Source organism: Pelodiscus sinensis, chromosome 12 (genome assembly GCF_052426305.1).
Source record: "Pelodiscus sinensis isolate ZL-2025 chromosome 12, ASM5242630v1, whole genome shotgun sequence".
NCBI lineage: Eukaryota > Metazoa > Chordata > Testudines > Trionychidae > Pelodiscus > Pelodiscus sinensis.
In genome coordinates this window covers 22,703,674-22,847,384 of record NC_143063.1, presented here as the reverse complement: position 1 = coordinate 22,847,384, position 143,711 = coordinate 22,703,674, and the positions used below count along the sequence as shown (strand labels likewise).

The 143,711-nt window shown below is 43.3% G+C and overlaps 1 protein-coding gene across 5 annotated transcripts; it reads right to left on the bottom strand.

Moving 5' to 3' along the window:
* Positions 1–36,865: 36,865 nt before the first annotated feature.
* Positions 36,866–87,522, bottom strand: N4BP1 (NEDD4 binding protein 1). Of its 5 annotated transcripts, XR_012906712.2 has the most exons (8): positions 87,158–87,522; positions 74,910–76,693; positions 54,968–55,098; positions 48,828–48,924; positions 46,138–46,245; positions 41,291–41,502; positions 40,327–41,120; positions 38,718–38,759 (listed from the first exon to the last, which is right to left on the bottom strand). XR_012906712.2 is itself a non-coding variant. In XM_075940227.2 (7 exons), exons 1-7 carry the CDS (start codon positions 87,383–87,385, stop codon positions 38,417–38,419), a joined length of 2,799 nt encoding a protein of 932 aa, XP_075796342.2. In that variant the 5' UTR covers positions 87,386–87,515; the 3' UTR covers positions 36,866–38,416. The 5 variants fall into 5 exon arrangements, 1 of the variants encoding a protein (XP_075796342.2); XM_075940227.2 differs by lacking the exon at positions 41,291–41,502 and having other exon boundaries at positions 36,866–38,759; positions 40,327–40,434; positions 87,158–87,515; XR_016350501.1 differs by having other exon boundaries at positions 40,327–41,502.
* Positions 87,523–143,711: the final 56,189 nt, after the last annotated feature.

Here is a 143,711-nt window from a genome sequence, read left to right as displayed (position 1 = left end):
CCAAGAAGCCTCATACCATTGTAGAGCAACTTGTGCTCCCCTGTGCAAAAGAGATGGTGAGGCTTGTTCTTGGCAAGGAAGCAGCAAGGATGCTGAATGATATATTTGTCTCTAATGACACAGTATCGAGACGGATAAATGAGATATCACAGAACACCAGTGAACAAGGTGTGGATGAAATAAAGAAATCTCCATTGTTTGCCATACAATTGGATGAATCGACTGAAGTTGCATTATGCTCTCAGCTATTGGTGTTCGCACGATACATGGTTGAGGGAGACTTCAAAGACGAGTTTCTTTTTTGTAAGACTCTTGATACCACCACAAAGGCTCAGGATGTGATGGAAATTGTTAACAATTTCTTTGAAGTACATGGTCTGGATTGGGTAAATCTTGAAGGTGTCACCACTGATGGTGTACCTGCCATGCTGGGCTCAAGATCAGGCTTCCAAACACTGATGAACCAGCGCGCTCCAATGGTAACTGTAGTTCATTGCTTCATTCATAGGGAAGCTTTGGTGTCAAAAACATTGCCTGATCAACTGAACGCTGTTTTAAAAGGGTTGGTGAAAATGGTGAATCGCATCAAATCATTGGCTCTGAACAGCAGTCTGTTCAAGAGATTTTGCCTGGACATGGGTTCCGACTTTGATGTGTTGCTTCCATATAGTGGTTGTCAGCAGGGAACGTACTCAACAGAATTTTTCATTTGAGAGAGGAGTTGGATTTATTTCTCCAGGCTCAAGGGAAAGAGGAATTCCGAAATGTTCTGATGCAGTCAAATTTAGAACTTGTGTATCTTGTAGATATTTTTGGAATCTTGAACAAACTGAATCTTCAGCTACAAGAGAAAGGTGCAAAACTGTTCTCTCACCAAAGCATCATCAAGGATTTTCTTGACAAATTGGAACTCTGGATCGTAAGAGTCAAAGGCAATAATTTGGTTAAATTTCCATACGTGGATGCCATGCTCGGGGAAAAGGAAGCAATTCGGATGCAAATTCTTGATCATTTACGGAAGCTACGAGACGAATTCCAACTATACTTTCCAGAGGTGAACAGGACAAGGGATGGATTATCTTTTATCAGGAATCCATTTACAACAGATGTTAATAATGTTCCAGAGGATCTGCAGGAGGAATTCTTGGATCTGAAAAATGATTTTGCGGCTCAAGACGTGTACCAGCAGTCTACCATAGAGAAATTTTGGGCCAGTGTGACCGGGAGTTACCCAAATCTGTCAGCAAATGCAGTCCGATTTCTTTTGCCATTTGCATCAACTTATATGTGTGAGACTGGATTTTTGTGTTTGTTGCACGTTAAGTCCAAACAGAGGAATCGGTTTGCAGTGGAAAGCGGTATTTGTTGTGCATTATATCAAGTACCACTCCAAACATTGAAAAGCTTGTCAGTGAGAAGAGAATCCAAAAATCTGTTGAAGTAAGAAATAAATTTCAAACCACAATGTTTGTTGTCTGCTCTTTTTTTATCATGTCTCAAAAAGGAGGTAGTCCAAGAAAATTTTTTGATTGGCCTGGTGGTCCGTGGACTGAAACAAGTTGAGAACCACTGCGCTAAATAGACACCTGGGGGAAATAAATCGCTGCAGTGCCGATCTCCCAGTAAGTGTAGACATACAAATGTTTAGTACAGCTGGCATATAAATACCTTTCAATGGTAAGTGTAGACCTGCTCTCAGGTTTTACTTTATCTCCTTAAGTACAGAAGTGAGGCTCTTCTAGTCTCCTTTGAAAATGGTAGCGAATTAGGATGACTGCTTCAAACTCAGTTCTGGCCTTATGTTTTTCTTGGCTCTTTGCATTCCCTAGGTGATCAAAAGAACATTCTGGCCATATATTTCTACAATACACTAAAAATTATTTCAAAAACGGAGTCAAATACTAGATGGTTGATTAAATAGCACTCAGAAAGAAGGTTTTCTATCTAAAGCTCTATATCTCCATCCCTCAGACTCAGGCCAGTCAATAGACTTGCCAGGCCCGTAGACAAGTTAGAGAGGGGGCGGCTCCACACTCCTGGAAGGGGCGTGGCCTTGGTTGGAAGGGGCATGGCTGAGGCTTTGCCTCCTCCTCTCTCAGTGCCATCCAGAGTGCACCATCCAGGGCTTTGCAGAATGCTGTGTGGAGCTCTGATGACAATTGACAGAGCCAGGGCTCCAGCCATCGTCTCTGGCACAGCAGCCTTGGGCCCCTTTGAATTGCCAGGCTTTAGGGCAGTCGCCCTCTTTTTCTCCCTCCCATTGGCAGGCCTGCTCAGACTGCTTTTCATTTGTTACAGTATTTGAATCAATGCCAAGCCCTGCAGACTTTTAGCTACACATCCTTTAAAGTTTCAGGCAGTAAGTTGGACAAATGGTACAATCTTTTAAACTTTTCTTAAGACAAAATTGCAGATGTCAAGAAAATACTTTCAATAAACAAGGCAAAATGTGATCATGTAACAGTCTTACGAGGCACCTACAGATGCAAAAAGGCATTTAGGGACAGATTTATAAGGTGGACATTTAGGAACCCAATTACCTCATGGAACTCACAGCCCTGGGTTGGTGCCCAGACTCCTGGTACCATGCATGGGGATAGTTAGGGGGTCACAGAAAGCAGCATGCTGAGCAGGGAGCTGCCTGCTAGCCACTATGGAATGCCAATAGGAGAGCTGTGGCCTGAGCCTCACACTTTAAAAGGAGCTAGGTGTCTGACTCTGAACTGGAGGGCAGATGCCTCTCTGTATCTGAGATTCTCAGCCATGAACCTGGAGATAGGTGACTAAGGTGGGTCTGCTCTTTCTCATGAAAAATTCAGTGCTGGTGATACCCTAAAACTCCCAGACTAATTGTTTTTGGACTCCTTTTCTCATTCATACTTAGTAATTGCAGTTTATGGTGTGGCCCATGGTTTGTCTTTAAAGAGACATTTACTAAATCAAGGTGGGTTCAAATTTATCCCTGGTGTAATTTCAGAGCAGTCAGTACGTTATGTTGAGAATGATTTTGAGCCATACAGTCTAGGAAATTGGTCAAGTGTTTTTCAATAATAAGTGGTACACACCAGTGTTCCCTGTGTGTTGCTGGCTGGCCACCCAATAGAGATTCAGGTGCTGCCCAGTGGATTAGCAGAGCACCCACAGTGCCCACAGCCAGCAGCATGTGTTTCTACGGGTGGTGCACATCCGCACATACTTTAGTGCACATAACAAAATTTATTGCACCCATAGATGGAAAAAAAATTAGAGGGAACATTGGTACACACTTAAAAATAACAAGAACAATAAAAGTTCTGTCATAGATACTATGCACAAGTAAACATATTGTCAGTTTAGTCTATATGCTGCGTAAGTGAGGCTACTATTGGGCACAATTTGAAGCTAGTTAAATTACATGAACAAATTCAGCCCCATTGTAATCTGGTATATCTCCACTGAGAGGAATGAAGCCGCATCTGGTTCCAGTAAGGCTGAGTTTTCCTCATCAATCGAGTCCAAGCCAACTTCCCAGCTTCAATCTGTTATTATAGAAATAAGGATGTGTCTTGCACTTTACAACCTATCATACATAAAAAAATAAATACAACAACATTTTCCTTGTTTCGCAATTAATCAGAATTCCCCAACATGTTGCCAAACTAAGCATGTTCACAGCTTATTTTAATCATTTGTTACTCAGAAGCTCTAATATTCAAGGGCCATTTACTCTTCCAGTTCATTTCAACACACTGTAGATGTCGTCTTCTTTACAATATTCACTTTCCAGTACTGTAATTGATTTATCACAATCAACTGTCTAACTTGTCCCATTACTGCTCCTGCAATTAAGATTAGCTATTTAAATGTCCCATCTTGTACAGGAATGTGCATGTTGGATTGTACTGTGTAAAACCTATATCTAGAGACAAGATTATGTCTTAGGCCAGGAGTTTCTGCAATTCCTCAACACTGGCAAAAATTGGACATTTGTAATACAAATTGGTATTTGATCACATTACTTTTGTTACTACTGTACAGGAGCTCTTGCAAGGCAAGTAGAATTTCTAAGCTTACCCTATAGCGTGACTCTTAAATAAAGGATCTCTTCATAGTATTAAAGTGCCAGACCAGTCTTTCAGCAGATGGAGTTAATTAACAAATGCAGCACACTAGGCAGCAAAGAATGTCTCAAAAAAAGTATGAACTGAAAGCAGAACTTAATATGTGGAATGCCAGTTGGATACAATTTGCTATTTGTTTTACCTTTAAAATCTTCTCTTTCTCAGATTCACCTTGTTGACTACCCAAGCACATAATACAGGAAATTTATACTCACACAGTGTGTATAGTGGGGAAGGTAGTTTTTTTGGTGTGATTTTTTTTCATGAGATTTCCTGTTGATTCGTTCTCCTTAGATATCTAGCAAGATTTCATTGGCAGGATATACTGCTAGAATGCAGTCAGTCTCTCTCTCTCTTTCTCTTACTCGCTCACACACACTCTTTGAATTTATTCTAAAAATGCCAAATCAAAGTCAAATGGTCAAATGTTGCATGAGGAAGATTATTTCTCTTTCAGAGCACATACGTTAGGTGAGTACTGGGTGTGTGTCAAATTCTATTTTATCTACTTTCCTACATAAAAAAGGATCTCTGGTACTTATAAAATTGTCTCCTGGAATGCTAATGGGCATAATAAGTTGCTAAAGAAAAATAAGGTGCTTAATAATTTGAAAAAGCTACCTCCTGATATGTAGGCATACAAAGGACTATCTCATAGGTGATGAATCAGCAAAATTAAAGTAAACTTTGGATTGAAGAAGTATATTTTGCATTCTATCCAAGGAAAAACCAAAGTGAAGGTGCTATTTTAAATAGAAAATTCTTTTCATTCTAAATTATGCCATCCTTATCTGACAAAGAGAGTGGATATGTACCTGTGTCTAGAAATATAAACAAAGAACTATTTTAATAAATCTTTATGTCCCTCATAAAATAAGCAAAATGCATTAATAGTAGGTCTATCAAATGATTACAAATTAATTGCAATTAATTGTGCAATTATCACACTAAAAATACAATTTATTTAATGATTTTGTGTGTTTTCTGCATTTGTACTTTTCAAATATATTGATTTTAATTATAACAGTGCTCACCTTATGTTTATTTTTTATTTCACTGTAAAAAACGAAAGGAATAGTATATCTGGCAATTCCCCCATTATATGTACTGTAGTGAAATTTCTTTATCATAAAAGTTGAATTTACAAATATAGAATTATGTACCAAAAATGCTGCATTCAAAAATAAAACAATGTAAAACTTTAAAGCCTACAAATCCACTCAGTCTTATTTCTTGTTCAGCCAATCGCTCAAACAAATTTATTTACATATGCAGGATATAATGCAGCCTACTTCTTGTTTACAACATAAACTGAAGGGGAGAACAAGCATTTGCATGGCACTTTTTTGCTAGATATTTACATTCCAGATGCACTAAAGATTCATATGTCCATACTTAAACTACCATTCCAGAGGACAGTATGTCCATGCTGATAATAATTTCTGCTCACTAGCAATCCAAAGCAGTGGGGTCCAGTGCATGTTCTTTTTCATCATTTGAGACAGATGCCATCAGCAGATGATTGGTTTGATTTTTTGGTGGTTCAGGATCTGTAGTTTCTACATTGGTGTGTTGCTTGCTCTTTTAAGATTTTTGAAACCATGCTTCATATCTCATCCCTCTCAGATTTTGGAAGGCACTTCAGATTCTTAAACCTGGGGTCAAGTGCTGAATGCAAATGAATGTACCAATGAGCTATCTTTAGAAGTCTCACATTGGCACCTTCTTTGCATTTTATCAGCTCTCCGGAGAAAGTGTTCTTAAAATGAACAACATGAACTGGAGTCATTATCCAAGACTGCTATAACATGAAATGTATGGCAGAATGCAGGTACAACAGAGCAGACAACATCTAATTCTCCTCTAAGGAGTTCTGTCACAAATTTAATTAATATATTATTTTTAATGAACATTCTCAGCATGGAAGCATGTCCTCTGGAATGGTGGCCAAAGCATGAAGGGACATACAAATGTTTAGCATATCTGGCACATAAATACCTTGCAATACTGGCTACAGAAGTCCTGTGAGTATGCCTGTTCTTACACTCAGGTGACACTGTAAATAGAGAGTGGACAAGCACTATCTCCAGTAATTATAAACACATTTGTTTGTCTTAGTGATTGCCTAAACAAGAAATAGGACTGAGTGGACTTGTTGGCTCTAAAGTTTTACATTGAGTGCAGTTTTGTAACCAAAAAACCCCCTCTACATTTGTAACTTGCACTTTCACAATAAAAAGATTGCACTACAGTACTGGTATGAGGTGAACTAAAAAATACTATTCCTTTTGTTTGTCATTTTTACAGTGCAAATATTTGTAATCAAAAGTAATAATAGAAAGTGAGCATTGTACCTTTTTTATTTTATATTGTAATTGAAATCAATATATTTCAAAATGCAGAAAAACATCCAAGAATATTTAATACATTTCAATTGATATTTTATTGTTTAACGGTGTGATTAAAACTGTGATTAATTTTTGATTAATCACATGCGTTAACTGAGATTAATGAATGGCCCTAATTAATAGTATTCTTTTATACCTTAGGATTCCATAAATAGCTCCCCCCCTCCATCCTTGGTTTCAGCACTGAGGGGGAAGGCCCCTGCTGGATGGAGGGAAGAAGAGAGAAAAGGCCCATGCTGGCCAGAGGAGCTGAGGGGGAGAGAAGACTCCATCCAGCTGGGGTTTTGGGAGAAGACAGAAGACCCATGCTAGCTGGAGGAGAGGAGAGAAGGCCCCTGCCAGCTTGGGAGGCAAAGGAATGGAGAAATGGCCCCACTGGCTGTGGGGGGAGGGGGGGAGAAAGCCCTGCCAGATGGTACCCCCCACCTTGAGTCTCTCCTCAACCCGCAACCCTCACTCTTGCGACTCCTCACATCCCCAGCTCCCTGGCCTGAGCCCCTCAACACCCCACCCTGACTCCTATACCCTCCATATCCCAGCCTCTTGCCCTGTCTCCCCAATTCCCTAAGTTTCTACATTTACTCCTGCATACCACCAGCCGCTTGCACTGAAGGACCCGGGCAATGCTGGGTAAGTCTTCCAGTGTGTTAATAAAATAAATTCTGTTGTAGCAACTTGGCAAAAGGTATAATTGTGTTGCTATAAATTATTAAAAATCATTCTGAAAGGACAGACATTCCCCTGCAGCACAATGGGTACGTGCATGATACCCATTAAGAGGAGCCAGCAGATCCAGCAGATCTAGAGATGTCATTATTCCCCTTTATTCAACTCTGGTGAGGCCACATCTGGAGTATTGTGTCCAGTTCTGGGCCCCCCTCCCACTACAAAAAGGGTGTGGATGCATTGGAGAGGGTCCAGCAGAGGGCAACCAAAATGATTAGGGGACTGGAGCATATGACCTATGAGGAGAGGCTGAAGGAGTTGGGTCTGTTTAGTCTGCAGAAGCAAAGAGTGAGGGGGGATTTGATAGCAGCCTTCAACTTCCTGAAGGGAGGTTCCAAAGAGGATGGAGAGAGGCTGTTCTCAGTAGTGACAGTTGGCAGAACAAGGAGCAATGGTCTCAAGTTGTGGTGGGAGAGGTCCAGGTTGGATATTAGGAAAAAGTATTTCATTAGGAGGGTGGTGAAGCACTGAAATGGGTTACCTAGGGAAGTAGTGGTGTCTCCATCCCTAGCGGTGTTTAAGTCTTGGCTTGACAAAGCCCTGACTGGGTTGATTTAGTTGGGTCCTGCCTAGAGCAGGGGGCTGGACTTGATGACCTTCTGAGGTCTTTTCCAGCTCTATGGTTCTATGATTATATGATATGATGATACACCAAATGGCTGTTCCAGACGCCTCTCAGCTGCAGCCTAGCTGATTTGTCAGCCTAGCTGACATGTGAAGGTTTGATTGTATGTTGGTATGAAATCAATGCATAATGGCCCAAAAGAGCTCCTGACATACGTCCAAAATATTTCATGTTTTTGCTTTCACAGTTATTCCCAAGCCTTACTTTATCTTCCACCAATAACTCCTCTTATTAATGTTGTCCCATAAGTGTTTACTTGAAACTTTTGTACACAAGCTATTTTTCAAAAAAGAAACTGTGGTTTAAAAAGCATACCACAGGCAATGAAAGCCTTATATAAAAGTAAAATAACAATCACAACATTTTTGGTCTAACTGCCATGCCATTAATCTGTGTGCACTGACAGTTGTGAAGTAAGCCTCTTACAAGTGTTTGTCTCCTTGGGAATTCCTCTGTATTTAAATAGTGATGAAGAGATGACTGGTCTGTTTAACCACAGAGAATTCTAAGCAGCTGTCTCTATTTATTAGCTCTGCCCCCATCCCACAAAAATCTGGTGTATTAATACTAGATTACACAAGTGTTTTGTTAAATCTTTGTCTTGGGGAGAGTCGTACACAAAGTGATCATGCAGAAATAGCCCCTTTAAAGTTAGTGAGTCAATTAATTATGTTGCTGTGACCAACAAACTTGCAATCAGAATATGGAAAATATCTGTTCTTATAATTCATTAAATGAAATTATTTAGGGTAAAGAAAAACCCGAAAGAGAGCCAATCTGCAAACTTGTGTGACTCCCAGGAAAGTCTGAAGGTGTCATTTCTCTGATGACAGATTTTGCAAGATTAAACTGTTATGATCAGGCAATTTGTTCCAATTACCTCATCAGTTATATTTGGGATGTGTCCTTAACTGGGTGTTTATGTTATTCTAAAAATCATATAAAACAAATCTTCTAAGTTTATGCCAGATGTTTCTTCTGCCTGTAGATTTCTACTGCTTCTGGCACAGAAATCAAAGTATTGGGATAATATTGGGAAAAACGGGATGGAAAAGCTCTTAGCTTACTCGTTCTTTTGCTGGCGAGCAGTCTTTTAAAAAAAATAGCTGAGGTTCCATTCATTAGTTATTCCTTTGGTCTGCAGAGATGCCATCTGCTGGACAGGAGTTCACACACACTGGGTTAATCCAGAATTGTCCCAGAGGGCATATGGTCAAGGAGAGAGCATATGGTTGGGGGAAGGGCATTTGCTACTTTGCTGCTGAACCTTCCCAGATGGCTTATCTGGTGAGTAAGCCTAAGAGTTCATTGAGAAAGACTGCAAGTCTGCCTGGTGATCAATGTAAAGTGTCAAGCCAACACCCTCAGACCAAACTGAAATCTATATACAGTACTGCAATTGTTTTCTTTTTAGAATATGCCAGAAAATAAATAAAAAAACTAGGTAAGAGAAAGTCTCTACAAGTAATTCAACTGCAATTGAAATAGCTGTTCATGAATCTATGGCACAGACTTCTAAAGAGAGATTCACTAAAAATGTCCAGTACACCATAGAGTATTTGATTGTCATATAGCTCAGCTGCAGCCCAGTCCTGCAGACCTTTCTCAATTAATTTTAATGAGACTATGCACTTGTCTAAAGCACTGAAGAAGCAAACCCCAATGATTCCACATTCTCTAATACTCTTGTGGGAGTGTTCAGCGAATCCCCAATGGCTGTGAGGTACCTTTGTTTTCTTTGGCCCAGATTCAGAAAAGCACTTATATAAGTGCTAGAGGGTTTTGGTGAGTCAGAACCTTGATTATGACATTTAAAAAACTGAAGGGGAAAAAGAGGAATGGATAAAAAAAAAAGCACGGTTGAAACAACCTAAATGTGTCACCAGGAGGGGCTGCCATAGCTGAAATATAGATAGTTTAAGGGTTGCTTGGTTGGTTCCCCCACCAGCTGCATATGCCTAAGTCCCAGGCCAATGGCTTAACAACAGACTGCAAAGGGACTTTAATGGGATCACTTGTGTGTCAAGTTAAGAATGTGCATGTTTTCTATGTTATATTTCTGGACACACAGACTACCTAACATGATGCTGGGATGATAGAACTTTCAGGCATTATTGTAATACAAAGAAAGTGAAATCATCACATACAATTCTTAAATTGAAGTTATTTGTGTTAAATGATGAGAAACGTCAAATAAAAGGTTATTTCCCACTACAAATCATTCTAAGTCAGATAATGGTTGATATTTTAAAGCCATTTTAGGAGCCACCAAGCTATACATTGGATGTACAGACCCTGATCCTGCAGCTAGTTAAACATGTTCATAACTTGTGTACCTTAATAAAAGTAACTCAATAGTTACTTATTTGTATAAATATTTGCAGAAGCAAGCCCTTAACAGTGACAAATTCCACCAAACTTTGGCTGACACTTCTAAAATAGTGGCTGACACTTGTGCTGACACTTTTGTTCTTTAACAAATACATCCTTTTTGTACTTAAAATATGAGCCTAATTTCTGTTCTCTTAGGATATGTCCACACAGCAGGGCTAAAGTCAAATTAAGCTATACAACTTCAGCTATGTCAATTGCGTAGCTAACATCAAAATAGCTTATTTTGGCTTTTGGCACTGTCTAGACAGCAGGAAGTCAAAGGAAGAACATTTTTCCTTCGACTTCCCCTACTCCTTGTAAAATGAGGGTTACCATGAGTCAGAGTAAGAAGTCCTCCAGTTCGACAATATGTCGAAATAAAGGCCTGTAATATAGACACACTCTTTGTTATTTCAGAATAACATTGGTTCTTCAATTAGCCAATTTCATTGTGTTAGGATTAGATTAATAAAAGTTGACAGCAGGAATGAGCACAGCTCTGGGCAACATATCTGCATGGATTAGAGATGGTCCATAACTGAAACGCCTCAGCACTATTATATGGATCAAATAATATTGATCCTCACAAAAACTAGTGCTATTTTCTGTTGCCTTTTCAGGGGTGAATGTTTTTCAAACTGGAGAATGTTCTCCAATAGCCCAAGTTTGAAGACTGGTAAATGTGGGGGCTTACACCATTTTATAATTTACTTTGAAATCTGAAACCATAAATCACTGAAGAGGACACATCCCAATCCTGCACTAGGCTCTGCTCCAGTGCAGGGATCTGCCAGTGTGGAGCTCACTTTCAGGCCTTATTGGGGAGGGTGCAGGGGCCAGGAGGGCCTCAGAAGACAAAGCGGCCTCAAATGTTGACATTTTTCTACCAAGTCATTTCCATTTATTATACACAATGGCTATGTCTACAATGCAGGCTTCTTGTGCAAGAACAGTTGTTCTTGTGCAAAAACTTGCAGAGCATCCACACTTCACGTGCGTTCTTACGAAAGTAAATTTACAGTAAAGTGTAGGAAAACAGGGCTTCTTGCTCAAGAGTTATTTCTCTCCCCACGAGGAATAAGCCCTCTTGCGCAAGAACTCTTCCACAAGAGGGCAGTGTGGACAGGCAACAGGGGTTTCTTGTGCAAGAAAGCCCTATGGCTAAAATGGCCATTAGAGCTTTCTTGCGCAAGAGAGCATCCACACTGCCATGGACGCTCTTGCACAAATGCACATCTCTTCCACAAAAGCACATGGCAGTGTGGATGTGCTCTTGCGCAAGAATTTTAGCACAAGAACTCTTGAACAAAACTGTTCTTGTGCAAGAAGCCTGCAGTGTTGACATAGCCCTTGTGGTTATAACAGAGACAACAAGAAACAACTTGTAAAAAAACTGATTTAAATCATTGTGGGACTTTGGGCCTTCGTCAATTTTTTGGTCACATCTGAATTTTCATCTGAGTGACTGGAGACTAGAGTAGCTTTTATGATTAGTGATTCTATGTTATGAAATGCTGTGTACAGTCTGCATAGTTTTGAGGTTCCAAAAGTCATAATTCTGTTACTGTAAAGTGATTTTACTGAGGATGAGTTTAACCTTTAAATTAGATGTGTAGAAAGTGGGAAATTCTGAACCAGCATCTGCCTATTTCACTTCACAGCATGTTGAAAACGAGATGTCAGCATGAACTGATGGCGTTAAACCAGTTGCAGAGCATTTGGACTCTGTGAGAAAGGCTTTAAGTGAGCTTGAATCTCTTACTCTCACAGCACAGGCTCGCACTGAGCTTAAGTCAATTGAGAAGTATACATCCAAATTTGAATGCATTTTAATGTCATCCATGTGGATGAAGCTGCTAAAAATGATCCACGAAACTAATCTTGTGATGGATGAATGCAATACTACATTAGATGTTGAGAGGGATAACACTGAATGACTTCTTAAAGATACAGGCAGTCCCCGGGTTACGTACAAGATAGGGACTGTAGGTTTGTTCTTAAGTTGAATTTGTATGTAAGTCGGAACTGGTACATATTGTAGGGGAAACTCTAGCCAAACATTTCTCCAGAGCTCAGTTTTATTCTCCCACACCTCACTTCCCTCAGTCCTTTATTCTCAAGCTGAGGTGTCTGCTGAGAAAAGCCGCTCCGCGTCTCCCTAGTCTTCTGGGGGGGTGGGGGGGCGCTAGCTTCGTGTCTCCCTGGTCTGCTGGGGGGAAGCAGCTAGTGCGGGGTTGCCTCACCCTGTTTGTAAGTAGGGATCCGATGTAAGTCGGATCCATGTAACCCGGGGACTGCCTTTATTTAAAAAGATTTGTGATCAGTGGGACGCTATCCTGAGTCCAAATCAGTGGCACAGGGTATTGACATTTCATCTGAATTTTCCATCAATCACAGCCTAGCATCTCAATCTGATGCAGAAAGGCACTATTGAGTCATTTTTTTAAATTATTATTGACTCCATCAATTTGCGTCCCTGCAACAAATTTGTATCCTTTTTGGATTCCTTTGGGAGCTCAAAGAAATAAGTGATGAAGACCTGTATTCAGTGGCTGAACAGTTTCAACAAAGGTACAACAATGAAATTTCAAGAGATCTCTGTGACAAGATCGTCTTCCTGAAATATATACATTCTACCAACTTTAAATTGGACTGCAAACCAAAACAACTGCTTCAAGAAATATTTGATCTTGGCCTGTTGACTATATTTCCTAATATCACTTTATTTCCAATTGCATTATGTATTTTTGTGAGTCTCCCTGCATCAGTGTCTTCAGCTGAATGCACACTCAGGCTATATCTATACTGTAGCCTTCTTCTGCAAAAGCTTATGCAAATGAAGCGCAGAGTAGAATATTGCCATGCTTCATTTGCATAATTAATTAGCAGCCGTTTTTGCACAAGAGGCTTTTGTGCAAAAAGGAGCTGTGTAGACGGCTCCTTTTTGCACAAAAACTCCCTCTTGCGCAAGAACCGTTCTTCCTCATTTCTTCAGGACGAACGGCTCTTGTGCAAGAGGCCATTTTTGTGCAAAAAGGAGCCATCTACACAGCTCCTTTTTGTGCAAAAGCCTCTTGTGCAAAAAAGGCTGCTAATTAATTATGCAAATGAAGTGTGGCAATATTCCACTCTGCGCTTCATTTGCATAAGCTTTTGCAGAAGAAGGCTGCAGTATAGACGTAGCCTCAATGTGTTAAAACAAGTGAAGAACTATCATCGTAATTGGACAAGAGCGTTTGAATGGGCTCACAATGCTTAACAGTTATGTGCAACATCACTGCTAATTAGATTTTTCTTCAATTATAAAGGAGTTTGCACACAACAAACCCGGAAAAGCATTTCTAAAATCAAGAGTTTTGCTTTAGTGGAAACTCACAATTAAAGTTACATTTTTAATATACATGCTAGTGGTATAATGACTTCATTGTTAATAAATAAATGTCTCAAGTATTCATTTTCATATATTCTTTTGGTTTTAGTATGACCCTGTGGATGAGAAGTTAGATACGTTGGAGGGCCTGAGGCTGGGCTGGGCCCTCTAAACTCAAAGTGGCCTCTGTCATTCTCTGAAAGGGCCTGCTTACTTTAAACAAGAGATACTCACCATTTATGTGCAGTGAGATTCTATTTGGAAAACTGACTGAAGGGACAATGCTTGTCTATATTGTGCTTAGTCTGCAGCTGATGGGGTGTAAACTCCCATGTGTTCCAGTATGGATGCTGCAGATGCCTGCTAAAATAGCCTTAGAGTGGGTTAAGGTAGTACTGTTTAGTGTAGGAATACATTAACCCACACTAGGGAATTTTTATTGCACACCAATAGGGTTCAGATAAGCCAGTTAAAGCATAACACATTGGTGTGCACTGGAATTTACACCCCAGCTGGCACAGATTAAGCCATCATGTAGACAAGTCCTATGTAAAAATAGCACATTTTTACTCAAAGCTGTTCCCTGAGTATACCTAATATCCTATATATTCATTTTACTGACAGAAATATGGCCTTGATCCCACAAGTTGCTCCACAGGATTGGTGCCTAGAGCCCTAATCCTGCAACAAATTTCGCAGGTGTTTAACATTAAGCACCCGATTAAGCATGTGTTAGTTTTCCTGTGTTTCCAATGGAACAGAAACTATGCACATTAAGCCCTGTTAAATTCCATTTACTCACATGCATACATGGTAAAGGGGGACTGTCTACTCATGGCATTTGAAGTTAAGCACAAGAATAAGTTGCTGCTGGTCTATGGTAGCTCTGCAGGCCTATATTTTTGCCTTTTATTCCTGAGAGTCCTACACAGCAATGAGGAGTAACAGTAGTTTGAATTAGAAGCTTTAATTCGAACTGCCTAGCCCGTGCCGCGTGTAGCCGCAGGCAGGGAGTTCGAACTACCAGGCATTTAAAAATGGTGGCGCCCGGGAACATGCAAATAAAGCCCGGGATATTTTAATCCCGGGATTCATTTGCAAGTTCGAATGACTACATTAACCACCCTAGTTCGAACTAGGGTGGCTAGCGTAGACATACCCAGAGTGAGGAGTAATTTCCAAGCTAGATTTTGTAGATTTTTGATAATGCGTTGGAGGGGTTTAAGTTGTGGACTGTAGGTAATGACAAGTGGAATTCTGTTGTTTTCTCTTTTGGGTCTGTCTTGAAGGAGTTCATGTCTGGGTACTTTTTTGGCTCTGTCAATCTGTTTTTTCACCTCTCCAGGTGAGTATTTCAGTTTTAAGAATGCTCTATATAGATCCTGTAGGTGTTTGTCTCTGTCCGTGGAATTGGACCAAATCCAGATGTATCTTAGGGCTTGGCTGTATATAATAGATTGAGAAATGTGTCTGGGATGGAAGATAGAGGCATGAAGGTATGTGTAGCAGTCTGTAGGTTGCTGGTATATGGTGGTGGAAATTTGTCCATCATTTAATTGTACTGTAGTGTCAAGGAAGTGGATTTCTCGTGTGGACTGATCTAGGCTGAAGTTGATGGTGGGGTGTTGTTGAAATCCTTGTGAAATTCTTAAAGCGTCTCTTTCCCGTGGGTCCAAATGATGAAGATGTCTGAAGCTTTTGAGTGGTAACAGCTAATTTAGTCCCCATCATTTTGTACATACAGTTGGGATTATGTTTTCCAATATGCATTACTTTGCATTTATCAAATTATTTTACATTTAGCAACATTAAAATTCATCTGAAATTTTGTTGCCCAGTTACCAAGTTTTGTGAGATCCTTTTGAAGCTCTTCACAGTCTGCTTTTGAACTTAGCTATCTTGAGCAGTTTATCTTGTCATGTGCAAATTTTAACACCTCCCTGTTTACCCACTTCTCCAGATCGTTTATGGATATGCCAAATAAGATTGGTCCTAGGTCAGACTCATGAGGGACACCATTAGTTACCTCCAGTGCTTTTTTTGTTTAAAAAAAAAAAAAAAAAAAAAAAAAAAAAAAAGATGCCGGTACTCATTTCTTGAAGAAAGTAAATTTAAAAATGCCTTTCCCACCCTTTCTCCATATCATGTCAACATACACATGTGCATAAGTGAAAAGCAAATTTTTCATCTTGCTGTTCCCTCAGAAGGAGTCAGTCAAGCTGGGGGCTGTGCCGGGGGAAAGCGGTGCGGCACATGTGCTCCCCAAAAAAGGTGCCGGCACGCCGTACCGATGTGTACCATCACAAAAAAAGCACTGGTTACCTCTCTCCTACCCTTTGTTTTCTTTTAACCAGTTATCAGTCCATGAGAGGACCTTCCCTTTTATACCATGAAAACTTAATTTGCTTAAGAGCCTTTGGTGGGTGACCTTGTCAAAGGCTTTCTGGAAATCTAAGTACCCTCTATCCACTGGATCCCCTTTTACACATGCTAGTTGACACCCTCAAAGAATTCTAGTAGATTAGTGAGGCATGATTTCCCTTTACAGAAACACCTTGGCTTTTCCCGGACAAATTATGTCCATTTAGGTCTCTGACAATTCTATTCTTTAGTATAGTTTCAACCAATTTGCCCAGTACTGAGGTTAGACTTACCGGTCTATAATTCCCAGGATCACCTCTAGAACCCTTTTTGAAAATTGGTGTCATGTTAGCTATCATGCAGTCATTTGGTACAGAAGCTGATTTAAAGGATAGATTACAAACCACAGTTCGTAGTTCTGCAATTTCACATTTGAGTTCTTTCAGAACTCTTGGGTGAATGCCATCTGGTCCTGGTGATTTGTTACTTTTAGTTTATTAATTAGTTCCAAAACTTCCTCTAATGACACCTCAAACTTGGGCAAGTCCTCAGATTTGTCACCTAAAAAGAATATCACAGGTTTGGGAATCTCCCTAACATCCTCATCTATGAAGACCAATGCAAAGAATTAATTTAGTTTCTCCACAATGACCTTATCGTCTTTGAATGCTCCTTTAGCATCTCAATCATCAAGTGGCTTCACTAGGCCGTGGTATACACGAGGACTTCATTTTGAAATAACCCCCCGCCAGGTCGAGTTTATACACTACCATGCCCATTATTTCATAACAGGTCACGGAATATGAAATCTGTACTCCTGCTTTTCATCAGGAGTAACGCTAATTCTAAAAGTTATTTCAAATTAAGGTAGTATGGACACTCCGGTGCTGTTATTTTGACATAATTACTCCCAGCGTAATTTGAAGTAATTACTTTCTAGTGTTTCCTGGGGCTCTAAGTCTGAGATAGCACATCCACATTAACGGAGTCTGCCTTGGACTAATTTTGAGGTTTCCCTGTAGTGTGGACACGGTTGTTCACATTTGTTAAATTGGGAGTTAAGTCAAATTTAGTAACTTTGAAATAATTTCCTAGTGTAGACATGGCCTGGTTGTTTAACAGGCTTTCTGCTTCTGCTGTACTTAAACTTTTTTTTTTTTGGCTAATACTTTTTGAAGTTTTGACTAGCTGTTCTTTAAATTACTTTTTGGCCTTTTACATTATATTTTTACACTTCATTTCACACACACACTTGCACATGCATACACATTGAACTGCTTTTCTTATTCTGATATTTGAGACAGTTGAACTGGTGCGTAGGTGTCTAGATGATAAAACATGTTATCTAGGGAATTCACTTATGGAGAAAGTACCTTACATTGAAAGGAACTGGATGATACAAAACTGGAGAAAGGAAAAGATGGCTCCTGCCCTAAAAAGTTTACAACTCCAGTAAAAGTGCAAGAGACATCAGAGGGATACTGACAGTGCAATGTGGGAGCACAAAGAAACAATGGGAAAAAGAAACAAACGTCAGTGTTATGTCTGAATAACTATGCAAACATTTGCTATGATCACACATCCCCACATAGCATTTTTTCATAATGGCTGAGAAATTGCAACTTTTCCACTTCCCTTTGAAAGAATTGACTACTGGCTCCCCCTGCAGTTACTTCAGTTCTCTCAACACAGAGATTTCTTAATAGGGGGTGTTTTAAACTAAAGGTACTACAGTCTGTTTTCTTTCAGTTAATCATTTTCATAACAAGCTGTTTTTTCTTCTTTTGGCCTGCAGCATATAGATTTTTTAAGGAGAAAGTGTCTTATTTTTGCATTGATGATGCAATCATTTTAGATGTAATGAAATAGTATAATAGCACTTACTCAGTTGTAATTAAGGTTGTAAAACTGGTTGGTTTCCATGAGAAGTTACACGGATTGTACTCTATATAGCTTCAGTGTTCTAGGAGTAAGATGTAACACTTTTGTTTTGAGCATACATATGCACATGTAGATGAAATAATTTGCATGCACAAAACCCATTTGTACAGTTTATCAAATATGCTCAGGCATTGTAGTCTTTCAACTGTGTGCACAGAAATTAGCATACCAAAATTCATATGTACAAAATTGCACACACAGTCATGGAGGTCAGGTAGAGACTGCCCTGAAAAATAAGTCAAACATCCTTGAGAGTTCTATAGTACAGGTACAGGCTTGTTAGGTTTATGCTCTCTGCCAGCAGGTAGAAAAGGGAACATATCAGATATGTGCCTAGTTTTATAAGCAGGTTCTTCCACATATCAGAAGTCATTTAGCAATAGAGGGGGGAGGGATAGCTCAATAGAATATAACAGCTTATTCAGTTGACAGCACATTAGAAGGTCCTAAAAAACTTGTAAGGTCAAATAGCTTTTTTATTAGAAGACTATGACATAGTGCATACATTGCAGTAGAAGGAACTACACACCACCACAGGGGGGAGGTGACCATTCAGAACATAAATCAGGCATGCACACCATGCAGAAAAGCATCAGTGACAGAGAGGCATTCATATGAACGGCAGCCTGTGAGCTTGTGAACCAGACAGAGACCACATCAGAGAGTCGCAAAGTACTGTCTGAGTTAATGTCCTTCCCCAGAAGGGGGAGTTCAGACATGTACATCCTTACCAAAAGCCAGCTAGAGACAAATTCCAGTAGCCTGAGTAAAGCACTGAATGAAAGGCAGAGATTTAGAGCCAGATCATGATTCCATGGCTTAGGCTGGATACTACATAATCAGCCCTTAGACTGTGAACTCTTCAAGACAGGTACCATGTTCTCTTATTTGTTACATACAATATTACATTAATTTGTACTTCTCAGCAACAACAGCAAGATCGAAAAAGCCAGGGTTCAAAAAGTCAAGGCATTCAGCTACCATGGCTCAGGAGAGAACTCCTTAGCAGAGGAAGTAATGAATGCAGCCAGACACTATTTTCCAAGGATTGTTCCCAGCTCTTGCAGATGGAGTATACTAGAGTGGGGAGTGAAATGTAGTTCTGTGGAGACTGTGAGACGTCCCTGCAGGACACCAGCGGATGCTTTAATCGGAACAGCTCTGAACTGGAAAGCACAAAGGTGACTTCAAGTCTTAGCCCCTTCCCTCTGGAAGTGTAGCAGACAACCTTACCTTCTGTAAAGTTTATCCTGTACAGACTAACTCAGCTACCTGCTGAAGCTAACCTTACTCTTCTCGCCACCCTGTGGCCCCAGTTGCCCCTTTCCTCCCTCCCCCACAGTCCTGTGTTTTCACCGGTGCAAGTGTCTTTACAGTTTCCGTGGTTGACCTCAGTCTTCCCCTGGGATCAGCCTACTCCGTTTGAGGAGTCAACTGACAATGCCGTTTGTGGCGATGGAGAGAAGGACGGTCCAGCCCAGGGCCCTAAGGACACAGACCTATCTAGGTCTGGTCCGGCTGGTGGGGCTTCCCGCTGAAACATACCAGCCCACGGGCTTTCCAACTGCCCTGCCCTGGGCTGCTTCCTCTCCTCCTTACCTAAGGTTTGCCTGCAACAGTTGTTCACCTCCCTTTTAAAGCACCTGCGCTTGGGCTAGGCGTCTTGCCTCTCCTTCCTGGTGCCTCTGTCCAAAGGCTCCATTCCAAACCCTGCCTCCTTACGTCACGTCTCATCTCGCTCACCACGTCTCCCTACATGCCTCCCCCCTCTGCCCCCGGACTCCCGCCAGTGAATTTACCATGCCCGGGACGTCATGTCACGTGACGTCCTCCCCCCCGAACTGTTTGGTGGCATCCGAGCACGCCGCGCACATGCGTGCTCCAGTTCACCATTTTCCGTACAGTGCCGGCGTGGGGGGTTTTAAAGTGCAGGGCTGTAGCGCCCCGTCACACTTACCTTCACTTCTTCCTCAAAAGTATTCTAATGCCGTAAACATGTCTGTTTTTCAGCTTTCAAATGCTGACAAGTATGAATTTGGACAAAGGGATAAGAGACCGCAATGTATCTGCATAACGGTGCTATGTTCTTCGCATCAGCACTCCAAAGATTGAAGTTAATGGAGCCAGAATGCACATGAAAGCAGGCATGTGTATGTGGTGTGTTTTAAGATGGACACATACCACAAGAGACAAGATCAGACACACACAGATGTTCACTGACAGTATTGGATATTGCCTGCATTAAGTTATCAGAATGAATGTTCTCAGTTAAGGGAAAAGCGTGTTGGCTTTGATGTCAAGTGAGCTAGAAAACTACTTTGGGCAGCCTGTCTGCACTTGAAAGTTGTTTTGAATTAATGTAGGGTGTGAATTTAAAGCTCAATAGCTATTACTGATCAAGTCCATGTGTGGACACCAAGAACCTACAGAAATAAAGCACTTTGACTTGAACGGAATTAAATCATTTTACAGAAACTAAGGATCTGCCCATCTGCCAATGAAAGTGAACCCCAAACTGTATAATAATAGATGTTGAATTCTTGCAAAATAGATAAAGTTTCAGAGGGGCAGCCGAATTAGTCTGTAACAGGAAAAACTTAAAAAACAACAAATAGTCTGGTAGCACTTTAAAGACTAACAAAAGATGTAGATGGTATCACAAGCTTTCATGGGCACAGCCCACTTCTTCAGACTATGTAGATAGTCGGGTATAATTAATGGTTATAGTTAAAGGAATTCAAATGATGAGCCTCTCTTTGTGAGTTTACTTCTAAAAAATGCACACCCTTCTGATTACCCTCTCCAGACCCAGACAGTGTATATATTAGAAAGCAGGCTCAGTTTAACTTTTGAGCACACAGCATGCTACATTCTGTGGCACTAAGAATGAGGTGGGGAACCGAAGGCACACGGGGCTGGAGGCAGCCCCCGGCTTGCCTGATTCCAGCCCCCAAGGCTCGGGGTCCCCCCCTCCAGCATTAGGGAACCTGCGCTGGTGCTCCAGTCCCCCCGCGACTCACTTGTATGTGGCCCCTGACTGATTTTCCTGTGGGTCAGTGGCCCCCGACACAAAAAAGTTTCCCCATCCCTGCACTAAGACATTGACCCTGGAGGGGGCGGGGAGGGGAATCCTTAGCTGATACAAATTGTCATAAGCTCATTGAAGTCAATGGAAATGAGAAATCCAATGCGATTTTAAGTAATAGTTGAAAAGGGGGAGTGTATTCCTTTCCCCAACTTTAAAGCAATATAGAGAAAGTCAGACATAGTAGCCTGCCATGCCACCAGCTCCTAGTTAAATATATTGTGTGCAGTATTACAGAGCACCATCTAAATGAGAAGCTTACTATTTGCACACTGGAGGCTTTTTTCTTTAACAGAAAGGGAACAAGGGAATGTATCCATGCCTCCCCCTAAAATTTCCTTTCTGCGAGTAATGAGGTCCATGGTTCAATGACAGTCTCATTTCTCTATGGAGCCTAGGAAGCAGACAATATCCATCAGTCAGAGGCAGGAAGGTCTGGCTCCATACCCCAAAAAACTGCCAATTGAGACATTTCCATACCTAGGAAAATGAACCATTCTATACTGGCAAGTAAAATTAACTCAAGACTAAATAAAGCAATCCTAGAGCAGAGCAAGGGATCCAAATAGTAACAAAGTGAGTACCAAATAATACACCATATCTTTCCCAATGACAACCATTCCAGTATGAGTGGGACCCACATACCTCGTTACTCAAGAAAGGACATTTTCAGATAAGGCACATATAATTTTTTTTCTATTTTTATTCATAATGAGTTCCACGGGTTCATGATATTGGGATTTTCATAGCAGTGTCCACTTGTGGTGATAGGAACTGGTACTGGATTTTGCTTTATCCAAATTCCTAGCAATCCAGATCCACAGTGAAAGTCCTCCATGTGAAAGTGCAGTTCAAAATAACATTACTAGTTATCAAAATGCCCAATCATCTGAAAGTTTCAAATGTCACCCAGATTGTTGGGATAAAAGAGTGTGTGTTGTATACACAGTTATGTACAGCTGCAAAAGAACAGATAATCCTTTCACAATAGCTACTGGGATACTAAAAGAGGAGGAACACCCACCTGCTGAAGGCTTCATCAGATGAGGACTGGATACCCAGCTTGTAGAATCTGAAGGTGGCATGAATAAATGACCAGGTGGTAACTTCACAGATGTCCTTGTGTGAGGAATGTGATACTTCTATCTATGAAGCTGCCGCAGCTCCAAGGGAATGGGCTGTCATATTTCAAGGCAGAGATCTATTTTTTGACTTGGATGTTTCCGAGTTCCATTTCCAGAAGGCTGAGCTATTGTAAGTTCCTTTGGCACTGAATATTAAAGCACCAAGAAAGCACTTGTCATAATTCCTCTTCATCAGGGAGAGGTCAGGTAATTAAAAAAAATATTTTAAAATAAGAAATTGAGAAGGACCATCCTTCAAATGTTAGCATTCAGGAGTTGCCAACTTACTTCACTGCCTTTCCGAGCTTCACGTGACAATCTTCAAAAAGTTTGAGAGCAAAGCATGCCAGCTAGAACTTGGGGCTTCAGCCGTGTTGTGGTGTGGTGATACTAGGAGCTTCTGCCCTCAGTGGAGGAGGGTCTCAGGACTTCATCCCCACAGGAGCAACCTGCTGAGCCTTGGGGCCTTATCCCTATGGAGAAAAGCTTCAACCCCTGAGCCCCAGCAGGGGTACTCTATGAGGCTGATCCTGAAAGCCCTAGACAACTACAGGGCAAAAGCCTCAAGCTCTCCCACCCGCATAGGAAGGTAGGTAGAGAATGGTGGTAGTGGTGGTGGGGCTCTGTGAGCTGCACTTTAATTGTAAAAGAACCATGTGCACCTCATAAGCTGCAGTTTGGCCACCCTTGTTAGCATTGCTTGTGAAGGCATGTGGGAGCAATAGGGTGTCAGACAATAGTTATTTTTCTTTGTTCGGTTTGGCTTGATGGCCTCCATATTTTTTTTCCATGGGTGAAGGAGGGAGTTGAGATATGGTTGCTTGGAACAGGCTACTTATCCAAAGCTATAAAGAGAGGAGGTACCAGGTCTGATCCCTACTGCTGATGCTCCTGTAAGGGGTTGGTGTTACAGTGTTACCTACTGTACGGGGAATTCAAGCAATTCAGCTGGGAAAGTCTGAAGTTCAGGGACTCACTTCTAGTGGTGACTAGGCCTGCTAGATGAGCCTGCTATAGCCTTGGATAAATGACATGTCCTTTAGTTCAAGCTCATTCACAGGTAAAAACCTCTCCACCTTAGAAATTACGAGTTCCTGACCATGAAGGAAATAAACTCCTATCTTCCAGAGTGAAACTGGATAGATGTTGACTGGTGCACACTGAGGAACGTTCTGGCCTTATGGAACACAGGAAGCCTGGGGTGGAAAGAAAGAAAGAAATGGCAGGTTCTGAAGCCCTTCACTCTGCCTGACATTTCTGGCACATTTGAGGTGTTGCCCTCTCATCACTGCGTATTTATCTGCAACAGGAAGCAGGTCAAAGTGGTAGTGAGGTTTGGGAACAAGAGCTGGAAGCAATAATCAGGACATTAGGGCCTGATAACCCACAGTGACAACATCTGGGAATGCAGGCTATCATATCCTACTCTGACAGCTGAGGACAAAAATACAGTGCATCCAGGTGTATTAGGATAGCCTTTCTCCATTATTACAACCTCAGAGACTGCATGCAGAGGGATGCAGTGACCATATTTTCTGAACCAAAAATAGGGACACATTAGCCACATCCCCAACCCCCTTTAGCCACACCCACCTGTCACTGGAAATCTGGCCCATGGGGTAATACCTTCTAGGGTCAAGATGGGCACATGACCGGAAGTAAAAAGTGTCATGTGATCCCTCTAAGAATTCCCCCCACCATCCTCTACCAATAGGGATGGGTTTGGACCCCATAGATTCACCACAAGAGCAGATGTGACCAATCAGGTGAGTTCCAGGCGGGGTGACCAGTCCAGAAATGGGTCATGTGACCCCTCTAAGAACTTGTCCCACCAGTGCTCTGCAGGGAACTAGGGATCAGCTGATTTTTAGCTCAGCTGGCACCAGGTCCTCCAAGCTCTGCCCCTGCTCCACCTCCATTCCCTTCCTGAAGTCTCCTTCCCCAAGCAAGGTGAGCTGGGGAATTACCAGAGGGTCTGGTATGGGATGGCAGAGGGGTTGCCCCCCCCTCCTGCTATGGCTGCAGCCGTGGGAGCTGGAGTGACCCAGCAGACACCTCTATTCCACCCCAGCGACCTCTGCCAGCCTGCTGGCGCTGCCTCTTCTCAGAAAGGTGCAGAGAGGGCTGTGCGCCATACTGATTAAAAGATCAAAAGACAGGATAGTCACTTATATCACTGGGAACCCATGGGGCCCTGGAGGATCATATGAGAGGGGCTGGTGTGGAGCAGCATTAGGGGTCAGGCCCCCCACACTCATCATGGTGGTACCCATGGAGTGACGCACGCAGCAGACTGCACCGTTCTGCTGCCCATTCCCAGGCGGGTTGCTCTGCTTCATCCCAGCCTGGCTCCAGCTTGCTCTCCCGCCAACATGGGTTACATGGACTCGGGGGAGCAGAAAGCAGTAGGCTGGGGCTTGGGGCACTCTGCTTCCCCCTGCTATGGTGAAGCAGAGCGACCTGATGGGGAAATGGTGCAGGGGTGGGCCATGGAAAGTGGTGCAGTAGGAGCAGGGCAAAAGAGGAGCAGGCAGAAGCGAGGTGAGATGGGGCCTAGTGGTGCCCCAGGATGGCTCTACTCACAGAATCAAATCAGAGTTATTAATCCATTATTTCCAGATGTATCCAAGCAGGCTTGAAGATCCCAATCCTCAGCTCCAAACTTTCCCTGATAAAACATCAAACAGATCTGAAATCAAAAAGGATCAGGTCCCAGGAGCCTTTTGGCCATTCAGTCCTGAGTGAACAATTGACTTTGATGTAACCATCTATTTTCCAAACATCCTGGTAATTAGCATAGGGCAATTTATCCATTAAGCAACTCACACATTGCTTACCTCAAACTTAGAAGAGACATATAAACATTGCATTGTGATATCTGCATAGTATCTATGCCAGGGGTTCCCAAATTTTTTGACACAGGGACCAGTAAATCCACTCACAAGCTTTCGGAGGACCAGTAACATTCATTTGCATATTTGCATATTCATTAAGCAAATGACGAATATGCAAATATGTTGGTTTTGGTCCTCCCAAAGCCCCCAGGGCCACCTTTAGCAAAGCTTTTGATACAGCCACCCACAACATTCTTACCAGCAAGGGAATATGGATTGGAAAAATGGACTGTAATCCGATAAAAACCTGCACCATCACATCGTGTATTGAAAAGGGGCTCATTTACATTCAGAAAGCTGACACCATCTTTGGCATTTTTTATTCATATTCTCATTCTGGATGGTGAATGCACCAGGTTCTCTCCATTCTGACACATTGTAATGCCTTTAAACCTCACTGTCAGCAGTGGGGATATTTAAAAGGCACTGCTTGTAAATTTTTAGTCAGGATCTGTGTGCACCCTGAACTGTCCTGCTCCCCGCTGACCGATTCTCTCTCCCCTTCTCCCCCACCTTCCCTCGCCCAGCCCTGGGCCAGCCCTGCTGTCCCTGACAGCCGATTCTCTCCCGATCTCTCCTGGCAAGCCCTGCTGCCACCACCAGCCCTGGTTCCACTGGCTGGTTCCTCAGCCAGCCCTGAGATCTCCCCCAGCCAGCCTCACTGCTCCCGCCCCTCCCCGGTCAGCCCTGCTTCTGCCAGCCGGTCCCCCTCCTGTGATCTCCCCTGGTCAGCTCCACTGCTCCCGCCCCCCTGGCCAGCCCTGCTTCCGCTAGCCGGTTCCCCTCCCTATCCGCTCCCCCGGGCAGCTCCACTGCCCCGACCTTGCTTTCCTGTGGCCCATATCCAACTCCCCCACCCACCTCCACAGCCTCTGCCGGAAGCCTGAAACATACGGCTGCATCCGCCCAGCCCGGCTGAGGGCTTAGGGAACCCGGTGCTGCACGGACAGTCTGGGAGCCCGGAACATCCTGGCAGCCACGCTGAGGCCCAGTATTTTTTTGCCGTGGCCCATAGTTTGGGAAACGCTGATCTATGCTAATAGACAGGCACTGTCTGGTTAAATTGTTAACCTTTAACAAGAAATAGATGAATATACATAATATCACTTTCTACTCCCTCACCATACAGGTTACTATTTCAAAGTTCTAGCCTCTCTCATTGATTGGCCCTAATTATTATTTACAAACTTTTCCAAAATGTGTCTAAAAGATTTCCTCTGGGTCATTTGGCCTCCCATCTGCCTAAGTCTTTTCTGGCCATGTGTCTCATCCCCAACATGAGATTGGTGTAGTAAAGAGAAATGAGAACTCCTGAACAAACCTTCAGAACCTCCCAAGTTTGATGAGCTGTGTTTACATTGAATCCTTTGTAAATCCAAATGAATATAACCTTTGGCCCAATCTGACAATTTAATCCATACTCTGTGAAACAATTTAATGATTCCAGGGTTTGATCCACGTGTTAACATAGACATCAGTATTCTTCAGAGAACACATTCAGTCATGAAGGCTGTAAGGCATTGTACCTTAGAACAGTGTTCCCTCGAAGATTCTCCATCCATGAGTGGAGTGTTTTGTCTTGTGCACCAATATTGAGGTCATGTGCGCTTGTTTGGATGTGCCACCGTGGTACTCAAGTTATTAACAAATATCTCATAAACCTCTCCCTTTTCCCTTCTGCTGCCATGTCTCCCCCCCCCTCCCAACCCCATCTGCTCCCCGGGTGCCTGTTGCTGCTTCCCCCCTCCTCTGCTGTCCTGGCTCCTGCCCTTCTTACTACCCTAAGCCCTCCTGGGACCTGCCCCCTCCCCATCCTCTGACCCCTGCACCTGCCCTTCCCTCCTGTGCCCACCTCTCCTCTAGCTCCCCTCCTCATCTCCTCTCACCTCCTTCCACTCACCTGCCCTGCCTCTCTCCTTTGCCCTCTAGTGCCCATCCACTCCCCTCCCTGTATCTGCCCTTCTGCTTCATCTCCACGACCCCCCTGGCACCTGAACCTTACCTTATCCCCTGCACCCTCCTGGTGCCTCCCCATTCCCTCACTGCCCCTGCCCTCAACACCTGCCCCCTTGCCCTTTTCCTCCCTGGTGCCCACCCCCTCACCACCCTCTGCCCCAGTTCTCCTCACACACCTCTGTGCCCTCACATGACTTGCTCCATCCCCTGCCTTCCTCATGCCCACCCTTCCTTTTAACCCTTCTTCTCCCGGCACCCACTCCTCCACTCTCCTTTTCCTTCCTCTTGCCCCTTCTCTCTGTCCCTCCCCTTTCCTCTCCCAACCTCACCTTGTCCCTTTCCTTCTTCCCATCCCTTCGCCCCTTCTCCTGCCTTTTCTCCTCATTGTTTCCTCTTGGCCCCCTAGTATTTTTCTCTTCTCCACCCTGTCCCTTGGTGCCTTCCCTTTTCTTCTCCTGCCCTGGTCCCCCCCTCTCCCCTCAGCACAAGCCCCTTCCTCTCCTCACCCCCACCTTTCCCTTAGTTCTCCCTCTGTCCCTTCCCTTCTGACTTCCTGACACCTGCACTCTCAACCCTCTCTAGCCCCCTGGGGCAGTTCAGCATGGCGGGCGGCTGCCCCATGTGTCAGAGCTCTTTTTAGTACCCTGGCCCTGGCCCAAGAGCAGCTGCACTGTGGCTGGACTCCAGTCCTGGCACACAGGGCAGCCACCCACCATGGGAGCATTTAGGGCTGGAGCTGCATGGCAGCTTCTGGGGCTGGGATTGTGGTACTAAAAATAGCACTGTGGCCCTGGTTACAGCGGTGGAATACAAGGCAGCTGCCTGCCATGTGCCACTCCTCTTCCAGCCCTGGGAGCAGCTAGGGCAAGGGCTGTGTGGCAGCTTCTGAAGCCGGGCCCATGGTACTAAAATTAGCACCGTGGCCCTGGCTCCTGTCCCAGTGCATGGAGCATGGCAGTGTGGCAGGTGGCTACCTTGTGTGCTGGGACTGGAGCAGGGACCATAGTGCAGCTGCTCCTCAGGCCACAGACCAAGCTCCAGCTCCAGCAGCTGCCACATGGACTGCCCTGGGTGCAGTTTCAGCCCTAGGGAAGGGCTGAAGTTAGGGCCAGGGGAGCATGGTGGCTGCCCAGCTGCTCCTGGAGCAGGGCAGGGCAGCTACCCACCATGTGGCCTCGCTCCAGAGCAGCTGAGCAGCCAGTACGTAGCTTTGCTAGAGAGGTGGATGGAATCAAATTGTTGGTGTGCATCCATGCAGGCTCACACCTTAGAAGGAACTATGCCTCAGAATTCCTTTTTGCAGTTCAAGTTTGTTTTTCCTGCTGTGTGAAATTTTCAAATCACGTATAGGCATTAGCTGTGAAACCTCTACACTACCAGGTTTTTTAACATAAGGTGTGTTCTTATTGAACAAAACAGAATGATCATAAGAATTTCTGTTACATAGTCTGTTTACATGAACCACTCTTCACATGTTCAAGGGCATTTCCAAAAGGACATTCATATTGTATATTTTTCCACTTTTCTGGTACTAGCCACGAGTTAGTTACAAGAGTTACCGTTAGCAATAAAATTAACATCAGTTTTATCATAATTGTGTACCATGTATAATCATGTTTGTCATGCCAACCCTTTTGTTTGGCTAGACCAGTTTGATCAATACCCCTTTTGAATCGTAGCTTCTTTTTTTTTTTAACACCTCGGGGCTTTCCTTAACAGTTTAACTGTATCCTTAAGGTGTTGGTATTTTAGTGATGAGTCAGGAAAATTTGTAAGGACACTTTACCTTCCAAGAGTTAACTGGCCTCCCTTCTTTTCCTTTCTCAGAGGGTTGAAATCTAAAATTGCAGGAATGCCATAATCCATGACTTGGTCAGCTGTGTTCTCATTACCAGCATTTTATGGGCAACTCTCTGTCCTTCCCTTGTCAGTTAGGTAGCTTGCATGGACATAAACCGACACAATTGCCAACTTCAGTAATCTCTGAGCTACAGTTCTCCTGTTTTTCAACCACCCATATCTGCAAAACACAAGGCAATAGATGCATCAGATCTTACTAAGAAATAAGGGTATGTCTACACTACCACCCTAGTTCGAACTAGGGTGGTTAACGTAGTCAATCGAAGTTGCAAATGAAGCCCGGGATTTAAATATCCCGGGCTTCATTTGCATCTTGCCGGACGCTGCCATTTATAAATCCCCGGTAGTTCGGACTCCGTGCCTGTGGCTACACGCGGCACCGAGTAGGTAGTTCGAATTAGGCTTTCTAATTCGTACTACCGTTACACCTCGTTCTATGAAGAGATATTTAAATCCCGGGCTTCATTTGCAACTTCGATTGACTACATTAACCACCCTAGTTCGAACTAGGGTGGTAGTGTAGACGTACCCTAATATATCCAAAGTGTCTATGCGTTTATTCACAAGGCTGCTCAGCTGTATAAAGCCAGGAATACAGACTTCCCTTTGAACCTGAGCCACAAACTGGTCAGTTAATGGAGCTAATCAGTTAATGAAGCTTCCTTTAACCTAGCCACAATTGATTTTTCCAAAGGAAAGTCAGTAGATTCATTATCATTTGAAATACTTTCCCCATTAGACACCCACGCACTTGTCTCCGTAGAGAAACTGTTTACTACCAGTAATAATTAAGCATTAAGACTCAATGGCACATTGAGAGACAATAGGAGCAATTTCCTTTTCCTCTCCTAAGAACAGCTATTATCTTCTCATCAACTTTAAAGACCTCACTAAGAAATTCCTGCCTTCCTGCTGTATCAGGAATTGCAACACATTCCATCTGAGGTTTTAGTTACGTATAGCATAGACTTTGGTATAACAAACACATCAAAAACTCCTTCTGGCTTTCACTCAAATCCAGAGCTACCTCTGGTACATTAGGAAGAATTTCACACAGCCTCCTTCTGGGTAAGCCTCTAGACCGCACAGTCAAAAGACAAGAAGCATCTTCCTTTGTGCAGCTCTTCTTGCTGACAACATACAGGTTATTGGGCTCAACACACACACAAGTTTAGGAATCATTTACTTCTTGTTACAAGTTACACTGTTAGGGTACATCTAGACTGCAGGGTTTTTCCGGGATATCTCTAGTATCGGGTATCCCGGAAAAATTCCACCACCTTCAGGGAACGCATTTGCTCTTCCGCTTTTTTTCGCAGAAGAGCAAACACGCTCTTTCGGGGTGTCCTGTATACCTTGTTCTATGAGGAATAAGGGCTCCTCCGAAAGAGGAGGCTTTTCCACCATTTGGCCCCACCTAGATGGCGGAAAAGCCTCTTCTGGAAAAGCAATTGGAAAAGCTATGCAAATTGCAGAGTGCAATTTGAGTAGCTTTTACTGAAAAAAGGCTATAGTGTAGACCAGTGGTCCCCAATCTTTCCCGGCTGCCAGCACCCGGGAGCGGGGCCACTCATGCACCAGGCGTCTGGGGGCGGGACTGCGCATGTGCCGCGTCGCGCATGTGCCATGCGCCCGGGGCAGAGGCCGCCAATGCGCCACGCGCCTGGGGCCGGCACCATGCCCCGGCAGGCACCACGTTGGGGACCACTGGTGTAGACCTAGCCACATGGGTAATGTTGCAAGGGGATGTGGATTGCAACTGCTTTAAACACTAAGGAGAGGGGATCACCACACAGGAGTGTAAAGGGTTTGTTTATTCAACTAAAACTGGGAAGGGAGGGGAATCTCACTCATACACTCAATCACACTTACAGTCCCAGCCAGGATGATAAGGCGAGCAGAAGGCAGTTCATATTGTTTGATCTTCCCAAGTTGACTCCTAAGCTGGTCCGCTGGCCGGGCGATCTGAGCAGAGGGCGTTCTGGGAGGCTCCACTTGATGGTCAACCACCACTGTGTCTCTGTCCCTCTCTCCTTTATGGATCAGCCACATGCAGCCTCTGAGTCTGGGCCTCTTGGGGCCGTGTGCACTCCCTGCATTGTTGTTTACTCCTGTTGTTTACCTCAAACATTCTTCTGCACTCACTCAGGGAAGGGATAGGGGGTTAACAGACAACACTCCAACAGTTTAGGGAAGCAACTAACATTAACAGGTGAGAAAGAACAACCACCATTTTAACTCTCCCCTTACTCCTCCTTTGCCTCCAACAGGTAACACAGACAAATCAACTTGTGCTTTTCTTGTGCCCTGGTTATGACATCAACCTGATCAGACAAGGCTGCCATATCTTTACCCAATAATGCACCAACAACAAGCAAAATAAAAGCACCAACACTGTTTGGTCCCTGGAAGCTATTTGTGATATCAACTGGATGGAGCCTGGTTAGAATGTCACTATCCCCCCGGCATACACAAACTTATGAACACTTCCATTCTAGTCTTCAGCTGCGTCCAGAATTAACTTTGAGACAACTGATACATTTTAAGCCATGGTAGACTGACAGGCCCCTCTTCTGTCTGCTTTACAGACAAAGCAGTGCTGGAGAAACATTTTCCTTTAGCATACACTCTATTACTTTCAACTGAAACAATTTGAGATATAATTTTTCTGACCAATGATGTCTCCCTGTGTTTCATCTAATTCCAGATTCACTTCTGAAACACTGTAAAGACATTAGGAAATTTCTTCCACATATGAACTGCTTCTTTGATCAGACAGACATTTGGAGAACCCTCCATAGGCAAAGACTTGCCCACCATAAAACACAGGCTCAGGATTATTCTCTTCCTGTGACTGATTCATGATATCATCTTGACTGCACAAAGCTTTGAAATCATTTCCTATAAAATTATCTGAAGGAATAGTATTTGTTGCTACTGCAATCATAGTGCCATCAAATTCTTTCCATTTAATGTGAATTTTAGCAAAAGGCACTCTTACAAAATATTCAGCTAAAGCTACAACAATTATACTTTCACATAGCAGGTAATCTTCCTCCCCGACAAGACTTCCTTTAACTAAATTAATATCTCATACTAAATTAATGTCTCTCCATGTAACTTTTTCACTGCTAATAAACTCTGTATTATTGTTGCTATATTCAACTTTAATATGAAGTTTTAAGATCAAGTCCTTCAGAGATAACAGCAACAACATTTGCACATAAGGCAGAAGGGCTGAGCTATTTGGTTTGCCTGTGTGTTTAGAATAACTACACTAGCATTTACTGGTTTATTTTTTACTATTGGACATTCTGGCTTGATGTGTCCAAGGGTACCACACAAATGATACACCACGGGTGCGTCTAGACTGGCAAGATTTCTACACTGGCCACTTGAATTTGCGCAAAAGCACTGACTTTGTAATGTACAAAATCAGTGCTTCTTGCACAAATGCTTTCACGCTCCCACTTGGGAAAAAGCCCTCTTGCGCAAGAGGGCCAGTGTAGACAGGGAAGAACTATTTTGCGCAAAAAAGCCCTGATGGCTAAAATGGTGATCGGGGCTTTCTTGCGCAAAATCTCATCTAGATTGGCCACGGATGCTTTTGCGCAAAAGCAAATCTTTTGCGCAAAGGCACTTGCCAATCTAGACGTGCTTTTGTGGAAATACTTTTAACGGAAAAACTTTTCCGTTAAAAGTATTTCCGCAAAATCATGCCAGTCTAGAAGCAGCCCACTTGTCTTCCTTAGAGTATAAGCTTTTCTAACAGGAATAGCACTGCACCCCCTCTTAAACGTTCTCTTCTTTTAGGTTGGGGAGAATAGTGATTATTCTTTCATCACTACAGATACATTTTTGCATTACTGAAATGTCAACAGCATGCAAAATGGAACGGGCCTTTCTATCGCATATAGCAGCCCAGACCTTAGCTAATACCAAATTTAACATCTGTTCAAATTAAATACTGCAAGATTTCTCACTAATAAGCCATTTCCTGACAAAACCTAACAGCTTATGAGCACATTCCACATAAGAAATGTTTTTAGACATTTTAAAATTTCTAAATTTTACCCTGTAAAACTTAGTGGTAACCTTGAAACATTTTAACACAATATCTTTATATTTTACATAATTCATAGCTTCATCCACACCCACTTCACTGAACACGTCCCTTGCATTCCAGTTAATGTGCTCAGCAGGACAGGCATTGAGGGATTCTTTGGGATATGGTGAATTTCACATAGATGCTCAAAGGTAGATAGAAACTCCTGTTTTCAGTATCTTTGTAAATCAGACAGATCCTTTCCCAGGTTTTTTCCTTGGATCAGGTGCTGCACTTGGACTCATTACACACTGTGGAACAGCTGGATGGGATTGGTGTGAGGGCTTCTTACCAGGCTACCCTGGGTGTGTCTCTGCAGGTGAAGTGGTGGTAGAGCCGCTCCATGCTTCCAGAAGGTGTAGGGCCTTGGGCGGGGCTGGAACAGCCAGTCCTCCACACAGCTCAGAGTGTAGTATGCCCCCTACTTTACTCTGCCTGGAATGCACCACAGTGATTTAAAGAGCCCAAGGCAACTGCCCTTTTTGCTTCTCCCTCTACCCCATTGGTGGGCCTGTCAGTATCTCCTTGCTGCTACAGCAGGGAGGCGGCCTGGGACGCTGCTTCACAGTGACTCATGGCTGAGAGTGCAGGATCCACTGGCTGACTGGGAACAGGAAGCAACTTATGTTCCCCCATGCATGAGAAGAGCAGGGAAACTGCCACTTGTACTAATCCCCTGGCCATTGTTTCTCCCACTGCCAGGCGCGGAGAAGCTGCCACTGCTTTCTGTGAGCTATCTGGGGCGGAGAGAGGGGCTACATGAAACCCTGCTCCTACCTGAGCAGAGGGGCCTGGGTATCCACAGAATAGGCATAGGGAGATCTCCATGCAGGTCCTCATCAGAGGGAGCGTTGCAGGAGCTTATGGCACCTGGCTTTCCCTCTTTTCTTAGCCTTCTCTGCACACTTTGTGGGGAAGAATAGAGTCCCTCTGATTATAGGAGAAAGGTAATCCTCTCTGGCACTAAAGACAGATCCTCAGGGCTTAGACCTTTTAAGCTTTTTCTTCTTCACTTTCCTATTTGCTGCTGGAGAGCCAGATGAAAGTGAGAGGTTTCTGAGGTAGAGTCCTCTGCCTAGGGATGTTAAATTTTGATTAATCAGCTAATCAAGTAGTCGATGGAATTTTCATTGACTACTCACTTAGTTGATAAGGGGAGGGGGGAGGGTGCTCGCCATCCTCACTGCATCTCTGCCTTTTAAATGTAGTAAGAGCTGTCTGTGGCTGCTTCAATCCCCACTTGTGCCATTTCCCCTGCTGTGCCTTTGCCTCCCTTGTTCCCATGTGGCGACAGTGCAGGGAGGGAAGTGTTTTTTAAGCCTGCTCCCCCCAGTACTGGCTCCTGCTCCCTGCCGCCTCTGATACGGGGGGGGAGGGGGAGAGGGGAGGGGAAGAAAGAGAGTGAGTGAGTGAGTGAGTGAGTGAGTGAGTGAGTGAGTGTATGTGTGAGTGGCTTATTGGGTAGTCCAGGGGTGGCCAACCTGCGGCTCACAAGCCCATGTGGCTCTTCACCCCTGAAAGTGCAACTCGCAAAGGCCCCCTGCATCTCGTAAAGCTGCCCTATGCACCTGCTCCGTGCTCGCCAGGTGCAGGGTAGCTGTCCGGCACAGCAAAATGGTGACAGTCGACAGGATGTGGCCAAAAAGCCTAACCCACGGCTTTTAAAGGGGCAACATCCATTTTTTTTTTTTTTTGCTCAACAACTGTGGCTGGTGGGGAGCTCAACAATTCTGGTGTGTCTCTTCGCATTTTTTCCACTGCTGTTTCAGCTCTCTTCGTTTAATGGGTTGGCCACCCCTGGGGTAGTCGACTACTAGTTGCTTATATCTCTTCCTCTGCCTGATAGCTCTGGTCTATCTCCAAGGCTAAGTAGAAGATAGTGCCAAGGCTTTTTGAACCTCCCACAAAGAAGAAATGAAATGCAAACTACGCTGATCTGTTAGGGCTGAGATTTTACAAGCAATACAGACAAGAACTTCACTATGGTTGCTATAGGAACCATAACATGGCCAAATTGTATACCCATTAAGCATTAGTTACCACACAGAGCAAGACTACTACATACATTCAAATAGGAGTTACAGTTCACATAGCAGACCTAGCAAGATTTCTTGAGAACTTGCACATACAAGTGTTATTTTAAAAGTGTTTCTCATTATGCTTCTGAATTTACTCATTTTTAGGAATATTTAATCAGGACTTGCTCAATAGACTTTGCTCGGAGTTGCTAAGGACTGTGACTATCTACATATTTAGCATTTTAGAACTGTATTCTTGGAACATGTGAGTAGCTCAGCTAACCCTATAGCTGATGTTTATGCAAGCAGATGCTACATCTATCTTATGTCTGGAATTTATCAAAGTCAACAAGAAAACCCTGACTAGGGTCAGGAGGGATGCTTTCTGAATCTTTCTATTTCAGTAAAAATGCCATGAATAGACTAAAAATTATGTAAAGCGGGGTGGGGAACGAATGGCCTTTTGGGCTGAATGTGGCTTTGCCTTAATACAGCCCAAGAGGCTTGGGTCTCAGCCACTTCAGTATCCAGAGATGGTGCTGGCACTCCAGCCACATAGGGGGGTGCTATGGTTGGAGTGCCACTACTGGCTCCTCAATGTGGGGGGCAAGAGGAACCCCCAAGCCTCAAGGCCATGAGCAAGCCTTAAGCCTCCAACCCAAAAAGGTTCTCCATTCCGCTATAAAGGGTTGTACAGTCCCCAAAAGGATCCACTGCTTCAGTCAACACACTTACAGTGCTGGGAGCATCAAGAGATCTGAAGTCATGAGATTTAGCTTTATAGTCCATCTTTTGAATTTTGAACTCCCACACTCATCCTTCTGACACATTTAACGTTACCCTCTCCCCCAAATGTATTGGGTGTAAGGGCGTGAAAGTGTAACCGTGTGTGCTGTTAACCAATGAATCTTTACACATAGGCTCCTGGTACATGCAGGAAGCCAGCTTAAAAGTTGACTCCCAGTATGCACTAGTTCCCAGGGAACCACCTGTCACCTGTATTAGAGGTAGCAGCTCCATGGTGCAGGTGGGACTGGTACACACAGGAAGTCAGCTTAAAAGTGTACCCCCTCCCGCACTGCTGCCTCTATCTGCAGCCCCTCTGTATTCCAGGGAGCAAACTGCTGCCCCACATGTAACTGCTGAAATTTTCAGTAGTTACAGTTACTTAATTACACACTTTTTAACATAAAGTCATTTTGACTCCTGGTGAATAATCTTCCATCAAATCTGCCCATGCCCCAATCAGTGGTTAATTTGTCCTGTGCTCCCACCAATAGCTCAGCCTTCCTCAATGCCCACACATTAGTTTAGTCCCTCCAGAGCAGTGGTCCCCAATGCGGTGCTCACGGGCGCCATGGCACCCGCCGGGGCATTTATGTGCACCCGCCTAGTGACCAGGGTGCAGCCCTGCCCCCCGGGTGCATGGTAGCCCCAAAAGGTTGGGACTACTGCTCCAGAGGGTCTGGCACTCCAGCTTCACTGTGGTTCCTCCTAGGGGTCTTCATTCTCTCCCAGGCCAGTCACACTGCAGTATGCTCCCCATCTCTCTTCCAGGCTAGGACTGCAGCTCCAGCAATTCTTCACCCCTCCCCCACCCACACCTTTTCCAGGTGCAGTAGTGAGGAATAGGAATGTCATCCTATCCCCAGTGCTCACAGGAGAGAGCCAACTATTCCTGAACTGCTGAGCTCTTTAATCTCTACTCCAGCCCCTCCTCCTCCAAGAATGGATTTGAGTTGCTATGGAGATGGGCAAGAATGGCAGGCAACCAAAGGGTTGAGTGAGGTGAGAAACTTCAAACAAGTCACAAGATTAGGTAGCACTACTCTGACAGGCTGGTGGAACATTCTGGCCCCCTCTAGAGTAGAGCTATCAAATGTGTAATTTTGTATTCAGACTTGAAAACCACCACTCTCTTCAGCAAGATCATTTTGCTAACTTTAATAAATCATTGGACACATTTTCTTTCAGTTGATTCATGTAAATTTTAAGAAACCTAGGGAAAAAAAGTTATGTAAACAAACTTACTCGTTTCCTTAAAGCAAGCTGCTGCTATTGTGAGTAATTAGAGCTACTTGTTTCAACAGTGCTTCGAGGCTCCGTGTCTGTGCACTGACACCACCTCTTGGGCCTCCAGAGCAGTACACCAATCCAAAATAAGCCCACATGTTCTTGAAGGCCAAAGATTTTACGAGCAGATAATTTTAGCTGTGGGAAGTTCTAGTCATCAACAACCCAGCAATTAATACAGTTTAAAAGAAAAGTAAAAAATTAGTTAAGATGACTGGTGATTAGGTACATGGCAGAAAAATACAGCTTTGTTTTAATTGAGACCACAATACTTGTAACCAAAACTGAAAAGAACTTATAACTAGCACATTTTATATAGGAAGTATTGCACATAATAGTGTAAAGCCTTTCCCCCCCCGTTTTGGTCACAGAGATCCTTTCTGACCATTTAAAAAAAAAAAATCAATTACTTGGCATCTTCAAACTGTTGTGGTTCTTTTAAATTTTTCTGTTAAAACAAATGTACCTCCACAAGTGACTATATCATTCCTTTGGGGGAATACTTTAAGGTAGTAACCCCCACTTCGAATTAGCAAGGTGAGCTACTTCATTTTAAAAATAAAGTTACTTTTGAACTAGAGAGGCACTAAAATCCCACCCATGTGTACAGACTACTGTTTATTTCCTAGCCTCATGCAATAATAGCTCAATACTCTGAGGTTTTTGTGTGTCATAACATAATATTCAAATGGTCCTCTCACTATTTATTCCCTATATGGTACTGCAGTAGCATGCTCTCGGTTATCAATTTAGTTCTCTTTGCTTGTATGTTCTTTTGATTAAATTCAGAAATGCCAATGGGTATAAATCTTTTTCTTGGTTGTTATACATTAACGGATACAAGCTGCCACCTAATGGTATTACTTCTACAATACAGGCAAAATGTAATATTCTATAACAGTATAAGCAATTCCAATCCGGTGGCAAAAAACAACTACCTGAAGGTGTGTACTTAATGCTAATGAGATAATGTGCATACATAGTATACGGTTATAAAAGGTGCCATTTTCAGCTTATATTTTAAAATAAATATTGTAATCTGAGTGGGCCAAATATGACATCCCTCCCCCCAGGATAATTATGAAACAAGTGCAAATACACTATTCTAAATAGAACTGCTACTACTTTAATAAACATTTTCAAGGAGGCAAATAAAATTGTTTTCTTTTGCAGAAATTGTTAATACAAATCTGTAATAGCAGCATAACTTAAGTTACCAAAAATGTTTGTTTGAAAACCATAGGAATATGCATAAAAATAGTTCATATCTTTTATACAAATAAAAGTACTAAATGTTGAATATTCATAAAGTGACTCGACACTCAGCAACATGTTTCTTCACATTGACATTCAAAGTTTAGATAGATCAATCATAATGTAAACTCCTTGTATCATACTTAATCAAGTACCATGGCAGACAGTGCATTAAGGTCTCTCATGAATGGATGTTCAGCTAGTATTCGATCAATCTTCTGTCTCTGCTCAGAATCAGGAAATATTTTTGTCAACGCTTCCCTTAGCTGTATTGTTTCTGTAGAAGATCTTTGTGGGGGAATTGTAAGACCAGTGTGTACATTTGGAAAGTTTGGTTCCAACGGAGGCCAGGCAGATGGAGGACCGCCACGTACTTCAGTCTTAGGTTGTCTATTACTGCATGACTTGGGTATTGGCATGAAGTGTGAGGTCCCAGAAGAATGCAGTCCCCCAGTTGGTAGAGTTATTTGTGATAATGGAAAATCTCTAGAGAACAAAAGTGAAATGTCTAGTAAATTAAGGAAGATGTGGTACTGTTCTGGATATAAGCAGTACAGGTAAAATAAAGCCTGTGAACCCCTACATTCTAGTATTCTTCAGATTGTTTTCAATTAAAGATGCACAGTTTAGTTGATTCCAAAGTGATAGAAAACATTAAGTACAATAGCCTACGTAGGGGACTTCAAATCTGAAATCTAAAAGACAGTAACAGGGATTGACATTAGATATGACTGGCTGAGATGCATATTTTAGACAGGTAAAGAGTGTTCAACATACAGCAAAAAACATTCAAGTAATCAGTTTAACATTTTTACAAAATGCCACGTACTAACTTCAGTATTACTTTTTATAGCCAAGATGGACTTAACCCCTCCCCCTCAAAACAGTCTATTACATAAACTATCACACGTGATCTGAGAATCAGTCAACAGCTATTTTTATATTGGTATCTTTAAAAAAAGTCACTTTTTAAAGAGTTGCATGTATTATTAATATAAATATTGTAGTATTTTCATTTTAATGTTTATGATTAATTCTCAAGAACCCTTGTATCCAGGCTCTTTCTATTCCAAATGCTGATAATATAACCACTACTTATTTGTTCAAGCAGCTGCATTCATTTCACTGCTTTAGAGACTAGAAAAGTCATTACCTGGTGTAACGGAGAAACCAAGCTTTGGAATCATGTCTTTTCAGGAATTTTAAGGAAGATCTGATTTTTAAATATCTTCCTAAATTATGTTAGTATATTTAAAATCTATACATTTAAAAAAAAATTAAGATTAAAAATAGATTAAAAAGTCATTTAGTTCCAGAAGTCTTGGCAGACATTGTTGTTAATATGATGTAATAACTTGAGTAGCTTAGAAAATGAAAATAGAAATAGGAAAAAAAGCCTTTGCATCTCCCTTGTGCACAATATACCATTAATAAGTCTATCAAGTTTTTCTGTAGTGTTATCATCCAACTGCTGATCATCAGTAAGGGATCAAAGATATATTTAGATTAATGGTGGGTAACCTGGAGCCCACAGGCTGCAAACAGCTCATCAGGGTAAGCTGCTGGCAGGCCACCAGGCCACCAGGGAGGTTGTTTACCTTGCTTCCACAGGTACAGTTGCCCACATCTCTTATCAGCAGACCGCGGCCAATGGGAGCTGTGGGATACGGCAACCAGCAAGTGCCCATGGCCCACCACGTGTTTCCCACCAATTCAGATGAACTATAGTTACTAGTTATGCATCAACAGGTTTGTGTAATACCAAACCAGTATGTGGACTGCCACATTTATGTGAATGCTGTCGCAATGAAACCTCAGAGGAAGTTGCTGAGGCACTTGTCTTGCTTCTTCTGAGAACTTGGCTAGATGCATGTAACATCATCACTACTTTTTGATCAGACTAAGGTAATAAAAAAAGAACATTAATCTTTAGAGCCAGTGCTCTTAGTGTATTTTTTTAGTGTGACTAAGTTAATTGCTTCAGGTTCAGATGAAGCATTTATTGCCCTTCATAAGCCCTGATTCTCAAAGCATAATGAAGAGACTGCTATACCTAGAACAGCCTTCACTCCGAAGGAAGTCCTCTAATCTAGGTCCATTTCTTCCCAAAGGATCATCAGGAACCATGAATATGTCCCCAGCAAATGTGTATTGGAGCAACCTGCAACAGTAAATAGTAATGAAATAACTATCAATACAATTTTTTCAACCTCTCTACCATGCCCAATATGTTGAACTACTTCAGGTATCCACCTAATTCCATAGCCAGAATCAGTGCAGTCTGATCAATGAACTTCTATTCTGCTACAGCTAAAATGATATTCCCTTCCAAAATCATGAATTCATGGGTGAATATATGGACATCCTCCGGCCCCCCCATTTGACACTACATTAATTTTTTAAACTGAAAGGTCTGGGCCACTGCAAAACGAATTTGATGGGATGTTGTTGGTGAGGAAGAGGAGAGGGCTACAGAATATTTTATTATACTTGTTGAAACTCCTCCTCCTTGCCAGTATATTCAAACTATCACCACAAGCTACACAACTGACAGTCTCCAGAAAACAGACACTAGATGCTGACTAGTCTTGTGTAAAGATTGTTTTTTATGTAAGTTAGTTGGTTGCAAATCCACCACCATTCCTGCATTTATATATACACTAAATAAAACTTGAAATAAAATAATCAAAGACATTATTCCTGCACAATTTAAGAATCTTCTTCCTATTTACATCAACTAGTAAAAGCTACTTATTAGTACTTTGGCTTCGGAAAAGAATATAGGGTCTGTTTCAAAAAAGTCTGTTGATGCCAGGGGGTTTCCTTTCATTGATTTGGGGTTAGATCCTGAAAGAAAAATGGAACAACAGGTGTATAAATTAAATTTAATATGAGACAACCAATTGAAGATTTTACATTTAGATTTTAGAATTTGTTTACTGACTTGAAGTCAAAAAGTTAATTATTGAAGGAGGTTGTTTACAAGTAAATATGCTGGTATATTATACAGGTTGTACCTCAAAAATCTGGGATTCTCTGGTCCGGCATGATCACAGATGTTCCAGGATCAGAGTCCTGGCACACTGCAGGGGGGAGGGGATCGCCAGGAGCCGGTGCACAGCTCAGCTAGGCTGCAGAGAGGGGAAGGGGATGCCACGAGGAGGGCTGTAAACTAGGTTCATCGGAGGCAGGTGACCAAAGCCTACAGGTAAGTGAAAAACATGGAGACCTGGGAGTGGGTCAGAAGGGAGGGAGCATAGGTTATAATAGCAGAGATAAAGGAGAGACAAGGCAGAACTGGGGGACAAAAAACTAATCAGTATCTTAGATGCCTGTGTACAAATGCAAGGAGTATGGGGAATAAGCAGGAAGAATGTGAAGTGCTAATAAAGAAACACAACTATGACATAATTGATATCACAGAGACTTGGCAGGATAATACACACAACTGGAATATTGGTATAGAAGGGTACAGCTTACTCAAGAAGGATACGCAGGGGAAAAAAGGAGGTGGTGTTGCCTTATGTATTAAAAATGTATACATTTGGACATAAGAGACAGACTTGTTGAGAGTCTCTGGGTTAGGTTAAAAGTGCTAAAAAAACCAAGGGTGATGTCATGCTAGATGTCCACTACAGATCAGCCAGAAGAGGTGGATGAGGCTTTTCTTAAACAACAACAACAAAATCATCCAAAGTGCAGGATGTGGTGGTGATGGAGGACTTCAACTATCCAGACATATGTTGGGAAATTAACTCAGCAGGGTATAAATTATCCACTACGTTCTTGGACTGCACTGGAGACAATTTCTTATTTCAGAAAGTTGAGAAAGCTACTGGGGGGAAGCTGTCCTTAATTTTAACTAATAGGGAGGAGGAACTGGTTGAGAATTTAAAAGTGGAAGGCAGCTTGGTTAAAAGTGATCATAAAATCATAGAGTTCATGATTCTAAGGAATGGTAGGAAGGGGAACAGCAAAATAGAGACAACGGATTTCAGGAAGGCAGATTTTAATAAATTCAGAGAGCTGGTAGGTAATGTCCCATGGGAGGCAAGACTAAGGCGGTGGGGGGGAATTAAAGGAAGTTTTTCAGTTTTTCAAAGGGATATTATTAAGGGCCCAAAAGCAAACTATTCCACTGCATAGGAAAGATAGAAAGTAGGGTAAGAGACCACTTTGGCTTAACCAGGAGATCTTATATGAGCTAAAAAATTGAAAAGGAGTCAAAAAGTGGAAACTAGGTCAAATTACAAAGGATGAATATAAGCAAACAAGTATGCAGGAGTAAAGGCACAAAACGAGCTCAGACTAGCTAGAGGCATAAAGGGAAACAAGACATATAAGTATATTAGAAGCAAGGAGGAGGACCAATGATAGGGCAGGCCCATTGCTCAGTGAAGAGGAAGAAACAGTAACAGGAAATTTGGAAATGGCAGAGGTGCTTAAAGACTTTAGTTTTAGTTATTGTCAAGCAAATTGATGGTGACAAGATGCCTAACAGTGAATGCAAATGGAAATGGTGTAGATTTAAAAGTTCAAAATAAAAAAAGAATTACAAATTACTTAGAAAAGCTAGACATCTTCAAGTCACAGTGCCTGAAATGCATCCTAGAATATTCAAGGAGCCGATAGAGGAGGTATCTGATCCTTTAGCTATCACCTTTGAAAAGTTATGGTAGTCTGGAGAGATTCCAGAAGACTGGAAAAGGGCAAATATAGTGCCCATTTATAAAAAGTGAAATAAGAACCACCTAGGAAACTACAGACCAATCAGTTTAACTTCTGTGCCAGGGAAGATAATGGAGCAAGTAATTAAGGAATTCATCTGCAAACAACTGGAAGATAATAAGGTGATAGATAGCAGCCAGCCTGGATTTGTAAAGAACGAATCATGTCAAGCCAATCGGATAACTTTCTCTGATAGGATAACAAGTCTTGTGGATAAGGGAGAAGTGGTGGATTTGGTATACCTAGACTTTATTAAAGTATTTGATATGGTCTTGCATGACCTTTTTATCATTAAACTAAGGAAATACAACCTAGATGGGGCTACTATAAAGTGGGTGCATAATCGGCTGGATAACAGTTCTCAGAAAGTAGTTATTAACGGTTCACAATCATGCTGGAGGGGCATAACAAGTGGAGTGCCGCAAAAGTCTATTTTGGGACTGGATCTCTTCAATGATTTAGCTGATAGCAGAGACAGTATGATTATTAAGTCTGTAGATGATACCAAGCTAGGAGAGGTTGCAAGTGCTTTGGAGGATAGGGTCTTAATTCAAAGTGATCTAGACAAACAAGAAAAATGATGTGAGGTAAATAGGATGAAGTTTAATAAGGACAAATGCAAAGTACTCCAGAAGGAACAATCAGAATGGAAAGTGATGGAGTACTAGGAAGGAGTACTGCAGAAAGGAATCCTAGGGGTCATAGAGGACTACAAACTAAATATGAGTCAACAGTGTGACCCTGTTGCAGAAACAAACAAACAAAAACAAAAAGCAGCAAAGATTCTGAGATGCATTAATAGGAGAGTTGTGAGCAAGACATGAGAAGTCATTCTTCAGCTCTACTCTGCACTGATTAGGTCAAAGTTGGAGTACTGTGTCCAGTTCTGGGCACAGCATTTCAAGAAAGATGTGGAAAAATTGGAGAAGGTCCAGAAAAGAGCAAGAAAAATGATTAAAGGCCTAGAAAACATGAGCTATGAGGGAAGACTGAAGCAATTGGGCTTGTTTAATTTAGAGAAGAGAAGACTGAGGGGAGACGTGATACCAGTTTTCAATTACAGGCAGTCCCCGGGTTACGTACAAGATAGGGACTGTAGGTTTGTTCTTAAGTTGAATCTGTATGTAAGTCGGAACTGGCGTCCAGATTCAGCCGCTGCTGAAACTGACCGCCAGTTCTGACTTACATACAGATTCAACTTAAGAACCCCAAGCTTCCCCAAGTCAGCTGCTGCTGAAACTGATCAGCGGCTGATTCCAGGAAGCCTGGGGCAGAGCAACTCTGCCTCGGGCTTCCTGTAGTCAGCGCTGGTCAGTTTCAGCAGCGGCTGACTTGGGGACGCCTGGGGCAGAGCAGCTGGGGTGCTGCTGGGTTGCTCCAGTAGCACCGCTTCTCGGCGCTACTGGACCAACCCAGCAGCACCCCAGCTGCTCTGCCCCAGGCGTCCCCAAGTCAGCCGCTGCTGAAACTGACCAGCAGCGGCTGAATCAGGACCTGGGGCAGAGCAGCTGGGGTGCTGCCGGGTTGGTCCAGTAGTGCCCAGAGCGGCGCTGCAGGACCAATCGGCAGCGCCCCAGCTGCTCTGCCCCAGGGTCCAAAACAAAAGCCTGGTCTGCTGGGGGGGGGGGGGGGCACACCCCGCCCCCCCCCCAGCAGACCAGGGACACGAGAGCAGAGCCGCAGCGGGGTGCCGCGCCTCTGAGGCTTTGCTCTAGCAAAGTCTCAGAGGCGCGGGACCCCGCCGCTGCTGCGGCTTCAGTCCCGGTGCCTGTGGTCTGCTGGGGACAGTCCCCAGCAGACCACAGGCACCGGGACTGAAGCTGCAGCAGCGGCGGGTTCCCGCGCTTCTGAGGCTTTGCAGACCAGGGGCACCGGAGCAGCTTACGAACGGGGCTCTCTCGCCCCGGAGCTCGCAGGTAGCAATCCACCACCTCGACCTCCGGGGCGAGAAAGCCCCGTTCGTAAGTGCGGATCCGACGTAAGTCGGGGACTGCCTGTATCTAAAAGGGTGTCACAAGAAGGAGAGAGAAAAATTGTTCTCCTTGGCCTCTGATAGGACAAGAAGCAATGGGCTTAGACTGCAGGGAGGTTTAGTTTGGACATTAAGAAAAACTTCCTAACCGTCAGGGGTGGTTCAACACTGGAAAAAATTGCTTAGGGAGGCTGTGGAATCTCCATCACTGGAGATATTTAAGAGCAGGTTGCACAGACATCTATCAGGGACGATCTAAACTGTGCTTGATGCAAGCGGGCTTCAAGCCATGAGGGCAGGGGACTGGACTTGATCTCTTGAGGTCCTGTCCAGTTCTAGTATTCTATGAGCTGGCAAGCAGCTTAGCTGAGCTTCGGGGCGGAGGGAGAGAGGGGAGGAGCGTGGGGTTGGGGCATAGCTGAGCTTAGCTGGAGGAGAGGGGCCTGAAATGACCTCTCCAGTATAGAAAAGCCCTTCATCTGGGACCAGTCAGGTCCCAAGGGTGTCCGTCCAGGGAGGTCCAGACTGTACCTGCAGTATGGCTTTTCTCCTCTCATATGGCATTGGCCATTGCATTTTTTCCATCAAAATGAGCTAGGTACAATTCAGCACCAAAATGGGTAATTTACGGTATACCTTTGTCACTTCAAGATTAGACTGCAGTGGACCCATAATCTAAGCTTCTTAAACATGTAATGACCTATCTGATAAATGAAGTATCTCACTACAAAAATCTGAGGTCGGTGATCTGTGAAATTCCAAATAAAGCTACTGGTTTTGGCCAGCAAAGCCTTAAATGCTTAGGACCTATTTATCTGACAAACTTCCTTGCTCCCTATGCCACAGTTGCATAGCTGAAATTAGCAAAGGTTCTCAAATTATTTAACCATGCATCTTCAATGAGAGGGAATACTGGCGGGATGAGTGTGTGAGCGCTTCAGATTTTGTTCCCACCTCTGCCTAAAACAGCCCAAAAACGGACTACTTTCAGATGTGCCCTTTTGCCCCCAGTATTTAAAAATGGGGATGAGTTGTTGGGAGCAGGATGTCGGGTATGGTATTGCTAAAGTTTGTCAATATTTTATTTAAAAAATTGTATTAAGGGCATCTGGAATATAAGACTAGGAACTATCTTTTAGGGTTTGAATAAATCCACAGGATTACCTTTTTTGAATAATCTCTCTCCAAGAATAAGATTCCGTCACAAATTCTCTGAAATTATCATTGGTAACAATAATACCTCCAGTTTTATCAGCAAGATGCAGCAAAAATCTACAACAAAATTAGTTTCAAAGACAGTTACATTATTTTTTCATCTTAGCTCTAACCAAAGTCATTCACATCAGCTAGAAAACAAGCACCCAAAGTCATACAAGAGTCTTCCCTAATTAGACGGTATAGTCCTACTAATGTAAATACCCATTTTTAACCTTTTAAAAAGAGGGACTGGTTAACCTCAAACAATTAAAAAAAAATCAAAGCCCAACACTCAGCTAATTGTAAGCAACACTGCTTACTCAGGTAGGTTTAAGTTAAGGGTTTGGTGCTAGTAGTTATTGCAGAAATGCTAAATGAGAACTCTGAATTACAGGCTTACAAGTGTATGTAGAGGTAAATAAAGCTGCATGTCTAAAATAAACTAGTAAAGTTGAAACATCATTACACAGTTCAACTGATGTCCATTTCCAGACATTCCTTTTTGGCTAATCCACTGTTTCCCCTTGAGCAACAGGATAATACTTCAGCCCCATTGCATTACTACCATTGTACATGCCTGTTTTACCAGCTGTTTTATCAATGAGTAACACAGCCTTTTCATAATTAAGATTAAAATTAATGCAAGAAATATAGGAACCATTTTGAAAGTACATACATTATTTATTCCTCTGAAAATAAACTGGTCCACTTTGTTATATTAAACACAGCTTATGAAATATTTTGGATGTACATAGTTATAAAATAATAAAATTATTCTCAAGTTGCTTCTCCCCCCTCCCCCACACACACAAGTAAACTCAATGTGATACTCTGATTTCCACGGCAACCAGAATTCTTTCTACTGAAAGTAGACAGTATTTTGTATTATAATAAATGCTGTTAAATTTTAAAGTAGGGATGTAAGCGAGTAGTTGAGCAGTCAACAACCCGATAAGCCTAGCCTAGAATTATTGGGCAGTCGAGTTAATGACTCACATTCTCCCCCGCCCCCTTCAGGCACTATATCAGGGAAACAGGAGCCACTGCTGGGGGGAGCTGACTTAAAAGCTGGTTTCCCCCAGCACTATCTGCGCAGTGCCGCTTCCCCATGCTACTGCTACTGCACCGGTGGGGACCCCTATCCCCGCTGCAGCTCTGCAATTTAAACATAATAAGAGTCAGGCAGGCAAGCAGCCTGGCTCTTATTACATACATTTAAACTGCAGAGCCACAGCTGGGGGTAGCTCCTGGACCTGGCACAAGCTGGGACTGAACGCCTTTTCTTATTGACTAATTACAAAATCATATCAACTACACAATTAGTAAAATACCCGCTTCTAACATCCCTATTTTAAAGGCATAAGTTGGAGCATGTGAGATAATATAATATAGCCCAAAAGAACTACAGTGAGAACAGATACAGATTACCTACTTTTTGTACCTTTTACTTTTCTGACAACTTTGCATTAGTGTGGTTTTTTGTGGGGGGGGGGGGGGGGGGAGAAATGGGGGCAAAGGGGTTGGTTACTTAAACTAAAACATGCTGGTGCATTTAATTTTATTTTCATGTTTAAAAAGCTTACAAATTGAGCACATAAATGATTCAACTGTATATTCAGCAACATCAGGCATTCTCAATGAGAAAGAACATGCAATCCTCTTAGTTGGGAGAAAACCAAAAAAGGTAGAATTCTTACCAGCTGGGAAGGAGGAAGCAAGGGAAGTAAGGAGATGCAGCAAAAAAGCTAGTTTCCAAATGGCTAGCTGCTTGTCTTCCCAAAATTTTAAAGGGTTAGCCGACTAAACAAACCCAAACCAAAAACTTTTCTAGCATGTCAGCTCTTCTAACTAGTGTCCAGGGCTTGAGAGACTATTAGAAATCTGGCAATGATTAAGAAAGCTAAGTATGGAAAGAAACTCCCAACTTGCAATACAGTAAGAAATCTGGTTAAAGACTTCCCCAGAACTTCATGGCTGGAGGTGGTGTTTAAAATAACCGGTATTTTGTTCATGCATTTTTAAATAAAATCAGCATGCAAGTTTGACATTAACAGCCTTTATGGATTGTTTGCCACCATATGGCACTCTAAGCCTATGATCACCTCAAATGCACCAAGTTGTACAGAGTTAACATTTGAACATATGCAACCTGTGTAACTCAAGCACATGGTAGCAAATCTATTGTCTCTTCCACCTCGTCTTAGAGGCTGGAAGGTAGAAAAGAGATCAGTCAAAAAAATCTCAGTAGTATTTACATATTATTTCAAATGAGCACAGATCTCGATACATGTGTATCTCTCCACAACTCAAAGGGGTTATAAATAAATCACTTGTTGAGATGTACTTACACAAAACTTGTCAACTTGTCTATTGTCCTTAGAGAGGCTATAATCCATGACAAGTTTTAATGGAAAAGCTACCATATCATGCAATGATGAACGATTATAGTTTACAATTGCTAAGATTTTGTCTACATATAATGCCATTGAAAATGCTGATCGGTCTGACATTCTGATAGCAGAACGTGTACAAGGAAGTAAAGATCATTTAAATACTTGAACACAAAGACAGAGAACACCTCCAAGACATGAAACTGTCAAGAGGTATGACAATGTCATTGTGTATCTGGTAAAGAGTTTAACTCCTATCCTCCATACCTGTCATCATGAGCAGCAATTCTTGCTCCCAATACCATCCTTGCAGGAGTTAGAGATAATATTCCAACATCCTGGAGCTGTGTTAAGAAATGCTGCTCTGTTAAAAGGGTAAAACAAATAGTTAGTTTTAAAGGCAAAGCTTTCCTCTTTAAAGTGTTTATTTCCAGAATTTACATTTAGTCTCTATAACGTACTAAACAGCGTATCTGCTGCTAACAATATCTACTTTCTACCTAGGTAGCATGCTACAGCTTAGAAATGGACTACTGCTTTTAAGCGTGAAATGGATGGAGCCAATGGCTCTTAAGTTCCTAAATTCTAATGTGCCTCTCAGGCCTGCCACCAGAAGTGGGGGGAGACAAATGGCAATTTCCCAGAGGGCCAGGCTATTTAAATGGGCTAGGGCCCTCAGCACTGCTATTGGTGTGATAGAGGTGGCAGGGAACCCCAGACCCTTTTACATCATCTCGGCTTAAGCAACAGGTGGAGCCTGCATGAGAGACGCTCCCTCCCAGACAGAAGAGTTCTGGGCCAGTCACAACTCCACTCCCGCTCCAGGCTTGGGTTGGACGTGCCTGTTGCATAAGAGAGAGTGCAGGGCACCACACCTAGCTAGGGAAGCCCTGCAGGCTGGCTCCCCTAATTAGGTGCCTCCTGACCTGGACCAGAAGTTGAAGAGGAGGTGATGGGAGAAATAGGGGATAGGTCAAGGCCAGAAGGACGAGGAGTTTGTAGTGTCAAAGTCCAGCTGGACTGCCTGCCAAGGCAGGGAGCAGCGTGTGGAACACAGGAGCTGGATTGCAGTTGCCTGGGACAGAGAAGACTCTCCCAGCCCCAGGCTGGGCTAGTGAAAGAAGTCTCTGTGGGGGCTTGAGGGGCTCAAACAGGCTTCATGGCTGGGTCAAGATTTCTGGTGGGTTGCTGGAATTTCGGGACATTGCGGGGGAGGGGATGTGGCTACAAGGGCGTGATCTTGTAGATGAAATACAGGAAATCAAAGGTTAAAAGAAACCTGATTTCATTTTTAATTGATGTCACAAGGTAAACAACATGAAAACATCATCTTAGTCTTAGATACTGGTCCTTCAAAGAGATCTGCATGCAGAGGGCTCCCATGCATAGGCATTTGCAGAATTGGAGCTTTAGTAAATGAACACTGGAGCAAAAGCATGAGGATAGAACCAGATCTTGACATTTGAATGGTTACATTTCAAGCAAAGTTCACATTGGAGGGTTAATGGCTTAAGAAAAAAAGAAAAGGATTCTATTAACAGCATAACTGTTTTGGATGTTGTAGATATCTGGAAACTGCAATCTTAATGATTTTTAACAAATATCTTGTGTTGCTAATGAATACATGGTAAATAGTTAAAGCTGGAAGAACTTTTACCATGGATGTTGTTTGGCATTTCAATTAGAGGTGGATTCCAGACAAGTGATTTCCAGTAAATTTTACAATTTGTTTGGACAACCTAGGAAACTACAGACCACTCAGCTTAACTTCTGTGCCACAAAAGATAATGGAACAAATAATTAAGGAATCGTCATTTGCAAAAATCTGAAAGATAAGGTGATAAAGTAACAGTCAGCATGGATTTGTAAACAAATTATGTTCAACCAGATAGCTTTCTTTGCTTCAGGGAAAAGCCTCTCTACAAGGATGAGTTTGCTACAACCCAGAATCTGCATGGGGCAGCTGAGGAGGTGGAATTTGCTACTCAGCTTCCTGGGTTTCTCAGTAATCTCCCAGAGTCTAGGAAGTGGAATAGCACATATTGTCTCATCAACTTCCCCAGAACTTGCATAGGCCATAATTAAGGAAAAATGTTACAATGAAATCTGGCCTATTACACCTGCCACCCATGTGCCCAGGTGTTCCACAAGGCTCCTAGCACGTACAGGGTGGTACTGGCAGTGAAGGCAGCAGAGGAGCATGTGAAAGCCCTGGCCATGCTGCAAGAGTGCACTCAGCAGCACAGCTGGCAGCTCACTGGGCACAATCAGGAACCCATTGACTGTTCAGCCCTGGAGCCCAGAACTGCTGTCACTAAAACCTCTTTCCATATATGGCACATCAGACTAAAAAGGTTTCAAAGCAGAGTGCTTAAGTTAGGCATCTAATAGGTAGCTTGATTTTAAGCTCCATTAACTGACTGCTTTAATTTTCCTAAGTGAAGCTACTGCTTCTTTACTTCACAGAATTGTCTTTAGGATGAGCTAACTCAGTCTTATAAATAACTTAAAAATTTCAAATGTCAGAGGGGTAGCCATGTTAGTTTGTAAAGTTACAAACAATGAGCAGTTCTTTGGCGCCTTAGACTAATCAATATATTAGCTGATAAGCTTTCATGGGTAAAACCCACTCATCTGATGAAGTGGGTTTTGCCCACGAAAGCTCATGACCAATGTTGCCTCTAATTTTTAACTTCCATGTGCAGATTAAAATGTGTTATGCGCACCAAGGCATGTGAAGATGTGCACCACCAATAGAAACACATTCTGCTGGCAGTGGGCGTCTGTGAGCGCTCTGCTAATCAACTGAGTGGCACCTGAATTTCACCTGGGTGGCCGCCCAAGCGCTCATCTTACAGGGAACACTGCTCATGATCCATTTGTTAGTCTCAGAGGCTATGGCTACACTGCACCCCTCTGTCGGCAAAGGGATGCAAATAAAGCACTTTGAAACAGACGACTTCTAAAAAATTGCAGACCAGTGATATTTAAATCCCTGCTTCATTTGCACTTTCAGAGATAAAATGTGCTATTCATTATGTATTTTGATGTGCTGAATTCAAATATGACAATTAAAACAACTGATTGGCTACTGTTTCCAAGATATTTAAGTTTTTACATTTTACGTCTATGTATATTGTGTAGACAGTAGAGTTTTAATCATAAATTGTAAACGTAGGTCTTTTCATGTGTTTATCGTGCTTTACATGATAATATTTCACCTGTCCTGTTTATGTAACATTTTAAAAATCTTGTATTCATTAAATGGAGCATCTCTTGTCACTATCCAGCAATAGTCTGCAAGCACTGATGGGCTCCATTTGCCCTGATAGCGTTTCTCCATTGTTGCAAAGTCCTGGTGAAATCGCTCGCCATGCTCGTCGCTCACTGCTCTGCAGTTCGGTGGAAAAAAAAAATCTAGATGAGTGCGCAAAAAATGTATCTTTAGTGACATGTTGCAACCAAGGCTTTTGTATGCCTTGAGGAGGTTTTCCACCAACAACCTGTAGTGGTCTGCCTTGTTGTTTCCAAGAAAATTTATTGCCACTAACTGGAAGGCTTTCCATGCCGTCTTTTCCTTGCCACGCAGTGCATGGTCAAATGTATCATCTCGAAGAAGTTCACGAATCTGAGGACCAACAAAAACACCTTTCTTTATCTGAGCTTCACTTAACCATGGAAATTTTCCACGGAGGTACTTGAAAGCTGCTTGTGTTTTGTCCATGGTCTTGACAAAGTTCTTCGTCAGACCCAGCTTGATGTGTAAGGGTGGTAACAAAATCTTCCTTGATTCAACAAGTGGTGGATGTTGAACACTTTTCCTCCCAGGCTCCAATGACTGTCGGAGTGGCCAATCTATCTTGATATAGTGGGAATCTCTTGCATGACTATCCCATTCGCAGAGAAAACAGCAGTACTTTCTGTATCCAGTCTGCAGACCAAGCAAGAGAGCAACAACCTTCAAATCGCCACAAAGCTGCCACTGATGTTGGTTATAGTTTATGCACTTCAAAAGTTGTTTCATGTTGTCATAGGCTTCCTTCATATGGACTGCATGACCAACTGGAATTGATGGCAACACATTGCCATTATGCAGCAAAACAGCTTTAAGACTAGTCTTCAATGAATCAATAAACAGTCTCCACTCATCTGGATCATGAACGATGTTGAGGGCTACCATCACACCATCGATGTTGTTGCAGGCTACAAGATCACCTTTCATGAAGAAGAATGGGACAAGATCCTTTTGACAGTCACGGAACATGGAAACCCTAACATCACCTGCCAGGAGTTCCCACTGCTGTAGTCTGGAGCCCAACAGCTCTGCCTTACTCTTGGGTAGTTCCAAATCCCTGACAAGGTCATTCAGTTCACCTTGTGTTATGAGGTGTGGTTCAGAGGAGGAGGATGGGAGAAAATGTGGGTCCTGTGACATTGATGGTTCAGGACCAGAAGTTTCATCCTCTTCCTTGTCTGACTCAAGTGAGAATGATTCTGGTGCATCAGGAACGGGCAGTCCTTCTCCGTGGGGTACTGGGTGTATAGCTGATGGAATGTTTGGATAATGCAGAAGTAACAATTGCTGACGTGATCTGTTGGCTCTCTCCAAATCATTGGCACTGCAAAAGGCATAGATTTCCTTTTCCTGTTCAACCACTGGTGAAGATTTGTTGCACAAGTGTTGCAGCATGTGTGTGGGGCCCACCTCTTGTCCTGATCTCCAATTTTGCAGCCAAAATAAAGGTGATGCGCAGTATAACCACTATGGTTAAGAAAGCCTTTTTGTGATGCAAAAGTCACTTCACCACAAACATAGCAGAAGTTATCTGCACTGTTCACACAAGTACGAGGCATTTCTGCTCACTTTGGCTAAACAGAAATGTGTCCCTTTGCAAAATCAAACACTGACAAATAAGAGAGCATGACACTATAGGATTTCTAGAGCTGATATAGGGCAATTTGTTCAGCAGAGTGATGTAAGCTTCGTTATTACTGCATCATCCATGACTTCTAGGAATAACATGATGCAATTCATATCATGTATGACACAATACCAGCCTCAGATTGCATCATTCATTGTTTTGCCTAAAAAGCAAGTACTGTCCAAACCCAGCCATAGATTTATTCATAGATCCAGTCAAAGATGTATTTTAGTCATTTCTGGTTTAAATTGAGATCCTTTCCCTTTATAACTCACTTATCTTCCGCCATTCGCAAGTCAAGAGTCGTATATACTGACCCAATAGCATATCTTGAAAAATAGAGCCAATCAACAATTTTAAGCATAATTTTTGTTCTCAGTGACCCAGAATTAGTAAAGTTTGACTACATTTATTTCAGAAGCATTTTGGCTGTAGAGCAGTGATCCCGCCCTTCATTTTCATAATCCTGTCATGGCGCTGTTTCGATCAAGCGCCATTTTGAAAATGAAACCACGGTTTAGCTGCTGTTCTGCCAACAGCGGGATGATTTTTCAACAGATCCTGTACTCTTCAAAAAATGAGAAGTACAGGATCTGTCGAAAAGTCACCCCACTGTCGGCAGAACCATGGCTAAACCGCAATTTGTTTCGAAATGGCACTTGATCGAAACAGCACTATGATGGGATTATGAAAATGAAGGGATATTTAAATCCCTGCTTCATTTGTACTTGCAAAGTGCTTTATTTGCATCCCTCTGCCAACAGAGGGGTGTAGTTTAGACACAGCCTAACATGCCACAGGATTACTCGTTATTTAAGTTATTGAAGAGGTGAGAATGATTTTTTTAAAAGGTTGAGAATGGTGGCGTAAAGGTGAAGCGGTGATTTGAAGACTTCTAAGCATTAAGGCCTTGCCTTTACTAAGAAAAAAGGTGTGTTAAATCACACTAACTACCATGAATTAAAATCCTACCGAAGACAAGGCAGTTGGTAGTTTTCACACAAATTAAAGTTAGAGACTATGGGAGCACCTAAAGTTTGACCTTATGTTAGAAGATGTGTTTTTACCTTGTTATCTCTTATAAAGATGCGTCCTACTGAAACAAATATTCAGATCTTCAAAGGATAGTCTGTAACTCTAGTGAGCAAACTTGGAAAGGTTTCTCAAACTACACAAATTTTAAGATGCTGAACAGTGATACGTGACTACTTTTGGATTGCAATAATTTAAGTAATATTTTGATATTCATGAACAGGTAATTTCTGTACCATATTACAAAATAAAGTACATAATCCTAACTGGATATTGTCAAGTGATTCTATAAAAGTCAGAGAAATGTAAAACTTACAGGAATGTCAGTTACTTATAGCAATTCAAAATTAGGTTACTTATCAATTACATTTCTATGACTGATCTTACGCAACTTGGAAAGAGTTAACTAGAATGAAGCCAAAAGAAAAGAAAGCAGGACATTATTTGCCTCACCTTTGATGTTAGGATCACGTCTTGTTCTCCACTGTGGAACAAACACCGTAATGTTTCTGTGGCCACGTTTCCAGAAATAGTCAACAGCTATTGCAATTCCTCGACAGGAGAAGAACTTCTGTAGACCATGACTATAAAAACAACATGCGAGATTGTTGCACATCTCTACATAACCAATGAACATTGAAGAAATTTAAAGTGTTGGGGTGAAGTTACATCTTGGATTATAAATACAATAGTATTGTATAGATAGATACTATGCTATTATCAATCAATTCTAGATTTATTTATCAAAAAGTAAAGGTCTAGGATGTTTATTGCTTTAGTTACGTACAAGATGATCCATACAAAGAAAAGAGTTTAAGTACAAAAAGGGAGAAGTGCTTCTTCTGCCATATTACCATACCCCTATTTCTCAAAGCAAGATATGTAAGTTAGCCCATTTCAAGTTTTGTAGGCTGAATTACAGTCATCAGTCATGGGCAGGAACTAGGCCCTTCTGAAGAGCCCACCAGCAAAGAACTTCCAAAGTTGAAGCGTGTTCTAATTTTCTGATTAGCTAAGAATTACAAATTAAAATGATCCATGTCCAATTAACTATAATGAAAACAAGTGTTGTGCTGAAAAGACCAGACCTACCTTCTCTCCAGAAATATCAAAACATATTTTACAGGGAGGGCCAGATGTCAAAACATGCCTTGTTAGAGTCCTTTAAACAGCAGATATTGACTGCTTCTAGATTGGCATGATTTTCTGGAAATGCTTTTAATGGAAAAGTTTTCCGTTAAAAGCATTTTCGGAACAGAGCGTCTAGATTGGCACGGACGCTTTTCCGCAAAAGCACTTTTCACGGAAAAGTGTCCGTACCAATCTAGACGCGCTTTTCCGCAAAAAAGCCCCGATCGCCATTTTGGCGATCGGGGCTTTTTTGCTTAAAACAAATCTGAGCTGTTTACACTGGCCCTTTTGCGCAAAAGCTTTGCACAAAAGGGTCTTTTGCCCGAATGGGAGGAGAACAGTATTTACGCAAGAAGTACTGATTTCTTACAGTAGAAAGTCAGTGCTTTTGCGGAAATTCAGGCGGCCAGTGTAGACAGCTGGCAAGTTTTTCCAGAAAAGCGGCTGATTTTCTGGAAAAACTGGCCAGTCTAGACACAGCCATTGAGTTTGGGAAACAATAGTCCCTTCACTCCTTTCCTGCTTTTTATTTTGGAACAGTCATTTTTAGCAAGATCAAGGATGGAACTCCGAGACTAAGCTTTCTGGAAGTTTGTACTTCAGATTGTAGCCAGACAGACCTCCCCCCCGCCCCCAATCACATCCATCTTATTTGCCTCTCTGAGGTTCCTGAAGCATACAGGGCAGAGAAGGAGCAATAAAATCAGCATAGTCTATGCTGGCTCATCTGATCCTGAGAAGCTGAAAACATGGATATGAGGAGAGAACGATTAAGGCAATAAGCTGGCCTCCAGGCTGCGAGAAGTGCCTGGCTGGCACCCATGTTGATACGAACACACAGCCGTCCCTGGGAGAGGAATCCCCCACTGAGAAAAGAATCTCCAGTACTTCCAGTTTAATCCTCTCAACTCTCTCTTACAAGTGTAAATTAAGTTCACAACTCCCTTGTAAGAACTGGTCTCACAAAAGGCAGACCAGCACCATTTGGCATCACAGATAAGAAAGAGAAATACGTGACCCCCTGGGTCTAAAGATGGGTACAGCAGCACACTCACTTTTGAGTGTCATTCTACCCTCTACCTGCTGGTCGGGTTAGGTGTTTGACCTCCCGAGGTTCAATGGGGACGCCTACCTCGTATTTTCGTCTTTCCTAGGAATTGAGGGACCGGCCCTGGCCTGACACGCTGGAGTCGAGAGGCACAGAAGGGGGTAAAAATTGTACCTGGATGTGGTCCTCTGTCTTAAGTGTACACAGACTTAGAGCTCTTTAAAAGTTAAGCTGTTACTTGGTACTATTATTTCTGTTTTTCCTATCTTTATCTTCTTTGTAACCATTTTTAAGATCTATATTTTGCTAGCAGTTAAGAAATAGAATAGCCATTGCAACCATATGATTTATAAGCTTCCTCAATAAACCTGTAACTGTTTAAGCTTTAACCTGACTCCTTCAGTTGCTGTAACAGAACCAGGAACAATTTAAAAGAACTTCAGCCGGTCTTAAGGGACAGATATAGGGAGAGCTTGGGCGTTTGGATGTGTGTCACTCCGAGGTGGCAGATCCGTTGGGGCACTTCTCAGCCTCCCCCAGGCTGCCCGCTGCGAAGGAATCACAGATTCTAGCAGCTAAAGTCTGAAGTGTAATAAGCTCTCCCTGCAAGCTTACTGGGGCGCTCGTCAACCTCCTCCAGGTTGCCCACTACAAGGGACCCCGGTCTCAGCAGTTGAAGTCTCAGGTGTATAGCGCGCGCACACCCCCACCCCCCCCCCCCACTCACTGCCCTGACTATCGGCTGACAAAGATAAACAGGAATAAAGTGGTAACACCCTCCTATTTTTATGACGCTGCCAACTGATTCTAATAAAGGAAAGAAAACTAAGGATGCATGGAACTAGCCTAACATGGAAGATACCAGTGATTAAGATGTTTTGTTATGCAGCAAGTTTTGATGAAAGTTAAGAAATGAAAATAGGCAGTTAAGAATCTGATTCTCAAGTTAGCATTCAACTTTCCAAATGAAAAAGCTACACTGCTAATTAGCAATATACCCAATTTCAAGAATTGAATTAGGTAAGAGAAATTAACAAAGGGAAGACTAAAATCTTCACCTGCTGCTAGTGATCTCCTTGTATAACAAAATCTCAGAGTTGATGAAACAGATTAAAATAACACCAACACCAGTTTAAACGTTAAAAATCACTTTATTCCACATTTTTCTACAAGTCAGAAGACAGACTTATATGAAGAGTAAAACAGTCTAACTTGCCACTTCTACTCTGTGCAATAGGTTCACCAGAATTTGAACTGACAGGGAGGAAACACCACTCTGAATAGAAAGAGGAGGGACAGAAGGTTTCAGCACAAATTTACATTTTCTTGGTATCTGCCTGATTTGAAAAAATAAAAATGATCTGCACAAGATCATAAACACACTGTAGATCATATGCATTTCAGATCAGGGAGCTCAGAAATAAAGTACTGCATTATTTAATCCTTTACAATATAATTGACACTGCAGTTGGGATGTGTAATGCAGCACATGTAGGAATACCTGAGGAGTTAGCGATATCACTAAATCAAAACTAAATACACCAGAAGAGTTAGGGAGATGGGCATGGACTTGCTGCCCAAATATATACTCAAAGCCCCAGAGGAGCGTCACTCAAGTGGCTAGTTTGTGCCTCCATGGCTTCATTGCTATTTTTAGCAGGCGAGATAGGAATACCCAAGGTAGCTTTAATCTAAGTGCACTGTAATCACACTTCCTTGCTGCAACATGGATATACCCTAAACATTTTGAAGTCTACAGTTATTCCTTAAACAGCTAGTTTAGAGACTTTTAGATCAACTGAATAACTTCTAAAATATGATCTGCTAGTAGACACCCTAATTTAAATGCCACATTTTAATCCCCAGTAATATTTAGCACCTCCTTTCTCAAAGTTTCTTCGTTGCTTTATATACTTGATGCAATCTACTTCAATTTGAGATCGGATTGTTTGAACGAGGCTGGAGGGGAAGATGAAGGACAGACAGATGACTAATATATTTGAATTTAAACAAGGAACAATGTGGCCCATTTATGCAACAGAACATGTTTGTGCAGAACATGACGCATTGGAGAGGGTCCAGCGGAGGGCAACCAAAATGATTAGGGGGCTGGAGCATATGACTTATGAGGAGAGGCTGAGGGATTTGGGTCTGTTTAGTCTGGAGAAGTGAAGAGTGAGGGGGGGATTTGATAGCAGCCTTCAACTTCCTGAAGGGAGGTTCCAAAGAGGACGGAGAGAGGCTGTTCTCAGTAGTGACAGATGGCAGAACAAGGAGCAATGGTCTCAAGTTATGGTGGGAGAGGTCCAGGTTGGATATTAGGAAAATCTATTTCACTAGGAGGGTGGTGAAGCACTGGAAAGGGTTACCTAGGGAAGTAGTGGAGTCTTCATCCCTAGAGGTGTTTAAGTTCTGGCTTGACAAAGCCCTGGCCAGGTTGATTTAGATGGGATTGGTCCTGCCTAGAGCAGGAGGATGGACTTGATGACCTTCTGATGTCTCTTCCAGTTCTATGATAAGGGGATGGTTTGAGAACAAGATCTTGGTAACTAATTGACCATTCATTATCAGTGGGAAATAGGTCAATGGAGGGATGATTGGAGTTACTATAGAGAACTTTCTGGGTGTCTGGCTGGTGAGTCTTGCCCACATGCTCAGGGTTTAGCTGATGCCATATTTGGGGTCGGGAAGGAATTTTCCTCCAGGGTAGATTGGCAGAGACCCTGGAGGTTTTTCGCCTTCCTCTGCAGCATGGGGCACAGATCACAGCTGGAGGATTCTCTGCATCTTGGGGCCTTCAAAGTATTTGAGGGCTTCAATATCTGAGACATAGATGAGAGGATTATTCTAAGAGGGGTGGGTGAGATTTTGTGGCCTGCACTGTGCAGGGGGTCAGACTAGATGATCATAATGGTCCCTTCTGACCTTAATGTCTATGAGTGAGTCTATGAGTGCAGCAACTGCTGGTTGACAGTGTGTGCACTTCACACTACAAAAAAAACCAAACCAAAACAAAAAACCCAACATTAAAATAAAAATTATAAAGAGTTAACCCTCACAAAAAACCTTTTCTTTCTACATCTTAACATGCAATTTAAAAAGAAAAACACTTATGCTTGAAAATTTTAGCACTTAGCAGTTTTCTGCAAAGATCTGAACATCAAAAGCCAGCTATCAAAGAACACAGCAGTTCACTTTATGACTATTTTTGTTGAGAGTAATTTTAATTTAGAAGAGTGTAGCATTTGTAGGACATGGAGCAAGTAGTAGAATGGCAGCAACTCCTAAAACTGCAAGTCATGCCCATCATACAGACTCTTGTTGGCAGGCTTCTCTCACGCACACACGCACTTTTGCCACTTGCATTTGAACAACAAGGCTCACTCTCTCTCTCATGCAGTGGTTCTCAAACTGATCTGTGGACCACCGCTTTGCAGGTGGGCTGCAGCTGGGCTGCAGCTTGAGTTTAACCCCCACATTTCCCTCCCCACAACAGGGAGGCCACATTTGCGCTGCGCTCCAGCCTCGCACACCCCCCTCCCTCTCCCCGAGAAGCTGGACTAGCAGCATTGACATGCTGCCTGGAGGCTTTCCTTACTGTTCCCATTGACCAGAATCTGGCCAATGTGAGCAGTGGGAAGCTGTGCTTGGGAGAGGGGGCACAAAGCCTGGTAAATGCACCCCTTCTGCTCATGCTTGGACCCCGCACCTTCAAGCCCACTCCTGCACCCTCCCCCCACCCTACCCATCCTCAGACTACTCCTGCAAACTGCCTTGCTCCTGCATTCTCCTCCTGGGTCAGACATACCACAGCTGCCTGCTCCCACACCTTCCCTTCTGGCCAGATACCCTACCCACTCCCACCCAGCTCCTGCACCCTCCTTTACTCCTGCCCCATTACCCATGGACAGACACCCTACTCCCAATCTGCTCCTGCAACCTACCTCCCACCCAGACCTCCCACACATTGAGCCTCTAATTTCTGGCCTAACCCCAGAGTAGAGATGTAAATGTTTAATCAGTAAGTCTCACCCTTCACAGTTCCAGTTAACTAGGAGGGGCTGGAGCAGCTCATCACCTGCCACAGGCAGGGTGCTGCTCCAGCCCCACAGGCCCCCATCAGAGCAGCCCCAGTCTGTGGCGTGGTGGGCCGGCCTAGCCCTTTGCCATAGGTTACACCAGGGCTACTCAACTTTGGAAGCCCCAGGGGCCACAATGATACTCTCAGCACATACCAAGGGCTGCAACTTAAGTGTGGCTGCATATACATGGAAATATATATGCAAATAGCTTCTCACACACAACGGGCATGAATACAAAGATTAAAGCAAGACTACACAACACCCAGGCCCCATTTAAGTCAGTTCTGGTGGGATTAATAAAATGCAATATGTACCCGATTTCCACCCACATGACAGCACTTTTAATGAGCAATGATAGTCAAGGAATTTAACTACAAAAATGCATATCAACAGAAGACCATTATATTGACTACTTTTTTGTTTTGGCTCCAACCCCCAGGATGTGTGTTGAGCCCAGTGTAAACCCAAAACGCACTGCGGGGCACAAACAAATGGACCACGGACGATATGTTGAGTAGCCCTGGGTTATATGGTGGCTCCCCAGGAGCAGGGTCGGTGAGCTGCAGAGTGCACAATGCATGTAACCGCTAAGATTTTTTAGCAGTTATACAATTACATTTTTTAATGACTTTTTACATCCTTACCCCAGAAGAGTTCATCTAGCCTATGTGAAGCCCTAAACCTCAGTCCTCTCTATTTCTCCTTCCGTCCCCCCACCTCCTCACCTGTGGGGCTGGAGCATCAGGGTAGTGAGGTGTCTCAGATGGCTGCCATATCAGTGAGGGTGGGTTTTTTTTGGAAAGGGTATTTTTGTTGTTGTTTTGGGGTTTGGTTTTTTTGCTTCTCACTTGTGTGGTCCTTAACTGAACCCCAAAAGGTTCCCCACCCCTGCCATTAATTTGTGTGTTGGACATAAAATAAAATATACAATTATTTAAAATGAAGTTTGGTAAACTAACATGACAAAGTACAAGCTCATAATCTTTTTAATAATTTCCATTTTTACTTGTTAATTTAAACCATTCTCCCTAACTGAAGCACTAGCAAAACAGTTAAGGCATAATTAACAGACCATTTCCATTAGCAACTGGTAGTCCACCGGAAGGTTTGCATTGAGTGAGGGAGCTACGGGCCAAAAGGTTTGAGAACCACTGCTCTTACGCAATCGAATTATCCAGGCAGAAGTTTTAGAGCAGCAGCTCTGGACTCTCATGACTCATGGATCTGCTGGATAGGCAAAATGTGCTGTAATAAAGAGACTGAGTCTTCCTTAAAGGGGTGTCCCAGACACTGCTGGATGCAACAAAGGGACTTCCCATTCTTGGTTCTGTATTACTACATCCAATATTGGGTTAGAAGATGTACCAGTGTATAACAGAAATGGTTCAAGATCATATTCAGCAACATTACTGAACTCCTATATAAACCCAAAGTGAAACTCAATTAGAACAAATAGTGGATTGGATCTAGTCCTGCAGCATGGTTTCTGTATGTCTTATGAGATCTAGTCAAGAGTGAAAGAAAATAGTTATTTTATATATACACCCCATCTGTCTGTGTGTCTGCCTCCAACTCAGTTTGTTAAGAATTCCTAAGAGCTAAAGCCACCAAATTTGGTATGCAGCTTAACTTAAAGCAAGGTCAGGGTTTGGTTGTGCCAGGACAACCAAAGCCTCAGGAAAAGGACAATTTCCCATAACATGCAAAGGCAGGGCTGCTGTTGAGAGAGGCCACTGGGGGCAGGAAGCCCACAAAGGAGAGCTAGATGCTGAGTGTCCCTTGGTGTCTGCTGTACAACCAAGTGACTGGCCAGCGGGACCTGCCAGCACTCTCCGTAGGTAGCCCCCCGTTCCAAACTCTCCCTCCCTCCCAGCCCTTGGCTGCAGCGCCGGACGGGAGAGGGGAGAAAAAACAGCACCTTGGCGGGCGGGCGAGGGAGAGAGGTGAGAAAAACAGGCCCCTGGCCCCCAGCTTCCTGCACCCTTTCCCCTCACATTCCCATGGCCTGAAGGATGTGGGTAATGACAGGTAAGCCTGTTAGTTTATCCATGTAACTTCTGGCAATGTCCGGAACATCAAGTCAACACAGATATTACTGTTCCTCATAGCCTAGGAATCTTTGCATTTAGCCATGAAAGCAATATAGCAGTGTGCCTTGGTTTCCCTTTCCATACAATACATTAGATTTAAAATGGTTTTTTTCTCCTGTGAGAAGTCCCAAGACTGCTTACAGGACGAACCGTGAAATACCATTATCAATAGTTCTTTGACAAAGTGTGTTCTTAAGTACTATTCTTAACATGTTTAAGGGTTTTTCCAAAAGATCATTTGTATGGTACATTTTTACAGTTTTTGGTACTGTTTGCTAAAGAATTCCTCCTAACTGGTATGAGCTAACACCACCATATTTGGTATGCAGCTTCCTCTTCTAACTTAAAGAAAGGTCAGGCTTTAGTTGTGACGGGAACAGGACTTTTTCCATAACATGCAAAGGGACAGGACAGAGAGAGGAAGGACAGGATAGTCACAGTGGGGACAGCGAGCACAGGGGAGAGCTATACAGCAGAGTGACCACTGCAGGCAGCTGTACCACCAAGGGAGTGGCCAGCTGGGACTGGCTATCTTCTCTGCTATCAAAGGGGGTACATGGGGCCCCCCTGCCCAAAGATAGCCCCAACTGTCCCCCCCATGTCCTGGGAGGGGACAGGGAGAGAGCCCCTGGTGGTTCTGGGAGGAGCCAAAGGGTGGGGAGGAAGCCCCCCTGCATCCTCCGATGTCCCTGGCCTCTTGCCCTGAACCCCCAAATCCCCATGACCCTGTCCTGACTCCTGCACCTTCCATCACCATCTCCCTGACCTGAAAGGACCCAGACAACACCAGGTAAATCTCCTAATTAGCAATAAAGTTGATCTCAGCTCTACCACAACTGTAACATTTACAATTATGTTGGTCACACCAAGCTTTTTATTTAGCTACATCAGTTCTTAGGTCAGTTTGTTCAATAGTCCTTCTGTATCATAGCTTTTTCTTTAAAGTCTATGTTAAGTAAAACCCCTAGTTAGTTTAATTGCATCCTTAGGGTTTGGGTATTTTAGAGATGAGTAAGGCAAGTTAGTAAGGACACTTCGGCCTTCCTTCTTTCCTTTTCTCAGAGGGTTGAAATCTGAGATTTTGGACATACCACAATCTATGATTTTGCCAGCTGTGTTCTCATTACCAGCATTATGGGCAACTCTGTCCCTTCTTTGTCAGCTAGGTAGAGCTTGCATAGACACCATGCTTTAAAGTGGAGTGGGCAATAATTTTTAAAGGGGAGGGGGCCACTTCATAAATCCTTGGGCTGCCCTGGAATGGGCATGACCTTTGGTTGAAGGGGCAGGGCCAGGAGACTTCTTGTACTCCCCCCGACAGACCCTGACTGGCCTACAGATGCGGGAGTGCGAGAAGCCCAACCCCCAGAGAGAATCGTGCACAGTTTAAAATGTGTTCTCCTCGCAGACTGCCTCCTGCCTGCCTGATGCAGAGGCAGCAGCACAGAATGGCAAAGAGCTCCCTGGGAGTGGGTCCATGAGCACAGTAGCTCCTGCCCCCGGGGACTATTGAACAATCGTATAACGGATAATATTTTTTGGTGCAGTTAGACAGTTATTCAATTACACGGTACCCAACATCTCTACATTACATACCCACACACCTTTCTTAGTAGACAGACTGTTTACTATCAGCTAAGGATATTAAGGAACAAGTATTTTGCTAATCATGTAGTTGATACAATTTGTACTGACTACATGATAAGTCAATAAGGGGAGAGAGACTGCAGCGGTAGTAGCTCCCAGAGCCAGCACAGGACCGCTGCAGCTCTGTATTTTAAACTTAGTAAGAGCCTGGCAGCACTTAAAACAGAGGCGCAGTGGTCCTGGACTGGCACAAGCTGAGACTGCTCAGTACTGGCTCATGCTGGATCCAGCAGCCCCTGCCCGCAGCCAGCCCGATAGAGGCAGCAGTGTGGAGGAGGGGGCAGGCAGTACCATGGAGATGGTGATGTGAGGAATTGGCTGTTAAGCCGGCTTCTCCCAGCACTGGCGCCTGTCCTCCCCCCTCCCCCCCTACACTCACTTTCTGCCTCAGAGAGGCAGCAAGGGGGCAGGGAAGTGAGTAGTCCCGAGTTGTTTACATCCCTACTATACCAATAAACCATTAAGAATCATCTTCTTCCTTTGTGCAGCTCTTCTTGTGACAACATGCAGGTTATCAGGCTTAACACACACACAAGTTTAGGAATCATTTGCTTCTTGTTACAGGTTTCCACACTGTAAATGGACAGTACCGACAAATCACCTTGTGCTTTCCTTGTGCGCTGGTTATATCATCAACCTGATCAGACAAGGCTGTCATATCTTTACCCAACAATGCATCAGCAACAGGCAAAAGGAGAAGCACCAACACTGTTTGGTCCTTGGAAGCCAGTTATAACAAACGTATGAACACTTCCAATCTGCACTTCAGCTATGTCCAGATATCATCTCAGACAACTGATACATTTTTAATCATTATTTCTACTTTAGACATAGAAGTTCTGGAGAAATATTCTTCTTTAGCTGACATTCCACTATTTTCAATAGACAGTTTGAGATATCACAGTTTGACCAATGAGCTCTTCCTGTGATTTATCTAATTTCAGATTCACTTCTAAGCTATTAAACAGACATTCAGATAGCTATTTTGTGGATGAAGTATCTTCCTCAGACACAATCATTTGAAGACCATCCTCCCTCCATAGGCAAACCACTGCTCTCAATAGACACAGGTTCAGGGTTATTTCTTTCCTGTGACTGGTTTAAGGCACTAACCTTGACTAAACAAAACTTTAATATCATTCCGAATTAAAAGATCTGAAGGAATTGTGCTTTTTCACTTCCACAACCATGATTCCATTAAATAAATCCATTCCATTTACAATAGTTACACTTTAACCTGGCAAATAATCTTCCTCACTGAAAAGACTTGCTTTAACCAAAGTAATATCTGCTGTGGTGTCTCTCCATGCTATTTACCTTTACACCAATAACTTCTGCACACTAAAAAACTCTGCATTATTACTCCCATATTTAGCTTTAACACGAGTTTTAAGTTCAAGTCTTTCAGAGACAACAAACAGTGACAGCATCAAGGCCAGGCTCTGTGTGGTTTGCCTGTGTGTTTAGAATAGGATTAACATTTTCTGGGTTTGGTGGTTTATTTTTTTACATGTGGATACTCTGGCTTGATGTGTCTAGCCAGATTTAATTGAAATACTGCTTTTCTTCTCTTACAGCAAGGGTGGGACACTCAGGTCCAGGGGCTGGATGCAGCACCTGAAACTCAGGGCTTCCCCTCCCCAGTATTGGGGAGCCCGTAACGGTGCTCCATGGGGCTGGAGCACAATCTACTACCCTTGGTCCCCCTAGGTTGTTGTGTGTTAGACACTCCCCACGTTACCCTTTCTCCTTCTTAGTTGGGGGCCACATCAGTGAGGATTTGTTTTGGGTTTTTTTTTGCTTCTCAACTGATTTCTCTGTGGATCAGAGGCCCCAACCCAGAAAATGTTCTCCACTCAGCCTTAGAGTATGAGCTTTTCTGTTCTTGTCTCCTGTGTCAACTGGTCCCACCTTTAATCACCATTCTCGTCACTCTTATTTTCCCATGCAGTTTATATCCTTCAAGCTGAATTGTGTAAAGTGGCATTTGAGCAAGGTAGGCATTTAAAACACAGCAATTAAATGTTGTAAAAAGGGTGTCAGTCTCAGATGCTCATGTCATATGGAATGCAGTTGTTCCCCAGCTTGGTGCATATTTGCAACTGGGATGGTGCTTTCTAGAACTGTTGTTCTCAAACAGTCAGAACCCCAAACTGGGGTGCAACCCCATTTTAAACTGGGTTGCATGGCTGGCAACCTAGTTCACCTAAACTAGTAACGACTGTTAAAGCCACACCTTGACTAAACCAGGATTTTAGCACAGTAAGAAGTCAAACACATCTTTCCATCCCCATATACACAGACATAACCAAATAATAAAATATTTAAATCTCCAAGGAGGGATACAAAAGATGTCTGGAGCCTGATGTGCACTTAGAGTGTAAGAGGAATGGAGAAACATTTTTCCCTCCCAAGAGATGTGTTGCATGCGCAGAAGGGTGTTGGTACACCTCAGGGTAGAAGAGAAAAGGACACATGGAGGAGGAAAGATTTGAGGAGGTGCAAATGACAATATCAAACCCTACTTCAACATAGAAAGATGAGGATTGAAACAAAACCAAAAATCCCTCACTTTTTGTAATTAAAGTTTTCAGCTGACTGAATGGAATGATTTAAAAAAACAACAAATAGTCTAGTAGCACTTTAAAGACTAACAAAACATGTAGATGGTGGTATCATGAGCTTCTGTGGGCAAAACTCACTTCTTCAGATGTGTGAACAGTTTAGGGAGAACATCTCAGAATAGGTTTACATTGCATCTGGGAGTGAGCCTCCCATCCTGGACCTAAAGCTTTGCAGTGATGAGGCTCGAACTAGTGCACTAAAAATAGCTGTGTTGCTTTGACTTAGACTTAAGAGTCTGAACCACAATGTCACAATAGCTATTTTTAGCGCACTAGCACAAGTTCCACCATCAGAAGTTTGTTCATGGTTGGAAGGCTTGCTTTCAGGTACACTGTAGACATATTGTGGCGGTTTCTCTTCACTAAACTTATCTGGTTACTCTACTTGAGCCAGTCAAGCTCTGAGGTTAATCATACGGCAAACCGCTCCAAAACAAAATCTGCTCAGAGCTATCAGTTAAGCAGCACAGATTGATCCGATTAACAGCTGACGAGTTGCAACTCCAGATGCTGCATCCTCACAGCATTACTAAGGCCATGTCTACACTAACAATTATGTTGGCAAAATTTATGTCATTCAATGGTGTAAAAAAACACCCCTCTGAGGGACAAAAATTTTGCTAGCATAAGTGGCAGAGTGCACAGTGCTGTGCTGGTAGGAGCGTTTCTCCCTTCAGGGATGGCTTAATTAGGTCAACAATAGAGCTCTTTCTGTCTAGAGCGGCTAGATAAGAGATCTCACAAGAGTAAAACACATCTATGCCATTGCAAGCTCTCAAGTGCAGAGACTACTTTGATGCTCAGGTTAGGCTTCTCAGGCTTCAACCCATACTTCCCCCCTGACCATCCAACTAGCCTGAGCTTGAAGGACTGCTTAGCTCAAGACAGAAAGCTATATGCATAGATGGGAATTGATTTAGAGGCAAAACTTAGGTTATACCTGGAGCTAACAATGCAACAAAAAACAAGCCCTACTACTAATGGTTTGTATAGAAGTGAAACTTTGGACAATGGCTTAAGAACCCTAAGGTATTTTCTTTATTATCTGCTAATTGAGTGGTCATTTCTGAATTTACACACCAAGCATAATATACCTGGACACTTATTTTCTGAAGCATCCAATACCGTCATGAGTGCTAGAAAAGAACAGTGCATTCTATCTTCGGACAGAACTTTGAGCTCATACTTCAACATAAACCCCATTCATCAGAAAAATGGTCCTTTTCTAAAAGTAGATATTAGGAGGAAGTGGTGGATTTGTTACTTTCTGCATAACCCGAGCAATTTGCATTTCGTTTCCACCAATACAAGTTTGGGAAATCAGTCTAAAAAAGGTTAAGATAAATCATGACTCAGTTATGACTTATCGTTTGCATGACTATTTTCTACAGAACAAAATCTGAACAATGAGGAAATAGTTCAGTTGTAACACTATTTACCGTAACAACACTGTACTTTTTTATTCAATTAATGTCAGACAGTCATGGGTCATATAGAATTTCCCCATAAAACCTGCCAGGACAACAACAGTCAAATGGCAGGAAGTGTTAATCGAGTACTTCAGTTAACCATTTTCATGCTGGCATTTTTAAGACTGGTATCAAAATTAATTCAGAGGATACAATGTATCCTTAAATCGAAGTTAGAATAGCAGCTACCAAATTATCTCCTTTAGTTTATAACCATCACACTTTATCTGGATTGAGTATGAAGAAGTCCACAAGTTAGTCCACAAGTCCACAAGAAGTTAACAACATTTTTTGCTCTTCAAAATGCATAGCTGTATTTGGAAAGTAAAAGAAAGATTTGTTCTGACTGCAAGAGTATGCAACTACTTTTAGCATGAATACTTTGTACCTGTGAGTTTAAAGCCTGTCAGCGAAATAGTTGATCAGCCATTATAGTGCTGGAAGCCACAAATACCCTTTTGAGAGGAGGTACAATAAGAAACCCTAAAAATAATCTTACAAATATGCCAGAAAGAAGTGAATCTCTGGCCCTTGGTAAGATTCAAAGATCAGATACAAGGATAGCAGCCAGTTCTGGAAACATGATCAGACCTGCTAAAGTATCAGCAAATATGAATGGCCTAAAACAGAACTAATCCGGCTAGGACTAGGAGAAAAAGAAAGAAGTAGAAATCTGTGACAAAGTAGATGGAATAAAAAAACTGAAGAAAAAGATCTGAGTTTTTGTAATGCAATCAGTACTGTGATGTCTGAAAAGCCTTGAAAGAACCTGTACTTCCAGGAATGTATCTCTATTTTATTTATTGTTTTTATCACTAGACAGACCATTTTAAAAATATTTTTTAAATATTAACAAGACACAAATAGGCTGTTCTAACACTGCATTCCACAAAGTGATGTCTGTCAGACTCCAAACAAATCAATCCTGATTTTTATATTAGTAACCTTTTTCAATCCTACTGAGAGCTAAAGAATCAGTCACTCTATCAATGTTTTGTATTCTAGATTTGAGCCCAGTTGAAATACAGTTAACTACAATATGAACTCCTAAAGTAGCATATCATGTTGGGAATCTGACACAAATCCTTAATTACATCACTAACAGTTGCTGCTATTTTGACAAATTGCTTTTTTATTAATCTGTTTTCTGAGAAGGTAGGAGGCATTAAGAATGATCTGTAGGAGTCTAGAGAACATCTGATGAGACCAACAACTGTTGAAATCACATTTCTACTGAGAGCCTTAACTGATTTAACAATATGAAATTTCTATTCAACATCTATAGATGCAGAATTTTTATTCTGAAAATTTTTTTTTTGCTATTTAACATTTTGGCATAAAGTTCATTAGTGGTGGAACTTTATCAAATGAATGTATAGTCACATGCTACAAAGCAAAAACATCAATCCCAAAAGTGATGTGAAAGATCCTGGCCAAGATGTCTTGATCCAATGCAAGAAAGGTATCTTTACCTTCAAAAGGTATCTTTTTGAAGGAATGAAATAAAGTTCAAATCCAGTATTTCCAGCAGAGTAAGAGAAAAAGCTACTTTTGTACACTCCGAAGATATGATTGGAAGTGGGGATACCCAGATGAGATTGTCCAGCTAACAGTAGCAGAAATCTCAAAAACAGCCATGATGTAAACCTGAACAACAGAAAATTAGGTGACAAGTTGCATAACCTCAAACATCTAACTTTGAAATTATATTCACTGTTTATAAGTCAAAATTTATTGTGGTGTATGTCTGTGTAAAGGGAAACAAGAGATTTCAAAACCATAAACATGAGGAATTACAAAATAATCAACATTTAAAAATCCTATAAGTCAGGGATTCTCAAACTCTGTGATACCGTGACCCCCTAAAATGCTAATTGAATTTGTGTGACACACCCACCCACCAAAGTTGTTAAGCAAAAAAAAAGAAAAGGGGTTGGAGCCAAAGTTAAGCAAAAGTTGCACCAGTTTAGGTCTGCAACCACCCCTCCCCCCGTCAGGCCTCCCCCAGCGCCCCCACCCCGAGGCAGGCCCCCCAGCATCTCCCATCCCAGTGCATTCCGCCCATGTCAGACCCAGGCCCCCCTAGCACTCTCCCATCCCCCCAGGCAGGCATCCTCAGCATCTGGAGCCCCGCTCCAATCAAATCTCCCCACTCCTCTCCCCCTCCTTCCCCCACAGAGCCAGGCACTGAAGAAGAATCTGCCTCAGCTGGCAGCTTGCAGGGGAAGCATCACGTGGCCAGCTGATGGTCTCTGCTGGTCAGGTGGGCCAGAGCAGTGCATGCTCCGCTTCCACCCAGCCCAGCAACCCCCTAGCGTGGCACCCAGCAACTGCCCCCTCCTACCACCCTTTACTAGATTCTACTGCGCTCTTCACTCCCCCGCCAGATGCGGCAGGGGAAAATTGACTGGACGGAGCCCGGACTGTCTGGAGATGCCGGGGAGACACAAATGCAAAAAAAACCCAGATCCAGCTGCGGCCCCCCTGTAAGTTTGAGAAATGCGACACAGTTTTAGAAATGCTGCTATAAGTCATAAAAGTTGTGTGTCGATCACGAAGGTTGTGGAAGGCATGGATTCTCTGACTTTCCATTACCTTTGGGACTTCTGTAGGCCAGCGCCAGCTGCTCAGTTGGCTGGTGGGACAGCTACACTAACTGACACTCTGGAAACTCCTGACAGTGTTCCCTGGGCAGCTGAAACAGCCACAATCTTTGCAGCTGCGGTCCACATTTCAGGGCAGCAAGTGCCACTAGCCCTAAACACCACCCTCCAGATGCCCCTACCAGAAACAGTATTCCCTAGCACCCCTTCACTCCAATGTTTAATCATGGGTATTTTTAGTACAAGTCATAGGTTACCAGTTGCAAATTTTTGTGTATTCACTAAACAACATGCTATAGGGGGTGTCTGTGTAGAGGAGGTGCTGTAGTAATCATGAACAGATCAGATTATGAGGACATTAAGAAGCTCCTACTACATTTAAACTACAGACCTACAGTGGAGGGTAGGTCCAGGACCTGATGCAAGCTGGGACTCAGCAGTCCCAGCTTGCACCAGGTCCCCGGACTGCTGTGCCTCTGCCTTCCCTGCCCCTCCCACACACACTGCAGAGACTGTGCTTGGGGGAACCGGCTTTTAAGTCAGCTCCTCTCAGTACTAGTTCCTGCTCCTTCCCTTGCTGACTCTGTATCAGAGGCAGCAAGGGTGGTGGTGGGGGGAGGGGGGGGAGGAGAAGCAAATAATTGAGTAGGCTTATTGGGTAGTCAAATCACTACTCAACTAGTCACTTACATCCCTACCGCTGGGGCTGGGGGAGAGCATCTCTCCCACAGTTGTGGTAACTTTGCACAGCAGCCCCAACTCCCTGCATGGGGCTTATTAGGTAGCTGCATAGCCATGCACCTTAGAAAGCGCTCTGATTACCACTGACGTTTTATGGCTGTAATTGGGTCCTTTATACCACTTTAGTTAGTATTTGTGCTTACTCCCTGCCCCCAGCTTGTCAGGAATCCATTAATCCAGAGGGTTTTGTTTTTAATTTTGTTTTGTTATTTTTTTTAAAGAATCAATTTTTACCTTTTGCTGGTGAGTTTTATGATAAGGCAAGTATTGTTCTAGTAGACAGTTTCTCTGTTCTCGTTGCTCAATACAAAGTTATTTCTTATCTTAGCTCTAGCAGATGTACCTGGTGTTGCTTGAATCTTTAACTGACGTAATAAAATAAAATAAATTAAAAAAAAAAAATCAATGAAAATGTTTTATTTCATTTTTTTTTAAAAACAAAGGCCGGGATGAGAGTTCAGGGGTATAAGGATGTTAAGAGGTGGGTAACTGATTAGTCATGTAGTCGATACAATTTGTATCAACTACATGATTAGTTGATAAGAAAATGTGCTCTGTACCAGCTCACACTGGTCCAGGAGCTAAACCCACTGTGGTTCTGCAGTTTAAATGTAGTAGGACCTGGGCGCTCATCTCCTACTACATTTAAACTGCAATGGGGGGTAGGTCCCCGAACCACACGAGCCAGTACAGAGCCAGGACCACTGCAGCTCTGCATTTTAAAATGCAGTAAAAGCCAGGTCCAGCAGTCCCTGCTTGCAACAAGCCCCAGTAGCAGATCGAGGCAGCAGCGCGGTGGGAGGCAAAACAAGATGGTGCTGGGGGAACCAGCTTTTAAGATGACTGCCCCCAGCACCGGCTCCTGTCCTCCCACCCTGCTGCCTCTGATATAGAGGAAGCAAACGGGGAGGGGGAAGAGGAGAGAAGCAAGTAGTCATTTTGATTAGCTACCCAATAAGCTTAGCCTTATTGGGTAGCTGACTACTCAACTACTCACTTACACACCTATGGGGGTAAGGAGGGACAGCTTCCCCGCACAGTCTGCAGGCTCTAGGTTGGGGCAGGGAGGAGGAGGAGGGGGAGACAACTTACCGGTGTACTGGCCAGCAAGATTGCAGAGCCCCAGCCCTGCTGGCCATTCTCTTGGTGCTGCAGCTGCCCCCCAGTAGCCATGAAGTATTGCATCCCTCTTCTCTGTGCCCCTCCCTTTTGCGTTCTCCTCTCTCTGCCCTCTCCCATGTTATGGAAAACAGTTCCATTCATAGCACTTCAAGTTTTCCAGGAACAACCAAACCCTGACCGTGGTTTAAGTTAGGGTAAGAAAATATTTGCTGATCTTAGCTCTTTCTGTTTGTTCAAGTATTCCTAAACTGGCTCTCAGATGCAGAGATGAAATCTAAACACACACACACACACACACACACACACACACACACACAGGGCTTGACAATTATGGCAATCTACTCGCATGGCGAGTAGATTTTAGCTCGGCAGAGTGCCACAGCCTCGGTCCATGCATGCGCAGCGCACCAAACCATGCGGCTGGCGAGCGGGGCTCACTACCACTTGTCAAGCCCTGCATATATTAGGTAGTGGAGCAGCAGGAAGCTAATCTAGTCCTGGAAAAATAGCACTTCCCTAATAAAGAAAACTGCTCCTAGATCATACTTTCACATTCCAATGTTGTGAAGAATTCTATACCAAAGTAGAATTTGCTTGGAAACTCCATAGTTTGAAGTGCATTAGATCAACTAAATGAGAGATCAATTAATAAGTTCCATCACAGGACTTGTCTATTCTTACAACTGCTGTGATCAATGCAGCAGCTTCAATTTAGCAGGTCTAGTGAAGACAGGCTAAGTCAAAGGCTGAGTACTCTCCTGACAATGTACTCCCTCCCTCACCGCAGAAGTTAAGTTGGTGGGAGAGTGTCTCCTGTCAACACAATGTGGTGTAGACACCGCTGTAAGTCTACCTAAGTTACATTGATTCAGTATTGACTGGTCAATCAGCACTTGTGTTCCGCCTCTGAAATGTACAAGAGCCCCAAAGTTGGAACATGGAGTGGAGCCCAGGGCCAGCGGGAAGTCCCACTGACTCTGGGCTCCACAAAGGCACTAGCGCTTTGAAATGCACAAGAGTCCCCTGCGTGGAAACTGGGGTTAGCTGGGGAGTCCCCAGGTGATCCTGGGCTCCATGCAGTGCTGCCGCTTTGAAAAGCACCTCATGGAGCAGCTGACCCATGGCTCTGTGTGGTGCTGTGACTTTGAAGTAACCCTCTTCCCCCCCCACCCCCGCTTGCTGCCTTTTTTTGAATTTGGACTCTAGGCTGCATATAATTTCTTAGTTACTGGTATGTACTTACTTTTAATTGACTTACAAATATTAAAGATCATAATTAAAACATATCAAATACTAAAAATCTCTACGTTTTAGTAAAAAGAAAGTAACTATTTAGCATAAGGTCAAAGTCCTTCCCCCCCATGCATCCAAACAGAGACTCTTATGGGAACTGCTTCATTCACCACAGAAAAGGGACTGATATTCTTAAACCACTCACATCAGCACAGTATTTGAGGTATGTATCTAGAAGAATTTCTGAAGAACTAAGTGGAACATGGCAACCTTTAAAGAGCAAAGCTATACATATTTAGAATATGGAAGATACAGATACTAAAACTGTAGAAGGAATTGCAATTTAACAGGCAATTAAATCAAATTTATCATGCTTAAATAGTTTGCAATGGAAAGAATTCACCCCTATATCTCTTACCATATTAGCCCATTACTAAAAGATTAGTGGGAAACTCAGCTGAGTAGTAAATAACTTATCTCCATGTGACCAGTTATTTAACACTTTTTGACAAGAAAGGCCTTTATATCCAGGCCGTGCTATATTCTTCACAGTTTCACTTTGAAATTCATTGACACTTTAAGTAGTGCAAACCAGCAATACTTACGAAATTGCAACGTTGCTCCCATCTATAATGATGTATTTTAAAGATGCTTTCCCAGGTTCATTTTTCAATTCCAAATTGTATGGCTTTTTCAGAGAATCCATAAATCTTTGAATCCCAGTAACTGAGGCATCTGTATGATGATTGTATGGTCCAGCTGGCTTCCTCTCTAGATCTGGAGCATGTGGTTGGGATGGAAATACAGAGTTTGGAAAAGTACATTCAACAGGTTTGTGGATATCAAAAGAGGGTTGGTGGAGGAATCTAAGCTGAGAAGGATTGCAATGTCCTGGTCTCGCCATTTGATCAGGTTGACTATTCTGTGTATTCGAGAGCTGTGTAGATTTTTGTTGGCTTACCGTTTCAGTCTGAACTGATTCACATGCTCTGTCTGAGCTCCCTCTTGCAACAAAGTCAACATCTTTTAGTGCTCCATTTTTCATGAATTCTTGTGAAATGTTAGAAGAAGGTACAAGACCATCAGTTTCTATATCATTTGTCCCAGGACTTTGATCAAAAGAATTCAAGTGTACTTGTTTACAATGCTCTGCTGAATTTTTACCACAAGGAACAGCAATTTTATTTTTATAACTTGACGCATGCATTTTGTCTTCTGGCAGAAGACGTGCACATGGAGAATTTTCTCTTTGTTTTACATTTTTTATCTCTTTTAAAGTATGACCAGGTTTAAGTTGATTTTTACTGACAGAATCTCTATATTGCAGAGGCTGTGAAAGATCTGCATTACCACCTGAATGCACACTTACAGATCTAGATATTTGCTGTGACTGTTCTTTTTCCTTCTGAAACTTTGTACTTTCCTTTTCTATTGCTTCCAGGAGCATTAATGGTTCCACTGATTGTCCCAGTTCACTAATAACTTTCTCTACAATTTTTTGGGAATATCCCATGGTCCTGAAAAAGTTTACAAGAATCTTGTATTCCATTTCCTCACTAATGTCTTCGCAGTCTTTAATAGAGAAACGTGGATCATCCAATTCACTGCAATTATCAGAAGTCAGATCAACAACTGCTCTCCCATCTGGATCTTCACTACATTGTGTAGGCCTGCCCTCCTGATCACTTTCTAGTGAAAACTGTTTCTTAGGAAGCCTTTCCTCAGCATCAGAACACCTTCTTTTACATGACTGTCTCTCTTTGGAAAGAGATATCTCAAGTGGAGTCACACCACTTATAGGAATAAAACCTCTTCCTGGTGCATTGGAAAACACTGTGTCCATTTGTTTTGTAAGCTCTGTTACAGGGGTTCCAGCTTTATTTCTTGCTTCCTCCCCAACAGTTCTTCCATCTCCACTCATCGTTATTTTTGGGGTTTTGTTCTGTGAAAATTCAGATGTGCTTACCAAATCTGTAGTAAGATCTATAATATTGCCATCTGCTTCACAACAATCACTTTGTGTAAGATTCAGAAGTTCTCTTTTTAGTGAGCTAGGCAAGATCAACAAGTCCATTGTATATTTATCTGCATGTGCTTCCACAAATTGTTTAAATTGTTTTTTTACATTTGATTCCTTGTCACTTAATAAGCTTTCATTGTTTTTAAAGAGTTTCACAAATTGCTGAATATGACTTCTAGCCATTACAACAGCTTCTGCACCACCCTTAATAATAAGCAATCCTATTTCCTGCACTGTTATATCTGCACAGGTATCCTGAATAAGACAGTTAAGAAACAGGCTCTGTGCGCCAACGAAAATGCAGTGCATGTCCTTTGGATAATATTCCTTTTCTTCTAATTCAGGTTCACAAAGTCCCTTAATATATTCCTACAAGAGAGAGAGAGAAAGAGAGAGAGAATAAATGACTCTTCAAATCACAAGTGTGTACACCATGTTAATATTTTGTGTTTAGGCCAACGATAAACCACTATAATAAATAGTAAAACTACAGCCTAAGGCAGAGGTGGCCAAACTGTGGGGCACAATAGGGAGCAACATTCAGGGACAGCGCACCACCCAGCCTTTTCCTGTCCACCACTTTGCTCTATTCCCAGCTCCCAGCCCTGCCCCAAGCTTCAGCTCTGTTCCAAGCCTGGGTCTGAGGGTCAGGAGTAGAACAGCATCCAACTGCGACCAGTGCAGCCCAGCTGCAGTTCTGTTCCCACCACCAGCTTTGGCCTCTGTCATGGGTCTGGGGGTGAGAGCAGAGCTGCAGCTGGGCCACTACAAAGCTATTCTAAAGAAAGTTGATGATGAAATAATGTATGTTTTTAATCAGAGAGGTAGATTTGACCTACAAATTTGATCTCTGTTTAAAAGATAAGTGTTCCCATATTAAAAATGAAGACAATTAACCAGTGAATTACTATAATTAGTAATATCTTAAAATGTTTAAAGTTCAATTTAATCTTAGTACTGTTTAATTATTCACTCAAGATCAGTATTTAAACACCAGAATTCATACACCAAGTTACCAAAAAAAAGTTTAACAAAGTTAGTTTTCCTAAAATAGGCAGTTACTTCATAAAAAAGTCCCAACATACAATATCTGATCATGATAGCCAGATGACAACCATTATGGATTCTTCCATTACCCCAATAATATATTAAATTATTTTAAATGGCAACTGCATTAATCAGTCAGATATTTAAAACAGTTATACTCAAAGCAAGTCACAAAAAATAATCAATGCTTTTTATAATGCAATTTTAGAGAACAGGATTAAAAGGACAGATTCAAATGGAAGAGTGATAATGACAGAACTCCACAATTAAGTCATTTCTATATTTAAACAGGGAAAACAAAAAAAAGTTATTTCAAGCACGTTTGTTCCTTTGTAGACAAGTTTTTGTTAACACAATATAGGTGGCACAGGTAGGCAACACTCATAATTTAGCAATCTTAACACTTCCCAAAGCTTTTTTAGCTTCATAAAACTAACTAATCGTTTGGGCTGAAATTTTCCAAGCTGTCTGTCTCTAGCTGAATTTTTTCTTGAAAGTTTCAGCTAACATGTTTAAGCCATTTCTAAGAATGAGGTAAAGAAAAACTATATTTTGCCCATTTAAAAAAAATACTATAATTATTTCACTGAGGTGATCTAATGACTCCATGTTTTAGAGTAGGGACTTGAAATCTGGAGAAAGATTTGCTATGATATCAGAGACATAACCTAAGAAAATTCACCCAAATCTGGCCAAGCTATAAACTTCAAACACACACACACACACACACACACACACACACACACACACACCCACCCACCCACCCACCCTCAGTTTTCTCATGCTCAAAAGAATCTTTTGAAAGAGAGCGGCAAATGCTCTCTATCAAAAAAGCACAGTTTGCATTCAATAACACCTTTTTTCAAAAGAGTACTTTCGAAAAAAGGCATTATTCCTCGTAAAATAAGGTTTACCATGATCGAAAAAAATTCCGTGTTCTTTCGATTTACTTTTGAAAGAACGTGGCTGTAGTCTAGACTCAGGTGAAGTTTTTTTTGAAGAAAGGCTACTTTTTTCGAAAAAACCCTGTAGTCTAGACACACCCGTAGAAACTTGTTAGAACTGGCAGCTAAATTCTTTCAAGTCCATGCCCACTGAGCAGGCTTCATCCTCAGTTCCTACATACAAACCTGCATATATTTGTTGCTGCTTTCCTGTGGTGTTATCGGATTATAATATGAACATAAAAACCATTATTAATATCACTATTCTAATTGCAACAAATATTGTGTCTAGTAGGGCAAATGGCTAGAAAGGGTTAAACAATCCCAGGCCAAATGACCTATAGTCAACCTGCAGAGGCTGTATCTGCAAAATACTGTACTATGCTTCTATATTTAAAAGGGCAGCTGCAAATATCCACACCCACAGATAAAGAGCGGATAACCGTGGATATGAAGGTCTTTGTATAAAGGCATGTGAGAAAAAATTTAAATGGCACTTAAGGCCATTGAATGCTAGCTAGGCTAGAAATTTGAAATGCAAACTAAGGATGTCAACATGTAATTGACTACACACACATTCCTTTCCCCGCTCCCTCCACAGCCTATGTCTCAGAAGCAGCAAGGGGTGTGGGAAGCCAGTGCCCATGGGGACCAGATCCACAGAGCCACTTGCCTTCCCCATCCCTATACTGCTGCCTCTGAAAGAAAGGCAGCAGCACAGAGGGTGATTGGAGCAGGCTTTCAAGCCAGTTCCATGCATGTATTGGCTCACACGAGCTGCTTGTCTCCCTGCACTGCTGACTATCAGAGGCAGCAGGGGAGGGGGAGCTGGCTTTAACGTTGGCTCTCCTCGCAAGCTAGCTTCATGGAGTCCCCTGTCCTCTCATTGCTGCCTCCCACAGAGACAGCAGGGGACGGGAGCTAGGCAGGAGCCAGTGCTCGAGGCAGCCAACTTAAAAGCCGGCAGAAGTGTGGGGAGGTGGGAGAGAGGCAGGAAAGGCTGCCATGGAGCAGCCTCTGTTCATGGTGAACCTAGGCTCAGCACAGACAGAGGCTGCTCTGTGGGCTGCTGCCTTTGTATTTTTAAACGGGCTGCAGTGGGACAGCACGCTCCCAGATGGGCTCCCAGGGCTTCCTGCAAGCTGCCACGCTAAACAGCAAGCCGCCAGGCAGGTTAAAGGGGCTGACTGGGGGCACCTCCTCCATCTGAGACTGTTGCAGTCCTGAGCTCCCCCTGCTGCCATTTCAGGGAGTAGAGGAACTGCAGCTGCACATTCCAGATCCCTGTTGCTTTTCTTCTCTGTCCTGCTTCCTCTGACTCTCAGGAAGTGAGGGGAAAGGTTCCTCCTCTGCCCCTCCCCTGGGCAGCTGGGAGCAAGAGCTCACTTCCTGAGAGTCAGAGGAAGCAGGAAGAAGAAGAAAAACAACAGGGATCCAGTATGTGCAGCTTCACATAGGGGTGCCAGACGGTCTAAACAAAAATGAAATAATTTAGTCAATTTTGGGGACTCTTATGGTCAGAAGAAAAAAAAGAGTATGAATCAATTAATCAGTGACATATCTAATTAATTCTCTATTTTTCAACAGAGGTGTTTAAATAGAAATCCTGTGTAATCAGAAATGCATTTGTATCTTTTGAATACATAATTATCTTTTCTTTTTGTCTCCCAGTGCACAGCCTCAGCTTCTACTAAGGATGTTGAATTATGGTTCGATAGTCAATAGGCATTTCCTCATTCCTCCTTTGAAATGTACAAGGGCTCCAGCAGGGGCTGTTGTGCATTTCAAAGCTACAGCACCCTCATGGAACCCGGAGTCAGCAGGGGACTCTTCAGCTAATCCTGGGTCCTGGGGAAATGCCGAGGTGGCATTTTAAAGGGGCAGCACTGCAGAACTGATCCGAGGAATCAGCTGTGCAATGGCTGCCTCTTTGAAATGCCATCTTGGTTTTAAAGCAGCAGCGCCGCCCAGCTAATCCCCAACTCAGCTGTGTGGCATTGCCACTTTGAAATATTCCTTCTACCCCTCCTCCCCCGCCTTTGCTGCATCTCTCTGATAGAGGCAGCGCGGGGGGATTCAACTAGTCGACTGACTATCCAAAACAAGATGGGGTTTTACAGTATAGTAGAAGCTAAGGATGTTAAGGGCTAGTCGACAAGCAAATGTTTATTGACCTATATTTTATGCTAATAATTAGCACTAAAGACAGACATTTACCTTATTTCTAGCAGTGGTTCTCTAGACCATTTAATAAGAAAATTATTACCCTTCCTTTTTCTACAGACCACATCTTTTAACCTTCCAAGGACAGGATGTTGCAAGACTACAAAGTGGTATAAACTGCTGCTGAAACAATCTGAAGCAGGCAAGTAGTTTTTCTGTACTTCACAAAAAGAATCCCCTATCGCCTATCTGGGCTACATTCTAGTATCCATTTCCAATTTGTAAGTCATCTGACCAAATAGATACTAGCAATTTTCAGTTATTTACAGTATTAATGAACTATTATGAAAAATGTCAGTCATTTCTGTTTATACTAGCCATTTGCTATTATTAAACACTTGAAATTGTAGACTTCTACATTGTTGCACTATCCAATGCAGGAGCAACTTTTCAAGTTGTTGCAGGAGACTATCATAGTGGAACTCTAACATGCTATATATACCATGAACCTCACACTTACACTACTTGGTAGTCAGGCAGCATATAACAACTAAAGCCCAGTATTACTCTGCACACAAAGTGAGTGTAATCTGTAGCCACATCTCCACTTACCGGATGATCTCCATTCCAGTGACTGATCTTCTGGGGTTTGATTTAGAAGGTTTAATAAAAACCTACTAAATTGAATGCTGAGGGTGCCTCGATTGGGGCTGATAGTCCTTGCTGTTTTGAGGAGTAAGGGAAGTTGATGGGAGCATTTCTTCCATCAACCTCCCACTGTAGAGATGGCACCAAGCATGGCTTAAGATATGTTGAGTCCAGCTTACTTATTTATGTAACTGGAGTTGAGCACCTTAAACCGACCTTCACCCGCAGCGTAGACCTGGCCTGTGTATATTCTACTCACAAGGTCCAAGATCAATGGGCAAATTCAACATTTGGGTTGAAATTCCTCTATCATTTTTGTAATATATATTACTCAGAATTGAGCAAAAATTAAATGGGTTTCCAAATTCAGCTTTCCTTAACCAAAAGTATTTGTTAGGGATACTAGCACTTAACCAATTAACCATTTTAAACTTAGGGCCTGCCCATTAGCCCCACCATGACCTGAGCTGCGGGATCCTGCCTGCCTGCCAGTGCTGCTCCAGAGCTCACCAGCAAGGGTCAGTTAACAAGTGAGCATACCTGTAAGTCTCATACTTACTGGTATGTTTACCAGTTAACACCCCCAGTTTCTATATCTATAAATATCAGGTACCAATTAGTTCTTAACTGTAGACAATTTCCACCTATAAAGAGCGGATCTAATTTTTCCAAAACAAACTAGAGCGCTCTCTCTTACATTTAAGAGGCAAATTCTCTTACATGGACTCCATGAACTAGGAGGTAATTAATTTTCAATAGTTACAACTAAAGTAAAAAACCAGAGCCTGAAAATCAATAGAATCACCTGTGTGGCTGTGTCCACATAAGCATCTCAATTTTTTTCAAGGAAGTACTATCATCAGTATCCACCAACTAAAAGACTTAACAAGTTTGTCATTTAACCCTGCCTAGAGCAAGTCTAGGCAACTTTGTGGTTAAAATGCTGACGAATTTGTTGCCTCAGTTAAAGTTAAGAGTTAAAAGGGGACCTTCCAAATAACATCTCTATCAAAACTGGCTTTTTTTTTTTTTGCAGTCTCCATAGAAAAGACAAGAATTTATTTGGAGCAATGACACAAGTGGCTCTTCAATGCATCTCTTGTGGTTTTGTGCCACATACTAAAACAGTAGGTGTACATCTACTAGGGATGTAAGCAACTAAGCCCCCACTCCCTCCATCTGGCACTGGAGATGAAGGCCAGGGGAGGGTTTTGGGGATGGGGGATGACCACTTACCCATGGCTGGTAATATGGAGAGCTCTGGCCCCACCTGGCCACTCTCCTCTAGGGATGCAAAAGTGTAACAGTTTAAATGTTAACCAATATGCTTCCCCAAGAATAAGGCTAGCAGGGGCTGTTGGCCCACTCACGGGAGAGGGAGAAGGAAGCAGCTTCACTGCAGGCTCTAATGTATAAAGCTTATATATAAAAGCTTTATATGGCAAAGCTTGCAACACATGTAACCGCTAGGATTTTAAGCGGCTACACAGTTACATTTCTAAACCACATTTTACCTCCCTACTCTCTTTCTGGTGAGGCCAGCCCCCTGTGGTCAAGCTGCAGCATAACTGTACTCTGTGCTCAGATCACACATTGTGGAGCATAACTGTCCCTGCTCTCAGCCCCCTCTCTGTGTGTGTTGTGGAAAACATTCTAATCCCCATTTTCCTGGCACAACCAAACCTTGACCTTGCTTTAAGTTAGGATAAGTGTAAGCTGCATACTAAATTTGGTGGTCCTAGCTCTTGCTGTTGAGGAGTTCTTGAAGAGACAGATGAACAGAAAAAATGTACAAACTCTCTAAAATTAAATATATAATACAGATGTAAGAACATGAAAGGTTAGCTTGCCTTTTCCTGGCTTAGCATAAGTTTTTTTTTCTTTTTAATTGGATAAATGGTCACCTATTCTAAGAACTAAACTGGTGAAACCATTTAGGTTTCAGCATTAGAGCAATGTCAAGTTATTAGCATTCTTTTGGGAAGAACCATTTTAACAATGATAAACAGAGCCCTGGGTTACAAAAAAGTCATGAAAATAAACATGTTTAAATAATTGTATAATATAGGGATGTAAAATTTTGATTATCTGGCAATTTGCATCAACTATTTCATTAGTCGATAAGGGCACCTCCGCCTTTGAAGTTGCTACTGTTGCTATACTTTAAAGGTGAAAGCTCTACAGGGAGCATGGGGCCAGCGGGGCACAGAAGCTGGCCCCATGCTCCCCATGGCATTTCAAAGCGGTAGCACCGCATGGAGCCAGAGGTCAGTGGAAGAGTCCCCAGCTGACCCCAGGCTCCATGCAGTGCTGCCACTTTGAAGCACCCCTCCTCTTGCCCCTCCATTGCTGCCTCTTTCTGATAGAGGCAGCAACGGGGGGGGGGGGGGGGAGGAAGAAAGCAACTAGTCAGTCACATTCCTGGTATAATATGGCTGAGGCATAACCGCTTCATAACAGAGTTTTTCTAGAGGGTGCAGGCAAAACATCTGACCAAAACATCATTTAACATGATTAGAATATAGTTCTGGTTTTGTTTTTTCTCATTGCACAGTCAAGAAGCAATTGGTATAAACTGCTTAGGACACAACCGTGTTTCACAATTGTGACAGCAGGACTATGCTTTAGTGTTGACAGACTTATACTTTTTGGTTCCTTATTTCTCACACTTATAAAACAATGGCACAAAACCCATTTCACTGGCAGTATGAATACATCAACTTTGTTAGGACAGGTCAATGTCTGAGTCGGAGTTCTTTTTATACAGATGTATTTTATTTTAATCTCTTCCTTCTCCTCCCTTCACACACCGATCCTCAATCTACAGCTATCAGAGGTAGGGTAGGGCTGATTCATAGCTAATTATGTGTTAGGCCAATATCAAAATACAGTAAAGCTATGTCAATACTATGGAAACTACAGCGGCATAGCTATGTTGCCATAACTATATGCCAGCCTAGTATAAAAACAAGGTTAACTATGGAGTTAAGTTTTTACAGAAAAATGCCCAGGTTTAAAAAATTAATTGTTTTTGTAATTCAGACAATTGATTTTTGTCTGAATACTGGAAGACACACATCCCTAATTTTCATGTATTTAATAGTGCAGTCGATTAACCTATAAGCTTTTGCTTATCGGTTTATGCTATAGACTACATGCATTCCCTCCCCCCACACCTCCCAGCACTTGCCAGTAAATTTTTTAGCAGGCTGGCCAGCAGCCCAGATCAGTTCTGGCTTGCACTGGATCCAGGAGTTCAGACCACCCCACAGAGAGGGGTTGTTGCTACCCTACGCTGCTGCCTCGTTCAGAGGCAGCAGCATAGAGCAACAGCACAGGTCCACAAGGGGAGCTGGGTTTTAACCTGGCTCCCCTCGCAGATCAGCTCCCACCTGGCACCCTGTGCTGCTGCCACTGTATCAGAGACAGCAGCACAGAGTAGCAAGGTGCTTCTCAGGAGTGAGGCTGGAGCACATTGGCTGCCAGCCCTGCCCCAGGAACTATAGAATAACTTATAAGAATTCATTAGTTAATCAACTATTCAATTAACCAATATTTAACATCCCTAATGAAAATACTGATATATTAAGAAAATCCAATGCACTACATTGAGTAGAAATATTTACGTTAATAAATTAGTCTAGATGCAAACATGAGGCTATCGGTTAAAGGAAGGCAACACATACTTGCACATATTAGGAAAGTAAAAATGTAGCCATTTAAATGGATAATCAATAAGCATGAGCTTATCAATTACCCAAATGGCTAAATGCAATTCCTGGTCTGGTTTCCAGGGAGCCATCTGCTGAGCATGAGGCAGCAGCAGGCTCCCTAGGAGCAAAGTGGCAGGTGAGACCTCGTGCTCCAGAGGCCAGCTAAAGGCTCCTGGTGTACACCGGCTTCCAGAGAGCTGGCTGCTGCCCCATGTGTAAGCATGTAACCGCTGAATTTTTTCCTAGCGGTTACATGGTTAATTACACACATTTTAACAGTCCTAGTGCATACGTGTATGCACTGTTAATGTACAGTGACAACATTGAACTTCTTTTACTTTCAATACTCTTTACTCCATAGCTTTTCTCAGTCCTCCTATCACCTAATACAGGGCTACTAAGCCCGCAGCCCTCGGCACAGTTTGAGTTTACATGGGGCTCAACACACAGCTCATGAGTGGGATCCCTTGAACATGGCTTCCACTGGAAACACACACCACAACAGTGAGGCATCTCCCAGGCGGGGTGAGCATCGAAAGTCGCAAGCGGACAGGCTGGCTGGAACAGACAGGTACAGGGTGTTGGCGTTTCTAGAGCCCATGGAGGTGGTGCCGGGACATTGTGGGATGTGCTTTGTATTCATGCCCATCAGTGTGAAAGAAGCTATTTGTATATATATTTGCATTTATATGCAACCGCACTTAACTTGCGGCCCTTGGCATGTGCTGAGAATATCATTGTGGCCCCTTGGGCTTCCAAAGTTGAGTAGCCTTGACCTAATATTTAATTCCGAAAACTGAAACTGAAAAAAAAGAGGGCCTTATTCCCAATAGGGATGTAAAATCCTGTTTAATTTTTTAACTGGTTAAATATAGTGCAAGCCACTACAATTAACCAGTTAACCAATTAAAGGGGTGGGGTTTCCTGCTCCAGCCTAGCTGGACTAAAGCTGTTCTCCCACCACACACAGGGGCCACTCCAGCTCAGCTGGAGTAGCCTCTGCCTGCGGTGGGGGGCTGGGCGTTCCAACCTTAGGGTAGAGGTAACTCTTGGCAGCACCATGTGGGGGCCCAGGTGAGCTGGAAAAGCCTTCTACCCATGGCAGAATGCGGGTAGGGGACTGCTCCTGGGTACCGATTAATCAGTTACCCATTCACATCCATAATTCACATAGGTAGTGATCCTAAAGTAACAAACACACTAATCTTTCACCACTGTAAGCTGGAATTAACCTGAGTATCCATCTATACTGAGGTTAAGTCAGTATAACTACAGCATTCAGGGTGTGAATTACCCCTAACACACATAGCTATATTAACTAGGGATATTAAAATACACTTTTACACACTAAGGATGTAATAATATAGTCAATTAACTGATACGCAAAAGCTTATAGGTTAATGCTATAGACTACACACATTTCCCCTCCACCCCTTACCTGTAAATTTTTTAGGAGGCTGGCCAGCAGCCCAGCCCCAGTTTGCACTGGATCCTGGATCTACTCCCACTGCGGCTCTGCATGTAAAGTGTATTAGGAGCCAGGCAAGCAGGCAGCCTGGCTCAGTTCTGGCTTGTGCCAGGTCCAGGAGCTCAGACCCCTACACCCGCAGGACAGGGGCTGCCCGGGGACTATAGAATAGTCAACTAACCTATAAGAATTCATGAGGCTAATCAATTACTCAATTAACAGATATTTAACATCCTTATTACACTCCTCCCTAAAGTAACTGCTGAAAATTTCAGCAATCGCACATTTACATGCGTCCCAGTTTTTTCCGGGACAGTCTGTAATTGAAATGCTCTGTCCCAGTGCCCCCACCAAGTAGGGAAATGTCCTGGAAAGCCCCGCCGGATCTGGCTCAGTGTCTGGTCCCCTACAGGGTCTCAGGACAACCTTCCTCCTGTGTCCCTTTAAAAATGCAAAGTGGCCAGGGTGTGAGTATGTGATCAAGTAGTTGTTCTCAACTACCCGCATATATCACACCCCATACCCCTCTACAGACATTACACCCCAACTACCTTGTTTCGAGGCCCATGTAAAAATAACCAAGCTCTGGCAACCATCCCACACACAACTGGCTCCCTGCGTGGCCAAGAAAGACTCACCCACCTAAGCAGCATCGCGGTTAGACGCCGAAAACGTGCTCAGCGCTGTACTGGGCCTCTCCCGCCTACCCGAGCGCGGCTGTGAGCCAGCCCTGCCTGCTCCGGGCGGCGTCGGGGGTAAGGCAGGGGAAGCGAGGGGAGGGGAGGGGATGGGCTGGCAGGCGGGGGCTGAGGGGGCCGCTGTACCTGAGGAGCCGCCCCGCCCCCGTTACCTTGGCGCTGCGCACTGTCTCCTTGTCCCCGGCGAGCCGCAGCCAGATCCTGTCCGCGGCGGGGCCCGAGCCAGGGGGCTGCCCCGGCGCCCCCAGCACGGCGAGCCGCACCCGGAACAGGCTCTGAATGCGGCCTCGGCTCCGCTCCAGGAAGCGGCTCTTCTCCGCCGGAGCCGTGAACTCGTCCAGCAACGGCACGGGGCCGTCGGCCGCCCCGAGCGCCGCCATCAGAGCCGGCCGGGGAGCCCTGCGCTATTGCCGCCCATCGTTCCGGACCCCAGCGACAACAACACCTCCAGCGGGGAAAACCCGGATGCCATCATCAGCGCGGGACAGCTACGTCATCCGCCTGGGACGCAAATCAGGGCGCGGGCCCCGACTCCACCCACTCAACCGCCGATCAAGTTCTTAGGAAGGGAACCCGCTGACCCGAGGGGGAAAAAAAAAAAAAAAAGAGGCGAGGCGGCCATTTTTGTTGTGGGCAAGCCGTCTATCTGCCATCTTTACTGAGGTCAAAACAAGCTCCCGGCCCTATGCTTGTGGTGACCATATTTTCGGAACCAAAATTAGGGACACGCTAGCCACGCCCCTGGTCCCCTTAGCCACACCCCCTGAACACATTAGCCACGCCCTTTGATACAAGAAATCCACCCTTGGAGGTAGTACAAGATGGGCATGTGACCAGAAGTAAAGGGTGTCATGTGACCCCTCTAAGACCACAGGACACCCTCCTATGCTACTAGCCTGCCATGGCAGTAACCCAGCTTGCATTGCATTAACTGTTGGGGGGGTGAGGGCAGAGAGGCTGGGGAATTTTGTCTTGTGCACCAGTATTGAGTCCATGTGCGCTTGTTCACATGAGTGCCACTGAGGCACCCAAATTATTAATAAATATCTTATAAACCTCTCCCTTTACCCTCTGCTGCCATTTCTCCTACCCTCATTTCGCCCCATCTGCTCCCCTGGTGCCAGCTGTGCCTACCCCCACCCTCCTCTGTTGTGCTGGCTCTTGCCCTTCTCACTCCCCTCAGCCTTTTGGGGTCCTGCCCCTCCTCCTCTGCACCAGCCCTTCTCTTCCTCCTGTGTCCACTTCTAGCCCCACTCTGATCACCTGTAGCTACTCCTCACCCTCCCCTCTCCTAACACCTCCCTTTATCCACCTGTCCTGCCACTCTCTTCTGGTGCCTGTCCCCTCCCTGTCTGCCCTTCTGCTTTACCCCCATAATATCCCTGGCACCTGCACCTTCCCTTATCCCTGTGCCTTCCTGGTGCCTCCCCCTTCCTTCACTGCCCCTTCCCTCCTTGTCTGCTTTCTCCCTGCTACCCACCCCACTCACCACCCTCTGACCAGTTCTGCTCATGCCCCTCTGTGCCTCACACGTGACTTGCTCCTTCCCCTGCCTTCCTCATGCCCACCCCTCCTTTCAATCCCTCTTTTCCTGGCACCCACTCCTCCCCTCTCCTTTTCCTCCCTCTTGGCCCCATTGTCCATCCCCTCTCCCAGCATCACCCTGTCCCCTCCTTTCTCCCACCCCCACTGACACCTTCTCTCCCCTCTCCTCCCTCCATTCTGCCCTTTCCCCTCATTGTCTCCTTGTGACCCCATGGCATTTGTCTTTCCTCCACTCTGCCCCTTGGTGCCTTCACCTTTCTTCTCCTGCCCTGTTCCCTCCTCTCCCCTCAGCACAAGCCCCTTCCTCTCCTCACCTCTTCCCCTTGGTTCTCCCCCGCCCCTTTCCTCACCTTCTCCCTTCAAAATGGGAAGCAGTTTGCAGGGGCTGGAGCCTGGGCCCCTGCAATCCTGGCTCCAGCTGCTCCCGGAGGTGGGACCATGGTATTAAAAATAGCACCATGGGTGGCCCTGGCTACAGCTGGAGTCAAGCGGCAGCCACATGAGGCACGCTCTTGGACCCACCAGGCACCCTCCTGCAGTGGCTGCTATACAAAAAGCAAGCGGCTGCCTGGGGATGGAGGAGGAGGCGGCATATCTGGATTGGGCCATGCACGGCAGAGGCATCTCGTGGGGGAAGGGAGGCAGGGAGGGGGCTGCGCAGTAGTGGGGTGGAGGCTGGCAGGGGGTAGCCAGGAAGTGACGCACACTGCACTAGAGCTTGGAAAAGGCTCCAGCTTCCAACCCAACCCAGAAACCGCGCCCTACCAGAAGTGGCCCTGGTTGCCTGCTGGCAAACCACCCAGAGAGCCACCTACTTGCTGAGGGAGGAGGGAGTTGCTGCTGTGCTGCACTACCATTAGGGTTGCCAGATGGTTTAAACCAAAATACCGGACACACTTGAGATTACATCACAATCTACATTACATCTTATTTAGAAAATACCAGACATTTATATTTGCTCCTTTATATTTTCTCAATTTGTTTCCTGAACAGAAAGCTCAAATACTTGGACTGACTGGTTCAAAACTGGACACCTGGCAACCCTAACTACCATCTGCAAAGCTGTTCTGTGGGCAGGGGAGGAGGGAAATGGCGGTGCCATTTCTAGCCAGATCCGGCGGGGCTTTCCAGGACATTTCCCTACTTGGTGGGGGCACTGGGACAGAGCATTTCAATTACAGACTGTCCCGGAAAAAACTGGAACATATGTTCAGCATATCTACGCAGCATCATTATGAACCACGTTTACTAAGGCTAATGCCCTTCCCCATCCTTGTCTACACTACCAAGATTTGTTGCCAAAACCTGCCTTTTGGCGACAAAGCACTGCGATGTGACTTTTCTCTGGAAAAACACCTAGTTTCAGTGACAAAAACCATCTACCCCTACAAGAGATTTTTTTCTTTCCTCTCTCCTTATTTTTGACAAAGAGCCAGTGATGCTTCTGCTGTTTGTTTTGTTAACAGAATTGGCTTCTACCAGTATCCCACAATGCTTGCCCTGGTGGCTCTGCTCAGTGTTTTGATCTCTGCTGCCCTTCAGGCATCCACCCCTCCCCTTTCCAATTCTGGGAAGTATCTTGACATTTGAGTGTTCTGTTTAGGGAACAAAGAAAGAACAAAAAATTGGAATGTTCTGCCCATTCTGCCCTGTACTAGGAACACAGCAGTAGGTAGACTTCAGCTGCAGGGTGTGGGGGACAGGCTGCTGAGCAGCTTTGACATTCCTCAGCACCAAGAGTTTACAGAGCTATTCATGATGCTGCTCCCAGCAGCTGAAGAAGCTGTGAGAGAACTCAGAATCCCAAGAGGAGGTCAGCTCTGCCTTCCTGCAACACTGCAGGATACACACAGTGCTTTGCTCACACCATCAAGGTCCTTTCATGGTTTGATAACTGATTAAAAGACAGGAAACAAAGGGTAGGAATAAATGGTAAGTTTTCCAAATGGAGAGAGCTAACTAGTGGGGTCTTCAAGGGTTTGTCCTGGGACCAATCTTGTTCAACTTATTTATAAATTATCTAGAGAAAGAGGTAAACAGTGAGGTGGCAAAATCTTCAGATGATACCAAACTGCTCAAGATAGTTAAGACTGAAGCAGACTGTGAAGAACTTCTAAAATCTCACCAAAAGAAGTGTTTCGGCAACAAAATGGCAAAAGAAATTTAATGCTGACAAATGTAAAGTAAAGCACATTAGAAAAAATAATCCCAACTATACGTACAATATGATGGGGACTAATTTAGCTACTCAAGAGAGAGATTTTGGAATCATTGTGGATAGTTCACTGAAAACATCCACTCAGTGTACAGTGGCAGTCAAAAAAGCAAATAGAATGTTAGGAATAATTTAAAAAGGGATAGAGAATAAGACCGAGAATATCTTATTGCCTCTAAGTAAAACCATGTGCAGGGGAGCCTAGACTACACTGCCGTGGCAATAAATGGTGATGTCTGTCTTGTTCAAAGTGCAGATTTCTGGCCTGTCTCAAGTCTGGTGCGCCAAAGCACGCAGGCAAGGAATTGAGTCAGGAATTGTTTTGCATAACAATGCAGATTAAGCAGGGTACGCGAGACCATGTCAAGAACAGATGACAAGCAACCTTGTACTGGTACTTCTGTTTGTGATAAGCAAAAGTACAAATGAAGCCATGACACTGTCAACTACTCACATAGTTTTAGATGTATGCCAAATAGAGGCACTGGGCATTTTACAGATCCTACACACTACGTAATCAATTGGTAAATATTATTAGAATGACCAAGTCTCGCTTTGTCATAAATTGGGCTTAGTAAGAACAATCGATGGGAGGGAATGAGCAGGATTGACCCACATGTCCCTACACACTGGCGACCCAGTGCACGGTGTTCCATTGCATGGGAAGAAAAGGAACCACAACCTCCTGCCTGGTACTGGAGGTAGCATACAGGTGAAATGCAAGTGAATTAGGCTTTATTATTCTATTACAGTAGATTGTCTAGTAATTACTTTTGCATTGCTTTGTGCTGTATTAATTGCTTTAGAATTTATAGTATTTAAGGTTTAAATTGCATAGTAATTGTTTTTAAGGTTTGTAAAACTTAAACAACTGCATTGACTGCTTAAAGCTTGAAATAAATAAGAAAGTGGTTAAGTAGACCTGGAGTGTCCCGGTTTCCCTTGGATCTAAAATACATCGAACCTCACGACACCACGGTATACCCACATCTTGATTACTGAGTACAGATGTGGTCACCTCATCTCAAAAAAGATATATTGCCATTGGAAAAGGTTCAGAAAAGGGGAACAACAATGATTAGGGGTTTGGAACAGGTCCCATATGAAGAGAGATTAAAAAGACTTGGACTTCTCATCTTAGAAAAGAAGAGACTAAGGGGGGATATGATAGAGGTCTATAAAGCCATGACTGGTGTGGAAAAAGTGAATAAGGAAAAGTTATTTACTTTTATTCCCACAATATAAGAACTAGGGGTCACCAAATGAAATTAATAGGCAGCAGGTTTAAAACAACAAAAGGAAGTTTTTCTTCACTCAGCACAAAGTCAACCTCTGGAACTCCTTGCCAGAAGATGTGGTGAAGGCTAGGACTTTAACAGTGTTCAAAAAAGAGCTAGATAAATTAATGGAGGTTAGGTCCATCAATGGCTATTAGCTAGGATGAGTGGGAATGGTATCCCTAGCCTCTGTTTCTCTAGAGGTGGGTGACATGAGAGGGATCACGTGAGGATTACCTGTTGTGTTCCCTCATTCTGGGGCATCTAGTATTGTCAATTGTCAGCAGACACAATACTGGGCTAGATGGAATGTTGATCTGACCTAGTATGGCCGTTCTTATGTTAATGATGCACCCTGTGTGGACAGGATCTGTCAACAGAGAGAACAAATGAGAACACCCTCTGGCAATTTTTGTTTTGTAATCTTTTGGGTGTCAATGTAAGTTTGTCAAAAAAACTTAGTAGTGTGCCTTAGTTTACATCAAATATTCCCTTGCCATGTCAATAGGCACTCATCCCTGCCTTTGCTTTTCCCTTCAGTAGTGCTCACTCAGAGCAACTTGAGAAATAGTTCCTTCCTGGGGCACGCTCCAAAACCCTCTAAAAGTAGATGCATAGCTTTGCTCCATGGCAGGCTGGAGAAAGGAATGGCACTGACATACGAAGGAGAATGGTTAGTCAGCACTGGAGATTGGGTGCACGTGCAGGGGATCCTTTTCTGGAAAAGTATTCATTGTCTTCAACTTCCTAAGTTTATTCTGAAACTCACTATATTTGGCAGGTTTCCTTCTCCCCTTTTAAAATCCTAGTTCTTGAAGTCATGTTATTACATCTGAATCACAGCTTTTATTTAAGAAAAAAAATAAGTGTCTATGTCTCATAGTTACAGAGAAATGCTTGGAATATGTAAATGTGCTCATGATTTTTGAGATCTGATGGATGAGGTAATATCTTTTGTTGGGCCAACTTTGTTTGGTAAGAGAGGGAAGCTTCTTCAGAAGAACTCTGTATAAGTTTCTTTGACCAACGGCCCGGGGCTTGGCAAAAATATATATAAAATATAGATATTTTAAAGTGTGACACCAGGTACAGAGATGAGCACTTTTTTGTCAAACTTTGAACAGATAAATGTAGTAGCACCCCCACGCAGATAGACCCAGATAAAGATGAAATTCTAGTCTCCTAAAAAAGGCTATTTCTAAAGGGATTCTCCGTTAGCTTGCATGGTTGCATTTTATTTTCGTATCATGATGCCAGAGCCGGCCCACACCATTTTGGCACCTGAGGCAGGGAGCTCAAATGATGCCCCCATGCCCACTCGCTTCAGGGCCAAAACTTAAAAAGATCTCAATTCTGCCTTCTTCCTGTTCTACTCCTCTCGTGGTACTGCTCTGTTACCTGCCTCAGTAAAGGAGAACTAACAACTTTAAATGCCTCGTTCAAAAATTGTAAGTAACACTTAAGTTTCAAACGCCTGAACAGCAAATGTGACTTTTCTTGTCTGCATAGTAAACACTGGCATTTTTATCTGCTTGAATAATCAAAATGATGATTTCTGTGCCTTCTTGTTGCAAAGATTTTAACTGCTTCCTGAAGGTCCACAGTCTGGGCCAGCTCATGCTTTATTGAGATGGTTGCAAGGCCAACCAGCCTCTTCTGTAGTCATTGTGAAGCGTAGATGTGTTTTTATTAACTTCAGCTTGGAGAAGCTGCATTCTCCACTGGCAACTGTTACAGGAGTTGTGTGAAGTATGCGCAGAGCAACAAAAGCATTTGGAAAGAGGGTAGCCATCTTATTTGTGCACATATATTCCAGAACAGCCTTTTGGAGTTGATCTTGCTAAAATGTATCTTGAAAGGGCGAGTGATTCATCGTCTAAATCACTCTCATAAATATCGTATATGTCACCATGTGTCAACACTGTTTCTAATGCCCTGCATTGCTGGTGTAGGTCGTCTTCAGGTACAGTGAGGAGTTTTGGAATATCATACAACATCCCAAATATACTGTTCTGTCCCTTGAACTGCATGAAACATTCTTCAACTGACTGTATTGCACTATCTAGCATCTAGTTAAAGAATTCAACTTTGAATTGTTGTTTGGGGTCTCTTATGGGATTATCCCATGCCTCGTAATCAAAATGTCTTCTTCTTCGGTGACTCTTGTATTTTTGAATGGGTGGGAAAATAGCTTCAGTGTGACATTCCTCTGCCAACTTATGTGCACTCTTCAGAACGTTTTGAAATCCCTCATCTGACCGGTAAGACTGTAGGTACGACTTTGCTTTGTCCAGTTGTTCCATTGCTCCAGATATATTAAGGTCAACGCTTTGGAGTCTCTTGCTTACAAGATTTATTTCAAACAGTATGTCATGCCACAAAACTAAGCCACACAGAAATTTGAAATTATGTATGTTTCTGGTGATTCCATTTCCCTCTGCCACTGTTCTCCCATGAACAGTTCCTGTCATAGCATTATCCTCCATAATGGCAACTATGGCATCATCTATCTTCCCAATCTGGTGTTTGATAGGCTTTATCGCCTCCACTCGACTTTCCCATCATGTGGCACTCAGTGGTTTCAGTGTCAGAGAGGATGTTCCCAGATGTTGCTTCAAAATTTGCCATAGATGAGTTGATGCAGAGAAAAATACATAGATGCTTTGAATTACATTAAAAAATTCAGCAGCCTCACTAGAAGCTGATGCTGCATCACTGACCACCAAGTTCAATGAATGAGAACAGCATGGGACAAAAAAAGCTTGAGGGTTTAACTCTTGAATCTGTTTCTGCACTTCTCTGTTCTTTCCTCTCATGTTGGCACCATTATAATAGACCTGCCCTCTCATGTCAGCTATCGCAATTCCCATATCTTTCAGCTTTTTAAGAAGCACATTTGTCATACCAGCACCTGTAGTATCATCAATGTCAATAAATTCTAGAAAATTCTCTCTGACAGTCACCATTGTAGGGACATTTTCACTAGGGCTATGTCTAGACTGCAAGCCTCTTTCGAAAGAGGCGCTTTCGAAAGTATCTTTCGAAAGAGTCTCTTTCGAAAGAGAGCGTCTAGACTGCACATTGAACTTTCGAAAAAGCGGCTTGCTTTTTCGAAAGAAAGCATCCAGTGTGTTTTCGAAAAAACCCCTGAGTCTGGACACAGCCTAGGTTCTGTTGTTACAAAATGCACCATTAAAGTAATTTGTTCCATATGGCTGATGTCAGGTGTGCAATCCAGAATAACAGACTAATATCTTGCTGACTTCATATCTGCCACAATCTTCTGTTTGACTTTCGTTGCCAGTAATTGTATGATCTCATTTTGAATTGTTTTTTGAAGGTAGTGGTGTGTGTACATTTCTTGGGTGGTGACTCTTCTTAAATGCTCCTGGAGTACAGCATCAAACTCAGCCATCAGCTCCACAATTTTAAGCTTCCATTGTTTGGCACATACATCTGATCTGAAGTGCCACGCAGTGCTAGGCTTTGGGTAGCAAGCATTCTCACAATGGCAATGAGCCTTTTCAGAACATTTTGCCAGTAAAGAGACTCTGATGCAATCTTCTCTTGATGCTGATCATCTATGGTGGCCTTTAACCTTAGTCTCATCTCAAACTTTTTCCACCTATGGAATGCTCTCTTGTGATTTGCTGCTGTCTCATGGCATGCCAGATTTCTAGCCATATTTTTCCAGTCGTTTGTTCCTGTAGAACTCAATGTGGCTGGAACATTAGACTGATGAGTTTGCAACAAAAACAGTATGCAGCATTCTGGGTTTTTGAGTACATAAGCCATGGCCTCTCTACTTTGTCACCATTGGGGATTTCATGCCAGTAATGTGTTGGATGGAAACTTCTATTTTCATTGTCCTTGAGGAACATGAAGTTTTTCACTTGCTGTGGCCCATATAGTACAAGGAAGTCCCCTCAGGCTACTGCTCAAGTGGGCCACAGTCCCTGATGATCTAGATTTAAGGAACTAAATTCAGCGGCAGGTGTTTCTTGCACCTCTACCACACTCTTTTCTGTTCTCTGATTTACACTTTTCTTCAGGAATGTGCATGGTTACATCCATTTGAGATGGAGATATGGATGCTGCAGTAAGTGCCAGGTCACCTGCACTCTGACTAACTGGAAGATCAGGAATCTCCTCACCACTCACATCCTCACTGGGGCAGAAGGCTCACCATGAACATTTGTGTCTGTGTGTCTCAGGAGAGCACATTCCTGCTTAGATAGAAAAGCTTCCTTTGCTTCTTTCTTTTTCTGAATGCTGCCCCAGAGGGGTGTTTTCTTCTTTCACTCATGACTGCTGTTCTGTGCCAGCGATAGTGGCTCTCAACACTCAGTTGAAGGGGACAAATAAGCAGGCTGATAGCAGGGCCCGAGTGAGGAAAGATATCAGCATCTTAAGGGTCTAACTGGCTCCTACTACTTCAGTTGACTGCTTGTTCTCCTCAAGTGGGTTCACGGAAGCAGCAGGAAACAGGAAGTTCCCTGAGAAGCTGGTGTTAATCAGTTCAGGCTCCTGGGGGTGCTAGAGAGGCTTCTCTCTCTCACCTTTATATATATTATATATGGAGCTATATCTATTTCATAGAACTGGAAGGGACCTTGAATCCAGTCCCCTGCCCTCATGGCAGGACCAAGTACCATCCTTGACAGATTTCTGAATGGGCCCCTCAAGGATTGAGCTCAAAACCCTGGTTTTAGCAGGCCAATGCTCAAACCACTGAGCTATCCCTCCCCCTGCCTGTTATAGCTCTTGTGCCCTCCTTCCTCCAGCACAGCACTCCACCATCTCTGTGCATATAGAGCAGAGAGAATACATATGCACCAGCAGCAGATACAATTTTCTACACTCTGGGTCCTAGTGGCGCCCCTCCCCCCCCCCCCCCCCCCCCAGTCTGGCACCTGAGGCTGCTGCTTCAGTTCACTGCATGGTAAGGCCAGCCCTGCATGATGCTACTTTTTGTAACTAACCTAGACTATACCTCATACATCTCTGGCTGATTTCTTGAGATGATTGGTGCCATCTGCTGTTCCAATGAAGCTAGTGCAAGCTCTGATATTCACAAGTGGAAAGCAGAAAGCTATTAGGGACAGGAATTTATAAGCAGCTGAATTAGACAATGTTTTGGTATCTAACTGTGCAATCTGCTGTACATTTTGTAGATAATTGAGCACAACCAAAGAATTACAGGTTTCATAAAGTGGCCCCTTCTTGAGACTTAATTTATTTCCTTGTGGTATGTCTTCTCATATCTCATTAACTCACAGACATTTCCCCTTCCCCACCTCTAATAACATTAACTCACTGGCATTCACCTTCCTTCCCCCCCCCCCCCATCCCCCTGCTGTTCTGAAATGTGATTTGTCCTTTTCATGTGTGTTCATTTTTTAAAATTGTATCCTTTGGTATATATGGTTGTGACTATTTTCTTCCATTATTTGATCTGAGGAAGTGGGTCTGGCCCACGAAAGCTCATCATCTAATAAACCATCTTATTAGTCTTTAAAGTGCTACATAGTCCTGTATTTTGTTTCAGCTACACCAGACTAACACGGCTACATCTCTATCACTATTCTCATATTGTGGTTTTCAGTACTTTGCATTTAAAGTCTTGGTCCAAGGTTTGAATGTACAATTTATTATACCAGGTTTACTCAACTTTCAAAGCCCCGGGGTGCACAGTGATACTCACAGCACATGCCGAGGGCCGCAACTTAAGTGTGGTTGCATATACAGTACATGCAAATATATACGCAAATATATGAAAATAGCTTTGTTCACACTTACGGGCATGAATACAAAGATTAAGGCAAGCCTATACAACACAAAGGCCCCATTTAAGTCAGTTCTGCTGATATTAATAAAATTCCATATTTATCCTATTTCCATCCATATGACAGCACTTTTAATGAGCATAACAGTTCAAGAATTTAACTACTAAAAGACATCAACACAAGATCATTATATTGACTATTTTTTTGTTTTGGCTCCCATCCATGGGCCACAAAAAAAGGGCTGTGGGCCACACACGGCTTGCAGGCCACGTGTTGAGTAGCCTGCATTATAATTTAAAACAATCAATATTATATTAGATGTGTATATTGCAGCATAAAATGATCTGAGCCTTCCTACTGAGGCCAATGCAAGCACAAAACAAAGTTTTAAAACAACATGGCCCTACTCATTGAAAATTAGGGATGCAAAAGGTTAACTGATTACTGGGTAAACATCACTCTTACTAGGTGATGCTTACCAGGTAGGTGGTTAATCTGTGGCCAGGCTGGACTGGAGCAGCCCCTCACCTCTGGCACGACGCATTGGGTCTGGCTGGGTTGGAGTAGCCACCCCACCCCCACTCGCAGTGTAGCACGGTGGGCCTACTAGCCGCCAACCCTCGGTGCGGTAAGCCAGGCCTGGCCACAGCACAGTGGGCTCAGCCTGCCCTGGCTAGAGCAGCCTCTGGTGCATCAGGGCCAGCTGGGCCCTGGACGGGGGACTGCCATTTCCTACCCACCCACAGTATCCCAGTTTACTGCTTAAATGTAACACACACCATTGCTGGTACATCACTGGTGGAGCAGGAGATGGCTCTGTCTCAGGGGGTACACTGGCAGCTGGTCACTTCTGGCAGCAGGCAATGCTCCACCCCTGCTCCCATCCCTCCCCCTGTGGTTCTGGAGAACCATTATGCTGTTCTGGATACAGGAGACAAGGCAGAAGAGAATCCAAGGCTGGGAGGTCTGCAGCCACCACTGTGAGGAAGAAACATAGGGTAGTGTTGTTTGGAGAGCTCTTCTGAGGAGGATGGAGGCACCCATCTGTGACCCTGACATGACATCTTGGGAGCTATGCTGCCTGCCAGGGGCCTGTATCCGAGACATTATGGAGGCATTGTCGAAGATTATCCTGCCCTCTGACTACTACCCCATGCTACTCATCCATGTGGGCACTAATGATATTGCAAGGTGTGACACTGAGTGGATCAAGAGTGACTACAGGACTCTGGAAGTATGGGTGAAGTAGTTTTGAGCACAGGTAGTGTTCTCTTCGGTCCTTCCTGTTAAAGATAGGGGGCGAGGAAGAGACAAGTGCAACCTGCAGCTGACTGCCTGGCTGTGAAGATGTTGTTCCTAGGAGGACTTTGGATTCTTTGACCATGGAAAGCTGTTCCAAGAAGGACTGCTAATGCTAAGCAGGGATGGAGGTTCACCTTTCGAGGAAGGGGAAGAGAGTATTTGGATGCAGACTGGCTAACCTAGTGAGGAGGGCTTTAAACTAGGTTCAACGGGGGCAGGTGACCAAAGTCCACAGGTAAGTGAAAAACATGAAGACCTGGGAGCAGGGGCAGCCCGTGGCTATAGGCTGACTTGGCCGTCGCCAAGGGCACCGCCTTCAACGGCTCCCGATGATGACGTCATGGGGCGCCCGGGGTGCCCGATGATGATGTCACCCCATTGACAGCTCACTGATGGCCGTGCAGGTGGGGGCGTTGATCGTGCATTCCGCCTGGGGCGCCAGCTGCCACAGGCCACCTCGGGCCGCTCCTGGTGGTCAAAAATGGGAGGGAGCATGCGCTATAATAGCAGAAATAAAGGAGAGACAAGGCAGAACTGGGGGACAAAATCTAATCAGTAGCTTAGGCTATGTCTAGATTGCAGGCTTCTTTGAGAAGAAGCTTTTGCGGAAGAGATCTTCTGGAAAAACTTTTTCCAAAAGAGAGCGCCTACACAGCAAAAATGCATAAAAAAACCCGATCTGCTTTTTCAAAAGATAGTGTCCACATTGATTGGACACTATCTCGTATATAAGGGCACCCAGAACCAGTTCAGGCAGAACATTAGGTCACTAGTTGTTTCTGAGTGCTGTTGCCTAAGCCTAGCTGAGAAATGCGCTTAAAGGGACCCCCCTGGACAGCTGTTTCTCTGCTTCTGCTGTGTGCTTGTCAACCTCTCAGAGGGACAGCAAAGCTTTAGCAGTATGTGCTCTGGTTGCCCAGGTTTTTTTGGACACCACAGCATTTTTCTTTTTGCCATGGAGCCGGAGCTGCCCTGGGCATGAGATGGCTAAACATGGTCATGCTGTAGTTTCTGAAGCAGTTTGTGCAGGCTGCCTTCATGGCCCTCCACAACCACCACACCAGGCTTATTCTTGAGACCCTCTCCTTGTGTGCAGGAGCAAAACCCTTGTAACTGCACCCCACAGTGGAGAGAAGTTTCTGGAGGCTGGACACCAGTTCCTACTGGTGGGACCGGCTGGTTATGGAGCAGTGGGATGACCAGCAGTGGCTCCAAAACTTCTGCATGCAGAAGGCCACCTTTTTGGAGCTGTGTGCCTGGCTCACCTCTGCCCTCGATGATGTGACACCCACCTGAGACCCGCCATTCCCCTAGAGAAGTGAGTCACAATCGCCATTTGGAAGCTCGCCACCCCAGACAGCTGCTGGTCGATGGGCAACCAGTTCGGCTTGGGGAAGTCTACCACTGGGGCCCTTCTCATGGAGGTAAGTCATGATGGGGCTGCAGTCCCTGCGGGGGGGGGGGGGGGGGGGAGAAGGGGGGATGGGAGAAAGAGTCCTGGAAAAGGGGGTCCCTAGGGAAAGTGGGGTGGGGGGCCAAGCTCACTCTGCCTCTTCTCCTCCTGCTCTCCATATCCCAGCCAAGGTGCCCAGAAAAGCAGCACTCACCTGGCACTCTTGATCAAAGGGGGGGGGGGGGGGAAGGGAGAGGAAAAGCAGAAAAGAAAGAAAAAATGTGACAAGTGCCTTCCTGCGCCTTCTGCTCTACCTTGCAAGGAGCTGGAGCAGCAAGCCCACCAATGGGGGGCAAAGGTGGCAACTGCCCCTGGGTCTGGCTAGTCAAAAGTTGCTTGGGCTACTGGCCACTGTTGCTACTACTGTGGCAGCTCGAGCCCCGGGGCAACACAGTTTGGGTGGCGCTGAGGGCTGGCTGCCCCTGGCCCTCCACTTTCTGCTGAGGCCCCACCCCTTCCAGGAGTATGGAGTCGGCCTCCCACACCTTGCCCAGGGACACAGCAATTCCGTCGACCCGCTTGTGGGGCAGGCAGGGGAAAAGGGGAAGAAATGTAGTGCCCAGGAGTTCGCTTTCTCCTCCCTGGGCTGCTGTCTTCCTTCCCCCTTTCCCACCACCTTCCCTAAACCCCCCCAGCTCTGTCCTCCCCAGGCTAACACGAGGCACTTTCTGCTTTTAGGAGCAACTTAGCAGAAGCACAGCACATTACAATAACGTGCCCAGACCAGTAGCCACTGCCGCCAGAAGAACCTAATTGTACACTAAGACGGGAAACCCTGCATGGAGATGGGGCTCAGCAGCAGCTCCAGCCATTGCTTGTCATGCACACATGTGAGAGGAATAAGAGGAATGAGTTGGTGGTTTTCTCTTCCACTTGAAGATTGGCAATTGGAAAAATGGTGCAAAAGGAAGTGGGAAACCACTGAAGAGCTGACACACCAAACAGTGCCTGATGGGACATTTAGCATGGTTCCAAGATGCACAGTGCTCCATTCTGCATTCTCACAATGCCTAGCTACAGATGCTGTTGCTAAGCACGCTGGGATATATACCCACAGTGCATTGCTCACACAGTCAACGTGGGATCTACCAATATGGATGATCTGTCAACAGAGGGAACATGTGTGAACACCTTTTTGTGACTTCACTTTTGCCAGTTTTTGTGTGTTGACATTAGTTTAATTGACAAAACATTGCAGTGTGGACATACCCATACACATTTCCAATAGCACTGTCAAGTCCTCCATGGGAGGTTCTAAGGACTTATATTAATTGAAGATTGCTATAGAAATAAACAGCTAAAAGAAAAAATAATGTAAAAAGAAAAAAAAAGGACTGTGGTGGGCTCACAGAGCTATATGAAGAAGCCTGCATCATTCATATTTCCAATTATGTTCATGCTGAGCTCACTACAGACCTGTATGCTCATATTCAGCCTGTTGGTTTGGAGGCAAGGAGGTATTGCCGGCATAGAGCTTATTACTAAAGTTAGACTGTAGTGACCGTAATGTATGATATGCTCCGCTCTAGACAGTGATGTTACTTGATTCCAAGAGCACAAGTTTATATAAATAATTCACCATGATTCAAAGATTTAGTAATAGTTCTTTTGACTAAGATGAGTTTGTCCCTTCCCTTTCAAAAGCAGTTGATTTGTTACCTCTTCCCTTCTCCCCAGAAGTTGGGAAAAAGCATTTGAAAATCACTGAATTTTTAAAAAGGCAGAAAAAGAGGCACTTTTCCAATTACAGACTCAGAGATTGAAGCTGGGTGTTAGCTTTTTTTTAATTAATGGCATCTGCATCTATATTTGAGGCATTTTTGAATGTGTTTGCTGGAGTTCCTTAATTAGTTACAAAAAGCTGCAGGTGTACTGGGAAAGACTATTAGTGAGACTGGGAAGTGTTCCAGAAGAGTGTTTTTTAATGTAAATATTTAACTGTATGATTATAAGCCAGTTTAAAGTTTTCAACGCTATTGAGTCTATGTGCAGTGGTGTTTTCAAATATTCTGGCTTCATTTGAATGGTTGACAAATAAATGATAATGGAGGAATATAATCTTCATTATGAAGAAATAAACATGATTAAATTACTTGCAAGAATGACAAGCGATGTTTTTGGGCTGTCACTAGCAGACAAATATCTTTTATTTTTAGGAGTAGTTGTGACAAATTTAGCTGAAATGTTGCTCAAAAGTATTTGAATTTAACTATTATACTATAAAGGAGTTTAAAAAGATTACACTTTGGTGCAGTTTCAGAGAATGTTAGAGAAGGAAATATTCTTGCCAAATGTAATGTGGGAAGTTCAAAATTCTTAGATTTTATTGTGCTTCTAATTTATTCAAATCTAGACTTAGAATAGTAAACACTGTGTTTTTTCCATTTTCACAGTTCAACTGGAATTTTTTTTTTCAAATGGGCAGAGGTGAGGAATTAATTTCTCTTTGCAAACTCTAGGCTGCAGTTATTGGGCCAGATACTTGGATGCATTGTGGCCACTTAGGGTGTGTCTAAACTAGGCATACCTAGTTTCATGAGGCATACCTGCGCTGGTCAACAAAGGCTTCCTTGTCGACAGCGGCACGTCCAGACTGCCCCGATCTGCCGACAAACAGCTGATCATCAGCTGGTCGGCAGAGCGCGGCAGCCATTTAAATTTAAATGAATCCGCGATTATTTAAATCGCGGCTTCATTTCCCTCTGCCGATCAGCCTAATCTACATGGCTCCATCGACAGAGCCATGCAGTTTAGACACACCCTTAGTGGTGTATTGATGGAATCTGACCTTAGGTCTGAAGTATTCTGCCTTGGAGGATCATTCCAGTACAGGTAAACTGGTGCAATGGGTGTGTTTGGAGGAAACAGAGATTTGTACCAGAACACTATATGCTACACTGATTTCTGGCTGTGATTTTGGCACTTTAGGGTCATAAGAAGCAATTATCTATGAACAGGCCCAACATGCAGCAACTCCAGGGTCCAAGGAGTAAATGCTGCTTTTTTTATCTACTTACCCTTGATCAGAAGTATGTGCAGTTTAGTTGGACCATATAATCATCATTATGTGGAAATATGGTGTGGCACAATGTATATAAGTCTCATGAATTTAATCTACTGTGCAAGAGGGAAAAGAGAGTAGCATGAGCTCCACTGCCATGACAGTAGTTAGGGAAGAAGTACATAGCTCCAAATAAAAAATGTGGTTGAATAGGAGTTGGGATGTTGATTCAGCTCAGATTTTAGTCAATTAAAAGATTGATTGGTGAGCTCTCATGTTATCACATGGACAGCATAGATCTCATTGAGCATGTAATGTAGCTCCATGATGTCCTGTCCTGAGCCAAATCTGGTACATTATGAAACAGGTCTCTGTGATGGACAGGTGTCAGTTAACACTGTTTAGCCATCATGTTCTTCTGAGGAGGTGGGGGTTAAGTGTGTTGTATTAATTTAGATGGAATATACGGGCTAAGAGTGTTAATATAAATCAGTCATGGTTGAACATTAAACAGGGTTCATCAAGATCTGGGGTTTGATATACAGAGAGTTTAGCCTGCTTAGTAAGTGGCAAGCACAGCATTCTTTTTAAATATTTATTAAAAGAGGAAGAAAAGAAGGAAAAACAGTTAAAGCATTTAAAATATAACGTATTAAATAAGGTCTCCATTTTAACAACATTCCTTTCCCCCTTTCCTTTTAACTGGAGAAGGCTTTTAGAAGTAAAACCCTGCTGTGTAACAGTATCTTAGGTCAGGAGCGACATGTGAGGGGGCATGAACAGACTTGTGCCCCCCAAATGTCTTTGGGAGGAAGGGCAAGACGCCAACAGCCAGCAGAGCCATCTTATCCTGAGGCAACTATTGCAGACCTCTCATTTTGGAGGGCTCCGCCGGGCCCAGGGTGTCTTGGAAGACTAGCAGGGGACCTGGTGCTGGCAGCAGGGGTTGTGCCCACAACCATATTCACTGATGGTGGGAAGTGGACTTGGGGGAGGAGTGGAGTGGGGATGGAGCAGGCATGGGAAGAGGCAGGGTTTGGAGCATATGGGGGTTGTCCTGGGCTCTGCACCCTCCTAAAGAGGGCCCTTCCCTGGGCTGGAGTGCTATGTGGAGCATGCATGGGGGGGGGGGGGGGAGGGTCGATCATATGGCCAGTGCCCCGTGTGTTTTTCTCCAGCAGTCACTGCTGCCTTAGGTGGTATTAAAAACAGTAATAATCGTCCTTTCAGGAAACAAGAAGTTAGCAGATGATCTGAAGCTGTTGCTGTTAAAATCTGATCCCATTTCCAAGAGGCAAAACACACCAAACACACACACCAAAGAACAGTAAAAGAAAAAAAAATGCAGCTTCTATCTCTGGTGTTAATTTTCACTTGCAGCCTCACTACTGAAAAATACAGGCCCAGCACACAGTCTTATCAGTCACCTTGAGATTTGGAAACTCAGACTAGCTGTGGTGCTGTAGAAATGAAACATGACCATCTGTATTATTAATATTGCCACTGTTAGAGAATCACAAGAAATCTTGTACACGTCTGTCATGTCAGGTGTTATGATTGGCTGAGTATGATTATCCTATTTGTATGCTTGCATTATTTTTGTGTCTGACACATTTTACTCAAATTCCCAGAATTCGGGAAATTTCCCAGGATATAGAAGCACTGGCTCCTTGGAACTCTGGAGGCAGCCCTTAAATAAGCTGCTGTTGCTGGGCAGAACCTAGGTTGTGTCTGCCTAGTTTTCCCACCAAAACACCAAAAGAGCAGGAAAATGCCTTGAGTGGAAGAGGGAGAAAGGTGGCTAAGATGGAGTCCATGTTGTTGTTTGGACTTTTACAAAATGGCATACATGTGTTCTTGATTACCAAACCTTCCCTGTAAAGTATGTGCATTATTTCTTTCACCATTTTAACATTCCCTTTTTTGTGTTCTCTATTATAAATAACCCGGGCTCACCGAACCGCAGCGAGCCCTGCTCACCAGCTGCGCTGTCTGGCGATCTGCGCATGTGCAGATCGTTCTGCGCATGCGCAGATCGCCCAAACTCGGCTCTTCCGGGTTGCAATCTACTCGCCACGGGCGAGTAGATTGTATTATTTGTCGAGCCCTGTAAATAACCCTTTAGATATTAGATATGAAAGGATTGGCAATAGTGTGATTACTGGGTAAGATCTGAGTTATATATTGACCTGTGTGGCTGATCTCTTGGGATTAGAAGGATCCTTTGTTTGATTAAATTGGTTTAAAATAATTACTCATCTTAATATTAGTGTATGGAGGGTAAAGTGAGTGCTGGAATGTCTAAAGAGACTGCATTTTTTACTTCTTATTACCCAGAGTGGCGAGACAGACATTTACATTTGTTACTAGCTTGCTATATCTTATGATAGAATAACTACCAGTTTCATAGAATCATAGAATAATAGGACTGGAAGGGACCTCAAGAGGTCATCGAGTCCAGCCCCCCGCCCTCAAGGCAGGACCAAGCTCCGTCTACATCATCCCTGACAGATGTCTATCTAACCTGTTCTTAAATATCTCCAGAGAGGGAGATTCCACCACCTCCCTTGGCAATTTATTCCAATATTTGACCACCCTGACAGTTAGGAATTTTTTCCTAATGTCCAATCTAAACCTCCCCTGCTGCACTTTAAGCCCATTACTCCTTGTCCTGTCCTCAGAAACCAAGAGGAACAAATTTTCTCCTTCCTCCTTGTGACACCCTTTTAGATATTTGAAAACCGCTATCATGTCCCCCCTTAATCTTCTTTTTTCCAAACTAAACAAGCCCAGTTCATGAAGCCTGGCTTCATAGGTCATGTTCTCTAAACCTTTAATCATTCTTGTCGCTCCTCTCTGTACCCTTTCCAATTTCTCCACATCTTTCTTGAAATGTGGCGCCCAGAACTGGACACAGTACTCCAGCTGAGGCCTAACTAGTGCAGAGTAGAGCGGCAGAATGACTTCACGAGTTTTGCTTACAACACACCTGTTGATACAACCTAGAATCATATTTGCTTTTTTTTTGCAGCATCACACTGTTGACTCATATTCAACTTGTGGTCCACTATGACCCCGAGATCCCTTTCCGCCATGCTCCTTCCTAGACAGTCGCTTCCCATCTTGTATGTATGGAACTGATTGTTCCTTCCTAAGTGGAGCACTTTGCATTTCTCTTTATTAAACCTCATCCTGTTTACCTCTGACCATTTCTCTAACTTGCTAAGGTCATTTTGAATTATGTCCTTATCCTCCAAAGAAGTTGCAACCCCACCCAGTTTGGTATCATCTGCAAACTTAATAAGCGTACTCTCTATCCCAATATCTACATCATTGATGAAGATATTGAACAGTACGGGTCCCAAAACAGACCCTTGAGGAACTCCACTTGTTATCCCTTTCCAGCAGGATTTAGAACCGTTAACAACAACTCTCTGACTACGGTTATCCAGCCAATTATGCACCCACCTTATCGTGGCCCTATCTAAGTTATATTTGCCTAGTTTATCAATAAGACTATCATGCGAGACCGTATCAAATGCCTTACTAAAGTCTAGGTATATGACATCCACAGTTTGGGGGAGTGTTTGCCTTATTTCTCAGTATTTTGTCCTGAATCTGATATTCTCATCTGATATTCCCTGAGACATGGTGACACCATCATCGGGCTGTTCAAGGCACTGGTTTTAGCAATCTCTTTCTGGTTACAGGCTTACAGCAGTGTTGGAAAATATGCAGTCATGGCTGGCTAAGCCAGACTCTTATTAGACAGAAAGAAAAAAAAGGAGAAAGATAGGAAAAAGAAGAAACAAAGTGGAGAAAGAAAAGACTACACGGGGATAGAGACAGACAAAGTCTCACATGTCAAGTGGTATTAAGGACTCGGGTAGAGCTGGTGCTATCATCTGCATCCCTCTCTCTGACCCAGTCTGGTCGAGATGTCTCTTAGGATTAGGATGACAAAGGCCGAGGGTCTAGGAGATGATGGAGATACTGTAGCAGCCATGATAGTGAAGCTCACTGCAGTAGCAATTTTTCCCCCCGCGATCTCTTCACTATGGACACCAAAAGGGAGCAATGGGCAGACTAACCTGTCTCCTCATGATTCTACCTACCAATGAGGCCTAGTATCTGACACAGCAATTTTGATTTATTGATTTTTTTTTACTTTTACACTGTTCTTTACTAAGCCCGATTGTATCACAATGTCTGAATTATATCATTAGACCTTTTTGTTCAGTTTTTCTGAATCCCTTTCAGACTTTTTCCCAGCAACTTTTGTTATTAAAGGTTACTGTGACCTTTTATAAATGTTCACTCACTTTTTACAGTTAAGCTCATAATTAGGGTAAATTTATAGGCCCAATTATCACAGCAGGTCTCTTGCATCCTGTTTTCATTGGGTCAAAGTCAAAGATCATTCTTACAGGGAAGTTGGAAGGCATTCCAAGCAGATTACCATGCCACTTTAGAGAGCATTAAGCAACTGATTGGGAGATCAGGATATTTTTAGTTAGAAAACAGAACTTTTCATTTAACTTGAATTCATACCATTTGATAGCTTCAATCAGTCAGAGATACTTCATCTCAATAGTGTCCAACTGTTTTTCAAACTTGACAGTGAGAGACCATATTTCAGGATTATAGGTTACAATATTGACAATACATTATATAACTTCAGTTTTGTATCTCTACTTACCAGGATGTTGAGTTTGTGAAAGATGTTCTTGATGAGGTACTCCATGACTCACAACACTTTTGCAGTGAAGGCTTCAAGTTTTTTCTTGATGCTGCTCATGATATCAACAGCTGAGAATGCAAGAGAAACCACTGTGCATGGTTGCCGAGTAACATGCTAGAGCAGGGGTCGGCAACCTTTTCAAACCAAAGAGCCAAACTATTTCAACATTCAGAACAAGTGGTCAACAAAGAATCAGTATAAGAATGCCTATTTGCATGACTGAAAATATACAACGTAATATTATTGATAATTGGCATAATGATTAATAATCGCATAAATGAAACATTGTACTCACAGACTTTTTCATGGGATTTCTGGGGTGCAGTTTGTGGATATGAGGGTGGAGGTGTCAGGGTGGGGTGTGTGAGGGGCTCCAGGCATGGGGTAGGAGTATGTGGGAGGTGCAGGAAGGAGGTCAGGGCACTGGGATTGGGAAGTAGAGTATGTGGGGAGGGGAGGCCCTGTGGCCAGATTACTTTATCTGGCTGGGGCGGGGCTGCTGCATCCGGGCAGGAATGGTTGGAAGAGGGCCAGGCCAGAGTCACCACAGTCAGATTGTGGCCTCCCCTCCTACTCATGCCGCAGCAGGAGGGGGGCTGTCACCAGTCCTTCCTGTAGCCAGATGGGTCTGGACCATAGACCCTGCCCCAGAACTGGGGCTGGAGACAGGACGCTGTGGCCAGATGGGGGCCAGAGGGTTGTCGCAGCTGGGGCCCTCTCACTATCTCAGCTTGGGAGCATGCACACATCCCCTACGGCATGCCCACATCTGGTCCTTTAAACAAGCAGAATGCCCCAGCTGGCTGTTGCTGGAGTGCAGCCAGTTCTTACTGGGGTGGACCACCTTACTTTCAGCTCTGGTTAAAAGTAAAATAGACCCTCCCCTCCCCCCAAAAAAAGACTATATTGACATGAGTAATTACACATTTTTTATACAAAAATTTTACAATTTTTAATTTTTCATTTTAATTAAAAAAGTTGAATATTTTGGGAACGACAAGAGAGCCATATTTGGCTCAAGAGCTATAGGCTGCTGACCCCTGTTCTATGGCATGCCATGTTGTTCAAAATCACCAACCTGAAGAATTATGGTTTCACCCCAATTAATTTTCAGGCTAACATTTGCCACTTGGTTTTCTAGAACTTTAAGTACCACAACAAGTTCATCAATTGATTTACCAGATGAATTGACATTGGTGCAATTCTTGATCAGCCACCCCCACATAGTCTACTTCCCACCCCCAGTTCTCTGCCTTGCCTCCTGCACTTCCCACACACTCCTAACCTCTGCCCTGAGCCCCTGATACACTCCAACCCTGATTCCTGCCAGGCATATGTCTAAAAGTTATCTGCTTATGTCACGTCTACACTATACGTGTTACCGTGGCAGAGCTATAGTGATGCAGTTATACCTCTGTTATGCCACAGAGTAGATGCTTGCTGCTACTGTAATGGAAAGGGCTTTTCCACCAATCTAGCTAAGAGCATGTGAAGTGAGGTGCGTGCTGACTGTACACAACAATGATGATGAGAGCCAGGCGCTCTTTCTGCCTCCAATTAAAGCATTACTATGGTTCAGTCAGCATGCTCACAAATTCTAGGTATGTAAGCACAGTTAGCAAAACTACCCTATCCCAGGAGACTGTCTTGGTTATGACAATCTTGTGGCCCACTGTGATGAAGGAGGACCGGTCACTAACCTAGGCTGCCCATCCGTGGTCTATCAAATATATAGTCTATGACAATATTAAAAAGTTCTAGGGGAGCAAGGTATCCTGGTCAAATGCCCAATTCAGTTCAGAAGAAGAAGATTCTTTACCCATTTACAAGAACTCAGTCTCAGGAGGCATCACATAGGAGATGAAGAATTCTACAAAGTTTGCAAGAGAAGCCCATGAGTTTCATAATCCCCCCAAGTGATTCCATGTCAGTAGAATCACATGTGGCCATGATATCCATACATTTAACGTGATCAGGGCATGTGAATTCTTGTGCATTTTTAATAAGCTGTCACATTGTGAAGATTTGAAGAATGAAGTAAATTTGTTATTGTTGTCTTGCTCCTTAAGATATTAGGTCAGCAAGACAAAAAGAAAAGATTATCCTGAATGGAGAAAAGAATAATGCTGCAATAGTTCCAACAGTCTTGTTTGATATCTTATGTTTCCTATAGTATTTTTTTTTCCAGTCAGGCAGAACCAACTCTGTTCCCCATATGATACGGATCAGCATGTGCAGTTAAAAACAGTAATTGGTCCAGCACTTTTTAATAGTTCCTCAGGATTTCCACAAATTCCTGCTGCCTTATTTCCACTACATATCTTTCATCTCTGTGGATTTTGTTAGTAAAATGGTCAGGATCATTTTGTGCAGAGTAGGTGAATTTGGCCTGGTGCACTTAGCTGTGGTCTTAATGCCAGAGTCTAAAGAAACTGCTGGTGTGATCAGTGGATGCAATCAGCAACTGGCTGAAATATTCACTTTTTCTGTATTGTTTATCTAATCAGAACTTGTGTAGAACCCACCGAGTGAATGATCTCTCATCATTGAGGTCATACAAGGGTTTATACAAAGAGGTGATATTGTTTCTGGCAGAAGCTTCCTCAAGCACGATGGCTTTAGCTTCCATAGAAGCTTTGTGGTCAATGTATATCGTTCTATAATGAGTGTCATTTAGTTTGATACATAAGTGATGCTGTCCAATAATAGTTAGGGTATTAATGGAGATCCAGTCTTCTTAGCTCTTTATTTAGGATCAGTGATGATCATAACACCATTATTTTTTGGATCTGAAGTTTGTCCGGGGGATCCAGTATACTCTGCCCTTTAGCTGCCCACTTCCCTGGTCCTTCTCATGTGAACAGAGAACAACAATACCTGAAGTCCGGAGATGCAAACAATTCAATATTTTTTGAGTTAGCTTCCAGCAAGCATGGATCCAGTTTCTTTTGCTTTTTCCTTTGTCTTTTCCCACCCTCTTCCTGTTTGTCCCTAATATACAGATCTCGACAATTAACATGATCTACTCACCCGTGGCAAATAGATTTTAGCCCGGCGCAGCCATGCAACGTGGACAGCACATGTGCAGCGTGGTCTGCACATGCGCAGCAAGTGGTAGCACGCGGCTGGCAAGCAAGGCTCGCCACCGCTTGGCGAGTCCTGCTGATATATATAGTATTATTTTCAGATATACCTTAACTAATCATTTTACTGAAATTTAACTAACCAATCTAATATTGCAACATGATTATCTAAACAATTATATCCCACCACCTTAGTTGGCTTACACCCAGCAAAATTAATTATATTGATAAACAATAGAAAGATGGGGAGCATAATAAAAAAAACTCCAACTATTCATAGAATCATAGACTACTAGAACTGGAAGGGACCTCGAGAGGTCATCGAGTCCAGTCCCGTGCCCTCATGGCAGGACCAAATACTGTCTAGACCATCCCTGATAGACATTTATCTAACCTATTCTTAAATATCTCCACAGATGGAGATTCCACAACCTCCCTGGGCAATTTATTCCAGTGTTTGGCTACCCTGACAGTTAGGAACTTTTTCCTAATGTCCAACCTAAACCTCCCTTGCTGCAGTTTAAGCCTATTGCTTCTTGTTCTATCCCCAGAGGCCAAGATGAACAAGTTTTCTCCCTCCTCCTTATGACACTCTTTTAGATATCTGAAAACTGCTATCATGTTCCCCCTCAATCTTCTCTTTTCTAAACTAAACAAACCCAATTCCTTCAGCCTTCCCTCATAGGTCATGTTCTCTAGACCTTTAATCATTCTCGTTGCTCTTCTCTGAACCCTCTCCAATTTCTCCACATCTTCCTTGAAATGCGGTTCCCAGAACTGTACACAATACTCCAACTGAGCCTAACCAGCGCAGAGTAGAGCGGAAGAATGACTTCTCGTGTCTTGCTCACAACACACCTGTTAATGCATCCCAGAATCATGTTTGCTTTCTTTGCAACAGCATCACACTGCTGACTCATATTCAACTTGTGGTCCACTATAATCCCTAGATCTCTTTCTGCCATACTCCTTCCCGGACAGTCACTTCCCATTCTGTATGTATGAAACTGATTGTTCTTTCCTAAGTGGAGCCCTTTGCATTTGTCTTTATTAAACTTCATCCTATTTACCTCAGACCATTTCTACAATTTGTCCAGGTCATTTTGAATTATGACCCTATCCTCCAGATTAGTCACAACCCCTCCCAGCTTGATAAATGGGTCTTTGCCAGACAGAAAGCTATCAACCTAAGTTTTCTTTATATCTCCCTTTATTTGGAGGTGTTAGATTGGATCACCTTTCCACAGCCCCAAATTGCCTTCTTTCAATATGACTGGTTTGGAATGTGCCAAGATATGACTGCATTATGGCTGCTCCTGCTGCTTAGCCAAAAGCCTTACTAACTTAAGAACAAGGCCTCAGACCATCACACACTGCTTTGATTCTGCTTTTTTTGTTCTTACCATTAACAAAATGGTAAGACTATATAATGCCGACAGGTGGAACCGAACCTGAGAGCCCTGGAGTTTAGTGCATTATCCTTTACAGCAGGAGCTAAAAGCCCTTAGCTAAGCTTCTACAGCAAACTCATTTATTCTCTCTGTAAGCGGTCTAAATGCCACTACATGGGACAGTGAACTATAACTATACCCAGTAGGAGTATGGGTTACAAATATACCTAAATTCTTAAAGTATAGGCTTTTATAGTCAGGCCTGAATATCTATATCTTAACATACTCCAGCAAGCTCTCAAATATTTTAAAGATTTCAACTGCATAGAAGTTTCAAATGCTGTCGATTTGTAGTGTAGATAGTTCAGATTTTTGTTAATTCAATTGGTAGTTTGCTTGTGCTTTTTAATCTAAGATGGAAATTTGCAGAGACTAAATTGTGTTCAGTGTTATCAAGCTCAGTGGACTAAACTTCTGTGGTTGCTGATGGATGATTTCCAATGACAAGCGATTATAATGTAATCAATCATCTTCTTTGTTCAGCCATCATTACTCAGCCAAGTGAATTAGGGAATTTGCTTCCTGTGAAACATGGTTGTAATGATAAGATCACGAGAAACAGTCAACTGTAAAAGGTGCTTGCCACTGGCATTTAAAATATCCAGATTAATGGGACCAATGGTGTTTTTCCATGCTCCACTCAGATTATCAACAGTAGCAAAAGATGCTGAGGAAAGGGAGGATGGGATTTGAGATAGTTGAAGGAAGAGAGCTGTGTTGATCGTAGAATTCTCCCTGTCTTCATCAGAATCTTCACTGGCTGCACCATAGCAAGGAATAATTATGCATCTTCCATGCTTATGCTGGAACTTGAATTATTTAAGTAGACAACTGGAAACTGACGCACCTGATATATCGATATACAGATATATATTTTAAAGCAAAGTCTCACTCCTTGCTTTCTCAAATCACAAGCACTTGACCACATAAGAGGATAGTGGCTTGCTCTTTCTATGGTAGGTTTAAAGGTGGAAACTCTTTAGAAAACAACTTCTGACTAAATGTTGCACAATAAAAGATTGACAAGACTATGATCACATGCATGATTGACAAGGACAGAATAAAGGGCAAGATTCTGTAGCTGTGACACTGGCCCTGGATGTCTGCTGCTTTACATCTTGTGCTGTCATTTACACTTGTACAAATAGTGCACAGAATGGATGTAAACACTACCATGTCAGAATGTAGTAGTTTGACCTCACTTAGCCCAGGAGCAAATTACTACACAACAGGTCTGGCGATGGGAGTGGAATGGGGGAGTAAAGTGAGCAACTACCCCAGGGCCTGGAGATTTGAAAGGGCTTGGGGTTCCCGGCCGCTACCGCTACCACTGCCACTGCAGCAATAGCGATAGTGGGAGCCCCAGCCCTTTAAATTGTTGCTAGAACACCACACAATGCTCTCTGGGCAGCTCTCCAGGCTGCCTAGGTCTGGGGGGGCCACCCCTTCCAGGACTAAGATGTTCCCCCCCCCACCTTCTCACATTATGTAGAGCTTCAGTAAGTCTGTTGGCCACCTACTACACAAGGTTAAGGAAGGGAAGATTTAGTCTCATTATTTGAGTATTGTTTACTCTTGGGGTAATCTCCCTGGATTTAGACAGCTGACATGAGTAAATAATAGTCTCTATGAATAAAGGGTTGTAGAATTTGACCGCCTGTTTTGGGGCCAGGTGTGAACATTGATGTTAACAAACAATAAGTACTCTCTAAAGGACCAGATATATAGTTCTGCTGTAATTAAATATAGAAGCCTGAGCAGTAACAAAGAGAGACAGAAAAAGTGACTGAATTAATCATGTCAAGTCTTTAGATAATCTATTAACACAAAAGTATAAAAAATAATTATGAAATCATGCATAGTCATATTATTGTGAGTAATGTCATTGCTGCCAGTGGGACTGTAGGCATGAATACAGATTAATTTCAGAAGAAAGATTCTGAGAGATCTGGCCCTAAATTTGAACTTTTTAAAGCATCCAAGCAAAGTGATTCCATTTCATTTATATTCTTAGTTAAGAAAGAGGTAGGGTTTTTTAATTAATGAAGACAGTTTCTGTCTAATAAGTATGCTGTGCTCTGTATCTCCCTTTGTTCCGCTGAGTACTTTCTGTATTTTAACAGACAATCCCCCTGCATTTCATCTTGTATAGTCATTTACACTTGCACATGGTGCTTTCATTCTCATTTAGTAGTGATTTGCAGCCACTTTTCACAGGTGTACATGATAACACATGGACCAAAGTATTGGAGAATCAAGCCCACAGGTTTTCAATCAAACTAACAGACAGATCTTGATCAGGAGGACCCTTCTGAAGTATTCAGGCTAGATCTTCAGTTGGTGTAAATCAGCACACTTCACTTGAGTTTTGCTAATTTATACAAGTTGAGGATCTGGTTCAAGTTATGCTGGTGTAAAACTGGTATACATGAAAACTGAATTAAGTGCTGCACTTATACATAAAAATAAAACATGCATTTATACTGATTCCACTGTATTTTCCTGCATGCCTTAAGCAAAAGCCGTGCAATTAAATATCAGATGAGGGCTCTTTCTAGGAAGAGACCTTTGGAAATTGCTCTAACCCTTTAACATTTAGAAAAGCATATTTATAGAACTAGAGTGCCTTGCTATGCATGCTTGTTTTCACAAAAGTAAAAACAGAAGAAAAAAAAATCACCAGAATGCTATGATCCCATTCTAGTCTCTTCCAATAGGAATACTGGAAAGGCAGTCCACAATAAGGGTGTGTTTTGGCACTGAAGAATACTGTGACCAGATTCAAGAAAGAGAGAACTTGGAGGTACTTTCTTTTATACTGTTTTACTAAAGGGATGACATTTCCACTTCCAATTGTTATTTAATCTGCTCTCCCATACTAATGAATGTTAATTCCTAGTGTTATTTCCAATTTATTATATAGGAAATAATGGAGCATCCTAAAATATTAGTATAGTTGGATCATTATGAACGTACAAATGCCAGGAACTCAGAAATGATCTCTAAAACTGTATCTATCTGTTAATATTTGAACAGAGTTAAATGTTATTGAGGAATCACATGACAATGTGGCTAATCAGAATTATTTATACATCTAGCATCTACTGTTTTAATGCTTTTTAACAAATCAACCTGTGCTGTGATTTAAAAAAAATAGAACTTGCCTAATAGTAGGCTAGAACCTCAATTTGTTTATATCAGTGTAGCACTGTTGACTTCAGTGGGACCACACTTATGTTCACTATCTGAGAAGCTCACTGAATGATTATCACCAGATAATCTCAAAGTAGTCAGATGGGTAGAATTTTTCCCACTAAAGCACAAATCTTCCAAACTGATCCACATGCTGTATGTGTAAGCGGGGGAATGATCCCGCTATTGTGGGGAACTTTCCTGGCTTCTATACCACCCCGGTGAAATGAACCAGCGAAAGGATCTGAGTCCCCATTCCCACTTCCTTTACCCCACGGCTCCCTGATCCTGAGGGCTCCCCCTTCACTCTCCTGAGTAGCAGAGCCCTTGAAACCCCAACAAGGCTGGGCCCAGGTTTCCTGGGGCTTAATCCCTGACCTTGTAGTCACTAGGGGCAGGAGTTAGGGTGTCCCCACTCCGAGGTGCTCTCTTTACACTGCAGGCCTTCTTGGCCCAGTGATCACTTCATAAGGTTCAAAGCAAATACAATTTATTAAACATCAGCTGATTAAAGAGAATAGAATAAGAAACAATGAGAATGGTTAAATGAGAACACACAGCCCTGCTCTGTAGCACAGGGACATCAACACAGCAGTCTGCAGAGTGTAAGGACAGTTCACAGTCTCTTCCTTAGAAGCCCTGGATGTGCTGCAAGGGGCTGCAGGCTGGACACGCTTGCACTGGCAGTGACCACACAGCCTCAATCTCTAAGTGGCCAGACCCCTCTCCCAGTCCAGAGCCTTTCCCCACACTTTGCAGGTCCCAGTTGCTCACCACATCCAGCTGCAGGCTGTGCTGCTTGGCCAGTTCCAGCTCCTTGTGTTGCTTCTCTGTTCCTTTTGGCTCTCTGAGCACTGCCAGTCTGCTGCTCAACACAGGGTCTGCACTGCTTGGCCTGTCTGTGTCTGGTTCTGTCGCTGCAGGACTTCTTCTTGTACTCCTCTTTCAGCTCTCTGTCTTTGCAGGACCTCTTCTGCACACAGCTCGCTCTGCTCTTTCAGCTCCCTGTTTGCTCAGAGACAGCCAGAAGAATCCCCACTTACAACCTGTCAGTCAGGCTGAGCTGGAGTGTTGGCTGCTTTCCATTGTCTCTGGGGTCTGTCAGTCTCATGAACCCTTCCCCTTCTGAAGCTGGTAAACCAAAAAACTCCCACAGAGTTTTAGTAAGGGGTAACAGTCCCCTTACATATGTTTACTTCTGTGTAGATTGGCTTGCGTGATCATAGACTAATACTGTAGTGCAAAATGTCAGTGGACAGAATATTTCAAGTTAAGACTAGAAATCTGATTTTATCCTATGCCATATTGTAACGGGGACACTCCAGTGCCCCACTACGGAGCTGCGCCACCCCCGGCATAATGGGGCGAGACTGCTCTCCGGCTGCGTCCCTGACTCTGCCGTGCCTGTGCCAAGGTCATCCAGAGCGGAGCGCCAGATGCCCCACCCCCCACTGCACAGGACGCTGAGCTGGCAGGTTGCACTGGGAGGGTCCCACTGACGTAGGGAAGGCGGGGAATGGCCCGTCTGCACCCGCCCGCCTTGAACGTGCACGTGCAGCAATGGCCTGGAGCTGGACGCGAGGCTGCCCCACCCCTCCCTCATCAGATGCTGAGCGAGCGGGACGCTTCAAAAGGGCGTCATTGGCAGGAAGAGGGAGAGAGCGAGGAAGAAGCTCTCCAGGACAAAGGAGGGTTTCCGAGCATGGAGAAGGTAACCAACTCAGGGAGGTAGGAAGTGACCCAGGGCACAGCAGAGGACTGCCCGTGGGTTGGTGCATTGCAGATAGTTACCCCCACCAACTGAACCGTAGGAAAGGGATTCCTCCAGTTTTTAGCGCCCTGGGTTGGGGCTCAGAGTGGGGGTGGGCCCGAGCCCTCCTATCCCTTCCCCTCAGCCAGGGGCGCTGGTGAGGCAACCAGTTATAAACCCAAGGGATTAACCTCACGCCTAGAGTGACATCTCACAAAAAGGTGGTGGGCACTATCTCGCCCGGGTGTGCGAGCCCCTATCCAGGCGGGGGCTATGACCCTGGCAGTGGGGGACCACTACCGCCGAGTCGCACATATATTTGGCCTTAGGAGAAACACAGTAATGTATGTGACTATCAGATATAATCAATAGCATGTATGATTGTTAGGCTTTTAACATAATATTAGCAGAGTTGAGATCTTGTAAAATCTCATAAATCAGGTGGGATTGTTCTAGCCAATACTTGGAAAGGAAGCCATGAAGGAAATTCCAGTTGCTAGAAGAAGTAATTGTTATCTACTCAGTCATGAATGCCAGATTTCTAAGGCCCTGATCCTATACTTGTGTAGACTCTATTGATTTCATCACTAGGGCCTAAGTCAATATGAAACCCTAGCATGGTGGAAGGGATTATTGTGCTATTAGAGGTGACATCTCTAAGATTACAGGGTCCGAGTGCACATAAACATGAAAGAATCAGGATATTTGTTCCCCATTAGAGAAAGTGTCCTGACATTCAGGCTTGCTTTTATTTAATCCATCTTAAGGACACCTAACATTTCTGTACTTGGGTAATTACATTCTGCTTGTCGGCATCTAAATTCCTCTTGCAGTGTCAATAGGTTATGGTATTGTTCGTCATGCTTTCTCCTGCTTTAAGATACACAGTGGTCCTAAGCATCATTAAGTAGCTGATGCATTCAGTTCCAGAGGCAATACCTGCAACTAAACACCTAGGCTACGTCTACACTGGCCCCTTTACGGAAGGGGCATGTTAATTTCAACTATCGTAGTAGGGAAATCCGCGGGGGATTTAAATATCCCCCGCGGCATTTAAATAAAAATTCCTTCAAAGTAGGAATAAGAGCCTCTGGAAAAGGGCGCTTTTTCCGGAGGATCGGGGCCAGTGTAGACGCTTTTTTCCGGCTTTTCTAAAAGCCGGAAAAAAGCGGCGGACATTTTTATTTAAATGCCGCGGGGGATATTTAAATCCCCCGCGGATTTCCCTACTACGATAGTTGAAATTAACATGCCCCTTCCGGAAAAGGGGCCAGTGTAGACGTAGCCATACTGTATGCAGTTTACTCCCTCTGTCCCATGTGGCTGGCCAGTGCATGGACTTGGGAAAGAGGATGCCCTCTCCCTGCCTTTTTTGGAAACTGTGCCCTGATAGGAACAGAAATGGTGCAACCCTTGTGTTCTCCAGGGGAAAGGTGCTGCAATTGGGCCTGTCTTTATTTTGCACAAATGTGAGGAAGACCCTTTATGTCCTCCCTTCCCCTTGCGAAAGGGCTCATATAAGTTCCAGGCAGACTCTGGCCCAACAGTTGTGAAGTCTGGTGTGTATGTCAGGCTCCTTTGAGTTGAAAAGTTAAAGATACAAGATAGTAGTAATATATATATATATATTAAAATACCACCAAAACAGACAAAGCTTTTAAAGCTTTGTAATAAACAGTATCTTGCCTGATTTTACTGATGTTGGTGTATTTGTTGTGTCTTAATTTTGTTTCTATTTTCCCATAAACACTTTTAAACTGTGGGCTTTTACTGCCACATCCTTTTTTATCCATTAAGCAGGGACAGGTGGCAGCAACTTTCAGTTTTTTCCAGAATGACCTTTCTAATTATTTCAACCTCTGTTACAAAAGTGCTAAGTCACTAAGACAAAGGTGGTGATTCTTTTTTCACTTAGCATGTGTAAATCAGGAGTTATGTTTAGGGATGTCAATAGAACTACACTGTCATAGGGTGTGTCTAGACTACATGCCTCCTTCGACGGAGGCATGTAGATTAGCCAGATCGGAAGAGGGAAATGAAGCCGCGATTAAAATAATCGCGGCTTCATTTAAATTTAAATGGCTGCCCCGATCTGCCGATCAGCTGTTTGTCGGCAGATCGGGGGAGTCTGGACGCGATGCCCCGACAAAGAAGCCTTTCTTCATTGACACAGGTAAGCCTGGTTTCACGAGGCTTACCTGTGTCGATGAAGAAAGGCTTCTTTGTCGGGGCATCGCGTCCAGACTCCCCCGATCTGCCGACAAACAGCTGATCGGCAGATCGGGGCAGCCATTTAAATTTAAATGAAGCCGCGATTATTTTAATCGCGGCTTCATTTCCCTCTTCCGATCTGGCTAATCTACATGCCTCCGTCGAAGGAGGCATGTAGTCTAGACACACCCATAAAACTGGAATAAGTGAGACGAGCATCAGACGCTAGCTCTACAATATTTGAGTTTCTCTTTCTTCTGAAAAGTATTTCGAATAATAATCCTTCTCCTTCCCTTCCCATCAAGAAACTCATTACAACAGTAGCTGTGATGGTCTGAGACCGAAACAACAGAGCTGGGATTTGAACTGTGTCCATCCAGAACTCAAAGGCATTAGATGCTCTCTGTTAGTTATTAGTGAATTGTATCACCTTGCTACTACTGATAGAAAAATCAATCTTATAATTTCTATTATTTGAAAAATATAATTATCACATGAAGGCTAAATTAAAACTCAATGTATTACATTTTAAATGAAAAATTACTCACAAAATTGCATGGTTTCTTTGTCCAAACATTTCTGACAAATGTAAAGATTTAACATTCACCCAATCTTTATACATTACGGGTAATTTGCTCTGTAAGGTACTGTTCCTCATGTGTTTTAATTAAAAGGGGGAAAAGAAAAGTATCATCTTTGCTGTGTCTCGTGCTAATGAATACTAGTTAGTTTGAAAATACATGTTTATTGGTTTTACATGATAATTTCCTTTCCTAGATCCAAAAAATGCTATTTATCTAAGAACATTTCTAAGAACAGTAGGGGGCATCATATCACCTTTGTAATTCTTCTGAGACATTATCCCAATGCATTATGTGTGCAAACTGAATTTTCTTTTTTGTTTATGGCATTAATCCTGAGGTTAAGGTTGGCCTGTGGTGAGCAATAATAAGTTTAACCTTTGACTTCATACAATAAGATGTAATTTATCATTTCTAGACTCTTTTGTAGGTCCCATTACCCTCACTTCTGTTTAAGATAAATTGAGACAAGCGAACACTTGATATCAGTGATCGGCACTTGCAAAACATAAAGAAAATAAGTACATTAGAATTTTAGTTTTTTATCCTCTGAAATGAATATATATTAAAAAGCCCACATGTATGTTTAAAGAACTCTTGAACTATAAGTCAGTTTTAGTACTGTGCAGAACATTCTGCCCTTAGAAGCAAAAAAAAAAAAAAAAAAAAAAAAAAAAACTCCTAGCATTTCAATATTTGGCAAACTTTTAATTTAAAAAAAGGGTAATCCTAATATCTTCCAGCAAATAGAAGAAAATTATAGCATGGGAAGTAGCCATTCATCTGTAATAATTTACTCGCTGTGTAACTCACAAATGGAGTTTTTTCAAGTTAATGCCAGATTTCACAATTTAGTCAATTTAAAGTCCATTTAACAATGGTCTTTAAATGTATTATTATAACTGCAGTTATTTGCTTATAAAGTATTAGTGTATTTTCTTTAAATTTCATCCCCTTGGGTTTTTCTTGCAGCTTATTAAATATGATTTCTTTGAAAGTTATAAATTTTTCTGCACTTGTGTTTGACTATCATTTCGCTGTGGATTTAAAGGACAGATTTAGTTATAACCCATCTATACTACAGCATAGCCATTGGAAGTAAGAGCCATGTAATAGTCCTTTCGGACTGAATTTCCCTTACACCTAGAATGCTCTCATTCAAACCCAGAAACTAGTGTCTCTTGCTGAAAGGGGGTCGCAAGGTTATTACATGAGGGTGAGATGTCACAAACTGGCAGCCTCCACTCCAAGCCCCACTTTGCCTCCAGCAGTTATTATGGTGTTAGATATTTTTAATGTATAAGAGGTGGGGGCTGCACTCAGAGGTTTGCTATGTGAAAGGGGTCATCAGTACAAAAGTCTGAGAATTGCTGAGTTAGACCATAAGCATGTTGGCAGGATCCACCAGCCAGAGACCTGGTAAAGAATTTACTGTAGTAACTCAGAACCCTCCCCACCTAGTGTCCCATCACATTGTAGGCAATTTCATCACACTGTACTCTCCATAAATATATCAAATCTCAGTCTTGAAACCAGTCAGGTTTTTTGCTCTCACTGCTCTCCTTGGAAAGCTGTTCCAGAACTTCACTACTATGACAAAAACCATGATCTAATTTCAAGCCAAAACTTGCTGATGGCCAATTTATATCCCTTTGTTCATATCAAGTAAAAACAACATTGCCAACGTTGGTGTGTCATTTAAATAACTCCTCTGCTTCTCTGGTATTTATCCCTTTGATATATTTTTATAAAGAGCAACCACATATCCGTGCAGTCTTATTTTTGTTAGGCTAAACAAGCTTAGCTCTCTAGTAAGGCAGGTTTTCCATTCCTCTGATCAGCTTAGTAGCCTTTCTCTGTGTCTGTTCCAGTTTGAATGTTTAAACATGGGAGATCAGAACTGCACATAGTATTCCAGATGAGGTCCATTGTATAATATTAATAACACCTACCTTTCACTGCTGGAAGTATCATGTCTGATGTATCCTAGAATTATATTAATACATGGGGGAGGGAGGCTTTCTTCCTCCATTCCTGCCTTCTCCCAGCTGGCTGGAGCACGCTTATCTGGGGAACCACGGGGAGGTGAGTTTGCACCCTTGTGGTCCATATTTACAAAAAAGCACCACCCTTCAGAGAAATTCCTCAGTATGGGTCTGAGGGAAGTTCTAATATGGCTTTCTCCATGATAGCTAAGAAAGGCTCCTACAAGGTGAAGGATACGTCCTCTTCCTGCTGATCTGATAGAAGCAAGGAAAACTTTGGACATCCTCTATACTGCACCGTAACTCAAAATAAGATATGCAATTTGAACTACACAAACTGCATCTTATTTCAATGCTATTTCAAAATAGATATTTCGTCATTTGGTGCTGTCTATACAGCACCAAATTTCAAAATAAAGTGCCATTTCAAAACATCCCTTACTCCTCATGGAATGAGGTTTACAGGGGCAGTGGAATAGCGAGCCCTAAATAATGGGCTTTCTGTGAAGACATGGGATAGCTATTTTGGTATACTCTGGTGTGCTGAAATAGCGTTGCAGTGCAGATGTAGCCACACTCAGCTTTGAGTTTATTTGCTCTTCTTTTGGAACTCCTGTGAAAATAATGCTAGCCCTGAAGGAAGGGGTTTGGACTGAATGGAGTTAGTAAATACATTCTATCTTCCCTGACTGGTTATCTACTCCCTAACTTATTCCAAACATTTGCACCTCAGGGAAATTAATTGCTTTTAAATATCTTGAGTTACGGTGGAGAATAGACAAAGTAATGGTCCAAGGGAGAAGATAAGAACTTGGACAGGCAAAGCTGCCATGGTATATTGATTCTACGGTTTTGTCTATGCTGGGAATTAGCTCTTAATATAGATGAAACAGGGATGTAGTTGAACTGATGCAGTTCCTAGTGCAGAGGGTAAAGCTGTTGTTGCATTGCTGGAATGTAACCTGATTTCAAAGTGGAATTTATTTTGATTCTAAACAAGGATAACATGTATTGGTGCAAATTGAAGCTCTGTGTGTCTGCACTAGGAGTTTGCACTGGTGTAGGTGTCTTCAAGTGGCTGTAACCAAAATGTCTTGAATGGAGAGGCATATGGGCTGAAATAAAACAGAAGAAAATTGTAAAGTAAGTGAAAACTAGCTAGCATGCAAATTAAACTGAAATACTGAGAACTACTTTCAAACTGACCTGTGAGGCTGTTGTTCTCATTTTGGTTATTTATTTTCCCCTCAAAAAAGCCTCCATTGGTTTGGCCAGCAGCCAAGGGAAGAATTGCACTCTGACAGTTCTGCCTTTTTATTATCCTATCAAATACTCTTAACCACCCAATTAAAGCAGTTTCTTTTCCACTAACATGATCTTTCCCTTGTATCTTCCACCAAGACATTTCTCTGAGTTTAAATACTCAAATCACGGCTTCAAAAGGACAGTTGAACATTTTTGGCTAGGCTAAGATCACTTCAGGTTATTTTTTCTGATAGGTTGTTTTGAATTAAGAGTTCCAGATCCTAATACTGTAGCTTCTGAATGAAGTTTCTATGTCCATATCCAGAGTCTGGCAGTGGGTTTCAGTGCGTTGTCTTTGTCTCTGAACGTGCCCCCTCTTTTTTTAAGCATAAAAAAATTCTGGATATTTCAAAGATGCGCAGCACATTTCATTTTCAGCTGTCAGTATAGCTGACAGCTTATTGTGGTATCATGAATAAATTATTCAAGGGCTCACACCTAAAACAAAACCAGCTTTTGCTTGCTTTTTTTTTTTAAAGCTGACATTTTAAGTTTATATTATACATAATATCACCTTGATACATGCTGCATGACAACATAGATTACTCAGAATGAATTATTAATGTAAAGCTTTTACCCTTTCTTAGGTGTTCTGAAGTTACCATATAGGCTACTAGGGCATCTATGTTTGAGAGACAATTGGTGGCTTGTTAGACATGTAACAGGCTGCAGAACCTCCACTTGTCATAGCTCAGCATCTTTTCTCCATAAGGCAATGTTCTCTATTGCTAGATGCTGTTTAGAGACCTCTAATTATGTTGTTTGGAGCAACAGTAACACTATGATATGTGTGTTTATTTATTTTAAGGCTCTTATTGGTAATCCTAGGATGACTACATATCCAAAGTTCGTTGTACTTTTAAGATATACTGCACCTAGATTCTAATTAGCCACTGAATTTAGTGTAATATTCTTTCTGGTGATATTTAAAGTATGACAAAGTTTAATCTTCTCCTAACGATATCTGATCTGAGCAGTTGTCAGCCTTCATGAATCTCTGTGAGACTCTTTGAAACATTCAGGCTGCTTATAACTTACCAGAGGAATGAACTTTAAATATGAGTTAAATGTTCAATGAATGTGCCGGTAGGTGAACGGAATTGATGGATAGATAGTAGTCACTTATAAATAAGATCTCAGAGAGGTAGTTGTGTTAGTCTGTAACTTTAAAAACAATGAGCAGTCCTATGGCATCTTAGGCTATGTCTAGATTACAGGCATCTGGTACAAGAAGCTTTTTGCAGACGAGATCTTCCGCAAAAACGTCTTGCACAAGAGAGCATCCACACTGCAAAAGCGTATAGAAAAAGCAATGCACTTTTGCGCAAGAAGGCATCCAGACTGCATAGACATTCTCTCATGAAAGAAAGCGCTGATGGCTATTCACAGAATGGCCACCATGGCACCTGTGCTTTTTTTGATAGTTTTTTTTTGTGTGAAAAAAGAGGTAGTTCCCCATCCACACCCACCTTTTTGCACAAGAGCTTGTGGAAGGGGATTAACTATTGCACAAAACCCCCTCCATTCTGTTGATTTACTTGCACAAAAACACACTTGAGGTGTGGACGCTCCGTGAGTTTTTGCGCAAAAATGGCTGTTTTTGCGAAAAACTGCAGTCTAGACATAGTGTCAGACTAACAAACATATCTCGAGCTAGCATAGGTATTTTCATGGTTTTACCTCAGAAAAGCTCATGATATAATATATTTTTATATTTATATTTTGTTTATAAATAAGGGTTAGGGTTTGGCCCTTGTTCTTGTGGTTTGGTCATACTAGTTTAGAATTTTAGACCATTTGCATCTTTCTAAATATGTTCTTAAAGAGCATCATGGCTGATATTGTAATATAACTGCAGTGGCCTTTGAATGAGACTGTAGATATTTGGCTCCTTAACATCAGAAGATATTTCATATTTTTGGGTTTGATCAGGCTCCCACTGAAGTGGGAATTCTAGAATTCCAAACCACACCTATATGATAATAGGCTCAAAAAAGACATCAACCACATCTGGAACAGTTTGAAAACTGTCACTGTCCAAATTATTTTAAAAATTGTATACCACTTAATGAAAAGGTTTAAAATATAATACAAAACAAACAAAAAACCAATACAGCAGCCTAAAGATTGCTAAGTTTTTACTTAGGCAAAAAGTTTCAAAAGCACCCAATTGAGTCAAGAACCCAAATCCAAGTCACAAAAGTGAGTTAGGCACATAGGAGCATAGATATTGTTGACTCTCAATTAAATACATGAGCCTAAGTCACTTTTGAAAATAAAGGTCGTTATCCGTCCATGCAGATTCTGCTGGTGAACACTAAAGCTTCCCCTCTGCACTTTCAGGTAGTTCTGTTTCTTACAGCATTCTGTTAAAGCTCACTCAGAAACCTTTAATGAACACTAGCAGAGTCTACATCAGGGATCTCAAAATTCTGGCTTGCAGGCCAGTCCTGACCACAGCAATTGCATAATCCAGTCCTCAACTCTCAGTGCTTTGGAAAAATCTTATTTTTAGTCCCTCAAGAAATGGTCTCCTCTTTTCAATTTTTAAAAAAAATATTGCTCTCAAACTGAGAACAAAATGGCTACCGTCTCTGCAAAGAGGTTTTAGAAATGTAAGGGCATGCTACCTTGCAAACAAAGGTAACTCAGCTTCATAGATATATGAAGTACATCCCAAATTTGAGTCAGTTTATTTTTAGCCTGTTTCTTTGCTTAACCTATCCTTTTTACTTCCCCCAATTGCAGCAGTGGTTTAGAACAGTGTTTCTCAAAGTGGTCCATGGACCCACTCTGAGAAAGCTGCTACCAGGCTGCTCCAGTTTGTTTACCTACCAGCTCCACAGCCATGGGGCCAAGGACAGCAGCCCTGGTCACACTGCTTCCCACAGCTCCCCTTGGCTGCAAGTCTCCCTGGCTGCAGAGCTGGTAAGTAACAAACTGGAGCGGCCCAGTAGCAGCTTTCTTAGACGGTGTCTAGACTACAGGCTTCTTTCAGAAGAAGCTTTTTCCAGAAGAGATCTTTTGGAAAAACTTCTTCCGAAAGAGAGAGTCCACACTGCAAAAGTGAATCGAAAAAGTGATCTGCTTTTTCAAAAGAGAGCGTCCAGACTAAATGGATGCTCTCTCACATGTAAGCTGTGATTGCTGTAAACGGAATGTCCACCAGGGCACCTGTGCTTTTTCCTCTTTCCTCTTCTTCTGAAAGAACTACCTCTTCTCGTCCACATACGCCTTTTTGTGAAAGAGCTCTTTCGCAACATGGCTTCTTCCTTGTACAATGAGGATTACCAATGCCGGAAAACCCCCTCTGTTCTTTCGATTTTCTTGCGGAAGAATGCAATTGCAGAGTGGATGTTCAAGTTTTGTCGGAAAAATGGCCATTTTTACGACAAAACTCTGAGGTGTATACATACCCATAGAGTGGGTCTGCGGATGACTTTGAGAAATACTGGTTAGAGATTCTACAAAGTGGCGAAAAAGGTGGATACTATATCTGCCCTTAGTCTCTAGAACATCTTTCCCTTTTATAAAATCCCCTCCTTTTCTTTGTTGGCAGGATTGGGATCTTTAATGATAATAAAAGTAGGACGTGTTTCCCTATCTTCTTTTTATTGTTGCTAGGGGGTGCTGATGGCGTTGGTGGGTCCCTCAGGCTCCATGCTCCTGGGAGGGGTCTGGCTGTGGGCAGTCAGCCCTCAGCACTGCACAGAGAGTGCTGCATCCCCTTTTCCTTAGTCAGCCCTTAGCGCTGCCCAGAGTACTCCATACAGCACCCCTGTGGTGATTTTAAAGGGCACAGGGCTTTGGCTGTTTCCGCTGCCACAGTGTCCGGGACCCTGAAGCCCTTTTGAATCTCCAAAACTCAGAGCAACTGCTCTTTTTGCCTCCTGTTTTGGCAGTACTGATTATTGCACCCCTTTCTGCTCCTATCCTTTACCTTCCCCCCTGTTGGATGATTTTTTTCTTCTGGGCATATTTCACTCTGCTTTTTCACTGTCCTTTACATGTTGCTATTTATTTCAGACAAAAAGATGCAGACCTTTTAAAAGCCAATAAGAACAAATACATAGAATTGTTGTTGCATTCTTCTTTCTAGAAACTGGGATTCAAAGAATGCATCTCAAATCAGCAGTGAAAAGTCTGATGGTCTAAATTATAAGAGCAGCATATTATGGTTAGCAATGCAGTGAGACTGGTAGTCTTTGCTTAGTAGCGGCCCAAGGTGGCAATGGAGTGTTACAGGTTGGGATTATGGTATGTTGATAGACACCTGCATAGGCAAAGGCTGAAGATAGCTCCTTTTCTTCAACCAATTATATGTAAAGGGCCTGAGCTCCTCAGACTTGATTTTTCTTTCTTCCACAGGAGGGAGGCGTGACAATTCAGTCAGACTTAATGATGACTGAAGTTAGACTCCTGTTTCCTCTGTATTAAACCACTAAACTAAACAGAGTGAAGATCTGTTTCCCTCATCGCTAGCCCAAAGCGTTTAAAGAGTCACCAGTCTGTCTCAATCTTCTTTGCTACTGTCATGCTTCTAAGTATACAGCCGTGTTTAAAGAGTCCTGGGCCTGAGAGATTTTTGTACACAATTCTCTTCCTGCGTGATGTTACTGAAATCTCTGATTTGTTTTTTAGCCTCAAAGACTTGAAATTGGTATGTAGGAAATTATTTTGTTATTGAGACAGTCTCTGGGGATGAATTTTGAAATCAGACTTTGATGGTCTCCATTTTAGATAAAACAAGATTTACAGTAAATGTGCATTCTGGGATTTTCCTGCAGCCAGAGTAAGGAAAATCATTGGTGTGTTTAGAAGCACATTGGAGGGATTTAGGTGCAAACCAGTGGAAAAAGAAAATCAAGCCTGAGAGAATAATTTCATTATCCTCTTTTCTTCAGCATTAGCACCAATCTGCTACACAGAATTTTCAACAACTGGGGATCAGGCTGGTCAGTGATAGATTATCTGCCTTCATTTTATAATAGTAGTTCTACAAAGGTGGAAATAGCTGAAAACATAGATGCCAGACACATTTCTTTCACCCATCATTTCCTACTAGTATTTGTCGTGACTTTCAACAAAGTAACTAATTGTTGTAAAAAAAAATGGTGAATGCCAAATATATTTGAATATAAGTCCAAGGGTGATTTATCGCTGACCTCTATGGAGAAGTAGTGTGTCCTTGGTCAGAAATACCATCTTTCAGGCTAAAGACACAGGAGACAGTAATTAAAATTTATTTAATAGACACCACCCTCATTTTAAAACTGCCCTCAGTTTAAAACTTCAGGGAAAACTAAGTAATTAAGTTTAGTAGCTGCTTCTAATGAAGTTATCTAGTAACTGGTTAAAAAGCTTCCAGCAGTAAAATAACTTGAAAGATTCCCACAGCACCTGAGAATAAGGTGCTTTGGAATAACTTCAGTGGATACACTGTTTAAAGTAATGTTAATTTCACTAAACACTGGAGTGGACATAGATACACAGAGATTGCAATGTTCAACTTGCTGCATTCTGTGCAACAGAATTCTTGTACAGGCAGTCCCCGAGTTACGCGGATCCGACTTATGTCGGATCCGCAGTTACGAACGGGGTTCCTCTCCCTGGTCTCCAGCAGACCAGGGAGAGGAAGCAAAGCGGCGGAACACGTGGGCAGCGGACAGGGCTGTCCGCTGCCCACGCGCTCCGAGGCTTGGCTCTGCTTTGCCCCCCCCCCCGGTCTGCAGACCAGGGGGACGGGGGGGGGGGGCAAAGCAGAGCAAAGCAGAGCCAAGCTGCAGAGCGCGCGATCTGCTGACAGCCCAGATGCGTCTGGGCTGTCAGCTGGCCGGGCGCTCCGCGGCTTGGCTCTGCTTTGCCCCCCCCCCATCCCCCTGGTCTGCAGACCGGGGGGGGGGGGCAAAGCAGAGCAAAGCCGCGGAGCACGCGGGCAGCGGACAGCCACGGCGCGTCTGGGCTGTCCCGCTGCCCCCGTGCTCCGTGGCTTTGCTCCAGACACCTGTGGTACAGCAGCTGGGGCGCTGCCAGTTGGTCCCGTAGCGCCGCTCTGGGCGCTACTGGACCAACCGGGCAGCACCCCAGCTGTTCTGCCCCAGGCGTCCTGATTCAGCCACTGCTGGTCAGATTCAGCAGCGGCTGAATCAGGACGCCTGGGGCAGAGCAGCTTGGGTGCTGCTGGGTTGGTCCAGTAGCGCCGAGGAGCGGCGGCGCTACTGGACCAACCCAGCAGCACCCCAGCTGCTCCGCCCCAGGCGTCCCCAAGTCAGCCGCTGCTGAAACTGACCAGTGGCTGACTACAGGAAGCCCCTGCCCCGGGCTTCCTGGAATCAGCCGCTGATCAGTTTCAGCAGCAGCTGACTTGGGGATGCCTGGGGTTCTTAAGTTGAATCTGTATGTAAGTCAGAACTGGCGTCCAGATTCAGCCGCTGTTGAAACTGATCAGTTTCAGCAGCGGCTGAATCTGGACGCCAGTTCCGACTTACATACAGATTCAACTTAAGAACAAACCTACAGTCCCTATCTTGTACGTAACCCGGGGACTGCCTGTACTTCATTAGGAATTTCATCCAGCACTAGGAAACCATTGCCTCCCCAACTGCACTGGAGGTGAGACTGCTGGGATTGGCAAGCACAGTGTCTCCAGTAAGAAAGGACAACGGGAACAGGAAATAAAGAGGAGCCAAACCAAGTGGAGTGCAAAGTGGGAAAGAGATCAGGTAAAGTGGTTTGTGCAAGCAGATGGGGGATGGGGCGGACACTGGGGCTATGTCTAGACTGCAAGCTTTTTTCGAAAGAGGCGCTTTCGAAAGATACTTTCGAAAGAGCCTCTTTCGAAAGAGCGCGTCTAGACTACAATACGCGGATCGGAAAATCGATCTGCTTTTTCGAAAAAGAGCGTCCTGACTGCTGCACGCTCTTTCGAAATTCAAAGCCACCCGGAACTGCTTCTGCCAGGGCATGGGGGCAGCATTTCCTTCCGGATGCTGCCTGCCTGCCCTTTGCAGAGACGCGTGGTTAAAGGGACACTCCTGAACACCCGTTGCTCTGCTCCTGCAGCTGCCTTTGCTGTCCCTCGAGGAAGTAAGCAAGGCATTGCAGTGCTGGTTTGGTGTGCTCAGCTTCCTGGGACACCCCAGCAGCTTTTTTCTCTGGAGGTTTTTCTGGTTTAGACCCATTTTTGTGGCATGGAGCCAGAGCTGCCCCTGGGCAGGCGGTGGCCCCACACCACCATACTGCAGCTGTTGCTGCATCTGCATGACACAGTCATGAGGCTACTTCCCCAGCTGCTCCCAGACCAGAGGTACGAGGGGCTCCTCTGTCAAGCAGCCGCACTGGTTTCCCTTGTGCATCACCCACTGTGCACCCACCTACCTCCCCCCCCCCCGGGTGTTACACAACCTCACTGTACTCACCTGCTGCTTCCTCTCCTGCGCCAGATGATGCCTGGGAGGCCTCTGGGGTCTGGGTGACTGGCTCCAGGGTGAGGGTCGCCGTCTCCTCACTGTCCTCCTCCTCTGGCACCATGTCCCCGTCTCCAGACTGCTCTGGGTCCTGCTCGGGAGCGTCCACCACGGGGTCTGCCAATCCAGACTGGACGAACCGCCGTGGTGTGCGTGTTTTGCCACTGCCACCCAGGATCTGGTCCAGCTCGGTGTAATAAGGGCAGTAGTAGGGGGCTGCCCCAGAACGGGAGCTCTCCTCCCTGGCCTTGACGTAGCCCTGGCGCAGCTCCTTCACTTTGGAGCGCACCTGGTCCTGGGTGCGGGGGTAGTGGCCCTTCTGGGCCAGGGCTTCAGCCATGCGGCCATAAATATCGGCATTTCGCCGCCGGCTTTTGAGGGCCTGTAAGGCCTCCTCCTCTCCCCAGAGCTCCAGCAGGCTCTTGAGCTCTGGGCCAGACCAGGATGGTGCCCGGCGTTTGGAGCCCTTGGCTGGGTCCCCAGAAGGCTCTGTGGAAGGGCCAGGACGGTCTTGGGGCTGGGACATGCTGCAGCAAAGTAGCCGTGTGCTCTGGCTCCTTCTCTGCAACAAGTGGCTGTGAGGGTGCGCCTGTCCCTTTAAGGAATGGCTGCAGACAGGAACCACAGACATGCAACCCATGCCCCAGATTGTCCACCAGGGCTTCTTCCTGGAGGCCAATATTTTCGAAAAAAGGGCCTCCCCCCATCCACACTCACTTACTTTCGATGGATCTCCGTCGAAAAAGGCGTTTTTCCTCGTAGAATTAGGTGTACCGCCGTCGAAAGAAAAGCCGCGTTCTTTCGATTTAATTTCGAAAGAACGCGGCTTGAGTCTGGACGCAGGTGAAGTTTTTTCGAAAAAAGGCTACTTTTTTCGAAAAAACCCCTGAGTCTGGACACAGCCAGAGGGAAACTGAGCAGAGGGAAGCTAGGACATGCGAGGTCCAGAACTAATCAGTTGTGTGTTACGTTAAACAAGAACTTTTAACATTTATTTTTAATGTGTACACATTCTGGGGCTTTAATTCTATTGAGAGGTTCTGCAAGCCACCCAAACTTCTTTTCCATGGTTTACAATGCACCAAGACCCTCCCCTCCCTCACAATGGAATCAGAGTCCCACAGTTCACAGCTGCCTGTTTATTCAATAAGCTTTGTTAAGGCCTCCAGATGCTGCTGCTTGCTGTTTTCTTGAGCAAGGCCTGACTTTTCTGTAAGCCTTAGTATTTTATACTGCCACCACTGTAATTTCTGACCATCATCCTTATAAACTTGGTAGCAATAGCAAACTCCCTAGGGGATTCATAGAACTTCTGGCATTTCTTCCTTGTGTGATTAAAAATGCTACCAGGGTAAGATTGTGGGTGGGGGTGGGGGTGTGGGTAGGGGTAGGTTAGTATTTTTTAAAATGTATTTGTTTTTTCCCTAACCTCTAAGTGGAAGATATAGCCCCAGAATTCAATGTGATTACTTCCATGCTTAAAATCAAGCATGTGCTTAAGAAGTTTGCAGGATCAGTGCCTAGAGATGGGCAGATGTTCCCTTGAAGTGTGGAGTGGGAACAGTTCTTAATACTTTATAGTGCTGTTTGTTAAAGATATTAATCTTTCCTCTAACACATTTATTTTCAATGAATCTCTGCTGTGCCAGGCAACATAGCATGCTCTACAGCCTAGAAGGGAAGGAAAATTTTGACCACTGACTCCCTCTAGTAGGAAAACTGCTATGGACAGGTCCGGCTTTTTGGCAAAGCAAGCAAGGCAGTTGCCTTGGGCCCTGCACCTTCAGGGCTTGGACGCTCACTCGCTGTCCTGGATGGGAGCTACCTGGCCATGTGACACAGCCAACCATAGTGTGCTGCCTTGGGCCCCACAAATGCCTAGCTACAGATCTTTAATGTCCATGCAGAAATGACAGAGCCTTGGTTTTAAAAGCTTCACGAGAAAGATTCCAAAGCAATGTTTCAGGCTTGGAGTAAAACCCTAGGTATACCTGTGAGAGGCAGTCAAGTCCCAGAGTGAGAGTGTTTCAGGCCTGTTGTTCATGTTGTTAGGGTTCTAGAGTTGTCAGTGCTACTAGTGCTGCTGTTTATGAAGCTCTGGTGTTAGCTGCACTACCATAGAGTGTTGTTCATAAAGGAAGAACACAGGCTTGGTTCAGTGCTGAATGTGCTTGGCCAAGTTTATTGTCATCAAAGCAAAGTACTAATGCCATATACGAGCAACAGGTACGCTAAAACATGTATGCCTGTGACAAGGTACCTGTTCAGTCAATATATCTGAATGCTGTCCCTTAGGCCAGTGCAAAGATGTCCCTCTTATTACTTCTCTTTTTATATATCAGTACACACAAGTTATGTATTACACTCTAGGTGTTAGTTACCATCCTTACCCCTTGTATCTGCTAATTAGCACAAAATATCCTCATCCATTATCCAGTCATCCTATCCTTATTTTATAAAGGGGTTGGTGTGTCCCTGTACCACCTCTTGGAAGTTTGTTTACATAGTTACGTGGGTGTTTCTATACCATCCACTTTGTTCAGGAATATGTTTGCTTGGCTAGCCTGGCCTACTCTGGCTCACAGTTTGGTTCATATTGATAATTATATGTAGGGTTTCTGTAAGGCTACACCTAAGATCTCATCTGGTGTAGTATTATTGTCCCATTGTTTGTTTCAGCATTATGTTATGAGAAAGGAAAGAAACAAATTAATGATGACACTTGGTAATACAATCTATGTTGTGAGAGGAAATGAGAGTCTTGCCCACTTCTGATGTAAATAAAAACTGTATAGATCTTTTTCAGGAAGGGAAAGGGAATAAACCCCATTCTGCTGGCCAGTTGTCCTTTTAATAAGTTCCAGTGCCCAAATTTGTGTGTGAACTTTTGCTGAGTGTCTAATAGTTGCTGCATTTTTCTACGCAGTTACAGTGCTATCAGTACTTAACTCATTGCTTTGGGACATTATGGCTGAGTCTAGACTGGCATGATTTTCCGGAAATGCTTTTAATGGAAAAGTTTTCCGTTAAAAGCATTTTCGGAACAGAGCGTCTAGATTGGCACGGACGCTTTTCCACAAAAGCATTTTTTGCGGAAAAGCGTCCGTGCCAATCTAGACACGCTTTTCCACAAAAAAGCCCCAATCGCCATTTTCGCGATCGGGGCTTTTTTGCTTAAAACAAATCTGAGCTGTCTACACTGGCTCTTTTGTGCAAAAGTTTTGCGCAAAACGACTTTTGCCTGAACGGGAGCAGTCTAGTATTTCCGCAAGAACACTGACGATCTTACATGAGATCGTCAGTGCTTTTGCGGAAATTCAAGCGGCCAGCGTAGACAGCTGGTAAGTTTTTCCAGAAAAGCGGCTGATTTTCTGGAAAAACTGGCCAGTCTAGACACAGCCTATGTGCATGAAAGGCACAAGCACAATATATTCTATTCTTTCTATCCCCTGAAGTGGTGCTATTCACTTTTTAAAAACATTGTTCATTGCCGAATTGGTTGGGCATCATTTTATTGTTTATGCCTCTGCCAGTGTCGATAAAACATTGTGCTGGATATTTACATCTAAGAATCAAAAGGAAGAAGCAGGTAACCAACCTGATCTGGTAGGAAAAGGAGCACAACGGTCACAATATAAAAACTTATTTTGTTGTTGTATATATTTCATTATAAACATATTTATTTGATTTTCTAGGGGAGAGAGTATCTATTCCATTTAGATACACTTGGGGTACGTCTAAACTACATGGCTCCGTCGACGGAGCCATGTAGATTTGTTGTTTTGGCAAAGGCAAATGAAGCCGCGATTTAAATGATTGCGGCTTCTTTTAAATTTACATGGCTGCCGCGCTGAGCCGACAAACAGCTGATCAGCTGTTTGTCCGCTCAGCGCGCGAGTCTGGACGCTCCCCTGCCGACATCAAAGCCCTTTGTCGGCAGCCCCGGTAAACCTCATTCCACGAGGAATAACGGGGCTGCCGACAAAGGGCTTTGATGTCGGCAGGGGAGCGTCCAGACTAGCGCGCTGAGTGGACAAACAGCTGATCAGCTGTTTGTCAGCTCAGCGTGGCAGCCATGTAAATGTAAATGAAGCCGCGATCATTTAAATCGCGGCTTCATTTGCCTTTGCCTATGTGTCTAATCTACATGGCCGTGTCCAGACTCAGGGGTTTTTTCGGGAAAAGTAGCCTTTTCCCGAAAAAACTTCCCCTGCGTCCAGACTCAAGCCGCGTTCTTTCGAAATTATTTCGAAAGAACGCGGCTTTTCTTTCGATGGCGGTAAACCTCGTTTCACGAGGAAGAACGCCTTCTTTCGAAAGTTCCTCTTTCGAAAGAAGGCGTTCTACAATGTAAAGAGGCCGTCTTCGAAAGAGAGCATCCAGACTCGCTGGGTGCTCTCTTTCGAAAAAGCGGATTTCCTCTATCGAAAGATCCGCTTGCAGTCTAGACGCGATCTTTCGAAAGAGGCTCTTTCGAAAGAAGCCTGCAGTCTAGACATAGCCCATGCCTCTGATGACAGAGGCATGTAGTCTAGACACAGCCTTGGGGATTTTCATTCTCCTCCCAAATAATAAAACCAGCGTATGACTATTACAAAAGCCATAAAAAAATATTGGCTTCTATTTTTTATAATCAGGGGTGTTTCTTCTCACACATGTACCTGCAAATTCCCAGAAAGTCCCTTTAAGTCAATGGGGTTGCAGCAGTGTAACAGTTATGCAACTGAGAACAGAATCCACATCGCTATTATGTTTATTATGTTTACGTGTTCACAGTGTTGTATGCATAGTCCTAGCTAGTGTTTGTTCATGCATCATGACTAAATATGACTCTATTTCTGACTAGCATTCAGGATTTAATTGGCATGGTAAAGGCTTGCCTGTAAGAATGGGGACCTACTGCCATTCACAATTCTCTTGCTTCAGGGATTTTTAATTTAAAATATTACAGCTGGTGCACATTTGTACACTTAACTTATGCTCCTCATCTGTTTATGTGCTTCTAGAATAATATGGATGCCAGTTAAACACACTGTAAAAAAGTTCATCATGTTCCATGTTTTTCTTCCTAGAAAGATGCCACTGAATCAGAGCATGTATAAATTAAGAATAGGCAACAGTACACTTCATTTCTTTGATTTCAGAAAGTTCATTGTCAAGAATGTATTTTGAGTCCGTAAAGTACATACTGAAGCATCTACTTTCCCTACTTCGATTGTACACTACTTAATATAGGGAATATATTTTTTTCAATACGTGTAGATAGAAAAAAATGAATGAGTGCGTTCAGCATTTAACCAGAGTACATAGTCTAGAATCTATATATAAGATAGAATCTTCATCAACCACTAAAATAATCTCACATCAAAGAGAACAACTATAAACTTAAAAGAAAGGAATTTTGTAAGTACCTCACCATATTTAGGTTTTTCAAGACAAACTTGAATTTCTGATTCCTGGCTACTGCTCTAACAACTGTATCTATTAACCTTTTTTCTATTATCAGTTGAATTTTTTAAATCTTCGTCAGTGGAAAGGAAAATTAGCCACTGTAATCTTTGTCTAAATCTTGACGTAACTTTTCAAAAGTGTGAAAATATTGAAGGCTGGACTTTTCTCTCAAACCAAATGATTATGTATAGATACAAGTTAAAAAACATAATACAAAGGTAAGCACAAAATTAAATTATATTGAAATAGCTCCCAGAACCTCTCGTTTTAATGGCTTGCTTTTTGCATCTTCTTTCAATAATGATGTGATTATGTTTAGAATCCTGTGACTTATAGGAATGTTCTAATCTTTATGATGTTTCAAGCATTTATTGTGTAGATACTATATTTCTGGTTTCATGTGCCTTGTGAAAGGGAGTAAACAATGTACATAGTGCCATTCCAATCATTTGCCACTCAGAAGAACATGGAAATGCAGCTGCCCTTATGAGCATTTTGGAATGAAATGTGGAATCCATCCCTTGTTTAGATGCATCTAAAAATGAGTCCCTGTCATTAGCGCAGGGTTTTCACATGCCAGGTGTGATAGTGAAGCCCTGCCAATGGTGTAGTTTGCTGCTTCCAGCACGGCTACTGGAAAAACAGCTGCTACCTTTTCCTTATAGAAATGGACTAGAAGACGTACCAAGTATTGCCTGGGTCCTTCAGGGTGGTGTGAGGGGTGCAGGAGTCAGGTCAAGGCCTTGGAATGGGGGGGGGGGGGCTCAGGTCAGGATGCTGGGGGCATGGGCAGTGCAGGAATCAGGGTAGGGATGAAGAGAGGTTCAGAGTGGAAGGTGTGGGTGGCTACTGGCTTCTCCCTGGGGATGGCCCAGGGTGGCAGGGAGAGTGCACCCTGCCTTCTAGCTTGTCCTGGGGGAGGGGTCTGTTTGTGCACCTTGCCCTCTAGCTTCTCCCAGGGCTGCTCAGGTGGTGTTCCCTGGGCCAGGCCCCAGTGAGGGATAGGAGCCTGGGCAGGCCAGCAGGAAGGAGAGCATGCTGGGTGGCCCAGCAATGCTGGAGGGTGGGGTCTGGCTGTGGCTCTTCAGGAAAACCACGGGACTCTCTCCCTCCCATTTAGTGGAGCCTTCTTCCCCTATATCTGGTGGAGCTTTTTCTCCCTCCTGGTCTGGCAGGGGCCTTTTCTTTCCCCCCTTCCCCATCTTGCAAGGACCTATTCCCCCAACCCATCTGGCCAGATTTGCTGCCCCCTTTGCTCCAGCACCACGGCCAAAGGTCTGGGAGAGGAATTTGGGGCCAGGGGGCCTCTTATCCAGTCCAGTGCCTGGCACGATGGTGAGCCCCAGCCCCAGCTGACCTCTCCCTTCCTGGTATAGCTGCCCCCAGAGGTGACTCTGCTGTATAACTTCCCTCTTCTTGGCCCCCTCCTTTCCCATGTTATTGAAAACGACCAGATTCCAGGAACTTCCAGCTTCCCTGCACAACCAAACCCTGACCATGCTATAAGTTAGGAGAAGAGGAAGCTACAATCCAAATTTCGTTGTCCTGGCTGTTACAGTTTAGGAGTTCTTCTTGAACAAATGGACTTACAGACAAATGGATGGACAGACAGAAAGACAGATGCATGTTTCTAAAATATATAGATAAATAAGAGGTCACTGTCGGAAGACAGGATACCATGATAGATGGACCATTGGTCTGGCCTAGTATGGCCATTCTTATGACTAAGTGGATGAGGTGTATTTTTTTCTATTGAAACAACATCTTTTCATGGAAGACACACTGCAGTTTCTAAGAGGTTCTGTTGTGGTAAAATGTGGGATAGGAGGGAGACAGAAAAAAAATTCTTTTCCATAAGAAAATTCTTTTCCAGATAATTTTTGGAGTTGGGGCAGAGGGGTGTTTTTCAAACATGTTAGACATTTATTAGCTAAGGCTACAAAATATAAAGCTGTCAAACTAGGTTCAGTGTTAATCTGGAGGTCATAATTTTAGCACCAGCTGCTTTTGCAGCAGGCTAGCGGTAAGGGTATTTTGGCTTCTCAGCTGGGAATTATCTCTGACTAATGGGTCCCCACATCTTAATTTAGTCCTCTGATTATTAAGGTGTATGATAAACTATTCAAGCTCATTCTTATTTATTATATTGTCACATTCTGTGTAGACTAGTTACTAAGGTGCGTGAGCGCATATCTATGCACACTGTCTTCTGAGATTCTAATTCCTTTAAAAATCGTGATCATTGCTTTATGTTAGACTGATGTATTCAAAGCTGAAAGAATAGTAAGACTAGATAATGGTAAGAGCACAGTGTTGTCTGACAATTTACAAGCCAGGAGAGCTTGGGATGGGAACATTACCAATTTTCTGATTACTCCTAGTTCAGGGAAAATTCGAAGCAGAACTATAGCTAATGAGCTGAACTATTTGATGAGGAAAAGTCTGTCTAATCATGTCCTAAAGTTGTGAACATGGTAGTATACTCCATATCCATGTTGCATTCTCCCTTTTCCTTTTCTTCTACCACTTTCTGCCCACTGAATAGATTATTACTGAGTAGTGGGATTGTATTATCAGACATTACTTGCCTTTCCCCATCTTCTATTCTCATTCTTTCTTCCTTGCCCATTTTTTTCCTTTGCTTTGAGAGTTTGTGTATGGGTTTGTGAAAGTGCTTTGGTGAATCACAGAGATGGAAAGGGCTATTCTGGATCTAATTATTATATAAGGGCAAAATATTATAATGCCCATCACAGTTGCTTTTCTGGTTCAGTTTATATAATATGTAAAAATGACAAGGAAGACAGTTCTGATTGAATGAGGAAGACAAGGTAAGGCATGTGAAATGTATACTCATGCTTACAATTGCTATTAGAAAAATACTTAAATGGGTATACAGCAGTATATAGTGTACACATAGGCATAGGTTTATAACAATGCAGAGTAGGAGAGAATACTAACACTGTTAAAAATCAATTTGATTATATATTAAAAGAAATAAAGAAGAAAAATGGAAGTTTTGTAACACCATGTTCCTATAACTATTACCCGGGCCCACCTTCCTCCCTTTCCTGCATTTATTTATTTGTTACATCCACATGTCAGATCTTATCTTAACCCTCCTAAATTAAAAAACCCCTGCCTTTTACTATATTTTTGAGCAGGGCACAGCACAATGGGGCTCAGATTGAGGCTACCTTAATACAAACAGAGCTGAACAAATAATTGGCTTTTTTTTTTTGGTTTGCTACCCAAACTGCTGCTCTCATCCCTAAAATATTTGGTTTATTTTGAGTCAAAACTGAATAATTATATGTTTTCTTTCCAAAATAAAAAAAAGTCCAGGTAGATTTGATATTTTTTTAAATTACATGTTGACTTATAAATGTCAGAATGAACTTTTTTTTTATTTTTTTCCAGACATTTTCCCCATGTATATTTTCTGATTATCACTGCATTTTTGGGCTAGTTTACTGTTCACCAAAATAATTCACCCATCTCTAAATACAAGTAGTTATTTATAAGTTGATTGCTACCTGTATTTTTTCAGAATTCGTGATATGGAAATCCCATTCATACACATATTGGAGAAAAAAAAAAGGAAGGGGCGGGGGGGAAATCTTACTGCAGCTGCCTGTATAGTCTAGTGAGAAATCCACACAAATGTACCCTTTATTTCAAGAGACTATTCTTGCCTTAAGAACCAAAATATCACAAGCAAGCTAAGTTGTGAATAGTGGAATATTTAAAAGTGTCGACACCCATCTTTCACTTGAAAGTGGCATTCAGCTGAATTATTATAATGGGGCCTCCAGTTTTTATGACAAATATAGTCATTAGACTCAGAAAGTCAAAGATTAGTATTATATGAAGCTGAGTGAGCGAAGAATTTGATGTTTGTTTGCCACTATAATCACTTTCTTAGCTGTGAAGTACCAGTGAAAAATCTCACAAATATAAGTTGGACCTCTTTTTCGGGGTTTGTTGTGTGCAGACTTGTTTATAATTGAAGAAAAATCTAATATATGTGCAACATCACTGTTAGGGTGCATCTAGACTACATGGCTCCATCAACAGAGCCATGTAAAGTAGTTTACTCGGCATAGTCAATGAAGCGGGGATTTAAATAATCCCCACTTCATTAAAATAAAAATGGCTACCACGCTGTGCCGACAATCAGCTGATCCAGCACAGTGCGGCAGTCTAGATGCAGCACGGTCAACAAGGGAAGCTTTTGTCGACCGCTCCGGTAAACCTGGTTTCACGAGGCATAATCAGTTAATCAAGTAGTTAATTAAGTAGTCGATAAGGGGAGAAACTGCAGAGCCACAGCGAGGTTAGCTCCTGGCCCCAGGAGCTAACTTTGCTGCTGCTTTGCCTTGTAAATGTATTAAGATCCCACCTGGTCTGAGATGCTGTGCCTCTGCTTTTTAAACGTATTGAGACACCAGGTTCTTAACACATTTAAAAAGCAGAGGTGCAGTATCTTGGACCAGCTGGGAGCTGGGAATTAGCTTGCACCCAGTCTCCCCGCTTCACCTCTGCCTCTGCGCCCAGTACCCTGCTACACCTCTCTCTCTCTGATAGAGATAGCAAGTGTGTGTGTGGGGGGAGGGGAAGGGGGGGGCGGGAAAGAGCAACTGGTTGAGTCATTACTTGACTAGTCACTTACATCCCTAATTTGGACTCAGAAAGGATTGCGTCCCATTAACCACAAATATCAAATATATGAAGACACATAAGAAAAAACAGGAATATGAAAATCTCCTCTGCAGAGAGAAACATATAATTTAAAGTTTAAACTCACCCTCAAACCAAGCAAAATCACTTTACGGGAAAAGAATTAATTACGACTTTCAAAACCTCTAAACTATGCAAAGACTGTAAACAGCATTTCATAACATAGAATCACTCCTCACAGAAGCTACTCCATCTCCAGTAGTGCAGATGAAAACTCAGATGTGACTGAAAAATTGGTGAAGGCCCGAGGTCCCACAATAATTTAAATCTTTTTTTGCAGGTATATAGAGTGTCTTTTGTTATTGCTGTTGAAACTTCAAGGTGTATAATAAATGGAAGTGACTTGGTAAGAAAGGGCAAAATTTGAGGCCCCTTTGTCTCCTGAGGTCCAGTCAAATGGCCCTCCTGCCCCATCTTCCCAGATAGGGCCTGTATTTTGGACCCTTGCCACCAGCCCCGCTAGCCCAGCCCACTGGCCTCCTGGCTGGCTCCCTACCTTCTGCTCACCTCTGTGCCCTACCAACTCTGCTGGGCATCCATTGCTGCGGTGGCTTTGGGACCCACTGGGCAGCCATCGCCGTCATGGTTCTGGGACCTGCTGGGCAGCCACACGTGCTGCCCTGAAGCTCTGGGACCCATGGGACAGCCATGGCTCTCTGAATTACCATGGCTCACAGCACCACTGGGCAGCCATGCACTGGGTCAGCGAATGCCACTGTGGGCAGTCCACTGCCCTGCCAACTGTGCAGGGATCCTTGCCGCTGGCCTTCCATCAGGACCATGGATGTTGCCAGACCAGAGAATTCCAGTTAAGATAATTTCAACCTATATAATCCTGTATAGGAACTAATTGTCTGCAGCAAATTCCACAAGAGGGTGATTCTTAGTGCTTTCTTCAGTGATAGAATATTGGTTTGGTTTAGACTCTGCCACAGAGGCAGCTTAGTGCTGTTATGAAGGTGATTACACTGCACCAGCCTGAATGTGTATATTAGGTCAGGAGTATAGACTAAAGGTCTGGCCTTACAATTTATGGGGCCCTATGCAACTGAGGGCCTTTGCACCATGCAGCTTCTGCCAAGGGTCTGGGGCTTCCCTCCCCCGACCCAGTTTCCTTTCTTAACCCCCCATGCTGTTTTCCTCCCCTCTTAGTACCTTCTAGCAAGGCTCAGGGGCTTTCCTGGGGCTGAAGTGGACCTGCAGTCTGGCAGCACTGAGCCATCACTAGCCAGCTGCTGCTGACCAAGAGAAGCACATGGGGGAAGAGGCAAGGAGAAGCCCTGCAGTGGATTGGAGAGAACAGCCCCAGGGAGGGGCCAGAGAGGAACTAGCACAAACATATCCTTAGGCATACAAGAACACATGGCAGTATAGGGGCACCCTAAAACTTGGTGTATCAATCATCCATCAATCTTCTGTCATTCAATTTAGCAGGTGTGGTAAAGATGTGCTAAATTGAACACTGAGGGTACTCCTATCAGTGCTGATACTTCTTGTAAGGAATAGCAATAAGGGAAGTCAACAGGAGCATTTCTTCCACTGACGTCCCCATGAGGACGCTCTCACTCTCAGACCAATCCTGGCCTACAGACAACCCCCTGACCTCAAACAAATTCTTTCCAATAACCACGCAGCATACCTCTATCATACACTTCCAGGAACCCACCCCTGCAATGAAGCTCGATGCCAACTCTGTCCACATATCTATACAGACGATATCATCACAGGACCTAGCCACATAAACCACCACATCAGGGGCTCATACAAACTACACATCCACTAATGTGATCTATGCCATCAAGTGCCAGCAGTGCCCCTCTGCCATGTATATTGGCCAAACTGGATAGTCTCTATGAGAAAGTATTAATGGTCACAAATCAGATATTTGAAAAGAAAACACACACAAACTTGTGGGGACAATTTTAACTTGCCAGGGCACTCATTAATGGATCTCAAAGTCACAGTATTATTTCAAACCAGTTTAGCCAGCTTGACAAAGAAACTACAGAACTTAATTTCATTTACAAGTTTGATTCCTACAACAGAAGTCTAAACAATGACATTGTCCAGATGGCCCACTACGTTACACATCCTAATGACAAAAAACAAACAAACAAACGAACGAACGGTACATAAAATGGGTACTAAAATATTCTTATCAGTTTCATTTA

What these genes read in the sequence shown, in the direction of transcription:
- N4BP1 (XM_075940227.2), bottom strand. Translation starts at nt 87,385, where the DNA reads ATGGCGGCGCTCGGGGCGGCCGACGGCCCCGTGCCGTTGCTGGACGAG. An exon ending in AGACAGTGCGCAGCGCCAAG is followed by an intron (nt 76,694 to 87,157) that starts GTAACGGGGGCG and finishes TCTCTCTTGTAG; the next exon opens with GAATATATTAAGGGACTTTG. An exon ending in AGAGAGATTATTCAAAAAAG is followed by an intron (nt 40,435 to 46,137) that starts GTAATCCTGTGG and finishes TTACTGTTGCAG; the next exon opens with GTTGCTCCAATACACATTTG.